The 139,881-nt window shown below is 40.5% G+C and overlaps 12 protein-coding genes across 31 annotated transcripts in view; 5 read left to right on the forward strand and 7 right to left on the reverse strand.

The window, feature by feature from the left end:
* Nucleotides 1-213: 213 nt before the first annotated feature.
* Nucleotides 214-21,737, reverse strand: ildr2 (immunoglobulin-like domain containing receptor 2). 5 transcript variants are annotated; one of them, XM_076874804.1, is made up of 10 exons: nt 21,514-21,737; nt 16,413-16,742; nt 15,478-15,597; nt 9,059-9,115; nt 7,991-8,137; nt 7,705-7,869; nt 6,709-6,822; nt 4,123-4,327; nt 2,669-3,335; nt 214-757 (listed from the first exon to the last, which is right to left on the reverse strand). In XM_076874804.1, exons 1-10 carry the CDS (start codon nt 21,551-21,553, stop codon nt 722-724), a joined length of 1,881 nt encoding a protein of 626 aa, XP_076730919.1. In that variant the 5' UTR covers nt 21,554-21,737; the 3' UTR covers nt 214-721. The 5 variants fall into 5 exon arrangements, with proteins under 5 accessions (XP_076730919.1, XP_076730920.1, XP_076730921.1 ...); XM_076874805.1 differs by having other exon boundaries at nt 4,123-4,324; nt 21,514-21,735; XM_076874806.1 differs by lacking the exon at nt 9,059-9,115.
* Nucleotides 21,738-22,998: 1,261 nt separating this feature from the next.
* Nucleotides 22,999-28,949, reverse strand: LOC101470409 (coxsackievirus and adenovirus receptor). The gene is made up of 7 exons (XM_014410198.3): nt 28,806-28,949; nt 28,362-28,528; nt 27,559-27,772; nt 27,287-27,451; nt 27,055-27,171; nt 26,036-26,159; nt 22,999-25,909 (listed from the first exon to the last, which is right to left on the reverse strand). The coding sequence occupies exons 1-7, from the start codon at nt 28,849-28,851 to the stop codon at nt 25,207-25,209; spliced, it is 1,536 nt and encodes a 511-aa protein (XP_014265684.3). The 5' UTR covers nt 28,852-28,949; the 3' UTR covers nt 22,999-25,206.
* Nucleotides 28,950-37,327: 8,378 nt separating this feature from the next.
* On the forward strand, nt 37,328-59,299 carry pou2f1b (POU class 2 homeobox 1b). 10 transcript variants are annotated; one of them, XM_076874809.1, is made up of 15 exons: nt 37,328-37,393; nt 45,383-45,448; nt 46,072-46,163; nt 46,861-46,956; nt 47,858-48,031; nt 48,661-48,778; nt 48,885-48,976; nt 49,169-49,342; nt 49,519-49,660; nt 49,795-49,940; nt 50,117-50,305; nt 50,836-50,950; nt 51,050-51,383; nt 51,482-51,570; nt 52,692-59,299. In XM_076874809.1, the coding sequence occupies exons 1-15, from the start codon at nt 37,348-37,350 to the stop codon at nt 52,961-52,963; spliced, it is 2,145 nt and encodes a 714-aa protein (XP_076730924.1). In that variant the 5' UTR covers nt 37,328-37,347; the 3' UTR covers nt 52,964-59,299. The 10 variants fall into 10 exon arrangements, with proteins under 10 accessions (XP_076730924.1, XP_076730925.1, XP_076730922.1 ...); XM_076874810.1 differs by having other exon boundaries at nt 50,120-50,305; XM_076874807.1 differs by having other exon boundaries at nt 49,519-49,659; nt 49,785-49,940.
* Nucleotides 59,300-59,303: 4 nt separating this feature from the next.
* LOC101484869 (T-cell surface glycoprotein CD3 zeta chain) lies at nt 59,304-68,921 on the reverse strand. Its single transcript, XM_012919162.2, has 7 exons — nt 68,766-68,921; nt 63,569-63,663; nt 62,059-62,088; nt 61,880-61,900; nt 61,704-61,763; nt 61,580-61,609; nt 59,304-60,596 (listed from the first exon to the last, which is right to left on the reverse strand). Exons 1-7 carry the CDS (start codon nt 68,827-68,829, stop codon nt 60,519-60,521), a joined length of 378 nt encoding a protein of 125 aa, XP_012774616.2. The 5' UTR covers nt 68,830-68,921; the 3' UTR covers nt 59,304-60,518.
* A 7,179-nt stretch (nt 68,922-76,100) lies between these two features.
* lamp1b (lysosomal associated membrane protein 1b) lies at nt 76,101-83,978 on the forward strand. Of its 2 annotated transcripts, none has more exons than XM_076874819.1 (7): nt 76,101-76,186; nt 76,942-77,039; nt 78,606-78,781; nt 78,872-79,000; nt 79,122-79,188; nt 80,949-81,116; nt 81,198-83,978. In XM_076874819.1, exons 2-7 carry the CDS (start codon nt 76,979-76,981, stop codon nt 81,335-81,337), a joined length of 741 nt encoding a protein of 246 aa, XP_076730934.1. In that variant the 5' UTR covers nt 76,101-76,186; nt 76,942-76,978; the 3' UTR covers nt 81,338-83,978. The 2 variants fall into 2 exon arrangements, with proteins under 2 accessions (XP_076730934.1, XP_004551329.3); XM_004551272.5 differs by lacking the exon at nt 76,101-76,186 and adding an exon at nt 76,574-76,725.
* A 2,568-nt stretch (nt 83,979-86,546) lies between these two features.
* LOC101486405 (growth hormone-regulated TBC protein 1-A) lies at nt 86,547-101,903 on the reverse strand. Of its 2 annotated transcripts, none has more exons than XM_076874820.1 (8): nt 101,815-101,903; nt 89,292-89,437; nt 89,038-89,196; nt 88,823-88,947; nt 88,476-88,572; nt 87,697-87,869; nt 87,419-87,604; nt 86,547-87,148 (listed from the first exon to the last, which is right to left on the reverse strand). In XM_076874820.1, exons 1-8 carry the CDS (start codon nt 101,817-101,819, stop codon nt 87,047-87,049), a joined length of 993 nt encoding a protein of 330 aa, XP_076730935.1. In that variant the 5' UTR covers nt 101,820-101,903; the 3' UTR covers nt 86,547-87,046. The 2 variants fall into 2 exon arrangements, with proteins under 2 accessions (XP_076730935.1, XP_004551334.3); XM_004551277.5 differs by lacking the exon at nt 101,815-101,903 and adding an exon at nt 89,956-92,123.
* On the reverse strand, nt 92,160-97,974 carry dcun1d2a (DCN1, defective in cullin neddylation 1, domain containing 2a). Of its 2 annotated transcripts, none has more exons than XM_012919163.4 (7): nt 97,882-97,974; nt 96,090-96,306; nt 95,784-95,952; nt 95,336-95,466; nt 95,164-95,246; nt 93,595-93,691; nt 92,160-93,505 (listed from the first exon to the last, which is right to left on the reverse strand). In XM_012919163.4, exons 1-7 carry the CDS (start codon nt 97,882-97,884, stop codon nt 93,426-93,428), a joined length of 780 nt encoding a protein of 259 aa, XP_012774617.1. In that variant the 5' UTR covers nt 97,885-97,974; the 3' UTR covers nt 92,160-93,425. The 2 variants fall into 2 exon arrangements, with proteins under 2 accessions (XP_012774617.1, XP_012774618.1); XM_012919164.5 differs by lacking the exon at nt 97,882-97,974 and adding an exon at nt 97,259-97,814.
* On the forward strand, nt 101,290-110,810 carry tfdp1a (transcription factor Dp-1, a). Of its 4 annotated transcripts, none has more exons than XM_004551278.6 (12): nt 101,290-101,451; nt 103,433-103,517; nt 103,939-104,005; nt 104,186-104,307; nt 105,225-105,346; nt 105,560-105,725; nt 105,854-106,000; nt 106,074-106,142; nt 106,532-106,683; nt 107,659-107,825; nt 108,525-108,603; nt 108,679-110,810. In XM_004551278.6, exons 2-12 carry the CDS (start codon nt 103,506-103,508, stop codon nt 108,815-108,817), a joined length of 1,242 nt encoding a protein of 413 aa, XP_004551335.1. In that variant the 5' UTR covers nt 101,290-101,451; nt 103,433-103,505; the 3' UTR covers nt 108,818-110,810. The 4 variants fall into 4 exon arrangements, with proteins under 4 accessions (XP_004551335.1, XP_004551336.1, XP_004551338.1 ...); XM_004551279.6 differs by lacking the exon at nt 101,290-101,451 and adding an exon at nt 102,545-102,628; XM_004551281.5 differs by lacking the exon at nt 101,290-101,451 and adding an exon at nt 102,580-102,675.
* Nucleotides 110,811-112,163: 1,353 nt separating this feature from the next.
* LOC101487838 (rhodopsin kinase GRK1) lies at nt 112,164-116,472 on the forward strand. Its single transcript, XM_004551283.6, has 7 exons — nt 112,164-113,083; nt 114,080-114,207; nt 114,695-114,852; nt 114,930-115,013; nt 115,135-115,259; nt 115,350-115,551; nt 115,656-116,472. The coding sequence occupies exons 1-7, from the start codon at nt 112,385-112,387 to the stop codon at nt 115,943-115,945; spliced, it is 1,686 nt and encodes a 561-aa protein (XP_004551340.2). The 5' UTR covers nt 112,164-112,384; the 3' UTR covers nt 115,946-116,472.
* A 145-nt stretch (nt 116,473-116,617) lies between these two features.
* On the reverse strand, nt 116,618-119,472 carry mettl21cb (methyltransferase 21C, AARS1 lysine b). Its single transcript, XM_004551282.4, has 5 exons — nt 119,372-119,472; nt 118,828-118,936; nt 118,527-118,690; nt 118,336-118,453; nt 116,618-117,263 (listed from the first exon to the last, which is right to left on the reverse strand). Exons 2-5 carry the CDS (start codon nt 118,934-118,936, stop codon nt 116,866-116,868), a joined length of 789 nt encoding a protein of 262 aa, XP_004551339.1. The 5' UTR covers nt 119,372-119,472; the 3' UTR covers nt 116,618-116,865.
* Nucleotides 119,473-127,232: 7,760 nt separating this feature from the next.
* LOC101488112 (uncharacterized) lies at nt 127,233-130,653 on the reverse strand. Its single transcript, XM_004551284.4, has 6 exons — nt 130,525-130,653; nt 128,910-130,121; nt 128,706-128,788; nt 128,476-128,613; nt 128,179-128,290; nt 127,233-127,669 (listed from the first exon to the last, which is right to left on the reverse strand). The coding sequence occupies exons 1-6, from the start codon at nt 130,565-130,567 to the stop codon at nt 127,602-127,604; spliced, it is 1,656 nt and encodes a 551-aa protein (XP_004551341.3). The 5' UTR covers nt 130,568-130,653; the 3' UTR covers nt 127,233-127,601.
* Nucleotides 130,654-135,320: 4,667 nt separating this feature from the next.
* jam2b (junctional adhesion molecule 2b) overlaps nt 135,321-139,881 on the forward strand; it is a 12,334-nt gene continuing 7,773 nt past the window's right edge. Inside the window, exon 1 of the mRNA XM_004551400.5 lies at nt 135,321-135,463. Within this exon, the coding sequence (XP_004551457.2) occupies nt 135,421-135,463 (43 nt within the window). The 5' untranslated portion in view covers nt 135,321-135,420. The remainder of the gene's footprint in view (nt 135,464-139,881) is intronic.

A 139,881-nucleotide genomic window follows, 5' to 3' on the forward strand; every position in this document is an offset into this window, starting at 1 on the left:
ATCCTTTGACCGGTTTAAATGAGTCAAAGTTCAACAGGATGCGCCAAAAATCTGATGTCAGTATTACAAACAGCAGTTTCCCTTTAAAATGATCAGACATACCTGTTGTGTTTCTGAAGACTTCGCCATTTTGGGTTGGGAGTGTTTTTTTCAGTATTCTCCGATATTTTACAGAGCAAAGACTAAACTGACTAACCAAAAGAAAGAGGAGACTATAGCAAAGTTTTCTTTATTTAAAAAGTTATTAAGCAGTGCAATTGCAATCTGTAGTACAAATTCAAGGCGCAGTATTTCCAGGAACACAGGTAACAACAGGCAAAGGCAAAAATACAAAGTGAACCTGAGCTGCAGAGTAGTAGAGAAGTATGGAGGCTGAAGGCTGCTTGGTTGCTGTTCTAAAATTTTTGAATAACAAAAAAATAAAATACAAAATCTGTCCTTGGCACCAGTGTGAGTCCAGTTACATCATTGAAATACAAAGTAAGACAAATTAAAAAACAAACAAACAAATAAAATATGATATGCATGTACAAAAACACAAATATTAAATCCACTTTTTCCTCAGGATTCATTACTGACGTTTTTCAGTGATGTTATTTCAGTGAGATGAGCCTGACTTGCTGTGGTTGGAGCTGTAACAGTTAGCATCTCCTGCGCAGCTGCAGGACAGTTTTAATGCACAGGCTGGCAGCGCTGTGCTGGGTCCAGGCTGGAGACCCTGTCACACTATGAGTGAGTCCCTGCTCAGTGCAGTGCTCTGTTAGGGAAACATACCAAGAGCAACATATTAGGAACTTCACTTTCATGCTCATGCAGGGTTAGCACAGCCTGGGGACAGAGCTTTGTAACCATACACAGAAATCATGCAATACTGCAATGGTTGCCACCTTGCTCATAGAGGAAGAAAGACTTTGGGATATTTAGAAAGCCAGAAAGCCTGTGTGTAATGGTTGCATGCTAGGCTGTGTTATAGAGGAATAATGCGCTTTCATTCATTATCAAAAATTAGGTTAGAAAAGCCACTGCTACATAAAGTCGTGTAGAAACAACACAAAATGATTTAGTGTTGACACCACAAATCTAAAATCCACAATACATATTATGTACATAACACTGAGAGACATTATTAAAGATATATAAAAGATATTAAAGGACAAGGCAGATGTTTTTTTCTCTATATTTCTTACTGTCAACAAATCTCATGTAAAGCTCAAACCAGCAGTGTTAGTTTACGCACACAGTGCTTCTGTAAACGTTGAAACCAGCTTTAGCAGATTTTGGGAAAGCATAGCTTATAACATTTATCGGCTATTTTGTTTTATAAACCAGCTCAAAAGCTTGTTAACACAAATATATAATCACAGGGAAGCAACTCACTGATTTAAATGACTTTAAACATTGCGTGATAGTGTTTCTTGCTTTAACCTAATAGGAAGGTAACAGTAACTCATATAATGTTTGGTTACAACCAAGGTATGCAGAAGAGCCTTTCTGAAAACACTACACGTTGAACCTTGAAGCAGATCAACTGCAACAGCCACTCTTGTCAGCTAAGAACAGGAAACTGAGGCTACAAGTCACACGTGCTCACTAAAATTGGACGGAGAAAACGTTGTCTTGAATGATGAATCTTCATTTCTGATGCGACATTCAGATGGCAGAGATGGAATTTGTTGTAAACATAAAAAGACAGATCTATCCTGGTTTATATCAACAGTTCAGGACATGGTGATGGTGCAGTGGTGTGGGGAAAGTTTTCTTGGCACACTTGAAGAGCATTATTTAAATGCTACAGTCTACCTGACTGTGTATTGTTGCTGACCATGTCCATCTTTTTATGGCCACTTTGCACATCTTTTGATGGGTGCTTCAGAAGTGTATAGTGGAATATTGTTTTTAAATTTATATAAGAGATAAACAGCTGAATGCTTATTTATACAGCAGTCAGCCTTGAAGTTACATAATAGGTCAACCGGACAGTTGTTTCCAACCATGTGATAAAAGCAAGTGAGTTGCTCCCTTTTAGCTCAGTTTTGGTCTCCACCAAGTCTTGTAGGGATATACTTGGTTGTCTGTTTCATAACTGCTCCACTTACTATGAAAGAAAGTGTGCTAACTCTACTGCTTTAGTACTGAACATATAACAGTATGTGTGTGGACTATAAAATAATAAGAGTGATCTGAAAAACAATAAAACATTGACCTGATTGCAGAGCTGTGGGCTACTACAAAGCTACTGCTAATTAATTGGGGGTTTGTCCATGAATCCGTTTCAGTACGGAATAACCTGGAAACAAACAATAGGTCCCAACTCGACTCCAATTATATCGATATATAAAGTTCACCTGGAAACATTTTTACTTACTATTTTTTTTCATAGCATCATGATGATGAATGTGGGATTAAGTCAGGATGAACGATAGTTTTTAAACTACATAAACCTTTTGAGGACATTAATTGACAGAAAGGAATAATTCATGACTTGATTACACAGACAGTTGTTTCTAGACTGACACATTGCTGGTTTTATGCTTTTTACAGTATTTGCTGACAGTAAGACGAAAATAGGATATCACCAGATTTGTCCTGCAACAGTTTACAGGATTTCAAGGCTCTTTTTCCTGAAGAACAGAAGAGGAAGTCCTTGTTCCTGCTATAAGTAACTCACCAGATTTCTGCTCCTTTCTCTCTCCTCTCTGCCCCCTTGCAGTGTGTGGGACATTCCCTGGTTGGGGCGGGTGTAAGAGAAGGGCTTCATGGCTGCCTCTGTGGTCCTGTACCTCTCTGATCTGGGAGGTTCTGCTGTGCGGTACCACTCTGTAGTTTGGTCAGCCCTGTGGTATCTCTCAGCCTCGAGCTCAGAGTACGGAGGCAAAGAGTCCTCATCTTCTGGGCGGTTGCTAGGTGAACGGCTGTAATAACTATCGCTGCCCTTTCCTCTGGAGCTGCCTTTAGAGGGAGTGTCACTGTCCTCGTCCATCCTCCCAGCACCTCTGTCCCTTCCCCGGCCCCTCGTTTTACTCTCAAGCATGCTGTTGAGCAAGGTGTCATCATAGGCTCTGCTTTGGGGCAGTCGAGACGGGCGATCACTGTCCCACGTGTCCCTTCTCTTTTGCAGTACTGGTGACGGGCTGCGGCGCCCCCAGCCATCATGTTCATTTCTATAGGAGCGCCTGGGAGGGCTGTAATCCCGCTCATAAGGCCGGTCTGATGGCGCACCCCGACGTCCATGTGCGCTATAAGACCGAGCGAATTCCTCCAGCTCATCCAGAGAGCCCGTGCGCCCTCTTCTGCCCAACGTCTTTCTCTGCAGGTTCTCCGATCGGCAGTTCCACCTACAGCGAGAAGCAGCCCACGCTATACATGTTAATAACAGAACAAACAAAACTGGAGAAAACATTTATCTCACCAAGCAGCAACCTCCAGGGCTGACAAATGAAGCCAATTTAGAAAACCCTTGTAGACTCCCATGTTAGCTACTTTTAGCTGATCCCTTATTCTCAATGGGTCACTACAGCGGGATGCTCTGCACGTTTGACAGAGGAATTTGTGTCTCCTCCCAGGATCAAACCAGGGATCTTTCATTTGTTGGGCAAAAGTGTAAACCACTACACTAAAAGCCATTACTGCAGACAATGTTTACATCCTGGTTTAATTTTGCTTTTTAACAGCTCTTTCAACAATTTTTTAAAATGGTAATTACCTGTATTAACGTTCTATTCATGAACAGTTTTGGTGAGAGAAAATAGTCGTAGAGTAACACGTCACTTTCAGGAGGTTTACATTTGGACTGCTTTTACTTACAAAGGGGGAAAAAACGTGCAGCCACGTTTGCTGCAGGTGATGCAGTGAAGTACATTGAATAGTGGATCAATTATAATTTATTGTTTCTACTGGCAAAATTACATTCCTTAGCAATAATTTGTGGTTGACAAAAAAGTATTTCAGCCATTTTTTATGGTGTTATTGTGTTTTGCCTATGAATATCTTTGGATTCACTTTGTTTCAAGCAACATAAAGACGTCACCGTGACACATCTACTGTCAAATGTTTTCTGGCATTAAACAGTAAACACAACAACCTGATAGAAACTCTTCAGAGGGAAGCATCTCTCCACCTTACCTGCGGTCCAGTTCATCATCTGAGTGGTTAATTCTGTCTTGTCTGAGTCTTCGGCTTTGTGTAGGTGGAGCTGCTCTCCGCACCGACAGGTCATCGAGGTCTGCGATAGGTGGAAGTGCTTTCATCTGGACCGCCTGAAAGGTGTTTCTGAAGTCTGTAGTCCCTCCATCATGAAGCGAGCTGAGCTCTGATATGCTCCTGGCTGCTGGGACAGACACATCACTAACATGATATTTGCTGTTTATACTAATAAAGTCATTTTGAATGAACAGCGGGTGGTATAAAGGTATGAATGCATTCAAGGAAGAATAGGATCAGACGATGTTTTTTATTTTTCTAATTAAAAAAAGAATCATTAGGGAACAAATTAATTAACATTAATATGACAAATGCACGATCTGTCTTTGTTATTACTATTATTATGAACACAGGAACTGCAGTGTATCCCAGACATTCCACAGTGATGCCATTAATGCTCCATACATGTGCTCATATTTCCAGCCTCTATGTGGGATTCAGCTGATCTATTTTGTACAATTGTGAAAAATAATCTACACCTTTAGATTATTAAGGTTATAAATTTCAGGACAATGTAAAAAAAAACTAATCTGGTCCTTCTCAGGTTCTAAAATTACCTCAGATGAACAACAACACGTGACATATTACACTGTATTGTTATTTATTTAGCAAAAAACTAACCCATAAAGCAGAGCAGTTTGTGAGAAAAATATGTACACCCTTACTGCCTCCGTAGTCATTAACAGTGCATCGTTCCACCGTGAGAAAGATTATTTACAAATTTAATCTTCCCAAGTGGCCTTTCCAGCAAATTCACCCTAATTTCACACTGCTCAGACCCTCTCGCTCTACAGGCCCCAGTCAGCATGTTAAACGTTGGAAGTCCAGACTGTAGAATTAGAAACAGACTGAACAAGTGTGACATGCTTGGAAGGGCTGCCAGGTACAAGCATCTTCTCTCTAAAAGCAATATTCTTGTGGAAAGGTTTGGAAAATTGCTTCTAAATAAACCTCTAGACTTTTAGAACAATGTTCTTTGTACACATGATGCCATGGTACTGGGACTTTACCCAGCCTTTTTTTATTCTTTCCTTTATAATGATGATTTAAGTTCAAGTTTATACAGATTTAGTCTTGAGTTTTATTCATTTATGTTTATGTTTACTTGTATTTCCAGGTTTTGGTTTCTTATCTTTGAAACTCATCTTGCGTGTTTGTCTCATCGCTGTGTCTTGCGTGTGAGTCTGTTTGTGTCATTTGTGTTTACGTCTCCCTCGCTCAATGTGTGTCTCGCTCCCTCTGTTCCCTGTACCTAGTCAGTCTGCATCATAGTGTGTGTTTCTCGTACTTCCTGTTTTACTTTGATAGTCTCCAGTATTGTCTGCAACATGTTTTGTCCCCTGTCTCGTCAATTAGATTAGGTCCAGCTGTGTTCCCCAGGTGTTTCCTCTTCGCCCTGATTCCCTCTTGTGTGTATATATTGTCTGTGTCTCCCTCTGTCCAGTGTTGTGATCTCCCTTAATGCTGTGTGTTCTGCCTGTCAGTTTAGTTTCTAGTTTCTCCCAGTTTGGTTTCATGTCCTTTGTATTTCCAGCAATAGAGCTGAGTTTTGAGCTCAGTCCTGCTTGAGAGTCTGCATTTTGGCTTTTCAATCCTGCCTGCCTCATACAGCCTTTATGACAGATGGAACCAAAGCGGAGTTGTCTGGCTTTAAAGCGTCACGTTTGGAGAAAAGCAAATCAACATATATCAGCACAAACACCTCATAGCAGCTGTGAAGCACTCTGGTGGAGAGGTGGTGATTTTTCACTTGGTTGCAGTGACAATGATGGGAATATTACAAAGGAAATTCTACACAGACAGGCTTTTTTTTTTTTTTTTTGGCTTTAGCTGAGTCGACAAAACCTAAATCCCACGTTGGAGATAACAGGTATCATGATGGTGGATTTCTCTGTAATGCCTCTGTGTGCACTCCCATAAAAAGGGGCGTTTCACAGATCATAAAACTCACTCCTACACAAAACAATCCCTGTGAGTGTCACTTACTCCAGACAGAGACATTATCAGATAATAATGACTACTCAACTCATCTGTTAAGTACGGCTTAACAAATTACATATTTCCCCAGAAGAGTCTTTATTCCACTTGAACCATGCAGCAAAATAAAAGAATCCGTTAAAATGACAATTTTAAGCCAAAACTCTGAACATAACCTGGTTCTAACCAGACTATATGTTCAGTATACGTTACCATGGTGATTTAGCAAGGTAGAAAAAGAGACACAGACAACTCTGACTTGACAAAGCTGAGAAAAGAAGATGTGCTTCACATATTTTCACATGACTGTGTGTTTTCAAACTCATGAAAAAGCATGACTCCACAAGTTAACCTTGCAATTTGTGAATGAGAAAAAAGGGACAGATGTTGTTTTTTTCAAATATGAAAGGATTAGACGGCAACTAGTAAGATTTAATTCCCACAAACCATGCACATAAAGCACATACATACATATAAACGCACACACTGCCACACAGATTAAAGAAACTAGCCTAATCTGTGCAGGCTTACATTTGAATGCTGCCATCTTGCTGCGCGGAAACTGAGCCAGCTCCTTCTCTATGTAGTACAGAACTTTTATTGAGTCCTGGGCTGGACTGGCTTTGAGCTGGTAACCACTGCGCACTGTGAATGTCAACACACACACACACACACACACACACACACACACACACACCTATAGATAGATTGAGAAAAACAAAACCATGCAAGGACGCACACAAACACTCTTGAGTGTGCAAAGTATACGAGACAAAACAACCTTACGTGTTAATAACGGATTAAATTCAAAAAAAGGAAAAAGAGAAGAACATTTCTTCAGACATTTCAGACATTCAGACTTTTCACTGTAGAGACAAGGATGATGGATGAAATGAAGGTTAGTCGTGTCAGTGTTTGATGAAGAGAAAAAGGCAGCTGTCACTGACGTTTCTATGTAAGACTATAAATAACGTTAATTACACCACTTGTTCAAATAGTCCTCAGAGAAGGTTTTAGAGCTCAAAAGCAGTGATAAAGAAGAGTGAATACTGAGCTCATCAATATTGTTTTTGCCTCTCCAAAAGCGTTAAAAACAGTTATTGAACTTTCAACACTAGAACCGCTGATCCCAGTCATTTTGACCCCATCCTCCAACAGTACCAGCAAAGAAGTCATTTCCAAAGAAATCAGTTAAGTTGTTCATTTTCATCTATTTTTTGAATAATAATAATAATAATAATAATAATAATAATAATAATAATAATAATAGCAGTAAGATTTGACAAAGTATTTAATCGGTTTTGGGGTTTTAATCATTTTGATTATTTTATTACAAATCACAAAGGTGAAATTAGAATTTCCATCAATAAACTATGAGCACAATAAACAACACGTAACTACCATATGCAAATATTAAATATATTTTGCATACAGGCGGCCTATAACTTATTTTGAAATTTTACCTGTAAAATTACAAAATAATTCTCATCTTTCAGGAACCATTTGAATTCTTCCTCTACTACTCACCTCCAGACAGGTTATTCTCCACTGAGGGGATCGAGTTGATCTTTGTGTCCGTGTAAGAGGAAGAGGCCACAGGGACCACAGTAGGTATACCAGGAATGTAATAGGGATACACAGGGACCTGAGCAGCAGGCTGTCTGCTCTTTGCCATCTTCCCCGCTTCATACACTGCATAAACAACACACTTTCATTGTTGATGTTAAAGAATGGGGATATTCAATTAAAAAAAGGACATTCATTTTTTTTAAAGAGGATGCAGGACAGTCATTGGGTTGTTTGTGTTACTCACGGTGTCGTGGGCAGCAGCAGGTGTCAGGGCAGCAGCAGCAGCGGACGTAGCAGCAGCAGGAGTGAGGACAGCACTGGCACCAGCAGATCCCCAACAACAGCAGGAGCAAGATGCTGCCCAGGACTACAGATCCCACAAACGCCCATTCTGATTTACATACATACAAAAAAAAAAAAGGTAACAGTCAGTGATTAAACACTCTGAACAGTGATTTAACATCACTACACCAAAGTGAGAAGTTCAACCAGTGGAGGTCAGCAAAACCAAGATTTTCACATAACAGTCATATCTAGTGGTAACTAGATGCAACTGAAATATGGCCACAACCATTAAAATAAGTCAGACTGGGCCAAACTCAAAAGGATTTGTGCAGTTTGTGACAAAAGCTCAATATCACTAACGTTACGTTAAAGAAAAAAAATGAAGCTGAGTGAAGAAATTCAGCCAAAGGGCTGAAAATTGTTCTCCGAAGTTCACAGTCTTTTTTGAAATGTCTTTGTTTATTTCAGATCTCAGCATTTGAATTGCTGAAATGTTATAACTGACAAAGATTTTGGACAAAAAAATAAACCCAGTCTCTGTTTTTTCTATTAAAAAAAGCTGATGTTTGGCGCTCTCCTCCACTGATGTACCCGGACAACAGACCCCTACAAACAGGAAACTTTAGGGGATATCAAAGGAAATCAGAGTTACTTTTATCCGTTCTCACATCTTTGAACCATCCAAACCATAACAACAGACTTCCTCAGGGTGTGCCAAGAGTCAAAATCCACTCACTAACAACACATTTCCCCTGTGAAATTTGAAATCATAACTGGAGGTAAACAATAACAACTACAACTCTGTGAATTTGGCTTCATGTAGCTTCACTAACTGTGTTCATATCGGGCGTAGAAGCTCCAGCTACAAGGCTGTCATGTTTATTCAGTCAAATTTCTAACAAGTGAATGTACATTTGTTAGTCAAAGAGAGTTTTATCTGGTCAGTTGGAATTAGAAACATCAGGAGGCAATAGAAAAGCTGGAAAATGCCAGGCAGAGAGACAGACATGCAGCGTAGGGACCGTACCTGGCATAATCTCCAAATCAAACTCAGGGAGTAGATCTTGCTGCTCACCTGTCCTGCCTGCAGAGAGAGGGAGAGGACAGGTGAAGGCCGGCAGAGGAAGCGGGAAGCGGGAGTCAAAAGGTCAGGCAAATTAGCAAATTTGGCAGAAGGCAGATGATTAATGGTCATGCACTATTTGGGGAATGAAAGTTTAAGTATGAAAAAATGGGTCTGCATCTAGAAAATATCAAACTTATCAATGAAGACGTTTGTTGTTGACCATGCTGTCTGTGACAAACTGAAATGTGTCATGGTCTCCGCTCCTCGTCAGCTGACAGCCGTCAGGTGTTTTGTTTTTGTTACCTTTCTCTCTCACCTCTGCTCTCCCTTTCTCTCTCGCCCTCTTCCATTCTCTCTTTCTCCTGCCGGGGCGGAGCTCAGTATGGGCTCCTGCCCCTGGCCTACGCACCTGGAGGTGATCAGCACATCTGTCGCTGATCATGAAAGATTGGAACCCTTCTTAAGAGGGCGAGTCTGCTCAACTCGTCGCTGGATCGTTGAGTCATCAGCGTCAGTCGTCCTGTATTTTGTAAAGTCAGTTTATGAGCATGTCTGAACCAGGAGACTAATGGTTTTTTTTCTGCCTGTGCATAGATTGCCTCTGGACTTGTTCTTCCCCTGTGCCTGGCGACTGAACGGGAGCAAGAGAGATAAAGGAGAGGAGATGTGCTAGGACTGAATGGAAACTTTCCCTTCCTGGACTCCTGCCTCTTTCACTCCTGGACCCTGGAACCCCGGCCCCTTTTTCCTTTGACACCATTATGTGTATATATGAATTCCACTGTAGGAAACACTGTAAATAAATGCACCTTTTGAAGACACTAGTGGTCTGCGCGTGAGTCCGATCTACGAAACCTGACAAAATGTCTATTAGATGGACTCCCGTGACATGTGGTTCACATGTTCACATCCCAAAAGTTTGACCCTTTTTGATCTGGAGGTCCATTTACTTCCCATTTGTACCACCAGGATGTTTTATATAAATAATAACTAGGGGTGCAACAATACATGTATCTGTATTGAACCGTTCGATACAGTGCTTTCGGTACGCATACGTATTGAACGATACAAAATCTTAAATTTATTTGGTCAACTTTTCTTCTGACGATGCCGTCTGTGTTGAGGGCTCAGTGGATCTGCGTTCAAGCGCAGATCCACTGAGCGCCACCCATATGCATTCACTCAAGTTAGCATGGCAAGTGCCTCAACTCTACTGTATGAATGTGAGAGTGAATGAATAGTGGTATTGTAAAGCGCTTTGGGTGCCTTGAAAAGCGCTATATAAATCCAATCCGTTATTATTATTATTACCCGAAATTGAACCTCCTCCACCGTCATTCAGATCTGGAGTTTGGAACTATTTTGGTTTTCATGTGAAGAATGACCCTACTTAAGCACATCGTGGACAAAAGTACAACAGTGTGTCGGATGTGCCACGCAATGCTCAATTAAATTGGTGGGAACACAACGAATATGACTGCACATTTACGCCGACATCACGCTAGTGCAAAGACAAGTGGAAGCAGACAAAAACAACAACAAGCACGCATGCTGCAAACCTTACCCGACTCAATTAGACAGCTGTTAGAACATGAAAGAGATAGAGAGGGCAATCGCTACTTTTATTGCTGTCGACAAAATAGCTTTTATTTTGGAAAGAGCCATATATCTGTAATAAACTCTCGTTTCCACATATGAGCGATTTCTCCATCAGATACATTTTTTTTTGTTATTTTGTTGTTTCAGCAACATTTAATTTAAAAACTGTACTTTTGAGTTAAAAGAAATATTTATAATTTTAATAACTTGACATGAAAAATTTTTTTGTATCGAAAAAATATCGAACCGTGACACCAAAGTATCGAAACGAACTGAACCGTGAATTTTGTGTATCGTTGCACCCCTAATAATAACATAAAATTCATTGTTCCCAGAGATCCCTCTCTGATCTCTTGAACTACAATATGACCCACGTGCCAGACAGCAAGAGGTAGACTAACAAAAAGCAAGCCTTTATTAGCTGCTGGCAAATTAACAGGTATAGTTGAACTGAGACTAAAGGAAACACAAAATAGAAAGGGCCACAAGGAGGCTAAGCTAAGAGAAACTCCCAAACACCAACACAGAGTCTAAAAGGTGATTATAGCAAATACAAAGGACAAAGGAAGACAGGACTATTTATACACTGGGGGCTGATTGGAACAAGACAGGGGTAAAGACAATCAGGATAATCACAAAGGAGCCAGTAAAACCTGACATGAAAGAAAACCAACCTTCAAAGAAATCAGGAAAAAACACAAGAGACAATTACACTGCAACACAAAAACTAACACTAACAAGATGTCAGATGAAAGGGAGCACAGGAGGGCAAAGGCACTAACCAGAAAGATGAGACAGAGGGAGCAACAGATAGGGATCCCAAAAGGTTGATTCTCTTCATCTGCACAATAACAGTAAATTTGCACAATAACTGAAACAAGGCCCAGTTATTGTGCAAATGTACTGTTTATAAGGTTGGGGAAACCTGAAGTCAGCTGAGACGGAAGAAGTCACTTGGATGAGTGAGGAAACGTTTCTCCCACTGAAAACGCTACGTCCAGATGAACAGAATCAACCTTTTGGGATTTACTTACCTGGATGATTGAGCATGCATCAAGACAACAGATAGGGAAACACAGAGGGAACTAAACACACAAAAAAGCTAAATAAAGTAAAACTTAAAAAAACTATTAAAGCCTTTTTCTTTGATGCCATGCACAGTCGACGTGTCTCAGCATTAACATTAAAACTGCACACTGTTAACTGAATGCTGTTAATCATTTTACATGCATGCAGACACCCAAACACATGCAAGCAACTGAGACGTGAGAGGCAACAGACAGGGAGGTTTGGAAACTGGGACACTGATGGCACCAGGACAACAATTTACCGTGCAAGCTCGTCAAAACAAGGTCATGCAAGTCGCGCTGCTGTGAAACAATGTGCCTGTTGTGCTCAATATGTATGACATAAAGGTCAAAATCAGAACAAAAATTCAAGGAAATTACTCGCTGAATACAGAAAGGGATCAGCAACAGGTGTGCAGGAGTCAGCTACGGATGTTTTTAATGTGCTTATTATGAGGTCTGAAAACCCTGATTACAGTAAAGACTGGTTACTGTCTGACATGGCAACACTGGTAGACTAAACAACCCCTGGTACTGAGGCTGCAGAGTGTGCTGAGTAAGCGCTTATTAAGGAGTGGGGAAAAAAACAGCCTTGCTACCTTGGCCCTGCCTCACTTGACTGCATACCATCCGTAACCTGAGAGAGCTGAGGAGCTGTGCAGCTCCGAGAGGGAGGGGAGGTCGACGAGTAAGAAATGGACAGTGTTGGGGAGTAACGGAATACATGTACCGCCGTTACGTATTTAAAATACAAAATATGAGTAACTGTATTCCGTTACAGTTACCGTTTAAAAGGGTGGTATTCAGAATACAGTTACTTTGTTGAAATAAATGGATTACACTGCAGTACTTTCCTGTTTCATATTGTCGCGGGTCAGGACTGTTTCGGTTTTGTTTGACAGCTATGTTCTTTTGTTCCAGGCGGCAGCGTTACGGTTGCCATGGTTACAGGGCGACGCTCTCTCTCTCTCTCTGCGACTGTGTGTTTCTTGGGTGAGAGAGCGCATTTTCGTTGTTGTTGTGCTAAGCTAACAGGCAGAATGCTACAAGAATGTAGCATCATGGGCAGTGTAGTCCGTGTTGCAGGGAGAATGGACTGCCATACACGTTATGGGTCTGTGAGCGCGAGGAGGGAGAAAAAGGGGAGTGGAAAGGTACGAGTTGTCATTGAGGAAAAACGGGAGCTGGAAGCATGTAAGTATAATAATAACCACTGCAGCCAAGAAGAGTGCCTGACGAGCCCAGTTGTAAATAAGCTATTAAGACTCGACTGTACACCGTGTTCGTGTTTTCCTCCGAAAACAATAAGTTCCGTTGGAGCAGTCTTTCAACGCCTCTCTCTGTCTCTCGCAAGAAAGTTGACCCACACAACAAAGTAAAGCTATTTTTCGGCTACGAGCCGACAGGGACCCCGCCGTATTAGTCAGAGGTCCCTTTACTACAGTTCGGAGTCGTGGACCTTCAGTAATAGTAATAAATCACACAGCAATCACGTTGCTGTAAAAAGCATGATAATATATTAAGTAATCCAAAGTATTCAGAATACGTTACTGTCATTGAGTAACGTAACGGAATACGTTACAGAATACATTTTGGGGCATGTATTCTGTATTCTGTAATGGAATACATTTTAAAAGTAACCTTCCCAACACTGGAAATGGAGGAGTGCATGAGAAGATTTTGCAAGGCAAAAGGGAGGGAAGGGGAGTGAGTGTGAAAGAGAACTGAGTAAATGTTATCAGCGTTCAAGGTGCTGGTGAGCAAAAGAACACGCAAAGAATGTTTTTTTGATCATGTGCTTTCATATTTGAACTGTAGCCTAAATATGGAGTTAGAGCCAAGCAGCAGTTTTGTAGTAACGCTGGTGAAGAAAGTTGAATATAAGTACCAGAAACTTTTAAAAACAACCAGTTTGGCACAGAAAAAGTTTTACACACTTTCTAATTCTAACTTCAAAATTACAACATGCACAAGCTAAGAAGTTCAGCACTAAAGCCAAATGAGTCTTGTTATTCTCACACGTTTAAGCCCCTTCTTCTCTCCTGGGAGAAGACTGTAATCAGATTAGTGCTAAACTAAAGAGGGCTACATGAATAAGCAGACTTCATAAGCATCAGGCTGGCCTAACATAAAGGGAGAAAAGTAACTAACAGATCACACCATCAGTTATTTTTTTAAGTGTTTTAGTCGTATTTATTTCATATCACAAGCAAAACAAACAACCAAGTAGACTTTTTGATCCTGGAAGTGCAGCGCAACAGCAACATCGAAGCAGTATGCTGTGTTCCTGTATAAGTCAGAAGTTGGAATTCCAAAGTTACCAGTCGGAATTTGAATCTGGAACACCTCCTCACCTCAGAAAGTCGGAGCAGTCCCATCAACCCTGAGCTAACAATCCTGTTTTCCCTGGCTTTTTCTGGAACTTGCTAACTCAGGAGTGACATCACTCCCGACTTCCTGTATTCCAGTTCCAAGGTATCTGGAATGTTGCTTCAGATATATTCATTCACACAGTCAGGGTTCATAGGCAACAGACCAAAGAAACCAATCCTATCAACCAGGAAGAGTTGGCTAATCTCTCTGATGTCACAGTTGGGAAGTTTATCCAACAAAAGAAGGATGCTATTATTAGTTGTTCGATAATATCCTCATATCTACATGTGCATGTCTACATGTGCACGACTTCTACTGCCATCATCTGCTCTATGTTTCACTCTGTGTGTTTGCCTTTTAGCTCCTTGTGTGTGATGGTGAAACAGACACATGCAGAGCAAAGGAGCAGAGAGACAGGACGAGTGAAGTTAACATTACTGTTACTATAAGCAGTAAAAGTGAGCGCTAATTCATCTGAATGATTTGTGTTGGCAGTTAGCACTTAGCTGTTGTCCCATGAGCACAACCTACTGTGGATTTTTTAAAGGGCTTTGAACGCTCCACCAAAACAGCAGCCTCCAGATATTTTGGCATTGTGTGTGAGAACTACTAAGTAAAGCTTGAAAAAGTAAAGGGATAGGAAGGGGAGGGACAGCAGGAAAGGGGAGGGATTAATTTACATATCCCACACTGTACATGCTAATTGAGGCAAAAGGCTCAGCTTTTGCTGATATGAAGGGAATATTTTCATCTAACTGTATTGAATACATCAATGCTTGGAGGGGGACCGTTAACAAGCTCTTGTTTGGTCTGAAAATACATATTACCAAGTTCAACATCTTATAGTCTGGGTTAAACAAAAAGACAATCTTACGTAGTGAAAATGCTACTTCAAGATTTACAGTAAGTCATGACTCTCTGATCTTAGTGCTGAAGTGTTGGCAGTTTAGTGAAGATTTGGGAGGTATGTATAATGATTAACCAGTGATACTCCCCAATGAGCAAACGCCACACAGACAAACACGCTCGCTGTTGTTCAGCTGAAGCTCCCCTGCAGTCTTTGAGCCTCCTGACATACTGTGTAACTGACCTGAGATGTAACGGCTCCACAGCGGCTCTCTAAAGCGTGCGACCGGCTAAAGAATAGAGTCCGTTACAGAGGATTGAGGGCATGTAAAGAGGGAAACACCATTTAGCTGTTTCCATGGAAACCGTAGTAAGGGCACTCGGGAATGCAGCACAATTAAGAGACCACTTCTAAAACCTTTACCAACAACGCGCAGGAAAAAACTCCCAAACAAACAAATAGAAAAATATAGGTTAACTTTCTCGCATGCTTACCAAGCACCAGTAATTCCACCTGATCCTCGTTCTTCCCCTCCAGATCATCAGCAATCACAACTTTGCAGAAATACACCCCGCTGTCGCCCCACTGCAGCTCCCCAATACGCAGGTCTGCTTCTGCACAGATTACAAAACAAGGACAAAGATTATATTTCTACATATTTACAAATATTAATATGTCAAATGGCACAACGTGTTCACAAAGCAAACTTTTTAATGCTGCATTTTTAAAATTCAAGCGGAATCATTTAACACTGACGCCACCCAATAAGACTGTGGCCCAAAATTTGAGGACTATGAACTGGAACTCTTTTAAGATCGATGACATGCTATTGATTGTTCAGTGGGAAGTGAGAGTATTTTCCCAGTTATGCTTGTCTCTTTGTTAGAATTATAAATCAAAAAGTCTGAATTCATCTAAAGATCTAAAATCTGTAATTCACGTTTGGACTCAATACTGAAAAAGGGGAGGGAGAATGTCATGTCTTGACAAAAACATGTTCAGTTGAAATGCGAGGAAATGTAAGTCATGTTCTTAACAAAACACCACAAACTATCTGGATGTGAAGAAAATTTGTTAAGGGTCCCGAAGTCAGTTGTTTGTTTTTAATGTCAGTAATGAAAAAAATACTGCCAAACATAAAGAAAGTCATTATCGGCCTACATGTATTTCCTTTGGCCTTTATTGTTATTGGATTTTGTGACAACAGGAGGCCGTTGTTGACACATTTAAATGGCAGACGTGTTTTGTCCTGATAAGAAGCCCACATATGAATGGGCGCGAGGGCGGGGGCCTCTGTGTGGTACCGCCATTCTTGTAGGACTGGAGCAGAAGAGATTTATTTATAAAAAACCCCGTCAGCTCTGACTCATGTGTGACGATCAAACAGTCTTTCACCTTATTTCACTGAGGATAAAAGTGGCGACATTACTGTTTATGATGCTGATGTCTCTGCCTTTGTAGTGCTCAGCCAGCGTCATGGAGGCTCCCTGGGACGATGCCACTACCCGAACTGTGCGGGTGTTGTCAGAGCACTCCAGGTGGGACTTGGGTCCCAGCGCTGAGGTCTTGATGCCCAGGGTCTCCGAAAGGGAGAAGGACTCCTGCATGTGGTCTCGACAGTAGGACTTGTACCACCACTGCACCACCGGGAGCTGGACGGAGGACGTCTGGTACTGACACGAGAAGACCACGGACTGGAAGAGGATTGCATACTGCTTTTCCTTCTGCACTGAGACATGCACACTGTCACACACGCACACTGATGGACACATACAAGCAAAAAGAATAAAGCACAGGTGCTTTTGTTAATCTACTAAAAATGGACATATCAGTTCAGTTTGACTATTAAGTCATGCAAATGGTAAATATGCACGATGCTAACTTAAGCAAGTCAGTTCCACCTATTCTGCAGAATGAAATACAGAGTTTACAGACTCATTTTTTAGTCCAACCAATATAAGCGCCAGATCTGAAAACACACTACAAGCATTAAAATCCGTCCCATTTAAACAAAATTAAACCTTTAACATATTTGTTAATCAATAAATTATGTAACAACAATGAGAGGAGCCAATATGTTTAATGTCAGAACTGATTTGCATCAATTTTACTTGGTTAGTAAGTCAAAGATCTGATTAGGCTTTACACCACTACTTAGTTGCGATTTTATTATTAACTTTTTAACTACAGCTAAACTACAGTCTTTAACAAAACTTACCTTTAAATCTTAATGAGCTATATTAGACAGCTTTACTGTCCACTACTTGGTCATTTTGAAGGCTGCAGCTTTGTTGGTGTTAAATGATAATGTGACCTTTGTGTTATTGGGGGTGGGGTCACTCTGCCCCCCTCAACTGACTTCTTTCTAGTCAGTTATTGCAGCTCAAGCTCAAGTTAATTATTCTCTGAACAGTCTCTGCTTTGGCAGCAATCTCAGTAAGTAGTACAGCTAAGGGTGCTGATTTTGGAGTGCATGGGTCTATGCAAGTGAAACTTTGGGAAGTGTCTTTGGAACGATCAGCACGTGAAGCTAGTTTGCTTGTAATCATGGATACTAGATCATGAAGAAGATGTGAGTGGGAGTGCAAATGGTCTGTCTCTGTGCTAGTCCTGTGATAAACTGGCAATTGCACCCCTCGCCCCATTGGAGCTGGGATAGGGTCCCACCCTCTTGTAAGCCTTAATTGGCTGAAAAAGATGGATGGATGGATGAATCATGATGAATAATGAATTAGCTTATCTATCCTTAAACTGTGTAGCCTGTCTAGGTTTTCAGAGGATGAGTTTATTGCCTCCTGTAGCACTCTTTTAAATACACATATAATGCATCTTACTGTGAATTTCAGTTTATAACCTGTGTTTTGTGGACACTGCACGTCAGCTGCCTGTCCATTTCACATGCTCTGAAGCCGACTCTGTAATAATTTGCTCTCTGTCATCAAACTTCAGGTGAAGGAAAAGACTGCATAACTAGCGGAAGGTGATAAACTAGCAGGTGAGTCTAGATAAGAAAAGTTTGAAAACAGTAAAATGATGAAAGTGGCAACTTTATGAGCAGAGCAGCAGCTGCATCTCATCTTTATCTGTACAGATGACTGATGATGACTCTGTACTTCAGAGAAACTGTCATTATCATCATATCAAAACCAAAAGAAAGACAGGAGGAGAGATTAAGTGTGTGGGGGTCCGCTATTGTTCGGTGCTGGGGTCAGGAAGGTTAAATTCCAGTGTGCGTGGGGGGCTGGGGAGATCTAGGGAGAGGCAGGGGGTTGTCATCATAGAAGGAGGGGGGTGGAGCAGTCTGATGGGGATTTTCTGGTAGTCATATTAGCTCTAGGTGGGGCAGGAACTCAACTCTAAACATGCCCCAGAAGACAGGAAATCAAAACAAAACCAAGTCCTCCAGCCTGCATCTCCCAGGGTCAGTAAGAGGAGAATACACACTGTGTTTAGACATTTATCTCAAATGAGCACCTCTACAGCATTCTTCTGAAAAGACATCAAGTTTCCCTATTTCCAGGCAACAGTTAGGACTGCGAATAACTATTCTTCCCCCAGAAGGGAGACCCAAGGTAGAGGAATGTCATCACTGCTGGGCTTTTATTTGTCTGTCTGTATGTCAGCGGGATTACGCAAAAACTACCAGGCTTAATTCCAGAAAAATTGGTGAGGTGGAGGAAAGAAAGAGCTCATTGCATTTGGGTGTGGATCTACACCACATTCTTTGAAAAGGATGTGTTATCCGAGTAATTGATTTTGTCTGTGAATCCCAGGAAAAGGGTTATAAAGTCAAGCTGCTGTGTTTTCTTTTTTTCTGACATGTCCAACAATCCAAAACTCAAAGAAATTCAATTAAGAATAAGAAGTAGTTGCTTTCAGTTGCTGCCTTGTTAATAAGGAGTTGCCACATATTTGATCTGGCACATTTCTTTTACACCAGATGCCTTTCCTTACACAATCCCAGAGGGATTTGGGTCACGGGATCTTTCAATTGTTGAGTAAATGTGTAAACGACTACACCATGAAGTAGGGCTGCACGATTAATCGTTAGAAAATCGCGATCTCGATTCATACTTAAAAAAAAAAGAAAAAAAAGACGACGACCACGATTGTACCGCATTTTGATCCGGGATGTAATCTGCATGAAAACAAGCGCTCACTCTTCCTGCTCAACAAATGACAAGGGCGGAGCCTTATACCACGTGATACAGAAGCTGTGCTGTGTGATGCTAAAATTAGCAGGGAAAAAACAACGGAGAACACGTCAGGGATGATGAGAAAGTGACAGGAGAAAATCCGTCCCGGTCAACCACCCAAACATCAATAACGGGAACCTTATACAGCGCTTCCCTATACACGTCGAACTCCCGCAGGCACAAAGAAATTACGGAGGCTATCACTTATGACCTGACCAAAGATATGGCTCCCATCAACACTGTGCAAAACAAGGGATTTAGGAAAATGATCAACACCCTAGACAAACGCTACACAGTGCCGTCCCACAACTATTTTTCTATTGTTTCACTACCTGCTCTATACACGCAGTGTCGAGCAACGGTGGAGACGGAATTTCAAGCAGTACAACATTTTGCGGCAACAACAAAACGTGAGACATTTGTTGTTTTTATGTTTATTTATTGTTTTTTTGTTCAGTCTCAACTGTTACGAAGTTGATGTGCAGTTAATAAGTGCAATAAATATTTATACTGGAAAAGAGAATCGTGATCTCAATTCTAAGCCAAAAAATCGTGATTCTCATTTTATGCAAAATCGTGCAGCCCTACCATGAAGCCAGAAAAATATTGGTATATAAGCAGCAAATCTTTCCATTTAGAAGCTTAAACCAGAATGAATAAATCAACAGAAAAAAAAATCAACAATAATTTTAATAACTAATTTATTAGTTAGTCATAAATTTTCCTGGTTTTCTCCAAATGCACTAACATGGAGCTAAAAATAAACTGAAACAAAGAGTTACAGATATGACACTGATTACATCTTAGTCAACTTCTCCATTAAATGACTAATCAGCATGCTGAAGCTTTGTCAGCTTTGTGTTTTTAACATTAAGTTGAGGCCAGCTGGTCGACGTCATCAGCTTACTTCTTCCTCTGATACACTTTAACTGCACAAACAGGAGGAAGGGTCACCAAGCTCCTAAATTCCTGCCACAGAAAGCTGTGGTCTTCCCTGTATTTCTTTTTTTCATGGACCAGTCCATTGTTAGGGCTTCCCCTCTCCTGTCCCACTTGAGCAACTGAGAGGGGGAGGAGGTCGCAGACTCCCAGCCAATGAGAGTGTCAGGCCTTCCTCCAGCTGGATGTGAACAAACCAATTAAGCACAAGAGATTTAAATCAAACCGTTAGCCCATGAACTGGAATTCATGAATATCATGAGTTTGAGGTGAGAGGAGTGAGGACTGCTGTAACTGCTGACATGCATCATGATTACACCTGTTAACCAATGTTTACTGTCTGCCGTGACTCACTGTAGGTTAATGACTGGGTTTCAGAGGCAGCAGACAGTCACACCCTCACCACCTGCATACAGTGGAAAGGCCTCAACACATAAAGGAACATAAAGGCCTCAATTAAAGATTAGATGCCAGTTTAAACCGGGGTGAGCACAGTATGTGGTCGCAAATGTTTCCCAGGTCAAAGCCCTGCTCTTGGAAGCAGCACGTTTCCTGAGCAGTCAGACTTTTCCTCTCCAAAGCTGTCACATTTCCTGCCTTTACTTTGCAATACATTCCTTCACATTGACTCATTAGCCCAACAAAAAGTGATAAGGATGAATATAGCCACTGCAGTTTCACAAAACACTCACAATGTTCACAACAAGTGACGTGAAGAGCGCATTCTTCACAGATGCACCATCATCAGTACATTTCCAGCCTTCCTGTTTTTTTGGTACCCTTAAATATACACACTTATATATATAAATTATATAGTGGCCTTATATTTACATTTTGTATAACTAATCGGTCTGACTAATAAAGTGATAGTGAAACAGATCACTTGTGTTATTCTATAACTCAGATGAGTTTCTTAATATAAATAACAAAGACATGCATCATTTTCTTGTATTTTAGATTCCGAAAACAAACAGAAGTGCCTTTTTTCAAGCACATCTACCTGAAAATAGCTAAAATACATGTAGTATTTATTATTGTACTCCAAAAAAGTACTTTTATAAAAAACACCACAGCACAAAGAAGTGCCTGTAATAGCAAAGCTATAACCCACAAATCAGTAAAACATCTTAGGACCACAACATACGATCGAAACAGCATTAAATACCAGAAAATAATTACTTGGGTTGCTCTATAAATGTTAATGGAGCAAACCATCGCTGTAACTGAGAATCTATTTCTCTTTATTCACTCAAATAAAACAAAAAGAAGCCTTTACTGAGTCCCGTGTAGCCCCTGGGTCTGGGATAAGCACCGAGTTTACATGGGATCAACCTGCTGCGCTTTAGCCGTAAAGAAAACACATTTTAACGTTTTACTTTATAAGGTAAGACCTACCTGAGGCTCCCAAAAAAATAGCCAGCCGGTAAACGTTCATTATATTGTCCGTTTTTATACTAACGAGTAGTTTAACCGTTTGTTGGTCATGTCGTTTTCCGCTAACTGCGTCTGCTGCAGACCGGACTCGGACTGCGTCTAACGGGACTGTACCACTTCTCAGGGAGGTGAGGCTCAGCACAAACACTGCACCGCTCTCAGACAACTTCAGCCTAAAATTTCGGCACAAAAACAGCGTATGTCATAAGTGTCTCGGTTGCAGGATAATTTTGGCTCCTGCATTAGGTTGATTAGAAGTGTCTGCAGGGGCGATTCTAGGCTCAAACTTTTATGGTGGCTCAGCCCCAATCATAATACATGCAGTGCCCTACAATTAAGATTAATGGAATATGCTGCTTGCAAACATATTCAACCCTTTTCACCTTAGAGAATCTCAGTTCGATTATATACACATTACAATGGTACTTGCAAAAGCAAGTTTGTATCACCTATTTAACGTCAGATTTGACATCAGATTGACAGTTTTTCAATGCTTAAGTTATCAAACCTAAAGCAAAGGCTTAATCATGTTGATCAGAATTTAGCAAAGCAAGTTGAAGAACTACTTTTAGTGCATAGTATTGGATGTTAATCACATTACTGTAATCGCGTTATATTTTTCAGTAATGCAATAATGTAACTGTTATTGTACTAAATTAAGTAATTACATTACAGTTACCATTATGTCTTTTTTCCATTTCAAAAGTTCTTTAGTTATCTGAACACTATGTGGATAGAAAGAAAAAAACATCAAACCTTTATGTTTCTTCTTCCTGCAAACTTCCACAACAGTCACCTGATTTCAGTTTGTGTGCCGCTGAAGGAAAACGGTGTGGTTTGGTGTGATCTGGTGTGGTCTGCAACATTTCTGGAGGGGAGATATGGATATTGTTTATTAATTTATTTGTTTATTTATTGATCAAAATACTGATCACGGCAGATGACGGCAAAATGCAAATGCATCCAGGACAGAAATAATCACAAAAAGTCCAAAGAATGAGAATTATGTCACTGGCAACACCGTTAGACCCACCATACAAATCACTTGGTTTCTTAAGCCCAACAAAGGCAGATGAAGCAATAAAATGACTCAACTTTGAATGTGTGAATACAATAGGGTCTAGAGAGTCACATTGATCTCCAGCATCACAGGATGCTGTAGCTGAAAGACCTGGTCAGTATTTTTGCTTTGGTTTAAAATAGCTTTTATAGCTATGAGCTATTATGTGTACACACAAAGCCTTGAGAAATAAACCTTTTTTTAACCAACTACTCGGCAGGGCCGGACATATGCGATAAGGAAGTACGGTACACAATATCAATGTTTTCTGTGTATACTTGATTTTATTTAGTGTTGCATAAACACATGTAATATTAAGATGCACAAGCTCAATTTGTGAACAAAAAAAGCCATCCCACAGTATATAGTTTGCTAATGATTTTATTTTCTGACACAATACAAGAGTTGAACAAAACAGTCGAATCACAATTTTTTGGTTTCATATAACACCATAAAACAGCCTTTTTAGTTTAAAATAATGAACAAGAAGAAATAACAAATTAGTAATTTTTGTTAGAAAAATAGCTAACAGCATACACTTTCATCTCAAGCATAAAAAGGAGCTGAACTCAAAAATACAAAAAGAACACATTTTGCATTGTGAAAAGAAAGTTAAAAAATGCACGAACTGACCAATAATGGCAGTAAATGTATCAATAACAACAAACTAACATTTATGATAAATTTGAACATGGGATTCAAGGATTAATCAAACTTTTTGTGAAAATTAACACTAATACATTTGTTATATAGGCCATGTTCACAGCAAACCAATGTCCTTCAAGAAAATCTGATCATGTGATGGTGTATTACAGCAAAGTTGTGTAAAACAAACTTACTGAAATTTGTTCGGTCACGGAGTTAGCAGTAAGGTCTAAAGTTACAGTTAATACAGAAAACTAATGGAATCAAATTATGTTTTCTTTTTCTTTTCTTTTCTTTTTTTTTTTTACAGCCTGGTAGTAACAAAGTGCCCAAAGATGCAATTTCAAATTGGCTCTTTGCTAAGTTGCCTGCAGCCAACACACTGGGGCGGCTGTGGCTCAGATGATGGAATTAGTCATCTACTGATTAGAGGGACAATGGATCAATACCTGACTCTTCCCGACTCTTTCAGTTGCCTCTGATGTATCCATTGGAATTTGAGTAAATATGGGTAAATGTTAGAAATCGCTGTTTCTAACATTCATGAATGTGTGTTAATGAAACTTGTAGTAAAAAAGCACTTGCTCCGATGAGTAGAAAGGTGTTAAACAATCCATTTATAATTTTCCCTTTGGATTAATCTGTGAGTTAGGTGCTTTTTGTTGGCCTAGTATATTGTTGCGAAGTTTGAAGATGATCCATAAAAAAAAGATTATATCTTTACAACTTTGGCAATAGACTGCTAACAAGGAGACAAACAGACAAGCGAACTCGATTACATACTCTCTCCCTTCAGGGGGAGAACAAGGGGTCATTCAAGACTTTTGGGCAGTTTTGTAGCAATCAAAATTCAACTTAATGAGTTCCATCAGTGTAATGTATGTTGAGTTGGCTCAAATACCTATGGTGGTAGCACGCTCAAACTCCAAAGCACGTACAAACTTCAAAACACGTAAAAAACTCCAAAGCACGTACAAACTCCAAAACACGTACAAACTCCAAAACACGTGCAAACTCCAAAGCACGTACAAACTCCAAAACACGTACAAACTCCAAAACGCGTACAAACTCCAAAGCACGTATAAACTCCAAAGCACGTATAAACTCCAAAACACGTACAAACTCCAAAGCACGTACAAACTCCAAAAAGCACGTACAAACTCCAAAAAGCACGTAAAAACTCCCAAAGAAATGCAAACTCCCAAAGAAATGCAAACTCCTAAACACAACGGAAGTGCTCCAGGACGCTAGGGGCAGTGTTGAGCTTGATTTGCAAAATAAACGGCAAGTTTGTTGCAAACACATGGAGTTGGATAGGATAAACACACCTGCAAGAATAGAACAACCACGCTTTATAGGAAAGGTAATGTGCAAACTGTTGTTTGTTTGATTTCTTTTTAATTATGAATGCTTGGTTTATGGTGGAGTCAAATCTGACGTTAGCTAACAGTCAGTGTGCTTTGCTCATAGAGAAGCTTAACACTGCCCCTAGCGTCCTGGAGCACTTCCGTTGTGTTTTGGAGTTTGCATTTGTTTTGGAGTTTGTGCATGCTTTGGAGTTTCCACATTCTTCGGAATTTGTACGTGCTTTAGAATTTGTACGTGCTTCGGAGTTTGTACGTGTTTCGGAGTTTGTACATGTTTTGTGAGCTTTCCAGGTTGCTATTTCTATTTTCTCATGATGCATTCAATTCAGTTTTATTTTATTGAAATTTCGCCAAATCACAACAACAGTCTTCTCAAGGCGCTTAACATTGTAGGGTAAAGACCTTACAATAATACAGAGAAAATCCAACAATCAGATTACCCCCTATGAAAAAGGACTTTAGCGACAGTGGGAAGGAAAAACTCCCTTCTAATAGGAAGAAACCAGCTGGGGCTGAGGGGAGGGGGACAAGGCAAAAGACATTAATTCATTTTGCAGGTTTCACTTATGCAGTAAAAGATTTTTACTGGTTTCTGTCACTGTAATCAAGTCGATCTCGGCTACCACCATAGCGATCACCGCGGTCATGTCGACTGTAATCGTCAAGGCGATCTCGGCTACCACGATAATTGTCACGGCGATCATCAAGGCGATCGCGACTTCCACCATAGCGTTCACGTTGATCATCAAGCCGATCACGACTTCCACCATAGCGTTCACGTTGATCATCAAGCCGATCACGACTTCCACCATAGCGTTCACGTTGATCATCAAGGCGATCCCGGCTACCACCGTAACGTTCGCGGTGATCATCAAGGCGATCCCGGCTACCACCGTAACGATCGCGCTGTTCATCGAGGCGATCTCGACTACCACCGTAACGATTACGTTGATCCTCGAGGCGATCTCTACTACCACCGTAACGTTCGCGTTGATCATCAAGACGATCCCGGTTACCACCATAATGGTCACGCTGGTCGTCCTGGTACCGGTGAGAGTCTATATCACTGCCCTTGCCTTCATACCTTTCTTTGCTGCTATTGTAACTGTACTGATCATCTGCAAACTTCTGCACAACTTCTTCGACTCTGGAAATATTTTGAGGTGCCACATCATTATCCTCATTCTGGCTGGCCTGTTTCTTCTCGCTGTTTGACTTGTTGTCTGAGTATGGTTCTTCACCTTCGGCAGCATCTTGGTCGTAATACCTCATTTCTTCAGGGGAACTAGGAGACAAACACATGAAGGAGCTGGATGGTTGATTGACTGAGATACTTTCAATAATTGTTTTAATCAAAAATTGTTTAAAACAATTTACAATGACAGAAAAATCCAGAACACACAGTACATACCCCTCAGGATATTTATTCTTCTTGCTCCTTCTCCGACAAAGACAGAAGATGAGAATCCCCACCACCAGGAGCCCTGCGAGGACTCCTCCTATTATAGCTGCTGTGGACCCAATTTTCATGCTGGCTGGAGAAAAAGTAAGTTAATATAGTTAAGTCAGGGTTAAACCTTTCATCCAGGGTTTAAAGCTTAACTTTGAGCTGTTGCTGGTTGTCAAGTTATGTTTTGGAGAAGGTGAATTTCAATTGCAATTATTTAAATTATTATGTCAGGCAATTTAAATCACATGGTCATGGTAAAATAATAAAATGCTGACCAATATGTCAATATGGCAGCAGTCCTCAGACAAGCTGCCTCTTTTTATAATGAAATGAGAACTCTGCACTCACTGTGATGGCTTGTCAACCACAACCTGTTAGCCAATGAACGTACCCCCAAAAAACTAAGACTCTTTGAAACTAAGACTGGACAAAGTTTACAAAATGGCTCAATGTTTTCTTTAATATGATCCAAAATGAGTGACCGAGACCATGAACACATCAGGAAAGTGTTTACAAAGGTCAAGCGAAAAGCTGCTTTCTCATAGACCTCAATAGGACCTGAAGATTTTTATTAACCACAGCTATTGCCCCCTGGTGGCCATTAAAAAGAATGCAGGCTTAAAGCGCTTCCATTTTGGTTTTGTTTATTTTGTCATATATCAGCATTTCGGGGTTAGTATCTCGCAATTTCAGCTAACTAGGTATCGTGAAATTCTGACTTATTTATTTCTGTTCGAATTATATGTGTCTGAATTTTGAGGTAATAACCAAAAATGTCAACTCAGCTCTACATAACAATCCCCAGCCCCCACACTCCCATATTTAGAAGGTAAATACTACATTTGCAACTAAGATGTCATCTTGGTATCTACAATGAGTTTGTAAGAAACATTGTTCCAAAACAGTCAACTGTTGCAGCTGGTGTAAATGAAGATAAGTGTAAACTGCAAAACTGAATTAAAAGAAGTTGGAATGCTCACCAGGCATCACAGCCAAAGTAAAGTTGCAGCTGGCAGAACCAATTTGATTTTGTGATGTGCAAATATAGTACCCAGATGTCTCCCTTGTTATATTGAAGAGAGATAGGACTCCATCCTCTGAAAAATAATGACAAAGATTAGCTGAAACAGTGCCGAGTAATGCCTTTTTTTCCAATCTGCTGTATTTACACAGAGCACTTGAAAGTGACATATTGCTAGTAGAAGAGCATACTTTGAGTTGCTTTAGGTGGAAATTGTCTGGGACTGTTGTCGACGCTAAAGCTCTTCCAGTCGTAGGTGGGTGCTGGGGATGCCTCCTCAGACAAACAGGTGAGTGTAACATTTTGAAAATATTCTGCACTTCCCTGAAGCTTGCAGATTGGTGGAGAGGGAGGGACTACAAGATAAAAACAGTTAGTATAAACAACAGTTTTGATTTGACGTCATTTCTGAGATTGTATTTTGGAGTGTAAGAGGCTAATCTATCAGTTTGCTAATTCTCACCCAGGACCACAAGGGAGGTGGTGGTACCAGTTGTTCCATCATCGTCACCATATATAAGGACATTGCACTGGAAATGGCGGTTTTCCTGCATGGTGAGCTGTGTTAAATGCAGTGTGCTCACTCGAGTGTTAGGGTCAACGTCCAAGGATGCTCTGCCTTCATAAGCTGGGGAAATTTCAACCGGTTTGCCATACCATGCAGTAGCCACACGTTTCTTGAGAAAAATAAAAACAAGCATAAGATATCTGCTTAGTTTAATTATGGAAGTAATATTTGTAAATATTACAAAACACAGTGGGTTGCATGCAGAACAGCCCGTAAAGCCCTTTACGGCATGCAAATGAGGCATATGTATGATTTTATTCTATACAGGTCAAACGCACTGTTTTAGGAACAACCTGGAACTAGAAACTACCAGCTTGGGCAAATAAAAGCTGTATGTAGACTTAATCCTGTTTCTGGGTTATCTGATAGGTGAAGGAGTAGTTTATACACATGAAACCATACATGAGTCATTCACCTGTTCGTTATCCACTGGAACAAAATCATTACAATATTAGTAGGAAGGAACCATGTTACATTCAAGTAAAGTGTAGAACACACTTTTCTTTTCATAGAAATTCTATTTTATTAAAACTGTAACTGTTTTAGGACTATAGCATATTTAAGACTATACTATATGCTATATTATATTATATTATATTAATACTATAATCCCAAAACAGCCCGGAATCTTGAGTAAAATCAGTAAGGGTCTACATAAACATATATTTAGTATTTAGTGCAGTAATTTCCCTTCTTACCATTGAGTCTCCAGTAATTTCTGGGAAGACTTCCCATGTGAGTACATAGTCGGTCAATGAGGGATTTGCAGGGACCCAGGAGCAGGTCAAGTCAATGCTGCCTCCTTTTTCAGCCTCATATTCTTTTTTTGGAATGGACACCTGAAGACTCTTGCAGCAGGACAGCACTGGAATAAAAAGGAATGACCAGTGTCTTTTAGTTTCTTGTGCTTCTTTAATGATCACTTTAAAAACTAGTTTCATGAATATGACCAACTCAAACTTTTACATTTATTTCAAGGCAGCTGTCGAAAAGAAAAATCTGAATGTCTCCTTTGAGTAAAACGATATCCTGTTCCAGGTGAGTAGCAAGAAGTTGGGTTAATGATTAACACAGGCGATAATACCATAAAGGTGTGGCAATGGTTTTGACAGAAGTGAAAAAACATAAAGCATAAAGCGTACCTGTGAGTATCAGAAACAGCTTTCCCCATACAAGCTGCCTGTCCATCGTCGATTATAAAAGAGAATTTTTAAAAATCCAGAAAAACTTTTAAAAAAAAGAAGAAAGTTTATGCTTTCAGTCCAAGAGCGAGAACCCGCCTAACCTTCACGGTGAACTCCCAGGTGTAAAGAAGTTGACTCTTCCAGGTAATAAATTAGCAGCTACAAGTCACATGTCACCTCTGCTCCAATCACTGATCTGTTTCGCTTTTGATTAAACCTAGAAACTAGAGCTGAAAGTGATAAGCAGGGAATACACATGAAAAAGAGCTTATATTCAATTTAACATACAGACAGATGTAAACAAAACAACAGAAAACAACAAAAAACTTCATGTGTCTCTCTCAAGTGTTTCAGTATTATTAACTTACAAAACTGGATGGATTTTGAAATTTTGACCTTCCTGGAAAGCGAGATTGTCTGTCCGCAGCTGCTGTTGTGCTCAGTTTGACCTGCAGGATGCAGTGTTGTATTGAAAATTTTATAACAAGCATTATCTAGCAGCTACTCTAGCACACCCAACATAAAAAGCAAATGAATATAATTGAACAAATAATTAACCTCTTTTTGTGTTGGCTGAAGCTGAAGGAAGCTGCTTGAAAAAGAAATTACTGTATGAGGCACTTGTGCAGGGAGGAAGAAGTGACCTTCGCTATAATACAGTGTGCTTGGTCAGAGGCTTTGTGGCATTCAGACGCAGCCCTTGATGATGCAGTCCTACAGACTGATGAAGTCTTAAAGTATTCAGCCTTTCATACGTGTGAGGTTGAAAGCTTTAACCACTGAGGTTTAGCTTTAGTCATTTCATGTGTGAGAGAATCTAATAGTTCCTACAAAAAGTTGATTCTGTTCACCTGGATGTAGCGTTTTCAGTGGGAGAAGTATTTCATCAAACATCCAAGTGACTTTTTCACTCTCAGCTGACTTCAGGTTTCCCCAACCTTATAAACAGTACGTTTCATAACAACTCACAGTAGGACCACTGAAGGAACAACAGGCTGTGAGGTCAGTTTTATGCTTATAATTCTGCAAATTTTCATGACCACTGATTAGTGGTCATTGATCAACGGCCACCGATCAATGACCACTGATCAATGGTGTTGAGTACCATTCACAGAGAGTCAGGGGATTCCTGCAATCACAGCATTGTAAGATGGTGAAAGATGAACTCTTAGGCCCCTCCTCAATTCAGAGAAGGTCTTTCAGTTTTTACATAAATGGCCTCCTTGACTCCCTGCTGAAACCAGTGTTCCTCCCTGCCTGGCCTAATGAGTTAGCTCTTCTGTGTTGTGGTATCTGCTTAGCCAGAGGTTGTTTGGTTTCAGTTTGCTTAGGTACAGTGGTCGGACCATGAGCCCTGCAGGTTGCCACGTTTATTTTCTCATGATACATTCAGTTCAGTTCAATTCAATTTTATTTACATAGCACAAAATCACATCAACAGTCACCTCAAGGTGCTTAATATTGTAAGGGGAAGACCCAACAATAATACAGAGAAAATCCCAACAATCATATAAGACCCTATGAAAAAAACACTCGGCAGCAGTGGGAAAGAAAAAAGTTTTAACAGGAAGAATCCTGTGGCACAAGCAGGCTCGGGTAGGACGGGACAAATAATAAACTAATTTCCATGATTTAATAATTTATTCTGAATTGTTCTATAAAATTAATAATGCTAAATTAATTTTGTCCAAATTCTCCATGTAATGCCGGCCGCTGCTACACAACATTCTCATGTTCATAATTAGTGTTTTGAATGTACCATCACTTTCATATTTACATAAGTGTTAAAATGTCCCTGACTTTATTCTGCAAATTTATTTTAACAAGCTGCTTGCAAACAAGTCTTATATGAAAAGGGGCACGGCTGAATTTGAAGTTGTCATGCTGCCCACGGAAAAATGTTCTTGTTCTATCATCTGATTATTTTTACTACTACTTACTTTTCCAACTTTCTGTTGTTCCCATCCTGGCTTTTTGAGATCTGTTGCTGCCATTTTATTTAAAATGAGCTGATATATTTAATGTTTTCTATGTTGTATTAAAATAGATCAAATATGGGTTTGCATTCTCTGCATTCTGTTTTTTTTTTTTAAATTTCATCTACATGTTACCATTTTAGGCATTTAATGTACAATTGAAAGGTATGAGACATGTTTTCCGCTTGCAACATCTGGCTTTTGCGACATTTTAAACAGAATTATTTGGACACCTGTATTATTGAATGTGGCTCTATAGTGTAGTGAATTACACAATGACTTTGCAAGCACAAAGGTATCTGGTTCAGTTCTAGTCAGAGACACAAATCCTCCTTGGGATTACGCCAGGAAGGGTGTCCAGTGGTAAACTCATGCTGTGACAAGGGAATAAGTGAAAGTAGCTTTATTTGGACACCTTTTGACTATATTAATAAAACTGAACTGAATTGAACCAGCTGAAATGGGAATTGTAACAGCCCAGCCATCATGCCGGAATGTTTTATTTTCATTTACACTTTTACGCTGTCCAAAAATTTTAGGATTTAGATACCAAACTATGAATACTATTTGAATGTACTGAACATTGTTGTACTGAATGTACTGATATTACAACATACATGTTGTAATATCAGTAAATTAAAAATGCACACAAAAATGTGCAGAGCATGTCAATTGACCACTATGATTATTATCCACTCTAGCATCCACTCTGTTACCGTTGTCAGCAACACAGAAGATGTTTTTTTTGTTTGTTTTTTTAAGTGTATCTACCATGACATTAATCAGCTGAAGCAAAATGTTTTTTCAGAGCTGCCTATATACTATATGCTAGCGGTGTCAAACATGCGGCTCGTGGGCCAGAATCGGCCCAGCAAAGGCTGCACTCCAGTCCACTGGACAGGTTTGGAAAATGTGAAGGAGTGCATAGATTTTTATTTTACAGGTCCTCACATTGATTAAGTCTCCTGCCATTAAAATTAATACTACACCAAAGTAATTAAGTACCAGATAAACAGTAACAATAATTTGTTTTTTTTTTACAGTGAGTTCACAGAAAAAAGGACAATCAGCATGTAGCATGAGCATATGACAAGCATATGCTCCGTCATTAAGAAAGCCCAGCAGAGGATGTACTTCCTGAGGCAGCTGAAGAAATTCAACCTGCCAACACGGACGATGATGCAGTTCTACACTGCAATCATCGAGTCCATCCTCACCTCCTCCATCACCGTGTGGTACGCTGGAGCCACTATCAGGGACAAACAGAGACTGCAGCGTGTTGTGCGCTCTGCTGAGAAGGTGATTGGCTGCAGACTCCCATCTTTGCAGGACCTGTACACCTCCAGGACATTGCGGCGTGCAGCTCGGATCTCAGCTGACCCTTCTCACCCTGGACACAGTCTGTTTGACCTGCTCCCCTCAGGCAGGAGGCTCCGGTCCATTCGCACCAGAACCTCTCGCCATAAGAACAGTTTCTTCCCCTCTGCTGTTGGACACATGAACAATAACCATATGACTGTTCCCGCTACTAACACATGACCCTACGCTGTGTTCACTGCATCATTCCATGATTGGCACTGATCACCACCTGCACTCATGTATATATCTTTCAACGTAGCACTCTTAATTCTTATTCTCATGTATATATCTCATGTATAGCTCATGCACATATCTTTCTACGTAGCACTTTTAATTCTTATCCCTACTTTTATTTTTTCATGTCTATTTAAGTGCTATTTATGACACTATGTTTGCACTGAAGCACCGCAGCAATTTCCTAATATTGTAAACCTGCTCAACATTTGGCAATAAACCCCTTTCTGATTCTGATTCTAACACTAACCCACTTTAACCCATTTTAAAAAACTGAAAGTACAAGTTTTTTAGATTTGTCACCGCTTTGCCGAGGTCTGGAGGAAGAGCCAAACTGTCACTCCCAGAGCAGAGGGAATTGGTTATGATGTTGAGAAACCACCCAAGAAGCACCGAGGCTCAAACCTGCCATAAACTGGAAAATTCCAGAACACCAGATTCACTGTCCATTGTGAAGCAAGTTGTACAAAATTGCGAACTGAGACCAAGAAAGAAGCCCCTGCTCCAAAATCAGCACCTTCAAGCTCAGCTGAAGTTTGCAGCTGCCCACATGGAAAGGCCTTCTTGAGAAATGTTTTATGGTCAGATGAGGCAAAGATTGAGCTACTTGGCTACAATAACAAGAGGTATGTTTGAAGGAAAATGAATAAGGCTTTCCAACTTTGTTTCAAACTGTAGCATCATGATGTGGGGCTGTTTTGCTCTCAGTCATACTGGTACGCAGTGTTGGTCAAGTTACTTGAAAAAAGTAATCAGTAACTAATTACTGATTACTCCCCCCAAAAAGTAATCCCGTTACTTTACTGATTACTTATTTTCAAAAGTAATTAATTACTTAGTTACTTAGTTACTTTTTAAAAACACGATTTACAACCTGAAGAGGTGATAAAGTGATAGATCTTTCAGCCCAATTCTACTTTTTCTACATAATCCATCATACAAAATGTAATCAAATGGAAAAGTCTCTTTTTTTAACTTGTTTTATCAGTTTTAATCTTTTAACTTTATGCATCAAGCAAAACATTTAATTATATGCAACATTCTCTGACTTGAATAAATTAGTTTAACATTTAAACCTATTTTCTACACATTCCAGCACATAAAATAAAATATTTTTTGTGTTTTCACTCACTCTTTCAAACAGATGCAAGTAAAACACAGCAGAAAATAAATAAAGTCAAAGACTCAGCGGTCCTTTTGCTCTATTTTCACCTGTAAAGCAGGAGCAGGGTAGGCGGAGGGTTACCCTGGTGTAGGTGTGCTGCGGTCAGTTGAAGAATCCGCGCGAGTGTCTCTGTGAGTTTCCCATCACGTCATAGCTACTCGGTGCTTGCTCGGAAGTTTAGGGGTTTTTTTCGCTGTAAAAAGAAGTTTTCTTCCCACGCACGATGGACGCTAATGTTTTTGTCACTTTTTATGGAATCAAACTCAAAGTAAGGTCAGTACTTCCACACTTTAAACGCTGCACGCTCATACTCTCTCCCGCACTCGATATATTATCCATTGTTGATCTGCACACAGCTGCTGTCACCAACGTCGCACTTGCTTACGTCACTGTCATGAGACATTCTCGCAAAAAAATCACGGTTTTAGTAACGCAGTAACGCAGCGTTCCTACGGGAAAGTAACGGTAATCTAATTACCGATTTTGCAATAGTAATCCCTTACTTTACTCGTTACTTGAAAAAAGTAATCAGATTACAGTAACGCGTTACAAGTAACGCGTTACTGCCCATCTCTGCTGGTACGGTGCACAAAGTGGATGGAATAATTAAGTATATGAAGTCAGCAGCTAGACAATTTAAACTTGGGACATGGTTGGGTAAAAAAAACCCAACAGGTCAGTGACCTCAAACGCACTGGATCTGGAAGGGATCTGGATCTTGGAACGGCCTTCAAACTGCCCTGTAGAATTTTCAGGTATCTGTAGTTTACTTGAGTAATTTTGTTTCCGGGTAACTTTTTACTTTTACTGTCTGCATTTTTAAATAAATATCTGTACTCTCTATTCCTTACATTTTCAAAACAGGCAAAGTTAGCACAACACCGTCCATAAGATGCAGTTGTAGGCCTTCAACATCGAGCTAGCCCCACAAAAGAGTAGCTAGAAGAACATAAATGGAGTGATGCTTTTTAAGTGGCAGGTCATTTTAAATGCAGCGTTTCTATCAGCTCAACAAACATAATTAAACACAGTTTGTCACACAGTGTGTTGCTAGCTTAAAGGTCCAGCTGCTGTAATTCACAGGAAGAGAAAAAAAATGAGACCTAACTTCACTCCATGATGGAGAAAGAAAGAGGAAGAAGGGAGGTCATATTGAAGGCAAGGACTGCTCAGTGGTAAATGTAAAGCTTACATGTAAGTCCTCATGTTTTAAAATTAGATACTGGGTCTCTACGTGTGGCGTGTTTTTTTCATGTACTGAAACGTGCTGCACAACAACCTGTTGCATACTAACTGTGCTATTTAAAGACTGCGTGAGAAGACTCTGCAGGTTAGTCCAGGATAAACAGGTTAGTTTGCAGTACTGTGGTTATTCACAGTAAAAGTGTGTGACCAGAGGACAGTGGCTGTGGTTTCATGGTCAGAGTTAGATCACATCAAGTGTAGCAGAGATGTTGCTTAGATTCATTTACTGAATCCCACCTTCATACCAACCTTATAGTGTCTTATGGAGGACTTATGAAACATCTGCTTACATTTTGTTGAATTCAGGTGAGGGCGTCTTGATGCATGCTCAATCATCCAGGTAAGTAAATCTCCAAACGTTGATTCTGTTCATCTGGACGTAGCGTTTTCAGTGGGAGAAACATTTCCTCACTCATCCAAGTGACTTCTTCAGTCTCAGCTGACTGCAGGTTTCCCCAACCTTATAAACAGTGCATTTGCATAATGACTGAAACTTAGCACCACTGAAGAAACAATGGGCTGGGAGGTCAGTTCCTTCATCTTGATTAGAGAATTTGCATAATTCAGGTGAGCACAGTAAACCTCAGAGCAGCACAGGTCAGCTGATCTCAGCCTGTACACAAAGAAAATCTGCTGCAGCTCTCAATAGAAATTATTCTGAGCTGTGAGTCACTAAAGCCACTAAAACTGATTTTAGAGTTTCCCACCTGATGAATGCCACTTTAACATCGTCCCCCTCCCCATTTTCCTGGTCAGAGGCAAAATCACCCTCCACAATGTAGGCAACAGAAAATAGAGCTATTTTTTTATTTTTTTCTCTTCTCATGTTTTACTTAACTGATTCATGTGTAGTGCCTTTGTTATAATTGAATTTAGACTGAAATAAAGTTTGTTTCCTATATACTATCATTTAATTATTACAGGTTCAGTGAGCTTTGCACAAAAACAGCTGGTGGAAATTAACTTTTACTTTCTTACTTTGAGTACACTTCAGAGCCTGCACTTGAGTAAAGAAGTTGCTTCATTACTTTTACTGGGGTATTTTTTTAACACTAGTATCTGTACTACTTAAGAAGACCTTAAAATTATTAAATATATGTGGACTATGCTTAAAAGCCAGGTCTGTGCCAGGAAACCAATAATTTTAAATGAACTCTATAAATTCTGACGAGCGATCAAATATCCAACCACAAGCTTGCTTATGGCTATCAAAAGCATCTGGTCAAGGTGCAAGATGCTAAGGGACATTTCACCAAACATTAGTGGGGGTGTATGTATTTGAGGATGAAGACTTTTGACACTGTGTGGATTCAAGAAAATCCAAAAACAAATTCAAACTGGTGTAGCCATTTTTTATTTTTTCAAAGCCAATAAAGATGTGTGCTTTACCCTGGAAAATGAAAAGTTCAAAGAAGCCAGTAAAAGCTCATTCATCCCCGTGTTCGATGTATGTAAATGTCTGACCACAATTGTAGATATGAGAGTATGTTGTCTGTTTCTTTATATTAGCCCTGTGATGGACTGTCAGCCAGTCCAAGAATACCAACACCTGGGGTATACACATGCCCACCATGACTCTGGATTAAGGGATAAAATGATAACATTAAAAACGGAAATATTGAATTTCAGAAGCATGACACTTAAAAAAAACCAATCAATATATATATATATATATACACACAGACACACACATATATAGGTCTAATTTAAGAATTAAAAAAGGCACACTCTTTTCCCTATAAAGTACGGTTATTCAAAGTGGGATGAAAACCGTTGTACTCCTGGTATATTTTGATATATATCCTGGTATAGATCAATGGACAACATGCAGGAAGGGGTGGGGATATAAGGAAATGTGTTCTTGATTTACATGTTTACTTTTTCCATAAATAAACAGAAACAGCAATGATATCAGAGATAGTAAGCAAATATATGAAAAAGAAAAAGTCTTTGCATTGTTCTTCTGTTGCTTCATGCTTTGTATATGTTTTTGAAGTAAGACGGTCTAATCAATGTTTTGCTGCACCACATGGAGACAAAGCATCAATACAAGTTCATAAATCCCCAGTAAATAGCAATACAATATTTCTCCTGATATTTCTGTGAAATAGTCTGTGCCTGAGTCATCGATTAAGATGACTGTGGTTGTCACACATTACGCATTTTTTTTTAAATTCCTCTGGGTATATTTTGTTTTATTTGACTTTTAAGTGGCGAGTCAAACCAGCATAAATGGCTCTGGGCAATTTTCAGGGCTAGTGTTGATGTTTTCCGCGATTATACTGCGCAGGTCCGCTGGGTGATCCGCCCATGGCCTGTTCAATTCAAAAATTATTGTGTAAAGAAAACAAGATGCCTGTTTAAGTATGTAAATAAGCCACAGCTCACAACACGCTCCACTATCCCCAGACCAGGTCCCTGAGCGCATGCGGGTATCCGTGAAAACGTGCACGTGCATTTGTGTATGTGTATATGTGCGAGTGTGTGTGTCAGGGCTGGGATTTCGGGTTAAATATTCAAAATGGCGGACGGAGGAGCAGCGAGTCAAGATGAGAGTTCAGGAGCAGGTAATGATTACAGCATTTTACATATTCATACTCATATTCAAACTGTGTTACTCACAATTTATGTTAACGGCATACTGATGAAATGCAGATTGATTAGCAGATATGGGCGATATTAGGCGCTGTTTTAGTTTACACACAGCTAGCCAACTGTAATTTGACAGAGGAGGAAACGAGCCTTTGCAGTGCGACGGCAAATTACATGGAAACATGCCTCCCCCCCTTTGTGTGATTAGACGGCTGTACGCCGCTACATATTCATACCTCTGTCGACAAATACAATTTAGCATATTTTATTAGTAATCGCCATCGTGGCTCTGGTTCATGTATGACATATTTAGACCTTTCACGAACGCGGTTTGATTGAAATGATTATGCTAGGTGGCTAGCGTTAGCTGCCGTGCTAGCGCTTGGCTTTGTGTTGATGCACACACCGAAGCTTTTGAAACGGGTTTGCATATTCATTTTAGCCGAGTCGGGCAGCGGCTGCGCTCGTATGTTTTCAAAGGGTCGTTTATAAGGGAGGAGGGTGTTATTTAATCCAACTGTAGCAGACCTTCCCTTTGTTAAAGACACACGGAGTCAGCTCGGAGTGCTTGTGCTCGACGTGATTTTTATAGCGGAGCGTTTTGCCCCAGCCTTTTGTGTGCTCGGCGCAGCGGAGCCACGGCACAGCCTGTTGTGTTATTCATGCGGGGCCTGCCTGCCTGAGCCAGAGTGTGCGGAGTTCAGCGCGTTACAGCAGTCGACGAGGAGCACACAATAAATGCATGTCAACACAATAACGTGTCACGACGCCGGATGACTTTTCAAATGTGGCCTCCCGTGTTTCATTTGAATACGGCTGTCCTCCAAGCGGCTAACTGGCTACAACTTGTCAGCCCTTTATCGGCTAACTTTACGTACACGGCGATTTTATTTCAAATTTCTTTTTAAGTTTAGTACAGATACATATATAGTAAGATGTTGAGATGAATGTGTTTGACATCTTTATTTCGGAAGTTAAACAGTTAGAAATTTGGGTGGAGCACTTTTTTAAAAATATTATTATTTTAAACTTGAGGTGGGAGTAGTCTGGCATCGGCTTGGTCCTGGTCTGCCAGGCGAACTAATCCATCTCATTACAATGTGTGTAATTTATTTGTGCAGCTTTTAATTGCGCCCGACGTAACGGTTTTGAGAACCGGGTTTGTACGCGTCATGCGTGTTTGTTGCTGGAGTTCTTGGGCTGAATTCAAAGATTATACCTGTGTATCCCCCACCCGCCACCCCCAGGCACAGGGAGGGGTGGTGAGGCCCACTTCCGGAAGGCCACAGTAATAACAGGCAGGGCATTCTTATTATTCACTCTGCTGCTTTCATGGCCGGGCAAGACACAGCTTGATGGCACTTTTTCTTCTCCTTTAGTCCATGTAGCTGAGCTTGCTGTTTAGTTTGTTTTATAGAAGCGTGTCTGAGGTCTGTAGTAACAGTAAAGAGCAGGTAATTATCTTTGCTGTTCAACTTTTTATATTTGAGAAAATGCGCCAGAAAAGCGTGTGTGTGTGTGTGTGTGTGTGTGTGTGTGTGGGGGGGGGGGGGTTCTTGTCTTTTTTTTTTTTTTTTTCTAAGTGGTTTAACTGGCTCATTATCTTATAATTACAGAGGAACGTATTGTCCCTTAGCAAGTTAAAACAAGGTTTAGGTTTGGTTTTTTTGTTAAGGATTCTTGAATAAGATTGAATTCTTTCCGATGTAGATACACTCATTTCAAACTTTGCCCACATTGTTAGCAACTTTATGCGCAGACAGGCATTACAGGCAGTTTCCTTCTATATTGCAAGACAGTTATGAATCTAAAAGATATAGATTGTTTGAGAAGAAAGGCCATAAATGGTTTAATATTCAAAATAATGCTCGAAGTGTTACATTCTAATGTGTCTGTTAGCATTTTGACTGTCTGGAATTTAAAAAAAAAAATCTTGCATATTAAATTTGGGCACTTAAGAACATACGAGAAGTAATTCTGTCTTCCTCACACTCAGTCTACTTTTCTCATTTAACCAGTTTTACAGTTCCACCCTCATTCCAGCCTTGTAGTTCCATCATGAATATTCATTGATGTAAACACAGTTGTTATGAATAATGCATCATTCGCCGTAATAAATTCAGGACATGCCATCTCAAAGTACTGAGAAGGCCTCCATGAAAGCTCCAGTCAGACGACTTCTTCTTTCTTTTTTTTTTCTTAAATGGAGGAAAATTATAACCAAAAAAAGAGCTCTTTTGTGCCCTCGGGTTGTAACTACTTGTTTTGTTTTTGGTGATCTCTGGTAAAGAGAGCAATTCCTTATTAAACAGTGCAGCAAGGTAAAGCAGATGTTTCCAGCTGGTCTTTATCTGTAAAAACGGAGGCTTTTTAAGACAAATGACACACTAATTTGGAAGATTAAATCAGACTCTATGTACTAAAGATTGGAAGTAGTCACATTGTTCCTGATGATGACTGTCATGTGCTTAACATAATTAAGATCACTAGTATTAGTAAACATTTGTATTTCATTAAAACGTTTTTTTAATGCTGCAAACACGATATAATGCAAAGCACGTTAAGAAAGCAGAGGCCTTTTGTCTGAAAATATCCAGACTGAAATATCATTGCAATAATGCCCGTCCTTTAAATAGATGAGATTAAAATGTTGGCTTGTATCAACAGTCAGGAAGCTGGATACTTTTTTTTTTTCCAAAGGAAAAAGGCTGCACTGTTTTCCTATTAGACAAAAGTAAAACACACAACACATTAGGGCTGCACGATTTTGCATAAAATGAGAATCACGATGTTTTGGCTTAGAATTGAGATCACGATTTTCTTTTCCAGTATAAATATTTATTGCACTTATTAACTGCACATCAACTTCGTAACAGTTGAGACTGAACATAAAAACAATAAATAAACATAAAAACAACAAATGTCTCACATTTTGTTGTTGCTGCAAAATGTTGTACTGCTTGAAATTCCATCTCCACCGTTGCTCGACACTGCGTGTATAGAGCAGGTAGTGAAACAATAGAAAAATAGTTGCGGGACGGCACTGTGTAGCGTTTGTCTAGGGTGTTGATCATTTTCCTAAATCCCTCGTTTTGCACAGTGTTGATGGGAGCCATATCTTTGGTCAGGTCATAAGTAATAGCCTCCGTAATTTCTTTGTGCCTGCGGGAGTTCGACGTGTATAGGGAAGCGCTGTATAAGGTTCCCGTTATTGATGTTTGGGTGGTTGACCGGGACGGATTTTCTCCTGTCACTTTCTCGTCATCCCTGACGTGTTCTCCGTTGTTTAATCCCTGCTAATTTTAGCATCACACGGCACAGCTTCTGTATCACGTGGTATAAGGGTTCGCCCTTGTCATTTGTTGAACAGGAAGAGTGAGCGCTTGTTTTCATGCAGATTACGTCCCGGATCAAAATGCGGTACAATCGTGGTCGTCGTCAGATCGCACATAAGTATGAATCGAGATCGCGATTTTCTAACGATTAATCATGCAGCCCTACAACACATTAATAATCAAATGTTCATGCATGTGCATGTGTGTCTGAATTCAGACTGTAGTACTGGTTCATGTGGCTAACCTCTGTACGTGCCTATTTGAAGTAGCTGAGTTGTTGTCCCTGAGAAACTTCACTTTAATTTGGTTAGATTGAATTTCCCACCTAGCCTATAGACAGTTGGCTAATGACCACCCTAGAGAGATACCACAGTAGCTTGCAGTGATGTTAGCCCCATTACTGTTCATCAAATTACACTGCTTCCAGTGTTTGGCTCATTTGTGAGCTCAGTCCACTGTTGCTGCTTCGACCCTCTGTTGTCAGACTGTTTGGGTTTAATACACTGACTGGTATTAAAAGCGATTTTGAATTGTTTGGGTATTCATTTTGATGCTGCATTAAACCACAAAGCTTTTTGCCTAGTTTTAATTGCCTCAAACTGAATGATTATCTGTCGTAACCGTACACCAGACTGTTCCAAACCAGTCTAAGTATTTAAGACTGATCCAGATGTGGAAAAGTGGTCTGGATGTATTTTATATTTAAGATGAAGGATATAGGTAGCAGGACAGAATGTGGATGTGCTAATTAAGTTTCATTCTGTCTCAAGTTGAATCTCTCCGCTCACATTAACGGCTCTGCAGTATTCAGCCAGCCATCCCATATTACTGCACTAATGAGATAGCTATTTAGAATTCTCTTTGCAGGGTATTTGTATAAAGCATTGTTCCACAGCAAGGTTTTGCAAACCCATTCAACCAAGTAGCTGTACATGTGTTGGAGTGCACTGCTGATAACTGTGTCTACTTCTCCTTTGTTTTCTCATTTGGTTGCATTAAGTCAAGAACAGAAGACTTATTTCTTAACCTCCCCTGTGCACTTTGTTGAGATGGCCTCTTTGAGACTTTGCAGGCTAGTGTGACATTTCCCATAACTGCCTTAGTAAACAATAGGCTTGAGTCAGGCTAAAATCTATTGTATGGAGGCTCAACACTGGACATCAGTACACAGAAGTGTAGGTATACTTTCTAGAAGCATATAAATGAAGGCTATTGGTGTGGTCTGAGGCTTTGTGAGCATAATAACAATAGTGGGGGACTGAGGGGTCCAAACCCCAGTTCCTGGGGTTGTTAAAACAGAGCAGAGGTTTCTGACAAAAATTCCCCCCATTCCAGGGTGCATAGCGAAGAATATAAGGTCAAGCAGTGTTTCTGGAGCTTGACCCTTTTTAAAAACAGTTGTCCCTAGAGTTGTTAACTAAACAAATATGTTTGTGTTTGTAATTATTATAAAAATGTGCCTTGAAAGCACTCACACAAATTATAGAATTACAATTACACCAAAGGATATACTACACAGCTCTTACTTGCCTTCTTAATTGTACCACTAGAAATTCTGCCCATAATGGAACATAACAGCTATGTCTCCTAATGCTTATATGTTGGGAAGTCTATTCATAAAGTTATCACAACTTAAAAAATTCTTGACAAAGTTTCAAGCAGTTTGGTTTGTTACAAGTCACAATGACATCTGTCATTGTGTATATTAAGATAAAGTTAAATAAAAAAAACACCAGATTTCATAAAACGGTAACATGCTCTATAAAATATAGTTAAGATGCCTATTCATGTGTTTATTTGGCAGACGGGCAATGACACACAAAAGAGAGATCTGATCATTTTTTTAAAGCACAAAAAGGCCAAGAATGTAGAAAGACCCTCAGAAATATCAAATCAAGTCTTAATTAGAAAGGAATGAAGTGCTTATAGAAATGTTTCATAATAGTGTCATCAGTCAGAGGCAACAGAGAGGTTAGAGCTGGACAGAGAGTTGAGGACAGTCAGAAAGAGGAGTAGAGTCTGGTAAGTTTGCTGAGCATTTATTTCTTTTCTTAAATAAAGGGTACGCTCTTATTTAGATAACCTATTTGCTACCAGCTACAAGATGGCACAAGCAGATTAGCAGCAGTAAGCGGTGTTCTCTGAATTTCTTTAAAAGTCCTGAGATGCACAAAAAGAGAGCTGGGTTATCTCTTTTAGTGTTCGGGTTGTCCGTGTGGTTTAGGCAAGGCGCAGTAGACGCACTATGACTGCTCGCAAGCTGTGACTGTTACCTGGACTTTTCTCACCTCGATGTCTAATCTGTGTCTGGCATTTGCAAACTAACATCTAGAAGAGTTCAGGGCTCCAGTGCGTGTGTGTGAAAGTATATAAAATGGTAACATTTTTGGTTGTGGTGGGAATTTGTAACAAAAGCTGCTGAATATTCATCGGTTGAAGATTCTCATTTGTTTGGATTTCAGTTACAGTAAACCTCTTACTTTTGGGTGTTCAATCATTGGTCAAAATCAGATGTTTTGAAGATATCATCTTGAGCTTTGGGAATAAAAATAATTGGCAGATTAAATGATAATGAAACTAAATCTTAGTGGTGACTCTAATGAACAACATCCATTTGCCACTCAGTTAAAATATACATTATACTTCGCAATGGTTGTGTTTGCAGCTATTTGGGGTATGTCAGACAAAAAAATCTCAAGGGTCTCTGGCTATCTGCAGTTTAGAGATGGCTGCCATTATACCTTGGTGAGTGAAGGCTTGCTTGTGCTGACAAAGGTGTGTTTGTTTTCCAGTATGTACTTTGTTAAAGCCACTGGGGCCTTCTTGGCATTGTTTCCCTTGGTCAGCTAGTATGTAAATGCCTTTCGTCAGGCAGGAGGATAAGTGAAGAAGTTGATTAGAGCTTTAGCCAGGAGCAGTTGTTGTAGATTTAGTTGGTAAGCCCCTTCCCTTCTAGACCACAATACAACCATGCATTCCAGTCCAGTCGCTATGACTCACTGGACACCAGTGCAGCACCGTAACCGAGCCGCTTCCCTGCTGTATTAGCACTCGGCGCTTGTTGGAAATGAATTTAAAAGGGCTTCAAAGGAAATACTATTGGAATGTAAAGCTAATTTAAATATGCTAATCCCCAAGCACAACATAAACGTACACAGCAACAGCCCGCCACCCACTTTCTGTAGCCGCTCGCTGTGGAATGCCTTAGCCACAGGGGGTCTAGCAGTAATGACAGGCTTGTGGTGGATTAATGTGAAGTTATTTATTTCCGATTGAGCAAGCGCCCCCCTCTTGCCCCCCCCCCCTCCCCCCCCTTAGAAATTGGGCCAAGTCTCCATGACTCCTGGAGATGTTCTGAGCGAGCAGTCGTAGACGTTCTATTAATGCAGTCCACCTTGCTAACATACCCAGACCACCTCATGGTGCATTCTGGGATATCTTCAGCCCTTTACCTGCTCTTAGCTAATTACTTTTTAGGCCCGCACTCGCACAGTAATTGGTGTTGTGCTGCTGCCTCCCCTCTCTCTGCTGCGCCAAGTGCTAGTTTGAGCACTTTTTTTCTCCTTCTCCTCTCTATCGTCCTTATTCCCCTGTTTTTTATCGTCCTCCAAAAGCCATCCAATTAATATGCTAATGAGCTGATAAATATTTATAGGGGTTTAAATTATGCAGAAAGCTTTCAGAGCCCGGTGTGAAATGCGTTGCTCGCAGGACTTCAAAGCCTTGCATTGCTAACGAGGCAGGGGCAGATTTGCATACGGCTTTAATCAGCTGAATACTGATTATGCTTCATTATAGAGTTGGAGGAGGAAGGGAGGGGGGGCGGCAGCAGAGTTGGAGGAGGCCGCCAGCTGCACTTGTCGTTTGTTTCATTCCAGCAAGAGAGGGAGAGGGCGAACTTTTTCAGAAGTACAGACAATCTTGGCACACGGGAGAGGGGGAGCGGTAGAGAGAGAGTGCACAGTAGGCACAGTAAAAGAGAAAAAGGGGCAGAGCCATATGAAAAGAAAAGCGCGAGCAGGGAAAGGCACGGAGAGCTGTTTGCCTAAACCCCGTTGGCTCTCAGTGCGCGTATCCCAGTGTTGCTCAGTGAACCGTGCGGTGGACACTGCCACTGTGTCTGTGTGTAACTCTGGTTGTATTGAACTCTGCTCACTGCTGACCAGTGGAGAGTGAAGAGAGGAGGTGGGAGAGCGCCGGACACCCTGTCGGTGGGCTTGCCCAGCCCAGGCAGTTTTACTTGATAGGTTCAGCAGCCATGCTGGAAAACGCAGGTGGAGCAAGAGCGGGTGAGTTTTTTGATGAGGTTGTAACAGAGCTCACCTGGACTGCACTGGTGGTCGATGTCATTGTGCGATTATGTTGCATTAAGACCTCATGAGTCTGCTGCTGGGATTTTGTTTTTTTTTGTTGTTTTTTTTCTGTTAGTTTTTTGGAGATTAGTATTGTTCAGTGCTTGCTGCTTTAAATGATGAATGCGACTGAAATGCTATTGTTCATTAAGAATATCCTGACGTGCAGTGATGGTTGTACTCAGATGACAAAAGTGAAAGTACGCCTGAAATCAGAGAATAGGTTCTTCTGTTTGGCGGCAGTGCCTGTGAGCATGTCTCTGTCTGGCTCTTTCAGATGCTAAAGTGAATAATCAGTCAGAAACTACTAAATGTGCAATGGAGAGTGGTGACGGGAACACCGGTGAGTGATCTCCAGCTTTTTCTCCCGTTATCTTCATTTTTAAATCAGAATGTGTTTAGTTTTACCACCTCATTCAACAGGTTTCAGAGTCATAGCCAGCAATTATTTGGACATTTTAGCAGCTCAAGTCACAGAAACCCCCCCCCTGCTGTTTCTCTTTGTATGATCTCATTTTGAAAACATTGATGGCAGCTTTCCAAAAATGCTTGCTAGCAGCTCTCTTTGTCATATGAGGCATTTACCTCACAGTGCATTATGTCTGAATATTACACGCTTAGAGTGAAGATCCAGATTCATTGCACAGCTTTGTACTCCTGCTGGGTAATGACACATTAATTGATGTTGTTGACAGTATTGTTTGTTTATGCTCTTAAAATATATAATTTTGTTAGCTAGTACAGATGCTGCCACTTTATAAAAATATGTTTTTAGAGTTTTTCCTCGTATTTGAAAATGGATTCTTCTTCTCTTGTCAGTGATTTCTTCTTTTTTCTTTTTTAATTTGTTATTTTTTGTTGTTGTTGTGTTTTGTTTTTGTGTTGTTGTTGTTGTTTTTTTGTTTTTTTTACGGCATACGTTGTGTCAAACAGCACATGGCATAAATTCAAATTTTCTTTTCTCAGGTATCCAAACCAATGGGTTGGATTTTCAGAGGCAGACGGTGCCCACCACAAGTGCAATCACTAATGCACATGCACAAGCCCTCCTCCAACAGGTACCACACTGTGTACAACATTGCATACTTGACCTTTTTAAGTAACTTTTTGTTTTCCTGTTTTTGTGGTGGGAGCACGTTTGGTTTTGGTGTAATGTCACACATTTGTTGTAGCCTCGAAAATGAGGTGTGAAGTTTGAACAGAGGTATGCTCATCTTCACTCAAACATGCACAAGCAGAAAGAGTTCATTTAAATGAGCCAGGCTCTCCCAGTGTCGCCTGGCAACAAGGCAGATTAATCAACCCTGTATGCTAATTAGCTGCTCTGTGGTTGCTCGGAAACAGATGGCCGAGAATATGCAAATCTATGCAGAATTTACATGCACTGCATAACAGTTATTTTAATTAGCATCTCAACTCTCCCCTCCCTTCACTTCACTTTTCTTGTCTCTGAAGGCTGCAGCACATTTTAAATACCCACTTTATCGCTGCCTTTCTAATTCAAATTCCTCTCTGCGTTCAAAGACCAAAGACTCATTTAAAGAAAGCCACTCAGGTAGCATGGAAATAGAACGTTTCATTGTTTTCACTAGTATGCTTTTTTTTTTTTTTTCTTTTAATTTAGCGGTGCTTAATGTTTGAATTGAATATTCATTGAAATTGCTTTTAATTAATTTCATGTTGGCTACAATGACATGAAGTTAAAACTCAGAAGATCTCGTCTAAGCCTCCCCCCCTCTGCTTCACCCCCACTAGTCAAAGTCGGAAGACTCGGGTGCTCTTCTGACCTCCGTCCAGCAGAGCGTATTGCCTCAAACCCAGCTAATGTTGGCCGGGGGACAGATTGCTGGAGTAAGTTAAAACCCTGGTTGTGTATCTTGGGGTGACACCCCCACACGGTCAATCACAGCTGGGTGACGAAACGATAACTTGGCTGAAGCTGGCGTCTTCTCTGCCTGTCTGCCTGTTCATCCCTGTGGTTAGACATAGTCTTTGTGTCTCTGCACTCGCCATTAAACCAGCCACATGACACATTTCATATCCAGCCATGGCCCAGGGATGGTTGAATGCAGCTGCAGTGCGATGTAGGATTGAATGTTTACTCAGCATGTGGATTTGATTTTGAACATGACATCAACATGCTCATTTGCACTTGTGCCTGGCTCAGCTGCATGAGTCTCCATCTGCCTGTGGAGGACCATATGTGTGTTGCCACATTATTCAGTATAACTTTGATACCTCTGTTAAAAGCTAAGTGCAATACTGTTCATTAGTTTTCATAAACAGTCACTAGTTTGACATGGTAAATTTAAAATAATAATTAAAAAAACTGTTTCAGTATCATTTGTAAAGGTGTATGAACACAAGTCGGTATAATTAGAATAGACAGAGCTGTGGTCTAGTTCAGTGAACTGGAGCAGCCACCGAAACAATAAAACAATTGTTGGCAAATGCATCAAACAATCCGATCAACCTGCTGCTGTTCATAAAGCCAGACCAAGGCACGGGTAATTAAAGTGCCTCTCTTATCATACATAATGATGAAAAACCAATATATCAAGACTCTAGTGAGTAATATTATGCACACATGAATTGGATTTCTCTAATATTTCACTGCAGTATTGTACTAGCTTTGGAAGGCTATCGAAGTAAAGTATAGTGACAACACTGACATACTTACTAACTTATCTGATGATCATAAGTTACTTGTATTAACACTTACGTGTCTCTGTTTTCCTCCTGTCTGCCTCAGTTGAGCCCAATGCAGCAGCAGCTGTTTCTCCAGCAGGCCCAAGTGCAGCTCCTGGCTGCTGCCGTGCAGCATTCTGCCAACCAGCAGAACAGCACCACCGGGGACAACATCTCAGCCTCTGCAGCCACACCAATTACCCAGCTGCCCCTGTCACAGCCCATCCAGATTGCCCCTGTAAGGCTCAATCCCCTATGCGCCAGAGTTCCTGCAAGCTCTGAAAAATGTTGTACCGTAAAGTGTTTGCAAGCTTGTAGCCCTACACAACACACAAAAAAGTAAAGCTGAACATCTTTCCACATACAAACAATAGACATGAAAAGTCTGTGGTGAAATTAAATATCAATATTGTTTTTTCAAACGGTATGAAGGCCATATTGGATTATTTGAAACTGCCTTTCTGGGAGCAAACAAGGCAGCTAAAGAATGAGGAAAACATGCAAATGACCTAAATGACTCGAGCTTTCTCTCTTAGACAAAATGAACTGTTACAAACAAAATAGTCCTCAACATCTGTGGTAATGGCTTTGGCAAAAACGTTTATTCATCAAAGTAGTTGAGGACTGCACTTTAATAATGGAACTTCTACACTTATAAATATGTGGAGACACATTACACATAGCTTAATACATATTTGTTTGCTACCCTGTCAGAGCAATAGAAAAGTAGAGGTTGTACCAAATTACACATGATTAGAATAAATGTAGACATTGTGGGACAATTTTACATGAAACAAAGTTGTGTCAAAGTCTTTAGGATTGTGAGCTTTATAAACAGTTACATGGTTGTTTTCATATTTTTTGCAGTCTTTACAACAGCAGAATCTAAGTCTGCCCCAGTTTGTCCTGGTTCAGCCTGGCCACCCTATCGCCACGTCACTGCAGCCTCAGTTCATTATCTCACAGGCTCCGCAGGCCCAGCAGGGTAGGTTGATCTGTTGCGCTGCAGAATTACAAGGAGAGATGTACTCAAGTATGGCTATCGAAGCTTTTGTTTAATCTTTCCTTTCCATCCATCATCCCCACTTCAGGCATATTGCAAGCCCAGAGTCTTCTAACTCAACTACCTCAAAGCCAACCTAACCTCCTGTCGACTCAACCAAGCATCACCCTTGCAACTCAGGTTGGTAATGATGCAAGTACATCTTTTAAACTAGCTTTAAAATTGTCTTCAGTTACTCTGGTAGTGCTTACATTTGACAGCTTGACAAGTTTTTTTTTTTTTTTTTTTAATGATTTATTCTCAATAATTTATTCTTTAACTCTTTTTAAACCTACAAAACAGTCACATTTGCTGTATTTCTCGTCTTTCCAGCCTGCAACCCCAACCCGCACAACAGCAACCACACCTATTCAGTCCCTGCCTCACAGTCAGACGCCACCCAAACGGTTGGATACTCCCACTCTGGAGGAACCTAGTGACCTTGAGGAGCTGGAGCAGTTTGCCAAGACTTTTAAACAGAGACGTATCAAACTGGGCTTTACGCAGGTGTGTGCTGAGAGTCAGTCAATCACCATAAGTTCAGTTATATTTTGACTTGCGGATGTGGGCATTTCTTTAAACTGCAAACACATGGCTGTTTTCATATTCAGATCATATTCAGATCTTTGTTCATGTAATATACCACTATAAATAACTCACAGGTAAATCTCTCCTTCTCACAGGGGGATGTTGGCCTGGCCATGGGGAAGCTGTATGGAAACGACTTTAGCCAAACTACTATTTCTCGCTTTGAGGCCTTGAATCTGAGCTTTAAAAACATGTGCAAACTCAAGCCATTGCTGGAGAAGTGGCTCAATGATGCAGGTTTGTCTCTGACCCCACCTGACTGTGCAGCTGATCACTCTTGCTTTCTCACATTGGTGCTTGTGGGTGGGTTGTGTATGCATACCTTGTCTTTACCTCCCTTCCTTTTCTTTGTGTCAATGCTGTTTGTGCAGAGAACCTGACATCTGACCAGTCCCTGTCGAGCCCCAGTGCCCTGGGTTCCCAGGGCATGGGCATAGAGGGAATCAACCGCAGACGGAAGAAAAGAACCAGTATCGAGACCAACATTCGAGTGGCCTTAGAAAAGAGCTTTCTGGAGGTGAGAAACACACACTTCGGAACTCCATATTGATTATATAAGGAAAAGTTTGGTTATTCAGTATCTGAGATGATCACATTATACAGTTTTAGTCCTCCGTTAATGGTAGAAAAAACACAGTACAGCAGTTTCCTCAGTGCTGACAGGGAATCTCTGGCTTCTTTGCCCTCTTCAAGCAGAACCAAAAACCTACCTCTGAAGAGATCACCATGATCGCTGACCAGCTCAACATGGAGAAGGAGGTGATTCGGGTCTGGTTCTGCAATCGACGACAGAAAGAGAAGAGGATTAATCCTCCCAGTAGTGGCAACAGTGGAGGAGGCAACACCCCTATCAAATCTATCTTCACCCCCAGCAGCCCTTTGGTAAGACTGCCACTCACCAAAGGGATTCTCAGCACTGTTTAATACTGTGTTTAAAGTTTATGTGTCTATATGTGGATCACGTTAGGAGACTTAACGTAAAATATGGATGATGCATCTGGGTCTGAAATGTGAAGTCATTGTAGAAGTACCATAAGATTTCATCCTGTCTCTTGTCCTCTGTAGAACTCTACACGAAAAGAACTTCAGTAAATATTTGTCTAATAAGTTTATTCTTATAACTTATTTATTCCCTAGATTTACGTCATGCATAACACAAAATAGTGTCCATATTGCAAATTTTAGACCCATTTGTAGTTAGAAAAAGCAGTGTGATTTTTAGAATTGTCCTGTTTCTCTGATCCACCTTTTGTTAAATCTAATTTTGGGATCATTCATCTTTTTATATGTACTGTCTCTGATTACATGGCAGGTCCTTATATGTTCTGTGGGCTCAGCTAGAATATCAGAATGTCGACCAATTTGTCTTTCGACTTTTATTTAAATCCTCCAATTCTCCTTCTTTTGCCCAGGTGGCCAGCACAGCAAGCCTTGATAGCAGCCCAACTATTACCACACCCACCACTCTGACTGTAAACCCAGTGATGCCTCTCACCAACACCAGCATCCCCAGTTTGTCTTTCACAGGTGTGTGCGTGCACTATTCACTTTGTGCGTGTGTGTATACCCGATGGTAAATGTTGATTAAAAATTCACTTTAATTTCTTTTTATCTGCCTTCAACAAGGCACGACAGTTGGAGCCACAAACACTGCATCTGTCATCTCAACTGCGCCTGTGGTTACCACAGCAACAAGCTCTCTGTCTTTAAGCACGTCCCAGACGAGTAATCAGTCCACGAGCACGGAGAGCAAAGCTGGCACGCAGGCGCCAACCATTGTCACCCAGGCGCCTTCATCCATCGCTACCAGTTTAGGGACGGGTCAGGTGATGGTGGCAGCTCCGGGGCTTTCGGCCGCGTTGCAGGGGGCCGCCTCGCTACCCAGCGCCAGTTTTGCAGCTATGGCTGCTGCTGCAGGGCTCAACCCAGCACTGATGGCATCTTCGCAGTTTACTCAAGGGTTAGCATGAGCTGTGTTCATATAAGATCTTTGTGAAAGCCAGACAGTTGTTGAGGTGTTGTTTTTGTTATACTACATGATCTTCTTTGTGTGTCCAGGGGTGCCCTCCTCAGTCTGGCTCCTGGCGGCCTGGGCAGTGCACTGAGCCCTGCTCTCATGAGCAACAGCACTCTGGCTACCATTCAAGGTGAGCACCTGTTACATGACAAGTCATTGAATTATGTCTGTGCACATAGTTTCTAATCAGAATTGCAAGTAGTTATGTGATTATGAGGTTCCAAGACCTGCAGATAAGGACTGATTTTTGTAATGTACAACCCCAGATCCAAAAATATTGGGGAGCTTTGTAAAATGTAAATTAAAACGGAATACAATGATTTACAAATCTCATCAACCCACTTTAAAAAAAAAAAAAAAAAAAAAAAAAATTAATGACAGCCACTGTACAGCCAAGATTTCACAGCACTGATCGACATATTCCTTTTCCTCTGATTTCCACTCCCTCAACGCTGTGAGGAGTACTGACGGCTGGTTCAGTCACACTCCCAGGACTACTACTTTTCATTTTCTGACTATTGTTCATCTTTTAACAATAGTCAGTAAACATCTGGGAATTGAGAACAGTTGCTAGCTGCTTAGAAGTCCCTGGGTCATCGTGGTCATATTTTTGTTTTTGTTGTGATTTCAAGATGTTTGCGATTGGGGTTTGTGGATGATTGCGGTGCCAGCTTAATTTAAATAACTTTATTGTGTTAAGTCATTTGTTTATTTAAATATTAGTTTGAGGTCATTGAGGGTGTGACAGGAAGTTATGACAAAGCAATGTTCACAAACTGTCAGAAGGTTATCTCTTTTGTTTCTTTTTAAATTGCAATAGTTTAAAATTTATATTATTTTGTTTTCTTTAACAGATATTTTTGGCCTGGGGGAACGTCTTAACGCCAAACGACCAAATTAGACTAAATTTAGCAGAAGGAATGACTCAATGAATACAATAGCTAAATAAGTTGGAGTATATAAATGATTGAAAGGATGATTAGAAAAAATAAGGGCAATAAGACTGCCCATTATTTCTATAATTAGTGTAATGAAAGCAAACACTTAATGAGGACATGACTCATTTGCATAATAAGAACAGATTCATTTAAGCCACACCCACAAGGTTTTATCCTGCTTAGAGAAAATTACTTCTGCGAATTAAACAATTTATCGTGCGGTCTCAAAAAAATGATGATGGAAATGCTCTCCTCATTTGGTGAACCTGTGCACCTTTCTTACCTTTACACCGTTTCTTTCACATCTCCATAGCACTGGCATCGAGCGGCACAATCCCCATCACCTCTCTGGACGGCAGTAACCTGCTGTTCGCCAACACTTCTGCTGGTAACACCCCCAACCTGGTGACCACGCCGCTCTTCCTGAACCCCCAGAACCTGTCGCTGCTCACCAGCAACCCCGTCAGCCTGGTGTCGCCCGGCATGGGAGGGCTTCAGGTCACTGCCGACGGTCATCATCAAGTCAGCACGGCTGCTGTGCCTGTGCAAGCCTCGACCATTACCACTGCCCCCAAGGCTCAGTGAAGCCAGTCAGGCTGCATCTCGAATTAACGCCCAATTAATTACGTCAAGCACTACTCCTTTCACAACGTGTAGGACGAGGGTGGTACTCTGATATAGGCTCTGCACTTCACTAACCACCCCGCATCCTCTCCATTGTATCTACCATAAATTAATCCTTTTGCTGCCGCCAAAAAGAAAAGGACTTAACATAAGGGTGGGTTTAACTGTTGGTTTCTTTTATTATTTTTTTTCTTTATGATTCTTGGATGTTTTTTAATTTTCCACACAAACAGTAACCAGATGGACACTGTTGTCGGCCTGCCGCTTCTCCTGAACCTTGACAAGTGTCCAGGGAGAAAATATCGTCGGCGTCATCGAGCTGTATATACATATACATATATACATATATATATATATCCTCCTCTTTGCAGGTCAGAATTTTCTCTGAAATTCTTCTAACCAAAAACAAACTTTCTCTTCTAACATTCAAACTTAATTGATTTACTACTAATTTCACAATGTTCATACGGTAATCACTAATGGGGGTTTGTGTGTCGCTCTTTTTAATTATCTCTCGTTTTTGTTTTTTGGGGGGTTTTTTTGTTCGTTTGGTTTTTTGTTTCTTGACAGGCCTTGTTGTAAATCATATCAAATTATATTTTAGAGACTTTTTTTCCCTTTTTATCTTTTACTGTCTATATTTTTCGACATTTTCCGATCTTTGTAAGTCTAATGTTAAGTTAAGATTTAACTATCACTTTTTAATCGTGGTTATAAGGCTTTAAAAATAAGTAATAAGTGGCCGATATAAAGGTTATCATTGCTTTAAGGGTCGGAGGGACGCGGCGTGTCTCTCCGAGTCTCTCTTCTGGAAACACTGAGTTTTACATGGGTGGTGGTGCAGTAGCCACCGAGCCTCTGTAAAACGACGGTCTCGGTGTGGATTATCGACACTGATAGAAAAATGACTGAAAACATTACATTGAGAGCTTTAAAGTGAGCTGCAGACCTGAGTCTGATTAAGGGTGACTTGTTTTGGTTTGTGATCCGTTGGAACACTGTACATTAAGTTTTGGATGTGGACGTTTGCGTGTCGTCGACAGCTCAGGCAGACGCTGAGAGTTCAGCAGCCGCACGATCTACGAGGCTCTGCAGTCTTTTTTTTGTGGAGGGAACTAGTCATGTTCACCAAACCTGAACTGTGGTGTGGTGGCTTTGCCTGGATGGGGATAGTGTATTGGGGGGGGGGGGGTGTTTGGTTTCTTTTTTCTTTTTTTTATTAGAAGTACCGTCGTATCTACTTGTGCACAGTATCTGTACCAAATAACTGGATTGATGAGCTGCAGTCTGCCTGTTTTGGGAGGATTGAAATTCTGTCTCTTTATTTTGTTTGCAGTCGTTCGACTGGCTTACCTACTTTAAGATATACCAAAAATATTTGTTAAAATAATTGCTGTGTGTAGTCGGTGTAGCTTAGTCTAGTCAATATATTTATGAGTACAAAAATCTCTTCATAGTCAGAATATAGAAATGCAATATTTTGATGATCATTTTCCAAAGACTACATTTTCTTTTTTCTTTTCTTTTGTTATTTTGTTTGATTTGACCAAGTGTCTCATATTTAAATTTTTAATTGGCAGCACAACTGACCAAAAAGAGAGGGATTGGTGGGTTGGAGTATGAGGAAGTAGTTTCTTTTTACTTCTATTATTATCATTTTACTTTTTAAATTTAGTTTTTATTAAATCACCGTGGCCTCGGCCCAATGCTTAATCTGGTTTAATGCGAGCCGTTTAGTGGCGCCTTTTCCTTTCTAATCAGTTGTGGTAGCAGTTTTGGACTTTTCTGAAGCATAATGGAAAAGATCTGATTTTGGTTTTGTGCTAATATTCAGCCATAAAACAACAGCTTGAACCAAAGTGGTTTTCCTCAGTAGTTGCTGTGCCTGTCTTGAGCACACAAGTTGCTTTTCACTCTCTTAAATCTCCACAATTTATTTCTTTATTTTTCTCCCTCCTCAGTCGATACCTGATTTTCGTGATTTGGTGCTGCTGGATAAGGATCACAGAAACTTTAGCTTTAACAACTTGCTGCTGAGACTCCTGTCAGAGTTGAGCTGTCAAGACGCCTGCATGCTTTCTAATAGCTTTAAGACTACATCCTGTGAGAATCAGGGTATTGTAGTTCGCACTATCCCTGCTGGAGGGATCACTTATGTAAATCCATAAATACTTCACCTCCTCTCAGCTCCGCCGTTCCAAACCAGCATGCTAGGAAACGATATGCTGCACCCGAAATCTGTCTGGGGACTAGTTTAAAAACTCCCCGAACTTATCTTAGCCAACACAGCGGTGGGATAAGTACCGTTCTGTGCTGCACGTTCAGCTAAACCCCACACAAAAGTAGCATTGTTCTGCTTCAAAATGACAAACACAGCAATTAGTAACTCACTCAGACTGCAAGCAGTGAAATTTGTCCCCGTTCCCCTCTCGTGTGCTTCTTTTCTGTTGAATTATTTTTGACTAAATATACCTCAGCAGCGCTTCAAACATAGGTTCACCTTTTAGACATTTCTCTGTATACAGCATTGTAGAATGTATAATTACTGACTGGCTTGCCATTCAGCGTTTATACTGATGAACCATACATAGGAACCATTGCAAGGACAACCTACTACTGCTATTTTCTAGTACTACTATTTATGGGGTATTTCCAGGTTTAAATATTATTTTGAGATCCTTCTTGCCAAAGTAAAAGCCTTTCTCTTTGCAGCTTGGTGGGTGTGTTTTGTTTTTCTTTCTTTCCTTAACTTTGAGGCCACAAGAGCCCTGAAGAACTCAGTCGTGTTTCAGTGCTTGTTTGGAGTTTTGGAGGTTTGCAAGCAACATGAACCAGTTGCCACTGGCACCATAGGATGTTACTGAAATATTTATCTGAGGAAAGACTTAAGAATTAGAGAAACGATCTTTTCTTAATTCTATACATATAAATATATATATAAACACTTGTAAGATATTCATATTTTATATTTGAACCAGTATGTTACCAAGACTGAATGTAGTGTTTATCATACTTCCCCCCCAGAAAAAAAAATCTCCCCTAAGTTTTATTTTCATTTTTTTTATTATTAAACTGTCAAGACCAAAAAATTTGAGATGGAGCTCGAGATGACGCCTCGCTGAACCAGCGACGTCTGTTCGACAGGAGGGGCTCGCTCAGGCGCTCCTGGCAGACAGGTCCTGTGGTTAATAGGAGACTCTGAAGCATTTGATCTTAATCTTTTAATAGATGTATAAATATATATATTTGGTTGAGTTGTTGTGGATTTGATTTGCTGTGCTGTCTTTAACAATCATTTGGTTTTTTTAATGTATTACTTTATGCCTTTAATTGTTTTGTATAGTGTGAGAGGGCAAGATCACTGGCTTTCTTAGTTTGACAAAGAAGATTAACATTATCATTTATGCCTTATTGTTACGTAGAAGACATGAGCATTGTAGCATTGTTGTTCTGTATGTGTGTGAGAGTGAGAGAGAGCATGGGCACCCAGCTCACCTGGTGCATTGTTTTCACTGAAACAGTACAGTGTACTCTGGGCATTTTAGAGCGTGGGACGATTATGTTGCTACCTATGGTTTTTAGGTGCGACTTAGACAGGTAGGAGGATATACCTGTGAGAAAAAGCTTTACTAATAATTCCAGCAGGCAGGTGTGTTTGTGTGAGTGTGTCATTTAAAGAGAGGCCAGGGAGGACAGTCTGCAAACCATTTTGGTGCATCTTTCCCATCTTCCAGCAGGTGTTTAGACTGATTTTTGAAAAAAAAAAAAAAAGGGTGAGACAAGAGGACTTTGTTTTGTTTTGGGATTTTGTTTGAAGTTTCCTGACTGAGGGTCTTTACAAATTAACTTCAAGCTTTAAGCAAGCCACTGCCGAGAGCCAAGCCAGCTTTCAGTTTGTTTGGGGTCCGCTTGGACTCTCACGAACTGTCTGCTTGCCACTGGCTTTGCTTGTGAAGCTTCGGTTTCAGGTGATCCTGAGATTCTTGCGGATCAGCTGTGCATCTAACAGACGGTATGTTGACCCACCACACTGGTTTGCTGAGAGTTTTGGTTTTTTGTTTGTTTGTTTTCTCCTTTTACTAAATGTCAAAGGTTGCGTGGCGCACCAGTAAGGCTAAAGGAGCTGTTGTATACCTCATTTTTAACTCAAGATTGAGTGAAACCTGCTTTAATCTACTTATGAAACAAATGTTTTTAAAAATCATAAAAAAAAAGACTAAAATACACCAACTTGTCAGTGGAGAAGCGTGTTCATACCTGTACTTAGTGAAGGGTTGTGGAGCCGCCACAAGAGGGAGACGAACTACATACCAGTACTCACAAAGAGGTGTAAACAAGAGAAGGCATAAAAGGTGAATCTGTGTGTAACAAGGGGCAAACATCTGCTGCTCTTCTTCCACAATTTCTTGTGCACTGAAGGATTTCATTCATGAAAACGTGAATTTTGATGAATTCTATGGACACCCCCCACCCCACCCTTTTTTTTTTTTTTTTTTTTTTTTTTTAAGTTTGACAATCTTGCTTTATTTATTTTCTCACTCTTGGCTTGGTACAGGTATGTGCACTTCTTCCCACGTGATGGCTCGCCGTCGCAGCCCGCTCTCGCTCCCCTGTGGTACCAACGATAACCAAAGAATTCTTACTAACTTGATTGTATGTGATCGACGCCGCCTCTCGCCCATCCCCGCCTCACTGCTCAACATCAAATCCCAGCTGCACGCCCCTCGATTCGTTTGTAAAGAGGTTGTTGTTTTGTTTTTTTAAAATTGCATTCGAATGTGCGTCCGGCGCCCCCTTCGACGCCTCTGCAGTGGTTTCAGTGCCTGTGGGCGGGGATCGGAAGGGAGGGGTAGCAGGGGCCGGGCGGGCTTCGCCGGCAGACACGAACCGATGCGGTGGTAGCTGGGTGATGTTTGTTAATACACACTGAGGGTTGATCCTGTGCACACTGTATCTGCTCAGGACTCTGTATGATTGTCTGTCTTGAGCGCTGTTGTCGTTTGGTTGGTTGGATTGATGTCCCACCCTCCGTCGTTCCTTTCTCAAGGACTGCGGCGAAAAATGCTATTCCTGCCTCTCAGTGCGTCTCTCTTCCTCATCTGTACACTGTAGTCCCAGGACATGACCCTGTTGTTGTCTCCAGGAATACACATCCTGCATTCGCTAAAACTCTCTGCTGTGTCCCCTTCCCTGTCCTCCTCCTCCTTCCTCTCCCTTTCATCTGCTCTCTTCTTTGACTCCTCACTACAGACTCTGATCAGCTGTGACACTATGCATCATGGTCCTTCACTTTGCATGGACTGTGTCCCTCTGACTCAGACCTCCTGGTCGGCAGGGCTTCAGTGACACTTTGTTTAATGCTTTACTCCAAGTGAGGTTGTAGGACCTCACAAGCGCTATCCCAAAGCAAAAATCCAAATATTTAACTTTTGACAAATGCAGATACCAAAGATATCTCTCTGTCCTGTGTGTGTCTCTGTTGGTTTCTCTCTCTCCCTTTCACCCTGCAGCATGTGTATTAAGAGACAAACCCAGCACTGGCTTTAAAGTCCCAGCCTCAGTAATTCCAAAGCTTAGATGTATATTTTGGTATATTTCTGAGAAAAAACTTGCGTGAAAAAGCGTCTGTTCCTCGTTTGTTTGTTGTAATCTCTTTTCTGTCACAGCATGGAACTAATTGCAGAACTGTCTTACTCTTGGTAGGTTAAAGATATAGTATTTTTGTATGTTTTTGGGTGTGTTATATATATGTACGTGTGTGTGCGTGTGTGTGTGTGTGTGTGTGTGTGTGTGATTATCAGTTCACAGCCCAAGTGACCATGGCTTTCAACAAGAGAGAAATAACTTAAAAAAAAAAAAAAAATCGCCAACCATGTACATATTGTGTCTGTGTATCTCAAGAAATGCATTCTGTAAAACATTTCACTTTGGAAGCTTGGGCTCATCTAAAGGAATGTGTCCCTGTTTTATTTCCCTTTTCTTACTCTGCAGTCTGATATTAATTGACTTCCAGGACTCGAATGTAATGAGTTTTGGTTTCCATTGTGGAATACAACACTGAGGGACACTGCTCCGATCTAAATACGACAAAAACGACAAAAAAAAAAGGCCTCCAGAGATGGCGGCATAGAGCTGAAAGATTGTGTAGGAGTTTTAAGTATGTGAATCAGGATACATAGTAGATTTTGATGCATTTGTCTGCTGTATTTTTGTTTTTATACACATATAAAGATAATCTTTTACTGTAAATGTACAGTTCTCTTTTGTTGTAAACATCATTAAACCATTTTCCAAGTGTTTTGACATGTGCTTTGTCTTTTATTGGGATTAAATGTGCAAATTTTAATCATTATACATCAGTGCCAGACAGATTTTGCTTCCATCTATACAACATTTAGGACAAAGATTTCAAAAATTGATTTGTTGGTACACTTTGGTTATAACGGGATGGACATGGTCAGTAACAATACTCAGTCTCTGCTGTTTAAATGATGAATGCCAAGTTGATGCAAATATGCTATGAAGTCGTCCCATGCAACATATTTAACCTACCATCTGAAGTTGTAACAGAAATTGAGACTCCTAAGACCACTTCCTGGTCTTAGGAGCAGCAGAAGACGGTGTGGTCTTCTGCTGCTGTAGCCCATTTGTTTCAAGAGTCTTTGTTCAGAGATGCTCTTCTGCATACTTTAGTTGTGTAACAAGTGTTTATTTGAGTTACCGCTTGCTTCCTATCCCCTCACTGGATATTTTCTTTTTCATCTCTGTAAACCCTTGAGATGTATCTGTGAGAGAATCCCAATACATGAGCATTTTCTAAAAACATAATTCAAGCAGCCAAGTATTATAAGTAATATAATTCGCACTGATCTGCTGCGATATAAATCCACCGGCTTTGGCAGGTCGTGGTAAGGGGATGTCCAGTCATCTCTGGCTTCAGTATGTTGCAGATTCTTTTGGCGCTGTGGGTTGCAAGGTGGAGCCTCCATGGCTCAAACTTGTTTTGCAGGAATAGTTGAACTGATTCAGGTTTGATTTGGATTCAGACTGCAGTTGGACTGACATGGGGGTGGGCGGCACTTAGACAACAACAATATAAAGTCTGGTCAGAGCCCAGCAGAAAGTTGCATTTTAAGAAGACTGTTGATGATATTCCCTTTATCTGTCTGCTGGATTTACTGTTGCTGATAACTGTTTAGCATTATCAGCTGCTGTGCAAGTACAACTTTAAAGATGTAAAAATGGTTACATCAAATATCTGAACTCATAAAGAGTTTGTTTTTAGCCTTAATGTAGGGTTCTTTGTTAGTTTTTATTGTATAACATGAGAGAAAAGCTTATCACAACATAACACAAATACAAAGTGACTACAAACTATTTTCTCTGACTAGACATTTAATTTAGAAGCAAATCCTCATATCTGAGAAGCTGAAGCCACAATTTTATTTTATTTCTTGTTAGTTTAATAAATGACTCGAATTGTGTTTAGTAACACTATTGCTGATACTGTAGGATGTCAGTGGGGAGACAGAGGAGGAACAGGACGAGGAGATGAGGTACTGGGAATCAAAGACTCAAGGGGGTCCCTCGCCGTCTGCAGTAAAGAGGTGAGAAAAGGTTAAAGCGCCACGCTGATGAGACCTTCAGTTCTCCTAACCGAGAAGAGTCTGCACAATTTAATCCATCCGCTGTGCAGATCAGTGATTCAACATGTAAACTCAGGCAGTTTATCATCACAAGGTCAGTAGGATGCTTTGATTACATGGTGTCTCCATATCAGGGGCGCCACCAAGAGGGGGCCACACCCCAAAATTTGTTGGCTCTCTCTTTTTGTGATTGTTAGTGTTCCTCTTATTAACAACACAAATATTTTAGAAATCTGTCAGAAATCCATCAAGCATTTTGTTCAACCTCTAAAACCAACAGTTCTGTCCAGTAATGCAGGTAAATAACTATATTTTAATTTTTAAAAAGTGGTTTACAATTTTTCCCTTTTTTGTACAATAGTAAATTTGAAAATTCATTTACAACAATCATAATTATACTTTAGCATTAAAAATATAATTTTGATTAAAGTGCTTGTGCAAATTAATTGATTAACCATTACAGAAACATGAAATATGGTTTTTGGTAATTATCCATACTTTTAATTTACAGCAGCTGTGGCATAAACCTTACACTGGGTGGTGGTCTAATACATTTGTTTTCACTTCAGATCCTTCCAACTTTTCTGTTTCAAATTACCCTTTCTCTCTTTTTTTTCTATTTTTTAAAGTTTCAGCATCCTGGTCTTGCAGCAAACTTGTCAGGACTTGAGCAATACAGGTTATTGATACTGATGTTTTTAGCAACACCTGTGTGTTTTTCCTGCTCTGGCAAGTTCAAACATCTGCTGTTTAAATGCCTACAGGGCCCTCAGCATTGTTTCTCTTCTGCATAGAAACTGAAATTTTTGCAAGACTCTTGGAACCATGGGGATATGAAATAAAGCAGAGCGACAACAGCACTACTCTGAGGACAGATGCTTTACTGGTTAAATATTTCTGTCAAACCCTGTAAGTAAACAAACTTTCTTACCTCAGGTTTCTTTTTCTTGCCTGCTTTTTTCTACAATATGCAAAAACAAAACGAGAATAAAGGCACCAGAAAATGTGAGAATGTGACCATTAAGAAGTTTACCAACAAATGAAGTGTCCCAAACCTTTCTTTTTGATGGGTCAAGCACCTCGTAAGGATCAGCATCTTTTGGTCTCTCAAGTTCCTGGACATAAATGAAAACAAATAACAATAATAATACAAAATTATACAATCCAATCTGTGGAGTCAAACATGATCAGGTCACAGAGCGGTTGGAGCTGTAGGTGAAGCTGTCCTTACCTGATAAATGCCATTTTCTTCCTGTTATTCAGCAAGAAGAGCACAAACATGAAGTGAAGCTTGAATGCACACACATCCTCACACACATTTATTTAATATCATTTAAACAACAGTTGAGAAATATTCACCACCAGCAGCAACTGTAAAGCATAAAGACACCGAAGAAAATGAAGACTTACAGTGACTCCCACAGATGGGCCTTTGGAAAACTATAGAGAGAGGCAAAAAGGACAAAAAAGTACAAATAAAAGGTAGCACAGATCAATCTGATATAATAAGTCAGTTTGGCCTATCAGTGGCGATTAAAAAGACAAAAAATTCAGGCTGTTTATCTGTAATTTCTTCAAATTGTGACTGAGGCAATTTGTTACAGAAAGACAAAAACCCTCACATTTAGTGAGATAAATGCTGTTAAAACTTCTAAAACATCTTTTCCGGGGTGAAGATTAGTTATTTTATATCGCTGTTAAAAATCTAAAACTGATATATTTGAAAAATTGTATTCACTAAGTTACTTATCAGAAGAATTTGTCAGATTAGAGAAGTAGAAAATGTTGCACGGTTGGCCCTGCAACACAAATGATTTGCACTTTGAAGTCATTTAGTTAATTAATTGACTATTAGGCTGCTACAAAGTCACTTTAAACTAAACTATCAAGGTATTAAATATTGTTACGCTTAGTTCTTCTTTTTATTTATGCACAAAAACACTTATTTCACAGGAGAGAAGATATTAAATATTGACTAAAAATAGTGTTTATTTTTAGTCTAAATTTTAAGTTTAGACCAACCAGACCAATAATGTGCATGTTAGGGTTGTTTTGCATGACGGGTCAAGACGGGAAAATTTCTACCTCGTCAAACTTCAGGGAGCTCTTGAGATGTCCTTTGTATTTTATGAAAAGGATGATTCGGGGGAAACGACAGCGCTCTTTATCCTGTTTTAAGAACTCTACACACACCACAAGCAACTGACCTTTACGCCCTGCTAATCTGCTCTGAGTAAAGCCATACAAATATTTTAATGGTGAAGATGCAGTACTGTAAACTATTTTAAAGACAAAACCAACATATGAGTTAAAAAAAAAAAAAGGTTCTTAATTCTGAATATTTGTATTATCTAAAGACGTCACAGAATTGAAACTGTTTGTTAAACAGGTTTTTTAAAAAAAGTGATGTGACCGGTTTTAAAGTTTTTCTTGCTTTAGAGACCAACAGGTGATTTTAGGTGAGAAATTATCATTACATTCAGGATATGAGTGAGCTAATTAGTATTTCTGCATACCACACATCCTCGTTATATGCTTTCTGAAGCTAATAGTAGGATGCAAGATAACACTGAGATGTGTCCCTTTCCTCTGGACTGTTTTTAATGAAATATTACAGATGAATAGCTAATTGCTCATCTTTTTGTGTGTGAAAATAAGTGACACATACAAATAAATCAAGACATTGATGTACAAGCTAAATAACAGTGGCCCCCGTGTTGATCCTTGCGGGACTCCAGTGTTGCAAGCTCTTGATTACAGCAGCACATTACTGATCCAAACACACTGGTTACAATCTGACAGATTTTTACACACTTTACAAAGTAAAGAGTGGATCATGTTCTGGATTGGTATTCAGTCCCATGATGTTTTTCTGCATGCGCTGTAACCACCAACTTTTACATGGGCTGCTATAACTCACCTTTTCTCTAAAGAACAACCCTGTGACAATGATGCAGTAAATGATCAGAAATCCATCCAGGAAATAGCAGATGACTGGTTCAGTGAAAAAATTTTCTGCAGAGCAAACAGAGAGAGAGAAAAAAGAAAATTTTCAGCTGATGTTCGGAGTAAATAACAAGTTACTTATAGCGAAACGTGACTGAGTTCTGGGAAGAGAAGAACATATTTCAGTGAAAAGGGAAATTTTCATAATTTAATTCTGCTCAGCAGAAAACCTCACGTTACAGGAGCACAAAGGCCAAATAATATGACAATGGAGTAGAAAAAGAAGATTTTACGTGAAATAAAAACAGAATCTGATTGCATCTAAAGCCATGTAGTGCTGTGTGCGGAAATATCTCCTATTTGATAAAAGATCATATGTGTTCCAGATAGCGGTGCATAAGAGATGAGAGTTACACACAGCACTGAGGAAACTACCGATACTGATCAGATTTTCATTTGCAGTAAATCTGCATTCTTACATCATGCGTCATGGCTCTGTTGTTTACAGAAGCTCATCTTTCTGCCACTTCTCAAGTCCAGCTGAAGTCACCCTGGATTTTGTCGGCATAAAGTTTTAATCCCTCGAAGCAACTGTTTCTGTTTCCTTGAGTAATTTTTGTTCAGTGTACGTATTACATCACTGTTCACTAAAACTGTAGGTTAATTGTTTATTATTCCTTGAAATTATGCCTTGTTTTTTCATGTAAAAGATGCCCAGGTACTGTTTTCTTATTGTAAAAAAATCCCTTTCAAATGTTTCACTATTTGAAAAAGTAATGAGGTGAGTCTGAAGTATGCCAATTCTCATCTGCACACTAATAAAGGAGATATCTAAGAAAAATACTATGGTGAAATCATATTATTGCTGGAAAAAACAAATATCCAGTAATGCAAGTGTAGCTATAAATTGTATTTTATTCTTAATAAAAAAAATATACTCAATAAAACATATATTTTTTATTTTTTAAATATTTTATTATGTTTAAATATTACTATATTGCTTACTTTTTTAAATGTGTGTTTATATATTTTATGTAACAATATTATTAGGATACATAAAAATGTAATATTTATAAGTATTAGTTCATTGTTAGGTTTGGTTAGTTTCAAAATTTTCTTTATAAAATTCACCTTTGGCTCTATTCGGGGAGAAACCAAAGGACGTCTGTACATATGAATCCGTTACATGGTGCTCAAATGTTGTGGAAAAACAACAACATTATCTACAACATTTGTCGTGAGACAAATGAGAAAATTGAGTAAGACCCCTGAAACAGGAAATAAGAAACTACGTATATGCAGCTTAGCACACTGAGTGTCTTCCTGTCTGCACGATGGGCTGCTTTGAGGTTTTTGTGAGGCTCATTTATCACAGAGTGCGGTTGGAACAGAAGAAATGTTGTGAGAACGTAGCCAGTGGTGGCGATTCACTGAGGCTGCAACGTCCTCATCAAACCTCCATCACTGAGAGCTGCTTCAGGATGTAGCTGCTCTTCTCATCTCAGGCTATTTTTATACTTCTAAACAGGACATCTGTAAAAGTGACTTAAGAAAAGGAAGTATACCGTTTTCACTTACCATTTAAATTTGCTTTATTTAAAAAAAAAAAGTAAGTGGGTTGAACCTTGTTAGGAAAAAGATAACATTTAGTTTATATATGATAAATTTAGAAGCTTTAGAAGCATCTATAGCTTACGATAACCCTTAAGAAACCAAAATATAAAAAAAACAAACATATTATGAATAAAACAGGTTATTTATGATTTCTTTCTATTTTTATATACAGCAATGCTTTTTGCTCTGTTTGTATTTATCATACCTATACTGTTTCTGCAATCCATTTCAAATATTCTAAGAAGCTCTAATGTTATTAGTAATTATGGATTTTTAGCGATTTTTATACATTTAACCAAACTTAGCCTTGTCGGTTGATTTGTTTTCACTGTCATTTTGGTCATTAAGTGTCTGTCTCAATGCGCTGCTTTACTTCTTGGTGGCATAGATTCAACAAGGTGCCAGAACCATTCCAGAGATTTTGGTCCATATCACTCTCAGCTGCACATCCGTGATATCAAGCTCCCATTCCTCTACGCCCTAAATGTGCCATACTGGATTGAGATCTGTGGAGGCTGTTCGAGTACATTGTCATGTCAAAGAAACATATTTGAAATTATTTGAGCTTTGCGACGTTTTTCTGCTGGAAGCAGCCATCAGTAGACTGGTATGCTGTGTTCATAGAAGGATAGACGTAGGTCAGCAACAACACTGTTTAAACAATGCTTACTCTGTACCGAGGGGCCAAAAGTGTGACAAGAAAATATCCCTCAAATCATTGTACGACAAGCAGCTTGAACTGTGGATACACAGCAAGGCGGATTAGCAGGATTCAAGTTGTATGTGCCAAATTCTGACCCCACCATTCCAATGTTGCAGCAGAAATCGAGACTGATCAGACCAGGCAGTGTTTTTCCAATCGTTTCGAAATATTGTGCACATGACCCCATGTGAAATGTAGCATCCGTTTCCTGTCATTAGATGATGGGAGTGGCACTCAGTCTGGTCTTCTGCTGAAAATTCAATGTGTTTTGCATTCAGAGATGCTCTTCTGCAAACCTTGGTTGTGATGGGTTGTTGTTTGAGTTACTGTTGACTTCCTCTAAGCAGTCTGGACATTCTCCTGAAATTCTGACATTTTCACCTAGAGAACTGCTGCTCTTCTCTTCCTGACCATTCTCTGTAAACCCGAGACACCGAGTTTCTGTGATGTCATTGGCTGATAATAAGTAGTTGAACAGGTGTCGCTGACAAAGTGGCTGGGGTTCATAAATGACCTCACTCCATCACTTGTAATGTAAATGTGTTCAGACAATGAGCATATTTACTGTTGTGAGAGAAGTTTAGAAGAACATTTTCTTTTATCTGAATTTTTCTTTACACTACAATCTCCTTTTTTAACCTTCATGGTTCCTCTTTAACACTCACAGTGCCTCAATGGCATCGACGGCACCTCGTGTGATAGGCCTCATGATTCAACAAGCACTAAGTCACTTAAAAATGAAAAATATCACAGTATAGTTCCTTACTTTCTAATAAGACTGTAAACACGTTTCCTGTCACCTATAGCGGCACAAACACATTGGCTCAAAGCTTTTTCTTTTTTTACTCTTATGACGCTAAGTGTCATTTCTTAACCACATTTCAAAGGGTGGAAACTAAATGCTGGATGCCCTCTGATGTCTTCTTTTTTTTTATAGCCTTTACAACTCTGAAGGCATCAATTAGTTCAATTTTAGATCCTGCTGTTTAGAGGAGCCCAAGGTTGTTAAGTGTTATTAGGAACTTATCAGCTCTGAAACTGGCAGCAGCTAGCAGAGTCTTAATGACTCAATTAAGACCTAACGACTTAATGAAGTTCTCAGTGTTTTGTTTGGAGTGAGGGTCATTTTTATGGTCCGTTTGGGGCGAGGGTTCTATTTGCTTGTTTTTATTTTGAAAATATATATTTTTTAAGCCAAATTTTTTTACGCAGCTGAATGAGAGAGGAATCAGTCTTCATGTCTGACTCTGAAATGTAAAGACAAGGATGTTTACTTCACAAAAGCTGTGCCCACTGAATCCTCTTAATGAGGAATGTGCCAGTAATTTTAAATTCATGCGCCGCAGCTGTTGTTCCGACTCTCAAAAGTCTTTCAAAGTCATTCAAATTATGTGGTCGATGTTACATTTCCAAAGATACCACAAAAGTCAGGTTTAATTAAAAAAAGAAAGAAAAAAAAGCAGTGTTAAAATAATGCACAAAGGTACGAAATATAATGAGTAAACTATTTGAATATTTCAGCGTAATAAAGCTTTAATGAAGAGCTGGAACAAGCTGATGCAAAATTAATGTGCTGCTCTATGAGACGGATCATTTTTCTACGCTTTAGGGTGCTTAACGGGGAAACAACAGGAGGAAAAAAGCATGTTAATGGGTTAAAGTGTGATTTGCTGTTATTATCGCACTATATTTTAAGGGAAATAAAGAAACGATGCCCTTCAAAGGGTTGCATGGATGTGAACGCAAAAAAACTAACAAGTATGCATAAGAATGTGTTGACACAGAGGCCATTCTTTACATTTCTTTACTGCTGTAGGAGTCTTTACTGCATTCAAGCGTACGGCAAAAAAATTCTCCCGTAACGGTTTCGCATGCATCAGCTGGAGGATGGGGGGATTATTTATTCATGCATGCTTTTGTTTCTCTAATGCCTTCATCACGATGAATCTGACTGAAGCACAAGACAGCACTTGAAAGCGTTTGTAAAACTGTGGCATAAAAGAGAAAGTCTGGGAAGCGTCAAATTCACGCAAACATAATCTGCCTATAAAAAGTCCATAGAAGAGCTGCCCTGTATTTATTGATGCACGGAGCAACAGGTAAGTCATTCGAGAGAGCAGGGTAAAATGCAAAAGGCCAATGTGCTTCTGCAGCACGTACTGTCCAAGAGAGTTAAAAATGTTTATTTAGTGTATTTAAATTTAACTTGAGTCACTAGGGGACAGCGGTCGTGTTAGTCATTCTCAACTACTTTGATTCAAATGTTCAGAATATGGACAGATATTTTTAGAATATTGAATGGAAAATACAAAAGTTCCCTCGTGTTTAATTTCCTTAATGTGTAAGAGAAGCTTAGCTACTTTTTCCATCCAACATAAAGCTACACAGTGAATATAAATCTCCTCTAATCATGACTCACTTGCTGCTTTGAACTGAAACACTGAAAAAGTGATGACATATTTTGTCCCAGTGTAGATGCATTTCTCCAAAAGCTACCAGATCCTCAACTATGAATGTAAATGTACATGTGAAAAATTGTTGTAGGTTTACAGCTTTGTTGTAGCAATGGTAAGAATTTGAAAAATGAAATAACGCTTTAAGATAAATGTTAATGTTTTAAATAAATGGTATAACTCAAGTAAAACCACTACAGCGCATGAATAAATGTACTTACTGAGATTTTAAAAAAACAAAGAACTGTGTTTAAAGAATTTCGTTTGGAGGTTTTTAATGCCAGAGAGCTTATGTTTGTCTTTTCAGTCAGATAGACAGTTTAAGCTTCTTTTTTTCACATGCAGGAAAATCATTACATTATTGTTTTTTAAAGCAGCTGTTTTGCATTTGTCTGACTTACCAGAACAGGAAGCAGGCACCGCTAGTACGGAAAGCGCAAACACACCTTTCCCCAGTGTGTCCATGGCTCTCTGTCTGTAAAAACAAGCCTATCTATCTTATGACAGCTATGCTTCTGGTTTCCTCACACTAATCTCTGATCACTGTGATCAGAGGAAGTGGCTGAACTGACAACCTACCAATGGACTGAGACTGGGGCTGTCTGCACTTCAAAGCATTTTATAACCTTCAACGCCCACTGTAGGTCTCACTGACGAAGCTGGGTTTTGTTCAAATGTTTTCCTAAAAGCATGATTTTAGCATGAATGATGGGCTCATATTGTGCCTTTAAACCTTTTAAAACAACTTTTTCTTCTTTAACCAGCAGCTCTGCTTTTTGGGTCAGAGGAAGTCTATCTTAGGCAGTAATGAGGAGATACACTGTATCAGATACACTGATACATGCTGGATGATTTGGACAAGTGGAAACATGTTAAAAGGAAATTAAAACAAAAAAACTCTCAAACTTGTGGCATGGATAGCAGCTAGATTGAGAATGAGTAACTACCAAGAAGCATATGTGGGTTAAGTTTTAGAAGGTAATACATGCAGGCTTTAAGTTATTTAACTTCATGTTCAGAAAAGTGTATGAGTGTTTTATTATACATCATAACACTTTTATCATTCGGTCATCATCCATAAAATTGTTATTTTATTGTTGGGAATATTGTTTGTATCTATGGCAACATTCTCCTCATGTGACATAATTATAGCTAAATTGTATGTAGTTCACACGATTTTAATAAACATTAATCTTGTAATATCAGCTGTATTACAGCTTATCTAAAATATATGAAGTGTTTATGTGCTAAGTTTGATGTAATGATCTATTTTGTGGTGTTCTGCTGTAAATATGTAGATTATGAAAATCATGTAGAACAAATCTACGTAATGTAAAGTTAGACAAATATTCTTCTTACGTAACACTGCACGAACCATTCTATACTCAGACTGTGATGTCCCAGATGTGTCTGCTGTTTAACAGGGGATATGTTTAAGTAGCTCAAAGGTCAAAAGACAGGTTGTGAGTGTGTGGGTAAAGGAAAAGGTTTCAGACATGAGCCCTCTGCATCGCGTCTGTCTCACGTTGCATTATAACACTGATCTGTGACACTGAAGGAAACTACTGTACTAACATGTAGATAGATGAGGCCAGGTTAAGGCACAAGTACGAGACTTGAGTTTCACATTGGTGTGCAGATTGTGCAGGGATGTCTGACTGAGGTTTTGCCTCGGGAACACTGACACTGAGGGACATAAAGAGGGATTTACATTCAGCAAAATACATTTTTCCAGTTCAACTTGATTCTATTTCAGAATTTATGTAGGATTTTTTTTCATAAGACTAATAAAGGGGAAACAACTTCTTTTTTTGGGAAACATGTTTTCTTTATGAATTCAGAACAATTTAGATTTGTTGCGTCATTTCTTTGAAGTTCAAATACTTCCCTTTTTCATTTGTATTTACATTATTTTATTACTCTGTTCATGAAATCCAAACGAGTGTAAAATATATGCTGCTAATACTGCTATTCAGAGTTAAACAGGTTGGTCTTGTAACTGGACGGGTTTTTTTATTTAGTAAAGGAATAGTTGCTGTGTTGCAGGGGATGTTTACAGCTTCCTGGAGTCTTGTCATCAAAGTGAGGCTGTTAAGGTTGCCAGGCAACACTATTACAGCTGGAGTGCTAAACTGTTTTAGAACGAATCACGTCTACATGTGTCTGCACATTATATACATTTTCAAAATAGATAATGATATAGCCTAAAGTGAAGAATCTTAGCTTTTATTTGAAAATATTTGTATCCAAATTGGAGGAAGGGTTTTTGGAATAAAGGCTTTTTAATATATAGCCATCTCTTGTTTAAGGCCTTAATACAAATGCAGGTGTTAAAAAAAATGAAAAATCTGCTTCATGGAAAGGTATCTTTCTTTGTTATGGCTTCATTAATTAAGCAGCAGACTTCATTCCAGTATGGTATTTGAAAGGTAATGCTGTGAGCCTGCAAGACAAGCTGCACTCAAAGGAGCTCTTAATCTATGACGCAGGGTGAAAAACAAAACAAATCTGTCAAAGAGAGGAGGAACATTGAGTGGCCAAATCAAGAAGAATAAAAGAACATACTGGGTCAGCTTGGGGAGATTAAAAAAAGGCCTGGATAGCCATAGAAGAAAGGTGTCTTTGTATGGAGCAGAAAAGCTCCTTCATAACATCCATCCAAAGTGAAGAAGACTCTCCAGGTGGGAGGCCTATACTATACAAGTCTACAATACAGAGAAGCCTTGCAAAAGAACGTGCACAGGGTTCAACGCAAAGTTCAAATGAATAATCAGTCCCAGGCATCTAGTCAAACTAGCTCTGGAACAGTGTTCATTGTTCAATGCATTTTTCTTTTAAGTCATTGTGAGCTCATGAAATCAGGGTTCATAACAATGGCTCTAATCCCTCCAAATGCATTCTTTGTGTGCAGAACATTAAATTGAAGCTCAAAGTTTTCCACTTTAATTTTCTCTTGTGGTGCCATGTGCAGGGGTGTCTCCAGAATTTTTTCATAGAGGTGGCCATATGGGGACCACTAAAAATATTGGGGTGGCACCCCAACAACAGAATGTCCCGTTTTATTGTGCTGTTATCAAATATAGGTCACTCGAAAATTATGATTAAAAAAAGAGAGAAAGTAAAGAATTATATGCCCAATTAATGACCTGGGGATTAACTGGGCAAATTTGGGGGGGGGGGGTGGCCAGTGATCCGCCAGGCCAACCCTAGGTGGCGCCCCTGGTCATGGAGCCAGAATTATGAAAACGGTCATACTCTCTGTCTCCACCTCAAACTGCAGATGGTCACTGACTCTACAGAGGCAAGTTATTTCCTCTTGTTTCAAGTCTTTGTGCTGAGATGTGACTTCCTTTCAGTTCACAGCCTGAATACGCAGACATGAAAAAAACATCCTTTTATCTCATTCCTGGAAAACCGACACATTTCTTACACTGATACATGATTGTTTTAACACAGTCCTTCACAACAGCACTTTTTAGACACACACAACTCTGTGTATCCCCTCCTGCTGTAACAACGCTGTATGAAAAGCAGGTGCAAAAACTGTTGCACAACTACATTCATATGTGAAGTATGATTCCAAAAGTGTACCTGAATGCTGCACTATTTGAATATACACACATATCTACAGTCCACCCCTTCTGGTCGGTCCAGTTTAAAATAAATACCTTTCAGTGGTGAGGGCTAGGAAAAAGGGAGACGCGTGCTTGTGTGTGTTTCCTTACAGCAGGGGTCGGCAACCTTTCTGATGATGTGTGCCATCTAAAATTTCCTCAGAAGTCAGTGTGCCATATGATTACATTAGCAATAAATTTAATAACGCTCTATATTAACAGTTACACACTATATAGAACCACTTTATAGAATTATATTTGTTTGCAGATGTTGGCTGCTATCAGCAAATATTTATCAGCTATTTTGAAACAAAAAAAGACACTTTTTATCCATAACAAGAACTCCATAACAGCAAATGAACTGTACAACAGAAAATGCAAATGCTATTCATGGTCTCCTCACAACAATGATAAGAAAATGTTCTGCAATGTTCTGAAGACAGTTAAACTTGTCAGGTAGTGATGTCCAACAGGTGAAAATGCAAGCTCCATGAACACGCACAGCTGTGGATTCCAGCTGGGTTCGTAGTTCTGCAAACTTTGACCCCCACAGAGTCAAGCTTTCCAGTTCAATCAGCTGCATTTCGATGTCGCATTAACTGGCATCAACTCAGCCAGTTAATGCGAGACAAATCCAGCTGCTCATTTAAGCTTTCTGGTTTGAAAAGAAAACATTGGTCCATATGACAAGGCTCAATGGCCCGAGAATAGGGATTGGGCTCAGGCGCAGAACCAAAACCGGAAGCTGAACGACTTTTAACAGAGTTTTATTTTACAGGAGTCTTGAACAGAGAGGACTGAACAAAAGCTAAATGTAACAGTGAGCAATGACAAGGCTTTGTGAGAAGGGCCTGAGCACAAGCTGAATCTGGTCACAGGAATAGCAGGGGCAGGAACAGGGCAGTTAAAGCTATGCAAACAGGAACACTGAAATAAAAGAGATAATAATCAGAGTTGTCCGTGGAGTAGTGAAGGCATCCAAGATTTCAAAGTTGAGAGGTCTTACATGGTTGCAGGTGGAGATTAGCTGGAGGAGGTGAACTGGATTGGGTGAGTACAGAGTGCGATGTGGGTGCCCAGGGAGGCAGGCAGGTATGGATGGTGGTGGCCAATTACAAGTTGAATCTGGTAGTTGGTGTTGTTAGCTGAGATACCGTCATTAAGAAGCGGCACAACTAATGTGTCTATGCAAGCTAATTTACGATGTGCACCGCTGGCCCGGCCATTTATTTTTTTAATGCACCTTCTCAGATTTATTTCACTGCGGGTCGTGCACAGGGCTGAACTGGGACAAAAAAATCGGCCCGGGCATTTTGACTAGAGACCGGCCCACCAGGTATTAAAGCCATAAAGCCTTTGAATGAAAACAAACGCTGTTGTGACAGTGATGTACAGTCTTGTTGGTATATGTATGATTTCTATACATTTTACCTCAGATAAAAACTTTGGTTGTAAGATTCAGATAATTATTTAATAAAAGCCAGACATTTTAAATGAGAATAAGAAAGTATTTCTTTGTGCCCCTCTTTCCCTGTTAATGCTCTACCTGGCCCCCTGGCAAAACATTGCTAGACCCGCCCCTGCACAGTTACCAGCTGTCAGCTGCATAAAAAAAAGGATCCTGGTGTTATTCGTCTCTCAGAAACAGTTCATAACTTCCCTTCAACTCATTCATGTCACCTAAAAGGTAAACCTGTTTCTCCATCACCTGTTCAGCTCTGATGATTCAGTAAGGACATCTCCTGGTTTCATCTTCATGTTTCCCTCTCACCAGGATATCCAAACCGACATCATGACCAGCAGCTTTTATGGCTGTGGCTCCAACAAACATCAGCTGATACTAGAAAGTAATATTAAATAAATTCTAACAACAGCTGATCAAGTTTAAACGTGCTGCTGTTGTTTAGGGCGGCATCTGCTGGTTTCCTCTTTCTGGCGCCAAGTGGTTGATAAACAAACGAGAGAAAAGCCGATCAGCTGATCATTGATCAGTTTCATGATTGAAGTAGCAGCAGGAGAGAGAGGGTGAGAATGAGAGAAGAAGAGGCAGCTGACAGCGTAAAGACACAGAATAGCAGCTTTGTGTCTTTTTCCATTGTAGCTGAAGTACAGAACAAACTGTGTTTCTTTTCAGCTCAATACGAAACGCGTAATATTTTCTCTGAATACGAGACGATTCCATTTTTTACGGGACGGTTGGCAACTCTACTAACTAACCTTGTAAATAAAATAAAGCTCACTATCAGTAACATCATAGCACTCACCCAGCTGTATAGAAACTCCGTCATGCTAGCTAGTTATTGTAACTGACTGTAAAAAGTCAGCACAACAAAAATAAACTCCACCTAAACTTGGTTTATATCTGACCCAGACAGACTGCAGGTCATAACTTCTTACGTGAAGTTCAATTCACCTGACACTCGGACCGGCAGCCGCCTCGGGTCTCTCCTCCTCCTGCCTCCCCTTTCACTCATCCACCTGCTGGCCTCTGTGGGAGCTCCGCCACAGCAACCACCAAACAACTGAGTTATTTTTACACATCGGCCAGCATCTGGACAATCCACCACCATTCATTGTTTATCCTGTTACAAAAAAAAAATAATTAAAATCGGCCCATAAAAACGAAAAATCACCATCGACCCACCGAGCAAATGCCCGGTATGCCCGATGGCCAGTCCAGCTATGGCCATCGGGCCGTGCCATCAGTTAAGCCTTCATGTGCCAGCTGTGGCACACATCCATTAACTGGGTTATCCATCAAGGATCCAGTTTAGGTCTTTTTTAAAATTTTTATTGCATATTTTACCCCTCTCTTTGAGAAATACAAAATTTAGTATTACTGTTATGCAGATGATACCAATTTATATATTATTGCTACACTTAAAAGTGAACAGCTTTATATATTGTACTGTTCTATCACATTATAAAGAACCTATGACTGTTTTAATGATCTGAACTCGTGGAAAAATAAAATAACAAAACTGTTTCAGTTGTTTTATGAAGTCTGCCCAAGCCCCACAAACATCCTCACAGAGTTCTTTATCTGGAAATATCCAAACTATTAAAAATCTTGGTGTTTTTATGGATAGTTAATTTACTTTTAACTATCAAATCAGAAATGTTGTCAAGGCTTTTACCAACTGAAAACCATTGTTAAATTAAAAACACCTTTATCGCCTGACTACTGCAGTTCCCTGTATACAGGATTACATTGCATCTTGTTTGTAGATTGTTCAAAATGCACCTCGTTCCTTTCTTAACTGGTACAAAGAAAAGACAGCACATCACTGCTGTTTTACCTCAGCTACACTTGCTGCCTAAAAATGTTTTAAGAAGTTGAGCTATTCAGAGATGGACTTGCTGGTATTCTGGATCATAGGCCTGTTGTATAACCCAAGTGCAACTCCTGGGCACAAGCTAATTGCTGGACATTGTCATTCAGGATTTTCTGGTAGAGGGCAGAATTCATGGCTCCATAAATTACAGCAAGTCATCCTGAACGAGCAAAGCAGCCCCTGACTATCATACTGCCACCACCATGTTTGACTGTTGGGGGGGATCTTGTCAGTTTCCAAAATGTTTTCCCAAAAGTCTTTGATCATCAAGATGATTTTTGGCAACTGTGAGAGGAGCCTTTATGCTCTTTTTGGTCAGCGGTGGTTTTAACCATAGATCACTCCCAATGCCATTTTACCCAGGCTTTTTCTTATTGTTGAATCATGAACTCTGACAGTAATTGAGACATGTGAGGCCTGCGGTTCTTAAATTGTTATTCTGAGCTTTTTGTGACCTCCTAGACAAGTCACCAATGTGGTCTTGTAGTAATTTTGGTAGACCAGTCACTCCTGAGAGGGTTCACCACTGTTCCAAGTTTTCTCCATTTGTTGATAACAGGTCTCACACCATGATTCACTGCAGTCCAAAAACTTAAATAGCTTTGTGACCCTTTCCAGACAATAGGTGTCAGGGACTTGTTTCTGAGCTGTTTCTTTATGTTCTTATGTGCATTGCTTTTTGACATCTTTTAACCTACTTCACTTTGTCAAACAGGTTCTGTTTAAGGGATGATTGATTCAGCAGGTCTGGCAGCAATGAGGCTTGCATGAGATCAGTGAAATGGAAGACTGCTTTCCAAAAAAAAAGTCATCAATCACACTTAAATCATGTTTTAACAAAGGTTGGGTGAATTGCTTTCTCATATATGCTGGGTAGGTTTGAATAGCTTCTTTCCCTTAATAAATTAAATTATCATTTAAAACTGCTTTTGTATTTATCTTTCTTTGTCTAATATCAAAATTAGTTTGATGATCTGAAACATGTGTGACAAATAACTACGTAAATAACGAATTAACTTAAAAAAAAACAACCTAGGAATCAGGAAAGGGGCAAATAGTTTTTCACAGCACTGTGTATAAATAAACGAACTTGACTATTTTTTTTAAATGCTTCAGGGTGATGATGTTCTCCTTCTGCACCAAAGTAGAATTTTAAACACGGAATGGTTGCTTTAAATGTATATTTTATTATAGTTACGTTACCTTAAACCAAGAGCTATCTGTTACACAGATGTGAAAAACATGTATCGACCCTTAAGTTAAGTCTTCTGTTCGAGAAATAAACAGGTTGTGTGGGGCTGCATTAGAAAACACGTGACTTTCTGGGTGTTTCTGAACACTCGTGTCACATGATCGTGCCAGTGTTTTTGTTAAGTGTTGAAGGCGAGTGCAGTTAACCGCAGAGCTAGCAGGTAAAGAAGCAAGTTGGAATTACGTAGCCAGAAGCCGTTGAGGGTTTTGTTTTCAAGAGAAGCGCTTTGTCATTGCTCCAGATAAGCTCGCGAGACTTTCGTCTGTTTTCTTGCCGTTGTTGTGACGCTAACATTAGCCGAGCTAGCCCAGCGACTGCTAACATTAGCTAACTCCCTGCGCCCTGTTTGTTGTTGTGCTTCTGTGATTTCGCGCAGACAAGTGCTGAGCCATCCCGAGGGAAACAACAGAAACATGGTGCAAATCTGTCGTGTCCAGTCATGGTTTGTGGGAGTAACGCCACTCCTCATTTTCGGTGAGTATTTTGTTTCGGTTTAGTTCACATTAGCAACAAGATTACAAAATCCGAAGATCTGAAATTAGCAGGACTCCAACGTTTACACCAACGCTGCTAACGCTACACGCTAATGGTTTAAAACTTATTGGTTTAACTAAATAATTAAAGTGTTGCTGTGGTAAAATCAGCGTTTTAAACACTTAAACGAACTTGAGTGGCGCCTTATGCTGCGAAAATAGATGACAACGAATGTGCTGAAGCGTCGTTTGGGTGTTTTCTTCCTTATTACCTGTTCTTTGTCTAGTACCAAGGAAATCTAGGGCACATACATACAGCATTTGTGCCTAAAAAGAAGCTTACACCAAATTAGGTGTAAAGATGAATGATTATGGTTATGGGTGATCAGTTATTGTATGTAAGGGGGTGTTTAGATTTACTATGAGGCTTCACGTTCTGGTTTTACAGTGTTGTCAGTTTTTGAGGTTTTCTTTAGTGGCGATTTTTAAGTTTATATATGTATGTGTGTGTGTGTGTGTGTGTGTGTGTGTGTGTGTGTGTGTGTGTGTGTGTGTGTGTGTGCTAGTAATTACATACACATAAAATTTAAAATGGGTTAGGACACATAAAACGGTCCAGTGCTTAAGTTCTTTTTGAGTTGAATATTTGCTGAATTTGCTGTAGTCCCCCCCCTTGAGGGAGCAGATGAAAGTACCTTCGTCAAGTACTCCATGCCGGCCAAACCAGGAGGTTGGAATTTCCAACTTCGTACTTGTATACAGCGCATTTGAACCCAAACCAGTTGTTTAAGGATGTTCTTGATAGTCATGGTTTACAGTAAATGCAAATAACCTTTCCAAGCTTGGCAGATGAATGAGGAAAAAGCACTGAAAAGGCAAATGATGCACACTGAAGTTAAAATAAAGCCATACACCATAAACAGAAGACACTCTTAAAGTCTCAAAACTTTAATTTATGATAGTTCTTTTTTAAAATCACACGTACTAGTTTAATATTATACTTTAAAAGCCGAATCAACCACTGCATTCATGTTGTTTCAGAGTTTTGCCTGTTGGTTGGATAGAAAAAGAAAATTAATATTCAACATAATCCACACATTAATTTGAGAAGAAAATAACTGAGCTCAAGCCCTTTTTACTTCCCACTCAACTCCTTTTTAATTTTCTGTCTCAGATTTGAAGTTGCTAGAATAATCTTTTGATGTGGGAGGCTACTCTTTTCCTTTTATTATCAGCTCATTGATGGGTCAAATTTCTACCTTTTCATTTGTAAACCATCTGATTCGGTGAGTAATTGGGGAAAACAAAGTAGTCCTAAACATGTAGCCATGTGTTCACACATAGAGGCTTTTTGGAACACTTAGGCTATATGGAACACTTAAAAACAAAAAAGTTGTATTCGATGGCACCAAAATTGATTCAAGTAATGGCACAAGGTGAAAATTGACTGTGGGCCCTTTTTATTTACTGCATACTATTAATATCAATGTTTATCTCATATTTATTTTTATTTTTGGACATTTTGAAGCTTTGTAGTCTTTGACTTGTAAACGATTGTGTTTTGCAGTGACTGTCCTGCACCAGGGCTTTGCTACTGTTGCCCCGCCCACTCCCGCACCACACAAAGAACCCGGAAGACCTGAAAGAGGACACTACAACATCACGAATAACGGCACCATCTGTTTAATGGCATACATGGGCCTCCAGCTCAACATTTCATACAACTCCACCTCCCAGAAAAAGGTGCCGCAATAAAACCCGCACGTAACTGATAGGCGAATGCCGCAGGTTAAAAGTATTTGGACAAATAACATTTCATGATTTTCTTTACAGGTTGTCCAGGATGTGATGAACTTACAACCCAATTTGACAAAGCACTCTGGATCATGTGATTCTGAGATCGTGTCCCTGCAGCTCACAGTGGATGCTGTTAAAACCAACCTCATTTTTGTCTTCACAATGGTGAGTTTCTGTTTTCATCATGTACTTCCTAAAGAAGCCACTAGATGGCAGCTGGAGCTTGAAGTTAACCTGCTCTAATGCAGTGGCGCTCACTTGGCTGTGCTTTTGTTTTTTCCACTAGAACTCCACATCCAACAAGTACCACTTAAGTGAAGTGAACGTGTCAGCGGCCTGGCCGGACATGAAAGGTGAGGCTCCTCGACTTCTTAGGTTGTATCCAGGTAGTCTGTATCTGATTAATGAACATGTGTGCAACCTATTTTGTGACCTACTCTTCAGTGTAGTCCACACACACACACACACACATGTATATGTATAAACTAGGTGTGAGTGGTCATGTGTTGCTCAGGTCCTTGTCTAATCAGTAATATTGTGATGGGATCTGAAGCCGACTAAAACACATTGAAAATGCATTTGCATTGATGTCAGACCAAGCCGCATCATGGTGTAAAGGTGCTTCCAAAATGGACACAGCGTTCATTGCACTTGCTCATTGGTTCGAGGGAAGTGCAGTGGACATAGCAATATAGGCGGGGTTTAAATGGTTCAAATGTCAGTGTGTATTCTGTACCTCTTTTCATCAATACATCAAGGATTTTCTTAGATCTGAGTTATTTGCAGCAAAGCACAACAAAGCATTGCTGTTTTCTTGTATTGCTCACCTACACCAAGCTGCTCAAGTTTTAAAATACACACTGAGTGTGTGTGCTTGGATGGGAATCCATTTCTATGAAAGAGGTTTCTTTCTGTAGCATCACCTTGGATGCATGTGAACTAATTCAGTGAATTCAGACACAGATAACAACTTTTTCCTTGTCTACCAGATACCGGCTGGACACCTTGTTTCTTTTGGTGACGTAGGCAGTTGTCACAGCGGTCAGAGTTCACGTTTGTTTGGTGTTTGTTCAGATTAAACAAATTAGCCGGATTTCTTTGCTCCTGAGCTGCACACCGCACATTTCCCAGTGCAACAACGGAGCACAATTGTGTTTCAATAGCCATTTATAAATATTGTTTTTCACAAGCGCACTGCGTGCTGACAGATGTTATGATATTGGTCATGCAGTTGACAGTAGAATTGTTTTTGATCATCAATCGGTACCACTTGAAGTCTGTCACACTTCAAGTGGATTCAATTGGATTCATTTGTAGTTTAGTTCAGTTTTATCGTAATAGCACCAAATTACAACAGTGGTCACCTCAGTCACCTGCACTGTCAAGGTGCTTTATACTGCAAGATGAAGACCCTACAGTATTCAGGAAGAAACCCCAACAATCAGATGAATCCTTATGAGCAAGCACTTGGCGACAGTGGGAATTAAAAAATGCCTTGTTTCAGACAGATGATGAATTGAAGGGAAGCGCCAAGACATAGTATAAAATAACTAAGAATGATTTTGAAATGTGAGTCACAGAAAGCTACTTTAGCAGAGTCCACAAAAAAAAAATGGAGCTGTAAACTGGCTCTCTTCAGTGAATTTAAAGCAGCTTTCATCGCTCAGATTAGCGAGAATGTTGTTCTGCTGTGGTGTCTCTTAATTCATTGTTTACTGAGGTCACATACATTACAACAGACTACAGGTTGTAGTTTTGTAGTAATTATGGTGAAGTTGGAAAAAAGCAGTATGCAAAATTAAGTCCTTATCTTTGTGTTAAAGTCACAGTGAAACTGAAACTGTAGTGTTTCCGTGCACTGACACATTTGCAGGTCATGCAGAAAATGCGGGCAGGTTTAAGCATTGTGGGCTTACCTCAAACTGTAAGACACACTTTATTGATTTAAATTTCATTTACCAGAAGATAACCGATCAACAAACACACCGAATCTGAACTTTATTAACATGTAGTTCATTTAAATTTCTCTCTCATAATCATTTTTTTCCCTTCTTATATGAATCTGTTTTCGCACTTGATACACTTCTCATGTCCATTCTGTTTTCTGCTTTAGAGCATATTTCAGGCCATAACAGCAGTCTGGACTACCTGCGGGGAACCGTGGGATACTCGTACTACTGCCGTGACGAGCAAACTCTAAACGTGGTCCAGAATTTGTCCATCAACACCTTCCAGTTGCAGGTGCAGCCTTTCGCCGTTAAAGGAGATCAGTTTGGAGCAGGTAAACACTTCCGCCTAGTAGAGTGTGATCAAAACACATCATCTCCTTGTCCTTTCTCACGTGTCCTTTTCTGTCTATCAGCTGAGGAATGCCAGCTGGATGAAGATGACATGTTGATCCCCATTGTAGTCGGAGCAGCTTTAGCGGGGCTCGTTGCCATCGTGCTCTTGGCCTACCTCATTGGGAGGAAGAGGAGCCATGCTGGCTACCAGAGCATCTGAGGTCACTCCTTACTCACATGTTGTCAGAGGCCTGAACGCGGCCCTACCCTACCTGAAAATTAACCACTGTCTTTCGAGACTTGAAGCTCGCCCCTCTTCCCCTCCATGTTTCTCTCCCTGCCTCTGTGTGTCTGTGCTGTTCTTTGCCCTCATAAGTAACACTAATTATTATCACCTTGTTGAGGTTCATATGTGCTTTCTGAACTGACCCGCTCTTTCTTAAAAAAGGGAATTATTTAGAAGATTGTAATGAAATGAGGCCAACTTCTCACTGGTACTATGTAAAGGAGGGAATGCATGTTTGCAGAGGATCAATTATAGTCCTCGAGTTGCTATTTATGATTTCTATGAAAGGAATTTTGAGGGATTTGGGGATTTAGAAACTGGGGTTTGTCTGTTATGGAATGACCATTTTTATTGGTCCAGCATAAAATGAGGTTTGCTGTTACAAAGGGAATATTTCTGCCAGTTATACTTAAACTACGTCCGACAGTTGAGAACTGAACTGATTATTTACCTGCAAGCTGTATGCACGTTTGAAAGAACATATTTAGAAACACAATAACCTAATCCTAAAAAGGATGTGTGAGGAGTCCTCTTGTAGCTCTAAGATGCATTTTAGAATTAACTTTCTTTTTTTAAGCAGGGTTAGTGTTTCAAAGCTTTTCACTCCCTCTTTCGGACACACAGCATGTTTTCTGTTGTGAGTCAGTTTTAGTTTCATTCAGCTTGTGGAAATGGACAGACTGGCCAGACTCGTACTCCCACTGTAAACTACCTGTGTATTATTTTTACATTGGATGAGTTGGTCACTTCATGTGTTGCGGCCGTTAAGGCACAGGTAGCCTTTGCAGTATTTTCCTGAATGGCAACTGTCACCACTCACAATACCGCGACATAAGCGCTGATATTGAAAGAGAAAACGTCAAAACCGAAAGCAAGGATTTTCCTGAAAGTTTTTCGCACGAGGTCACCACTTTTAAATCTCGTCGCAATGTGCAACGACAACAAAATGGCGGCAGGGCCCAATGGTTGTGATATCGTTTCCGGCACGCACCGCTGTTCAAAAGGGGGAGCATTAAAACACTGACCTTTGTTACCTTCAGTACCTTCTCCTCTTGCTTCCGTTCTTAATCAACATGCAGTCTTTGGCTATAGCTTTGCACTGACCAGCCACAGCATCAAAACCACTGGCAGCTGAAGTGAACCGTGATGTTTATTTAATTTCAGTGCAGTATTCTGCTGGGAAGGGTTGGGCACTACAAGTCACGTGGAAGTCTCTGTAGCTTGAGTTAAAGGCAACTGGATTTCTTTTGCAGTGACTTTGAAGCTTCTTCCTTTCTAAAAGCTGGTGGAGAGTCATAGTTGACTTCTGATCAAGTACTAAAAAAGGAACCCTTAGAGCTAAAAAAGAAAATCCAGCTGCCTTCAACTGAAGTCAAGACAGTTTGTGTCGATGTTACTTTAATCTGCAGCATAAACCTTACTGGAAATTCAGCACAAACCAGGATAGCATCTGCATCTCCCTGCAGAACAATTCACCAGACTACACTCTAGAAACATTTCACGAATGGCTTGAGGAACATGACAAAGTGCCAAAGGTGTTGACCTGGCCCTCAAGCTCCCCAAAGCCCAAACAGATGTGCCAGAAATGCACATCTGTTACCATGTCAGTGTCCCAGCAGTCAATAGTAAATGATCTGATACTTATATAGTTCTTTGCTACTGAATTTGAGCTCTCAAAGTGCTTCCTACTACAAACCTCATTCAGCCATTCACACACATTCATAGGAGTGCTTTTTTTTCTATGACAAAGCACTTTTTAATCTAACCTAACACACACTCCCAGTCTGAGAAACTCAGGGTCCAGCATCTGGCCTGAGGATTGCCCAGAGATTGAATCAGCGATCTCCCGCTTAACAGATGACCTACTCAGCGTCAGTGCCACTGACTCTATTTTGGTGGCGCAAGGGGGACGTGCCATGTTAGATATCTGGTTTTAAAGTTGTGGCTGACTAGTGTATATTTACTGTGTAGATAAAGAAACAGTTGACACAAAAGCAACAAAAAAAGTTTATTTCCCACAAGGCTGATAGTCACTCCTATGAATTCTGTCGTTACAACACAACCAAAACAGGATCTAACAGCATTGTTGGTTTAAATGAAGCCCAAAGCCTAAACATCTCTGTAGGAACTTAACAAAATTCCTACAGAGATGGTTTTGTTTTGCTTGGGATGTTGGTTCCTGAAAGAAAAGCAGTTTAACTGCAGTCCTGAGAAACAGCCCCGTGTCATTATTAAAAAGGCCAAAGTGCTCTGGTCAGTGTTCATCAGTGCCTTCCCAGCTGTAACATGGATGGGATTCAAGTAATGCTAATATCACACAGGAACTCGCTCACTCACCCACACTGTGCTGCCATAACTGAGACATGTTTGTGTCTCCCGTAGCCTTCGTGTACTGTTACTACCATAAATATGCATTGTTCGATATAGTAGGAAAAAGCACAGATAATTTGTGTTTTTGTGTTTGTTTTTTTTCTCCCTCCCTCATGTTAATACTCATGTAGTTATTTAATAAAGTTTTATTAGATTCGTCTGAACATTTTTTTTTAAGGAGAGGTCAATAAAAGTGATGAATGAGGCCATCTGACTCTTTGTTTTGCCTTCATGCTGTTTGTTAGCAGACAAACCTGTTCCCTGTTGGGTTTTTATTTGTTTGGGCTCCTTAGAAGCGGATGTTCATTATTTGACAAGGAAGGTATTGAATACCATCAAAGACTAAATTCCAATATCATTTTTTTAGAGAATACAAACATATTCACTGTGTTTTAACCACAGTTTTGACATTTGAATAAAGTTAAAAGAACAAAGCAAATAGCCAAGTTCATACCTGCGAGTAAAGAGTGGGAGGTTAAGGGAAGTTAAATGAACATGGTGTTTGACTGTCAAAGCAGTCCCCGAGCAACAGGGAGCCTGTTACAACGCACGTGTTGACTAAATAATGTAAATGTCACTTGGAAACAGCAAATTTGCATCAGTCCATGCAGAGACTGGATCTGCAGGGTGTGGTCATGGAGGATACAACACATCCTATAAGGCAAAAAAATGACTGAAAAAGGGATACAAAACCAGGTTATGTGATGCAATGGGAACATGAGGAAATGTAAAACAGTTACAAAGAGGTACTTTTACAACCCTGTGTCCAGTAAAGGTGGGTGTGCCATAATGGTGTAAAATCCACCAGTGTCACGTTTGATGTCTTTCTAATATTTTTGATAAATTATGGTGTTCAGATCATTTGCACATCATTTGCGTTTGGTTTTTATTTACATAGCGCCCCAACTTGTTTGGAAACTTTTTTTTTTTTTTATAGCAGAGCCACCTTCTCACAGTCTTATCCATAGCTGTTGGGGATTTGGGTTTACTAACATCAGCTATTCTATAGTTTGCATTTTAATTTCAAAAGTTGTTTATCTGTATTATCTACATTCATTTTGCATTTGAATATTTACTTATTGTACTTTATGATAGTTTACAGACTATTATGGCTAGGGCTGTTCATATAATGATATATATCGGATGACGATATAAAAACGTCTATCATTTCATTTTACGTTATCGTTTGTTTCGTGGTGTCGCAAAATAAACTGTTTACGGCAATATTTTTTCATCGTTTTGATGGTCACTGTAGTGTCTATATTAATTTCTTAAAGTTCTCTCTTTCCCTTATATTTAATAGAACCACACTACAGATGGACAAGCGCCTGTTTGTTTGCGTTGTGGTTAGCAACAACGACGGTAACAGTATCGCGTGTCCGCTTGTTTATGTTCCACATAAACCTTTCACAATAAAGCTCAAGATCCTGTTGAGACCTTTCAAAATAAACTGAATCACGTGAAAGAGCAGATTATTTACGGATGAGAATTTAAAAAAGAGCCGCCAGGTGCTAAAAAATAAACCTTAGACTCAAACGTTAGAACAGGCTTTTCCCCGCAGCACGCCGTGTAATAAATACTCACAAAGAAAACGGCGGCCTTTACAACTTATGTCTAAAAATGTATAGTTTCATGCATCGGTTAAAACACTGGACTCCAGCTACATGACGCGCAGCTGGAAACACTTCCCGAAAGACGAGCTGTCCGACATTCACAGAATTTACAGAAAATGTTACATTTCTGTGATTTATATCGTTAGTGACGATAGAATTCTTATATCGGGATATGAGATTTTGGTCATATCGCACAGCCCTAATTATGGCCTAGAAAAAGGGTCAGTGTATGCCTCTGCAGATTTCAGATCTTCTATCGCATTTAGTAAAAGATTGCAGATCACAGTTTCCAGTTATAGTAACTGATTATCTATTTATAACAGAAACAAAGCACTGTGAGCTAAAATGAACAACATTATCTGTATCACTGAGGTAATTTGTCCAACACAGCATTTGTAGACTTGCACTCACTGACCACTTAATTAGATAAACTCATTCAACTGCTCGTTAATGGAAATATCTAATCAGCGAATTGTGTGGCAGCAACTGTCATTCAGGCATGCAGACATGGTCGAGATGACCTGCCAAAGTTCAAACTGAGCATCAGAATGGGGAAGGACGGTGATAAGAACAACTCTGAATGTGTTATAGTGCCTTGGTAGAATGCCCAGGCTGCTTCAAGCTGGCAGGAAGGCAGCAGTAATGCAAATAACAGAAGAGAAGTATCCCTTAACACGCACCAAGATCACACCAAGTGCCACTCCTGCCAGCTAAAAAAAAGGCAACAGGTTATAATTACATGTGGTCACTGGAGCTGAACATTAGAAGACTGGAAAAATGTTTCCTGTTTCTGCTGTGACATTCAGATGGTAGGATCAGAGTTCACACTAAACAACAAGAAAACATTTATCCATCCTCAGTGGTTCAATGGCTGTGGTGGAACACGAGATTCACAAATCCGACAGTCGCTGCTGAAAAATCTGCAGCAACTGTTTTGTGCTATCATTCAATATGGACCAAAATCTTTCCATGACTTTTATGAATCTGTACCATGAAATCCCACTCATTGCAACGTGTACTTACTAAAGTGGCTGGTGAGCATATAACTTTAATAGCTTTGTAGACTATGCCTGAATTCATGACTGACACACACAAATAATACTGATGCTACCATTTAGCAGAAGCATTCAGCAAAGTGAGGAAGCAGATGGGGTAAGTTAATGGGTTTTATTTTACAACAAAAAGTGAAAAATGAGACTGAGCTCCATAAATTTAAACAGAAACCACCACATTAAAAGCGTGACCCTTCAGCTTTACGTTCTCTTGTAAACAGTCCTAAAGGCAAGAGACAGAACAAAGTATTCACAGTAAAAATAAGTGATCCGTCCATAATCACCAAAGCAAAAGTGTTTTTAGAAAATACACATGTAAATGCTGTTTGGTGCGGTGTTATGATCTTAATGTACTTCTGTATATATAGCAGCAAATATAGTAGGTGAAAGATTGGAGTCAAAATCAAAAGAAAAGCCTCAGAAGCATAAGCCTTCATATTTAGATACCCAGTCTGCCAGATTAGAGTGTAACAAAGTATAAATCACAGAAGTAACCAGAAGAGTCACCAACATGTATGTTTCATACAGTTCCTGACTGTACAGTGTTACTTACGCTGCCTGAGCTTTTGTTTTATTAAATCCAGTATAAGGGGAAAGTGTCCTGAACCTCATGGCTGTCCTGATTCCTCCTTGAGAATTTGTTGTCTGCATTTCTCTCTCAGTTTATCAACAGTCGACATCGACAGACTCTTAGGTTCTGTAAAGATCTTCTGCAAAGGAACATTTAAGGAGTGCTTAGGCTTTTTTCTACTCAAAATAAAAATAAAAACTACAATTAAAACTGTGTAAATACTTTTAACAGATTATCTTCTGCACAGTCTCATGGACTGGTGAAGTTAGAATAGCTGAAATGTAGCACTTCCCCATGAATTGTTTTTCTTTTTCGGGAAGTATTCTTTAAAAAAAGATGTTTTATGACCATAAGTAGTGTCATTTTTCTCTGGCCCCTTCCTAACCATCATTGTATTTGGCAATCTCACCTGCATAAAGGTGTGGCAGTCTAGAGTGAAAGCCCCAGAAGTGATCTGTTTGAAGCATTCGCACACGTCAGGCAAAGAGCGCGCTCTCAGGATCTCTGCCTGGTGGTGAAGTATGAGAGTAAGAGCCACGCGGAAAAGTACTTTGGATCCCTCGTAGAAAAGACAATCCCAGACCCGCAGAACAGTCTGCAAGAATAAGACAGAAGGTGGATGTCAGTTAAATGATCGCCACATGCTTCTAGTTTGACCCCTCCACTAAAGCGCAGCTTTTGCCTCACCTCGATAGGGAGTACATCGATGTAGAGGCAGATAAACCAGCGAGACACCACCAGCGTCCATATGCCAGGGTACTGGGCCATGAGCTGTCCTACTGCAGGAGCTTTGACCTTAACCAGCTCACCAAGGACCTCCTGGTCAGTCTTCAGACCCAACATGGCCGGGGTGTAGTAGTCTGCAACACATTCAGATGAATTCCTCCTTTTCTTTTGCACAATTGAAAGCCATTGTAGTGCATTTATTTATTATAGATAATATTTATTATTATGTAAACTTTGAATTACATTTATTTATTTAACAGCCCTCCTTAAGGAAAAGATCAGGCTAACTGATTATTATTTTATCCCCAGTACCTCAGAAAAACAGACTCACATGCTCACAGTTAATTTGCTGCTTAATAAACTGAACAGAAATAAATAATGATGGTCTGGAGCATTGTTTTATAAAAGATCTCAAATTTTTATAGACCGAGTGTCAGTTTAGGAAGGCGCTATGAGAACTTAAAAAAAAAAGAAAAAGAAGTAAAACGGAAGAGAAGCGCATCTTTGGTCTCGTTCTCTGCCGCCTTGACATTTTGCTGTACGTTTCCTTTGTTGTGGTTGCAAAATGTTAGCTGAGGCTGCCGCTGGCCCTCGACACGAACACTGAAAACCCTGCATCTCTAAAGTGGAACTGGTTTAACCTATGGAGCAACAGTGCAGGGTAGGGGATGTTTGCTGTGGGGTAAACAAAAACAAAAAACAGAGCTCTGAAAGGAAGCCGACGTTAACTGTCACCTTACCTGGGAGTATCCTGCCCACCAGTGCATCCATAAGCCAGAAGGATTTCTCTTCGTCTTTCGTGATGATCATGAGGTAGCCTGCAATGAAGTTCATGCCCTAAAAACGAAAGAGCATGCTGTGGATCGCTTAGAATAAGAACTCCTGCTGTGTGTGCATACAGTATGCCAGGTTTTACATTGAATAAGTGCACTGACCGATATAAGAGCTAACAGATGAAGGTTAAGACGGAAAATCCTACACATGTATTGGTTAAATAAGGAAGTAGCCAGCCCTGATCTTTAGGTAAACAGACATGATCTTAGATAGAGGGAGAGTCAGAGCTTGTCGCTGACTGCATTTTCTTCACCTGACAGTAGCCCACTGTAGGATTATGGTGTCCGTAGGCCAGCAGCACATTGAACAGAGCCTTCTGCATGCCTGGCTCTGCTTTGCTCTTGAACAGGATGTTGTCAGGAAAGGTCCTGTGCATATCTTTTAAAAAGCAGAAAGAGTGAGTGAATTATTGGGACATAATTTAAGCATTGAAAGAGCATGCTGTATGCTGCGACAGTTTTGGTGCACCTGTGTGAATGGTTTCTTTCAGCTTGGTGTCATGCTCCATGTCCAGCAGAGACTGGTAATAACCCGGCTTACTCTCCAGCTGTTCCTGGGCACCACTAGCCGCCATCCAGATCCTGGCACGGTGCTCATTAGGCACACCTTTACGAACAAACCTCTTCACTGCCAAAACATGTTTTATTATTACCCATCACACGACCAGAGAGCTGGAACGAACAAGCAAACAAAACCCATGGAGGTGTCTTTTGTTTTTGTACCTGTGAAGTTCTTCTCCACATGAGGCTTCTCCTGAAGGAGCTTTGACCATCTCATGGACCTCCTGTTGAGGACATCTACATACTGATTCATCATCTCCTTGTAGGAGTCGAAATCGCCACGTCTCTCAAAACCGTAGGCGTCAATCCTGCTGGGACAAATTCACACAGTTCTCCACCAGTGAAGGTCTACACATAACACTCATAGACGCTGTGAAATCAGGATTGCCGGTGGACCTGCTTGCTCCCCTCCCTTCTTTCATTCTCCTATTCAGTGATGGCAGACTCTAAAACTGCCTCCACTGGGTAGGGTTTCTGTAGCTGAGTGATCAAATGCTCCAGCTGGATGAATAGTTAAGTGTTAAATTACTTCTTAGGGGAGCAAGGAGAAAAATGTAAAAACTCTGACAAGCTCCTGTCCCTTAAAAGCCAACAGGTGACAAACTTTAATGGTAGATTTACACGTTATAAGATGAAATGTGAAGTGGAAATACAAAAAGCTGAAGAGGAAGAAAGATGTTGTAAAAACAAGAAAAGGTTGCCAGTGAGGAAGCTGCAGGCAGATATGCTGACTAAATAACACAGGCCGACAACAAAACAGATAAAAAAAGAAACAAGAAAAGAGAAAATGAACTTTTTAAAACGCAATGAAACAAACAAAGCTTACCTGTCACTGTCATCATAATCGGCCAGAGCCTGCATAGCATTTCCTTTCATTTCCCCATCCATTGTGTCTCATGTGCTAAAGGTAAAGTAGTCCAAGAAAGCAGAAAAAAAGAAAAGAAAAAGAAAAAAACAACTGGGAGCAGGAAGCTTATTCCATTTTTATTCCCTGGAAAAGAACCAGCTGCTGTCAAGGTAAATAACAAAGCGGTCTGAGTTTCCTATGGCTCACCTTACAGCAGCCACTGCTGAGAGGAGGAGCTAGTATGAAGAAACCCACAGGTAACAGCCACAGGCGTGTACTTCTGTTCGCACACAAAACAGTTGGAGGAAGAGACACTGTGGTGTTTGCTCTTATGTCCTCTGCTGGCTGTAATTCCAACATTTTATTAATTTCCTGCAGCAGGTAAATTTGTTATTTCTTTAAAGTGATTTGGAGCCAGACCCAAATTTCCAGTGTTTCAAAGCTGATCTGTTTGGCAGACATATTATTAACACAGAGATGATAGGTGGACTTAGCCAATATTTTATATTTGGAATACATCGTGTTCTGAAACGTGTAGCCCGAAGTAATGAATTATTAGACAGCATTACTGTGGATCAGTCTCACCTTACTTCAACATTATTTTTGACAAACACACAGACAGCTGGCATCTAAAAAGCCTGATATAAAAGACTGTATATATAAGATGGACACATGCCTTTCCATTCTGTTAATTTTAACTTGGCATATTTTTCGTGTTGTATGGCCATGTCCTGTGTTATAAAGTTTAATAAAGTTTAAACAAAAGACTAAAAAAGATGGGGATGGATGTAGCCTCCAGGTCTGAAAAATGACCTGAAATGCTGAAGTGCCTTAAACCTGCATTCTTCTTTTATGACCTCAGTAAGCCCACTGGTAGGTTCATGTTCTCATATGACACTTTTAAGTCTCAGTTTTAACACAAACTGACTCGTTTGTACACTCTAGTCCCAAATAGACTCAAAACTGGTAAATAAAACAGTGAACACTTTAGCGCGTGGCTGCATTAGTTACTACAGTATGAGCGTGCAGTGTCACTCACCGCCTGTGATTTTAAAACACCAAGAATGCTCATCCTCAAGGCCCCAAAACAGGACTTTATAAACCAGTGGGTGATTTTATGGGGGGTTACAGCCATCTTTTATACACAGTTTTGGTCTACACTCCACACTCTGTTTTTAGCTTAATTGTCTCACCCTTTGGTGGGTAGTACAGTGCATAGAGTGACGGAGAAAGGCTCAAAGTGGACTCAAACCCAGGTCACTAGCCCTCAGCGCAACCAGTTGAGCTATAGTGGCACTCCACACGGAGTACTCTTAACAATATATGCGCCATACAATTAGTTTAACTGCAAACAGATTAAAAAAAAAATAACAGTCATGTGTCCTGTTTTGTGGAATCATATTATGAAAGTAATCTGGATTTATCTCCTCTGAAACAACATTGTTGTACCTTCCTATTTCACTTATTTTTAGTCAGAAACTTATAGGAGTACTGCAGTTATTAACAGAGCTTTTACTTTCTAATTATTTACAAAGATGATCCCTGGAAATAAATAGATGAACCCTTAAGCCATATTAGCCCTAAAAGAAACTTTGCTGGAGTTGAATTACTTCTGGTGAAAAAGTATTTTAATGATACTTGAATACATTTGATTGACCTATGAGGGTAGCTTAAATAATTCAACCTACAAACATAAATGTGACTTGCCTCTAGAAGTCAGCGTTGTGCATGAGTTGCATATGATCCCAAAGCAGATGATGCCACACAAGAGAACGCCACTTCAACTGCTTGTTAACAGAAATATCTAATCAGCCAATCACGTGGCAGGAACTCCATGCATTTAGTTATGTAGATAAGGTCAAGGTGACCTGATAAAGCTTAATCAAAGCATCAGAATGGGGATGAACGGTGATTTAAGTGACTTTGAATGTGGCAGACAGGCTAGTCTGAAAAACTGCTGACCTACACAATCATGTCTTGAGTTTATAGAGAATTACCAGAAAAACAGAAAATATTAAATGAGAAGCAGTTTTCTGGTATTTCCAAACATTTCCCCCCCCTCAGTGTCGACTTGCCTTCGCTGTAACTGTGCTTTTTTGTACTCTTTAGCAGTTGTTTTTTGTATCTGTGATATTAAGCGTCATATTTCTCATCAGCAGCAAAAGAGCTAAATACACACATCATTATGGAAAAACTCATGCTTTATTCATCTTTCGTAAATGAACAATATTAGGCTACTTACACGATGTATCAACAATATTTTCTATTTTTCACTACCTTCAGGAACACTGAACAGATGGGGTTAAACAGAAATACAAATATCAAACAGACAGATTTTTAATCTTAAGGCTTACTTTGTCGTCCTGTTGTCGCCCTCTTTAGTGTCCTGATTTCTGTATTAAGGGCTTTGCACTGCCTAAACACACAGATATGTGCCATGCAATCCTAAAGGTCAGTCGTTTCCTAATTTCAGAATTTCTCTCAAGTGCTGCTAAACAGTTGTTTAAGCATAAAAAACGCATCAAAGTGATGAATTGATAAAAAACAAAATTGCTTCTGAAAGAAAGTCGACTATGTGACATTTAGGATTCAAGACCCACTCCCCACTGAGATTATTCAGACAACACAACCCAATATCCATGATCTAAATTAAAGTACTGCCTTTACTTTAGTGAAAATGTATTGGTGTAACCAGCCAGGGGTGACGTAAAATGTGTTTCAACATGCTTTTGATGAGAAGCTCACAATTCCATGACTTAACAGAGCCACCTAACAATTTAACCAACAGCATATCATCCACAATATTGAGGCATCCCGTTAGAGAACTTAGCATTTACTGTACATAAAACAATCATCTTTTGTATTTATAAATTGAACATATTTATATTATTCTTCATATAGCTCTCTTTGTAAACTGTCCCAATAGATACAGTATGTACAGTAAAAACTGCAACAGTTCTGTTGGTGCTGGTGTAGTGAGCACTCTGTCCCAAGGTTAGAATAAGACAATAAGACATGGGAACTTTGCACAGTCACTCAGAGCTTTGAGACACGGTTGACTAGGAAGAATCTTAAAACACACAGCTTCTCCAGTCCATTCAGAGTACACGCAGCCAGTGAACCTCCTCTCAGTGCTGTGTCTATGCCCACCTATGGGGGCTGTAGTGCTCCTCCTGGAGCAGAGCACAGGGGCATCCAGGATACTGAGAATCTGGCAATGTCCATATGACGCCTCAGACTCAAGAGGGCAGAAAACGTGGCCAGTTGTTCTCGTAGTTTATACTCAGCTCCCTGAAAGGTGGTTTCCTGACAGTTTCAAGTGCTTCGGTTTTCACTCTGAAGTCTACAATTTTCTTTTTTTTTTTTTCTCTTTTGTACAAGTCTTAAAAAAAACTATCAAGTCACTGTAAAAGAAACAATGTTCTGGTTTTCCAGAGTCGGGATTAGATTTAGAGAGTTTTGCGTTTTGATCCTGTTACAATTGGTCGAGCGAATTCCACAAAATCATCTATAAGGACTGGCCAAGCTCCTGGGTGAGAAACACCGAAATATCGTTAGTGTCACAGTGATGGACGAGAGCTAAATATGAAGCATGTATTATCGATTGTGCCGGCTCACCTTCCTCATCATAGTTTGACATGTCGTCTGCTATCATGTTGCCAAAGTCCAACAACAAGTTCCATGTGTCCTTTGGGATAGATCGTTTATGGTGTTCCTGAAACGAACGAGTCCTGGTAAATTCACAGGTACAGAAACAGCTTCACATGTTTTCATTTCCTTCCATCTTTAATAATAGATTTTTTTGTCACTGTAAATAACTGATGGACTGAATTCTAGAGTTCTGTTTCAACCAAAACACCAGGGACAGGTTGCACCAACTGTACTTTGCTAAGCCTGGTCCAAACACCTAAGTCAGTATTTCTGAAAAGCAGTCTTGAGACTGGACTTTACGCTCAATAAAAGAAAAAAATCTGTAACATTCTCCTGATGTCCGCCTAATTTGTCAGTTCTGCTTTGGAGTAGATTTGGAGGATCAAAGTAAACAAAATTGCCATTACTGACACAGAAATAAGAAAATTAAGAGCTGTGCAGGCAGCGCAAGAACACACAGACGGCCAAGTCCAACTTTATAACAAGCAATAAGAGAGCTAGGAAAGAAATAACGAGCACAATAAATCATACACTAACTCAGACAGCCTCTGTTAATGAAACGATGCAAAGAAAAGTGGAAAAACCAAACAAAGATGTTTCTTTGAAAAGAAATCCCTTCAAACCAGCACAGCTAGGCAGATTTTTATTAGCAGTATATAACTGTTTAAGTTGCCAGAGTGGGTGTAGTTTTGTCGGACAGCTGCAGGCTTGTGGTCCAAAAAACCAAACAAAAAACTGCAAGTCATGGTACAGCTCTTCAGTATGTTCAAAAAGATAACTCCTACAAGTTGAAACCACTCAATCACCCCCCTGGCAGCAGCCTGCTTATGTTATCTGAATAACTCTGACATCTAAATGTCTGTTTGCCTCAAACATTACGCCACTGGTACTTTAATGTAATGTGCTGTGTTGACTAAGCTGTCGGCAGAAATGGTCTGAATTTGGACTTTTACACCTGCTTCGGACTAAGATTCTTGAAAAGTGCAGGGTTGGTGGAAACATCATGGTGGAAACAATCTGGTTTTGCCCACTAGTTTTTGTGATCACGTAGGTATCTAACGGAATAATGGCCCAGGCCTCTAGAATGGATTCCTCCTTAATTAGAGGATTAAAATGGCTTAAAGTTTGGCTAACTGATTTAAAAAAAAAACAAAAAAAATACACACACATTTTATTCTGGAGCAAATAAAATGCCACTTAAAAAGGTTTAAAAAGAATTACAATCTTGGTGACTTTTTGGGGAAAAGTGAACACCTTTTTAGGTGTAATGAGGACATCACCTGACCTTTTTCTCTTAAAAATACCAGTAGTAGTATCTCAGCTCTTAGAACACAGCTCCTTCCTCACATTTAAAATCTGTATACATACATCAGTGTAAAAACAAACAAAAATAAAAAATAATTTGCACTTTTTTTTTTTTTAAATAATGCCCCAAATATCCAAACACTGCGCCTGCCAATAAAAATCAACATTACGGATTTCTTAATAAGCAAAAATTCAGGGTCCATCGTGCCCAGTTTTACTCCTTTGACTCACCAAAAGGAATCTATTCCAAAGATCGAGGAATTTAAATCGTCCCGAAAGGACCAGGTTCCAGTAGGCTACGGCCATCTCCAAATCTACACAAATGAGACAACTTTGTTCAGATGTTTGTGAATCTATAATATTAGTCAAAAATCTATTGTTAGGTCACAATCCGTGAACTTACCGAGACCCTTCTGGCCAGGATTTTTGGCAAAGTTAAAGGTGAATTGATAGAAGTCCTTGAACTTTCCACTATCTTTTAGCTCTTGTTCTAATCTTGGCAAAAGTGCCTTCAGTTTTTCTGGACTGTCACACCTAGAAAAAAAAGAAAAGAAAAGAAAATATAAGCAGCACATACACAAATCACAACACATGGACAAACAAAACTGTTCTAACATTCAGTGCCCTGAAAGCCTACTCGGACACCTGAGCCTCAAAAGTCAAAACACTGCAACTGTTTCATTGAGTCGTTCCACGAAGACACAGTATACCCAGGCTGTGGGCGGATGTATAAATAGACAGCCTTCCCTCCCTGGAGCAACACTAAGAGAACCGCCATGCGTAGATACTTCAGTAAGAGTGTTTTTGTCCCACTTTAGAGCGTGTCACGTGCCGTTCATGTCAACACTCACCCCAGCTCGGTCATTCCATCCATAAACTCCTTCTTGGTGAACTCACACTGAGTGGCGGCACGAAACTTCCACGCAATAACCAGCACAGAGATGCTGGCTGGATCCAGTGAGAGGTCGTCACAAAACTGCTGGATCCCATCAATACCAATCTTATTCTCATCCTGGGGATCTATCAAGACAAAAACACAGTTTCACTCGAAATACTCAAGCAAGCAGTGTCTGTAACTCTTCTGGAATAAGGATCTTTACACTGTTCTTGTAAACAAAATTACAGCCTTAAACACTGTATTTTAAGATCCTACTTGCCTTTGTAGCGATTGTAGAGCTGTTCCAGCTTCTTACGGTCTACTGAGGTTTTCATGGATTCCTTACAGTAAAGCTCTGGATTCTGAAAATAGTTGTCTGTAGCAACTTCTAGTTTCCAGTCATTCTGTGTGAGACAGTACACGGCCGTTTTCTCCCCAGCCTGTGTGAAGGACATGAACTGCCGTACCTTGTCCCTCTGCGAAGACTTCAGCTTATGCTGTACAAGTACAGGACAGGGGCTGTCAGGCACCGGTGCAATCAAACCAGTCAGTACAGACAGAACCACACAAATGCAGAGCGACACACAGACAAAAACACACAGCGAAACATAAAACTCCACAGGCATTCAGGCAACAGGAAGAAAGACTGGGACACGCTCAGGAATACTCCGGCACATATTTCAAAAGGTTAGTCAGTCACGCCGACAAACGCGCTACAAATTTTGAGCCAAGACGCGCTGGTAGTAATGACGTCCTTTCCAAAAACAAGGTGGGTTTTTCTGAAAGGGGTTGTTATGGATTCTCAAAGCACATGCTGTACCTTGGAGGGCCCCTCAGATAACTACATTCATACTTGTAACATGAGTAGGGACATAGGATGCCATCACAAGGACCCAGAGGTGCAACAAGTCTGGAGTGAAACACAAGCCGCCCCCCACCAGAAATACTCAACAAATACCCCTTACATAAAAATATAGAGTGCACTTTCATTACATAAATACTTATAAGGTGATTTTAATTCATTATGGACAGAGGAACAAAAGAAATTACTCAGTGTGCACTTCTCTTGGCTAAAATCAGTAATGTTCATTTAGAATAATCCACCACTGAATTATAGACAGCCATATAACAAGTTTTTATCATATCTTAGACCAAACCTTTCCAGAGATACTTGTGCTAGTGTGCAACTACCATCTCCTCTCCAGCAGAAATTAACCAGCAATCAATCATTAAAGCCATAAATCTAAAAGAAAAAATTGCCAAAAGTTATTTTAGCAGCTCCAAAGTCTAATTTCTACTATGAAAATAAAACGAATAAGTTTGGGATTGTGGACCGTTTGAGGACAAGTCTACCTAATATTTGTGATGCTGTATTCTGATCCAAAAGGTTAGAAAAGCTTTTAAACAGTTCTGTCTATTTTTGCAAAAAATAAATAAATAAAAAATCACCATCCTATGCCATGTCCTCCAACTAGCTGCAGCGTCTGAACACCTCACTGAAGATCAGCATGTCCTCAACCTGAGTTCACCGAGCTGCTAATAACTCCATTACTGATGTAGTCAATAACGATGTATGAAGTCATGTGTCTGTCCCGGTTTGCTGCTCTGGCAGCACGGATTATTGTTCTGTTACAGGAGGGTAACGTTGGGTTAGCATTGTCTTCACAAACACCAGCTAGTAACTTGCACTGGCTAACGTTAGCTGAGTTAGCCTCTCTCTCTGACATTAACGATGGGGTTAATATCACGGGAACAGACTGTCATTGTGGTTACGCGTTAGCCGGGACTTAACTCAAACGGCCCTGTGTGTGTGTGTCTTTGAGGTCCAGCGGCTGACCTGCTCACAGCCGAAGTTACCAGACTGCCAAAAAGGGACGTGTAGCTAATGCTAGCTGCTCTTAAAATATCCAACTGACCTTCCCTGTAATAGCAACGAACACGAGTAAATGGCCACTGTACGCTTGCCAAAACGCGACACATCATGTACTTTAATACCACGACAATAGTCTTGTAAGCAAACCTTACTGGCATTAAATCCAATGCCTGGGTTTGTGTTTATTTTGGTTACCTACCATTTTTACACCCGCTGTTTGACCAGTTTGGTAGTCCGACTGTCGTTCATTATACGCATGCGCGGAAGTCGCCGGATTGCATAAAAAAGATGAGGTCTGCGGTAAAGGCTCCGTTTGATATTTGCATTATTTGCGCTTATTTGATTAGAAAATATGGGCTTGTGCAAGTATTTGTCGCGCAAAGAGAGTTAAAACGACACTTTCAAATACGATGTTATACCAAGTGTAATACACAAACAGGAAAACTCCCTCAAAACTGCATTCAGCACTGTTAAAAATAAAACTCAACCCCACCCTTCACCCGCTACACACACAGACACACACTTGTTGACTGCCAACATCCTCACACACCATCCGCAACACAATACACACTGTAAAACACAGCATCAGTAATCCTCCTTCACGGCACATCACACCTGCCTTGCTCTGTTAGTGGCAGACATATGAACAGCTGACCGAAGAAATTTATTTAAACTGCATTAAAACAACGACTGTTGTAGACATCCAAGATTGTTAGGTGACCCAAAGCCTCAAAAAAAAAAAAAAAAAAAAAAAAGTCAGAGCAGCCTTTCTGAAATGCCATTGCAGGGTAAGCACAGGTGTAATAACATTCATCATGGCACTGCTCCATTTAGAAGGGTCAGGGTTTATTGTGCTTGCCAGCTCACTAGAACGACTGATAGACTGAATATAACAGGGTTATAATTGAGTTTAACACTTACATGCTTATTGTGGTATGAGATGTCAAAGTGGTTATTGTGAAAAAGACCTATTTTGATAGCAACCATTAATGAATATGGCTATATTAGCAAGAAAAAAATCTAGAGTATTGTTTGTAGTGCTTTGGAAATGTATTGGGTTATGCTTACTGTGTTTACTGAATAAGATAACTAGCTTTGGAATAGTAAAGTTTAAATATTTTTAATACAAGTCGCATCCCAGACCTATTGAATCAAGAAATCACGTAAATAAAACCTGTGTGACAAAGTAAAGTAGGGTAAAAGACCTCAAACATCAAAACATCATGCAACCATTTAAAGAAACTCCAGAACAGATAAGAAACAAATTCAGTGACATCCATCAGTCTGGAAGGGGTTACAAGGTAATTTCTAGAGCTTTAGGACTCCAATGAACCATGGTGAAAGCCATTATGCATAAAAGAAGAAAACCTGGAACAGTGGCAAGCCTTCCCAGAAGTAGCCGGCCTACCAAATTTACTCCAAGACTGCATTAACGACTCATCTAGGAGGTTACAAAATAACCCAGGACAACCTCTAAAGAACTGCTGGCCTCACTTGTCTCAGTTAAGGTTTATGATTCAACAGTAAGATTTGCATAACTTCAACATTCAACATCAATCACCTCAAGGTGCTTTACATTGTAAAGACCCTACAATAATAAAGAGAAACCTCAAAAATCAAAGCAAGTGCACACTTTGAGCAAGTGCTTGGTGAGAGTGGGAAGGAAAAACACACAGTCTTGTAGGAATGAAGCCTCAAGAAGAACTAATTACTAAAGTTAATTCAGAAAAATTCCAAGGAGAAAAAAACTGCTGACCTAAAAGATCACAAAGGCTAGTCTCACATTTGCCAAAAAAAACCCCATCTTGATGATCCCTAAGACTTTTTGGAAAATATTCTGTGGACTGACGAGACAAAAGTTCCACTTATTGGAATGTTTGAGTCCCATTACATCTGACATAAAACTAATACAGGATTTCAAAAAAAAAAAAAATGATATCAGAGGATTGGTTTATGCATCAGGACAACGATCCACCCCCCAAACAAACAAAAAAGACAACATCCAAAAACGTTTTTGGAGTGACCTAGTCAAAGTCCGGGCTTAAAGCCGATTGAGATTCTTTGTGATGACCTTAAACATGCCATTAATGCTCTGAAACCCTCCAACGTCGCTGAATTAAAACAATTCTGCAAAGAACACCAAGGCCTTGGTGTTCCCCCGGAAAAGGTGGAAAAGGTAACTAGGGAAAGGGAGTTTTGCTTAGGCTGTTGCCCCCACAACCTGGTGCCAGATACACATAAGAAAATGAATGGATGGATGGATGGATGGATGGATGAATCTATGGATGGAGAAAGTTTACCTTGCCCAGCTTTTCAAGAGTTACAAATACACAACTCATATGATAATTCAAGCAAAGAAAGGCAAACGATTAAACCCTTATGAGCGAAGAAAAACATTTGTGACTACTTTATTAAAAAAAATTGTATGGTAACAGGGTTAAATGAGAGTAACAGGCCTGCACAAGATAACGGGGTTGAACGGATGTATTACTTTTATTTGTAGATTATGTCATACATCTGACAAATAAATACTCAGGACTACACAGAAATGTTGTTTATCTTTATATAATATCTTATATATTTTTTAACATGTTTGAAATGTTTGTTTTATATGTACAGTAACAGGATTGCAAATCAGTGCTGATATTAGAGTTTTCTCAGAAAAGGATGTAAGCTGATAGTTGACTGTGAAAGTCAAGAATAAATATAGAGATATAAACAAAGGAATTAAACTTTTAAATTAATTTCTATTTTGGTAATATAAATATCAAGGTTTGCATTGGTTGGAATGACACAATCTAGTCAGAAAAGACTGGAAAAATACAAAATATATCACAGAGAACTGACCTTTCATCTAACCACGGTGTTAACACGCAGCTCAATCGTGTCACTGATTTTTTGTCAAGTCACTCACTGTTTAGGCTGCACATAGGGTTGCAGTGCGTAATGACTCTTCTTTAATATATAATATAAGTTGATGATGAACAAAATCAAAACAAGAAAAAAAGTGGATTTATAACTATTTTTAACTGTTATAAATTAGTTATTGAGAATTTGGCAAGAGAAAAAAAATGCTATTTTGATAGTTCTCAAGAGCTATTTTGCATTTAAATTATATTTTGGAATTGAACCACCTTCACACTACAAATGTATGTTGTAGTCCTTTGTGAGTGGATTGTATTCAAATTCATATGTGTGTGTGTGTGTGTGTGTGTGTGTGTGTGTGTGTGTGTGTGTGTGTGTGTGTGTGTGTGTGTGTGTGGAGTGGGGGCAAAGAAAATCTCCTGCATTTGTACGATGGCTCACTAACAGTGACAAAAGTGAGTGTTAAGACCTCTCCAGTGCACTTGCTATCACTGTTATTTGCACCAAATCAGGTGAAATTGTTTCACAATGACTCATGGCTTCCTAACTGAACAGATTTGCATCCCTGGAGATTAACTAACTTTGTGTTAAACCTTCGATACTCTGACCCCTTACTTATTTCACGTCTTGTCATATTAACACATTTTTTATGGCGCACTCCTGTGCAGCAGACGGCGCTACATGTATCACGAGGGCTCTGGTATCCACCAATCCAAAGAGCTCCAGGTTGTGGGCATGAACTATTTTGACCGCTTTGCTTTCGTCTCATTCGTGCTGTCCAATCAAGCTCCACTAAAGCGAGGCACCGCCAAGATCAGATTGTGAGAGACGCTGCTGTAGCAAGGCTAACGGAAAGTCGATAGGAAAAGCTAGCGAGCGATCTGTTAACCTGTAAGGTGCACCGGTAAGCAGCATCTACTCAACTGCAGCTTGTCACTCAGCTGACGCATATGATAGCACTGACGTTAAATATCTGTATGACCGTCTATTGTTTGTTAAGTATATAGGAAAAAAAATGTTACCGCCAATAAATACAAAGCTAACCGTCGAGGTAAACTTGTAGCTAATTCTGGGGTTGTCGATGACAGCTGGGGTTTAGCTTCTGTGCTAACCCACTAGCTAGTCAGTGGGCTAACAAAGCGCTGAAGCACCTACTTCTTGAAGTGCAATCGCGAGCTAACTCAGTGTTAAAATAAACATTTTAATAATAAAGTAAAGTACCTTTTGCATTGCATTTAATATATCCTCTTTCAAGTCGCTAACTTACGGCATGTAGCTGACGGTAACGAAGTGAAGAGCAAAGCTAGTTTTTGCGGTTCATGATGATTGTAATCGACCTGATTACAGTAACGTACTTGTATTGGATCCATATGCAACAGTTCGTTTGGAAGCGAACCTTATAAAAACTAATATTTAAGTTTTAGACACCTCAAAATGGCCACCTTTCTGTGAATTTAGCGTCAGGAAAGTATTCGTAAGGCTCTTCGTGTTTTATTAAGAACAAATAAGAAAGGTTACGCGATTAAATGCGTGGAATAATAATAACAATGGTAATACTAATAAGTCGAGGGTTTAAATGTAACTTCCAGACAACAAAGCGTGTTATTCATTAGTTAGCTATGTGTTTTGATACTGGTTACTACACTGGCAAAAGGTCAGCGGTTGACAATAAAACGCAATCAACTCACGGAGTATATACGGCTACCTGCAACTGGTATTTTAGAAGTTGTGGTTAACTGTGGCAAAAAAATTTATCGTCTGGATAAAATCCACCTTGCTGGCATCGATGGCAAACTTTGTTTACTTTTTCAGTCTCTTTGACTTGGAAACGATCACTCTTTGTACAGCTAGCACACAGCAAGTTATGCAAATCCTGTCATGGCTTGTTGTATTAAAAAATAAGCTTAAAAGTGAAATACTCAATGTGAATACATTATTTCGTACTTCAAATTAACTATATAATTGTTAAAAAGTATCTCGACATTTCTTAGTTTGTTTCCTGTTTAGTGGGGATTTAGACCTCCTCTTCCTCCATTCTCAAATGCCAACAACAACAGCCGTCGAGGAGACAGAGTGCACTCGTAAGCGCATACAGTCACCACAGTGAAGCTCATTCATCGTGCGAAAGGCACGTTCACTATTTTAAGTGTTAACCCATGCTGAAGTGTAGCTGGGATCTGCAGCACGGAACCAATAATCGCAACATTTCTACATGAATCGTCTCAGAGCGTGCAGGAGCTAACTAGTAAGCTAAGACCAGCAAGCTGGGTCTACCGCTAGCTGTTAGCAGCTAGCTGCGTCCAACAAAAGATTGTTCGTGCTAATCGACATATAATATGACCGCTGTTACAGTATCATGCAGCCACAGTGCCTGGAGCCATATAGTGCCTTCTCTGTTGCGACATTATCAGTTTAGCGCTGTTGTGATAAAGTTCGCTTGTTTGCGTGACCTGTAGCAGAAGTTGGACGGTGCCTCTCCTCCGGACGTGCTCGGTACCTGAAGTAGGCCTTGTGCACACTTAGCGTAGTAAAAGTTGTGAGCATCAAGGGATGGCTTAATATGGTTTCCTGCATAAAAAGAACACTTAAAAGTACTGCTCGGTGGCTCGTTCACGTGAGATTGGTGTGAGAAGCGTACATGTCTGCGCATTTTGGATAATAAAACAAACAGTGACGCTAACATTGGTGATGTAGTTAGCTTTCTACAATGTGCTCTTAGCAAGCAGACCAGATGGGCCTTACTTCAGAAATAAGTTTAAATTTCCTCTCCAAAACAAAGTGAAACACAGCTTAGCTTGGGAAACAGTATTGGGAAATATAATGTTTGGGTCAAACTGCAATTTTGTCATTATTTAAGTAATAGTTTGTTCTCTTTCTGTTTGCAGGGGTCTGAATAGTGACTGGCAGAAGAAAAGTCTTTTTAACCTAAAGCATACCTCTTTTCGGTCCTTTGGGATCATGGCTAAAGATGTAAGTAAATATATACATGGTTTCATGAGAAACATCAGGCTATTTCTGCGGTGTCACTTAAGTACTGTAGCTAATTTGGGTCCTTCAGTTTACTGGCTGCACTTAGTCTTGTAGTGTTTTCTTTTCTTTTTCTCTTTAAATAGACTGTGGGATTTGTTTAGTGACTTCATAGTGGAGTGGTTTATACATTTGCCTTACAAAAGATCCCCTGTTAGGTCCTGGAAGGTGACATAGTTCCATTGAATCAGGAAGGGCATCCGGCGTTAAAACTGTGACAAATCAAACTTGTGCAACTCGCTGCGGTGACCATTCGTAAATAAGGCATCAGCCAAAAGTAGCTTCTACTGTATGGAGTTTGTTTAACTTGACTCGTCTTCAATTCTTTGGTTTCTGTAGTATATTAAGTTGTTCTCTTTTACAGGCTGGTCTAATTGAAACCAATGGAGAGCTAAAGGTTTTCATCGATCAGAATCTGAGCCCTAGTAAAGGTATATTTTATGTATATTTTACAGAAATTGTGCATATGTGATATGCAGGGCTTTCTAAGCAACATGTACAGTCTAGTTTAAGAGGCAGCAGAGCTGTTTGTTGGTAGGTGGACAATAGGGGGCAATGGTGTTTCATTCAAAAGCTTCCCTCATTAATGATCTTCTCATGTCTCCTATAAGGTGTCCTGTCCTTGGTTACTGTCCAGCCCACAGCTGCCCCTGTGGCCAAACAGCTACTACCCAAAACCCTTGGGCCATCCAATGTGAACGTCGCTACACACATGCAAAATGTGCCACACATGGTGAGTGAGGTCCTGTTAAGTCAGCATTATGTGGTTTCTTTTCTCTTAAGGCGTAGAAACCCTCAGCAAATTTAAAGAATGCTTTGGCTCTGCTAAATATTAGCTAGATGAATTTTTGTAGGGTTTTACTCTGCTTTATATGAATGTTGTATAAGCCCCCTCCATTATCATTGTGAGGTGACCGGGGAGAGGGTAGCTGGAGGCAGTTGATCCTAAGCTCATCAACTCTACAGTCAGCAGGATTACACCCATCATCCCATTATGTACAAGGAATGTATACATAACGGAAATCAGCTTAGATATCACCTTACTAAAGGAATAGATCACCCGTCTTCAAGATGCCTCACATTGCTGTTAGGGATGCAGTTTTTTAAAGCTGTGTCTTTAACTGTCATCAGCCCAATTCAGCATCAGGTTTTTATTAGTCATCATAAATGACTGAAATTCTAAAAATGTCTTATTTCTCCCTTAAAGCTGTATTCAAACAATCGCCAATGATGATTTTCATGACAAACCAAATATTTTGCTTACAAAGTCAAATTCTGTCAAATGAAATAACTGTCATTTAACTTTACTGCTTCACCTGTCAGCTTTCTAATGCAAGGCCAAATGTATTTAAATCATTCCTTATTGCACTGAGGGTAGTTATAGCTTTCTGCAAGGTATCCTCAAAATGACAGAAATCAGCAGAAGATGCGCGTCCTAAAGAGAGTGAACAGAGTCCCACCTTGAGTTTATGTTCAGTGTGAATTGGTTCTTGTAGTTAAACATAAAATATTTAAGTGTGAGGCTTTAGAAGAAATATTACATGTCAAGATTTGAGTACATGAGGTTTTAGAGGAGAAACTCATTGTTGATGACAACAAAAGCATGACTATCAGTGTGTGTTCTTTCTCTTCTCTGTGGTCTTCCTGTAGGTGATTGGAACACCCCAGAGGCCTACCGTATCGAACACCATTTTGGTAAACAGTCCACACACACCCAGTTCCCAGTTCCTCACACAGAGTCAACCAGCCGATGCCTCTCCTTGGTCATCAGGGTAAGGCTTCAAATTGCCCTTAAGATTTTAAGCTTGGGACATTATTGGTGAGCTCTGTCCAGATTAAGCTAAGCATTTTAGAATGGGTCAAGTCTGATAGCTATTCATAGCAATAATAAAAAAAAAAAAAAGTGAATGCCAGATTGCCACACATCAGTGTGTTTGTGTTCATAGTGACGTGGGCTCGTTTGTTTTTTTTTTTTATGTTTGCAGAAAACGTGGGAAGAAAGGGGAAAAGAATGGGAAGGGCTTGAGGCATTTTTCCATGAAGGTGTGCGAGAAGGTGCAGAAGAAAGGAGTGACCACGTACAATGAAGTGGCAGATGAACTGGTGGCAGAATTCAGCTCATCAGACAACCACATGTCACCGAATGACTCAGTGAGCACTGCCGCTGTGTGATACTGTCTCAGTGATGCAGACTGATTACTCCTGATGAAGATATTTTAATTCTAAGATATATTTTTTAATGTTTTGAATTGCGTCTTTTTTTTTCTCTCTCATTTCAGCATGTGTATGACCAGAAGAACATTCGGCGACGCGTTTATGATGCACTTAACGTGCTTATGGCCATGAACATTATTTCTAAAGAGAAAAAAGAAATCAAGTGGATTGGTCTACCCACCAACTCAGCGCAAGAGTGCCAAAACCTAGAGGTAGAAACGCACAGCGAAGACAGTCACTCCTGCTTTTGTTACCAGTGTTAAAACGCTTTTATTTCAACTGTAGGTGGAGAGACAAAGGCGGCTGGAGAGGATTAAGCAGAAACAATCACAGCTTCAGGAGCTCATACTGCAGGTTGGATTTGAGTGCTGGTACTTGTGTGATCAAAGGGGGGCTACAATTATAGTCTTTATAGTGGTAATTGTGCATCAGGGCTGCAGAAGACGCTTCATAAATACCCCACGAACTGATTGGCCTCTTTAGATTGCTTTTGTCTGCGTTTTGTCTCTTTTTGTGATGCTGGATCATAATGAATCAGTAATAAACAGAAGTTCTTCTCATTGAATCTCTATATATGCAAGTAGCACATGCAAAATGGCAACTTAAAATTGTTACAATGTAAAAGAAAAAATTAGTATTTAAAAAAAAAAAAAAAGCATAAATATATCCAAGAATGCTGTAGTGCTACACTTAGTTCTTTGCAGCTGTTTGAGTTTTAACTTGTCTTTGATCTTGTCTTACAGCAAATAGCTTTTAAGAACCTGGTTCAGAGGAATAGGCAGACAGAGCAGCAGGCAAACCGACCTCCACCTCCCAACTCCATCATCCACCTTCCTTTCATTATTGTCAACACCAGCAAGAAAACTGTCATTGACTGCAGCATCTCCAATGACAAGTGTGTGATCATCAGCTCTGTTATTTAAAATGCTGGCACTTGGAATAATTTGTAACTGGGGGGGGGGGGGGAAGAAATTATCCAAAAAGTGGGGGAGGTGTTCACATTTTCATCGAGGCGCTGGTAGTGCTTCACCGGGCTGTATTTATTAGGGCTTTAATAAATAGTTGCGGAACAACATGTACTTGACAACAGCCCGTCAGCCACATAAGCTGCTTTATTTTTTCTAGCCATGTGACATGATTGTATGTAATACCTTGGAGCTGCATAGGTGGGAAACTCAACTATAATTGCAGGTTAATTGTGTTCTGGTTCTTGGCAAATAAGCTAAAAGAGGCTTGGAAGCCTTCTGTCAGTGCAAAGCCATTATAGTGTGGTATCAAGATGTGCATTATAACAATAACTAGAATCTCCTCATTTTTAACTCAACATTTCAGTGTGTATAGGATTAGTGGCTGACTTGAAGAAGTAAATATGAGGCCTTCCCACATGCAACTAAACCAGGGGTGTCCAACTCCAGGTCTCAAGGGCCGATGTCCTGCAGGTTTTAGATATCACCCTGGATCAGGACACCTAAATCAACTGATTAGTTCATTACCAGCCTCTGGAGAACTTCAAGACATGCTGAGGAGGTAATTTCGTCATTTAAATCAGCTGTGTTGGATCAAGGACTCATCTAAAACCTGCAGGGCACCGACCCTTGAGGCCTGGAGTTCGACACCCCTGATCTAAGCTAATCCCCGCTTTGTAGATTAACTTTATTTTGAAAGGAATACTAGTAGCTGTCCTCAACGGGCTAACTAAAATACTGAAGAACCTTTGGCTAATTTCTTCTTAGCCAAAGGTGTTGAAAATGGGACCCATGTTCTATTCTATTCAGTATGCTGTCCTTGATTTGGTACCCATGATCTTCTTTAAAATTAGAACGAACACTTGTTTGGATAATTGACCCTTTCCCATTTTTCCACTCTTCAGGTTCGAGTATTTGTTTAACTTCGACAGCATGTTTGAGATCCACGATGACATCGAGGTGCTAAAACGTATGGGCATGGCCTGCGGCTTGGAGGTGGGAAAGTGTTCTCCAGAGGATCTGAAAATCGCACGTAGCCTGGTGCCCAAAGCTCTAGAGCCTTATGTTATAGGTAAGTGACCAATATCCCTATGAGTTCGGCCCCCCTACCCCCCCTGGAAATTACGCCCCTGGTACTTGGTGCAGTTGTGAACACAGTAATCACACTTGGATGGGGACCAAACAATTGGACCAAGACCCTTTGGAGCAGCGGTCTCCAACCCCTGGGCCACGGACCGCTACCGGTCCGTGAGTCATTTGGTACCGGGCCGCAAGAGTTGAGGCTCAGGTGGGAAACTTATGGTTTTCAGAGTTTTTATTCGTTTCTATCGTTTTTGTTTTTTTTTTAATCATTTTTATCGTTAACTCTGTTTCCCTGGGTCTTTTCCCCTGTGGTGCAAAAAAGGTTGGGGATCGCAGCTTTGGAGGGCAGGGTCTTGGGACACTTTATAAAGAAAATAAATTTAAAAAAAAAAAAAACCTCCAGTGCGGCTTATGGTATGATGATCTGACCTAACTACCAGGTCTGCATTTTCTGAAAATGAGTGAAAAACAGCTACACGTTTGCAAACTCGTCAACTCGGTCTAGAGTGAGAGGTGAGAAAAACAAGCTTAGACAGAAACTGCTTCAAAGGGTTAGTCTTCATCTGCAGTTAAAGTAGGCAAGAATCTGATTGTGCTTTCTGAATCCCTTTGTTCTATATCTCTTATCCCCACTCAGGTCTGCAAATAGTCGAAGGTCTTCATTCTAATTCATTTTCTCTTTATCCAGAAATGGCCAAAGGTCCCATCAGTAACGTCTACATCACTGGAGGTTCCTCTGCTAATGGAGCCCGTTACCCTGCAAACAGGTAAGAGTTGCTAAATGTGATGTAGCTCTAATGTGCACACTGCTTTTTCTAACATTTCCCCATCCTCTTATGCAGTGATGGCTGCACTGATGGCACCATGGCGTCCAGTTCAAACGATTCTCACTACAGCGGGTCTCGTGTGGAGACTCCAGTGTCTTACATGGGGGATGACGACGATGAGGATGAGTACGATGAGAATGACGATGAAGACTAACCTCCCTACACCTCGCCACTCCAACAAGCACAGTCTTCAAAACCACCCTCACCGTGGGAATTTAGTCCACTGTCGTGTGTGCTTTTTTTTTTCTTTTCTCCCCTCCGCCCTGTTTACCTGTATTTCTGTCTGGCTTTCTCAGGGGTGTCGATGAAAATTAAAAGAACAGAGGTGTTTGCACCCACCTTTTTCTGCTCCTGAGTCACCTGCACCACAGCTCAGTGGGAGGTGTCGTCCAAGGGAACTGTAGTCTTTGTCCCTGCCACCTGAAGTCTTTGTCTAATCCACTTCTTAATAAGCCATCCCACTAAAAAGCAACTCTAAGGCCTACTGCTGTTGGAGAATGTATAATGTACCTGTTTGACTTATAATTTTTTTTTCTGCAGTTGCATATGGCAGACATGATCAAAATGTTCCAAGGTGGCCAAAGTGTCTGCTGTGAGATGTGTTGTTAGTGCAACACCATGGATTCGGAATGGCTTAACACAGATGCCACTGCATCACAGTATGGGGCTCCATCACATCTCGTCATGCTTTGTTTGTTTTGTTTTGGTTTTGTGTTCTGAGCAATTTGAAATGGTTTCCCGATTGTTTTTGGGCTGGCTTCCTTCTGTTCCGTAGGCAGCTGCTTTCCTGATCTTCTTTGCTAGTTTTATTTGTATTCCAGAGTTGAGGAATTCTCCATCACCGCCCTGTTAATGCCTTGGTAGTGTTTACAAAATAATGGCAGCAGCGAGGTAAAGACTTTCATAACCCAGGCTCCTAGGTAAATAAGCTTTCTTTGTTAATTACATATATGAATCCTACAACAATTGTAGCTTATAGTTTCCTTTAGAGGCCAGTGGTAAAGATAGACCTACAAAAATTATTGATGTAACAATGTGTGGTTGTATAGGTCTTTATGTACACCCTTCAAAGATCTCCCTTTTAAAACTGAGCAACACGTGTACTGACTCTTCCAAATACCTTTTTCTGTAATCTAATATAAGTTTGCAAATTAAATATAGATTGTTTTAATAAGTTTGTATCCACAATTCATGATTTTTCTGGGGTTGGGGTAAGGTCGACTGTCTGTTGGGTTGGAAACAAAGTTTGCTTAAATAGTAATATGAGAGGTGAGCAGAAGGCGCTAGAAACGTCTAGCTGGGTCGTTGTCTCAACCCTGTCTATTAAAAGAACTGGGGAAGGAAACTAGCTCGGTTTTTAAAGAAGTTGACTGCTTGTCAAAAGAAAACCACAAGGGATACACTGCTTGGATGCCTAACACTTGGGAAAAGGATGCCTGACAATGATTATGCTGCTGCAGTGTGATTGGTTCTTACATTATGCTAGTTTGCTTTCTGTCAGCAGTTTTTAATTAGATTTGGCCAAAAACTGTGGATACACTGCAGATACTGGAATATTGGGGGGGGGGAGCATTTATTTTAGCATCTGTTAATTCTCTGATAAACCGGATCCTGTGACTTGTTTAGAGCTGTTGAGTTCTTTTAATTCAGAAATCCTGGAAGACTAACAGTTTATCTAATTTTGGCTCTGGAATCCACCATAAAAAATACAAAATAACACACAGATGTGGTTGGAGGGAGTTTGCTTAAATTTAATTAAACTGTAAAATTACACCAATTTTATACATGGGCCCCAATGAAATTAGACAACTTCCAATAAAATAAAGAAAAATTACAAATGACTGAAATCTATAAAACTATGGATATTACAAAGAATGAGTTTTGCCATTTTTGATGTCTTGCCCAACCTCCTTCGATTGTTTGTTCGTGGGTTTTTCTACCTAATTTGGTTGGTTTGGCATTGTCATTGCATAACTTTCCACTTTACCTTTGTCCAAACACATTTGGGTTGCTCTTGCATTAACGTTTAATTCACTGTTTTAAGCTTTGCTGCGTTTGGCTGAAGACAGTAAAGCTCTGTACGATTCAGAATTCATCTTGCTGCTTCTGTGTTTTGTCACATCATCAATAAACAGTCGTGAAACCAGTTCCAGTGGAAGCATGCATGTCCATACATTACACTGCCTCCGTTGTGTTTGGATTATGTAGTATGCTTCGATTCATATTCTGTCCCACGCCTCGTCCATCCTGTTTTGTTTTGTTTCTCCCTCCCATCATTCTGTTACAGGCTGCTGTTGTAACTGTCCAACAGTGCTGTTCCTCAGTATGATTTGGGTCAGTTGTCCATCCACAGTTCACAAGAATCACTACTTCTCCTACAGTGCTAGTTAGTTTTTACTTGTGCACAGCTGTCACCCAGTGGGTCTTTAACCTGTTCTCATGATCATATTCATAATGGATTGTGAGCCAGATTAGGCGCTACTTTGATGTTGTTGTTGTAGATGGTTTTGGTCAAGTCTGTATGTTCTTTCATGGGCTCTTTATGGTAGACAGGGACCATTCCTTTGACAGGATAGGTGGTGTTTGTCTTTACCATGGAAAGGATCCTGTGATCATCCCGCTCTATTTTTATTCTGTTTACTAAGCATTTTCACTAGTGCGTTTTGTGTTGTTGTTGTTGTTTTGTTTTTGTTTTTTTGCTGTCAAAGAGTGGCCTGTTTAATTTGCATTGAGGGCTCATTTGAACATATAGAATTTGAAAGCTGCCGTTTCCAGCAGCAGCTTCCAGAAGTGCTATACTTGAACGTGTTGCCTTTACCTGCTTGATTTATGACAAAATGACAGGATTAGACAGGTACATTCTGGGTAGGATCTCATAAATTGCCGACAACAAGAAAAAGCAAATTCCTTCCGTCCATAATGGAACCTGGGGGACTGAACACACTGTTCTTGCAACCTGAACTAGATATATCGCCATTCAAAGTTAAATAAGACACTTCTGAGGATCATCCTTATGTAGGGCCTGCTTTAAACAGTGTTTCTTTGCTGACTCGTGGCTAATGGAGTGATCTCAAAGACTTCTCTTGGCCTTACATTTAGTATTTAGCCATATTTTCCATTTTAAATGCAATATTTTGAAACTTTTAATATTTTTCCCTATGCTGCCAAACCCTATTGGCTGTTAAAAACATCCCAGTGCATTTCAGCATTTGGTAGGCCTTTTGGGTTATCTCAAATATTATTCCTCATTCAAACTGAAGCTTTAATGTGAAGCAGAGTGGTGCTTATAGGCTGTATGAACTGCTAACTGGTTTGCCAGTTGACTGGTGATATCCTGCATATATGCTGCTTGTGTTGTTCTGTTCCAGCATGTGCTCGCACACTTTGTCTGGGGCATTGGGGTGTTAATGGATTACTGAAAGGTGTTGACTCAGGTGTGTGTGTGTGTGTGTGTGTGTGTGTGAGTGTGAGTGTGTGAGAGAGAGGGTGGTACAGTGCTCAAAGTGTGCTGGGATCTAGTTCAGTCTCCAGTTCCCGTTTGTCTCTCATGCTCCCTCTGCCACTCTGCTGTGATCTGTCTCCTGTTCTCTCAGTCTTGCTTCAGCCTGTCCTCTTTTTCTTCCTCACCCCTGCGCGTTAGTTGGCAGCATTTACCGTTCACCGCCTTTCTCTCTTTGCGATGTCTTCTTTTTGCATTGCTTAACAGTCACTTACCCTCAACATGGATATCGGAGGACTCACAACCGTGGTAGCAAATTCTGCTTACATCAATGCTCGTGGAAGCATCGATGGCTCTAATCCAGCAGCAGCTCGGGATAAAAAGTACCACTCTCGCCTCAAATTGCCCCACATCACTGTGTGCGAGGGTCTGAAGGACACCCTAGATTTATCCTTTGACTCAGTCTGTGTTGAACAGCCAATTGGCAAACGTCTCTTTAGGGAATTCTTGGACGCAAACAAAGAGTATCACGGGGCATGTCGCTTGTGGAAAGACATCGAGGACTATGACCTGGCAGAGGACTCTGAAAGGGCAAAAAAAGCTTCGAAGTTAGTTCAGCGTTACATGGACCCCTCTGCCAAACACTTCTGCCCGTTCCTCAGTGAGGACATCATAACGAAGGTGAAAGAATCCCTCGAGGCTGTAGGTGATGATTTGTTCTCTGCAGCGCTGGCCAAGACTTTGGACTATCTGCGCGAGGCCCCCTACACTTTCTTCCTGGAGAGCATGTACCTGAAGAGGTTCCTGCAGTGGAAATGGCTGGAGATGCAGCCCATGGATGAAGACTGGTTCCTCGATTTCCGTGTGCTGGGGAAAGGTGGGTTTGGAGAGGTGTCTGCCTGTCAGATGAAAGCCACGGGAAAACTGTACGCCTGTAAGAAACTCAACAAGAAGAGGCTGAAGAAGAGGAAAGGCTACGAGGTGAGAGAATTAATGTCATTTGCTCGATGCTCATTTACTGAACATGCCTTTGGCTTTTTGCCTCCCCCAGTGGTGGAAGAAAACCATTTTAAATGGGGGCAAAATCACAGCATCGAAATACTTTGTGAGAAAACATTTATCAACAACGTAGAAGATCTCATCAGGCAGAGTATTTCCTCTAACAGGATTATAATTATTCATACATTTATATAATAACATGGCTTTCATAATGCAGCTCCTATCTGGGGATATTTGAACTACTACCCGAGTAACTGCCACGACTAACACAACACACTGACATAATCATGCATAATTCATCTGTTCATTCTTTTTTGTATTATCTGAAGTAAAAGTTACTGCAAACTACTAGTAAACAAGGTAAAACGAACAAAACATACTTCAGACCCTAATGAGCTTTTGCAGATTTATAATATCTGTTTCAGCTGGATGGTAATAAATATATTTAAAAATGAAATGGCTTTCTCTCCATGTAATGAGATGTGGAAATTGGAAGCTCTAAGGGAGAAATTTTATAACAACCTAAAAGTAGAATTAGTTTTGACCGTATCAGTTATTTATTTTATCACTGTGTAATGAGTGGCATCCTTTGGATTTATACTTTGGAGTAAGTGCCTTCCACTGAGCAGGGCTGCAATGGTGCTAATCATCTTTGTCCCTGCCTCTGTCTCATTTGGCTTTAGCCTGCAGTATTAAATACTGAGACAGGGATAGAGTGATTACTGGGAGCTTTATGGAAAAGCTCTTCTGAAGGGAACTCCTTGGCGCTGTTGCATTTTGCCCTTGACTTGTCCGAGGTCATTCTCTGAAGTGTATACCTGAACCTCTCCTCCAAATGGCACACACAATGAGACAAACATTACAGTTTGGTTCAACCTGAGCAACGAAACATCCATTTAGTTTCACATTGTTATTCTTAATTTAAAAGATGGCATGTGAGCATTTTTCAAAGTTGTCTTTCCTATTTGTTTCCTGTAGGGGGCGTTGGTGGAGAAATGTATTCTTGAGAAGGTTCACAGTCGCTTCATTGTGTCGCTGGCATACGCCTTTCAGACAAAGGAGGAGCTTTGTCTGGTCATGACCATCATGAATGGAGGAGATCTCAAGTAACTTTGTTTTGAAGCATGAACATCTGGCTGTAGCACACACCCCTTAACCCTTATTAGCATGTTGTTGCTTTAGTTGCAGCCTAAACTTCTATAATCTTTAAGTATCTCCTTTGCCAGCGAAGCAAAGGTTATTACAGAGATGTTGAAGTCCGCTGTAATGTGCTGGAAATGACATTCACCCAGATGTGTCAGTGTTCATCTGCAGACTTAGTGTAACAAGTGCAGAGTCAGATTATGCACAATTTCAGCTAAAATATAAAGTATTTGCCTTTTTAGCTCAGATTACTTAGAAAGCAAGACAATAGATTTTTTTTTTTCTTATTTAAAGCAAACATCCTTTAATCCTAGAAAATCAAATTTTAATGCTTACAGTCTGCACACGTAGAACCAGCAGCGTATGGGCATGCTTAAGATGTAAAACACTGCAAATGTGTGCATATTGAAGGCCTTTAATAATTAGCCTTGGCTTATCTGTTCCCTGTAGGTACCATGTTTACCTGGTGGATGAAAACAACCCAGGGTTTGATGAGCCTCGAGCCTGTTTTTACATTGCCCAGATCATCCAGGGCTTGGAGCACCTCCACCAGAAAAGAATCATCTACCGAGATCTCAAACCAGAAAATGTGCTGCTTGATAATGACGGTAATACATTATAATCACATTTTTGGAGAATAATATGATTATGAGCTAATAATATATGTTTTTTTTAATCACAACAGGGAATGTACGTATATCTGACTTGGGTCTTGCTGTGCAACTAAAAGAAGGCAAAACCATGACAAAAGGCTATGCTGGGACTCCAGGTGGGTCTCATCTGCACCCACTGAGAAATCTGTATGCAGGTTCACGTTTAAGGGTAATCTTGCAGGTTTAATTTTTAATTGTAGCTCATCTTGTCGTTGTTTTTATTTTTATTTTTTGCAGGTTACATGGCACCAGAGATGCTAAAGGGAGAAAAGTACGACTCCTCCGTTGACTACTTCACTCTTGGAGTGACTTTATATGAGTTCGTGGCTGCTAAGAATCCGTTCAGAAACAGAGGAGAGAAGGTGAGAGTCTAAACTGCAGGTGGTACTTTCTGTGCAAAGAAAGCAGACAGAGGAAAGAAGAGGTTTAGAAGCTGTTGATCTTCTTCTCAGGTGGAACGTGAGGAGATGAAAGAGCGTATGCTAACTCGGGTGGTGACCTACACTGACAGCTTTAGTGAGCATGCAAAGTCGTTGTGTGATGGGCTGCTGGCCAAGGAGGTGGATCAGAGGATGGGTTTTAAGAATGGATGCTGTGACGAAATCAGAGCACATCCATTTTTCAGCGGCATTAACTGGAGGAAACTGAACGCAGGTAACCTTTCGATATTTGCTCAAGATCTTTTTGATTTAGGAAAAAGTTTGAAGCCACTAACCATTTAATGTGGTGCTTAATTCAAATTTGTCACTTTATTTCAGGAATTCTACCTCCTCCTTTTGTCCCTGACCCCAAAGTAGTGTATGCTAAAAGTCTGGATGACGTCGGGGCATTCTCCTCTGTGAAGGGGGTGGCATTGGAAGATCCTGATAAGAACTTTTTTGACGAGTTCTCCACGGGCAACATCTCCATTCCTTGGCAAGAGGAGATGATCGAGATGGGAATTTACGGAGAGCTCAACGTTTGGGGCCCTGAAGGCACCATCCCCAACGATCTCCGCAGGGAGTCCATACTAGAGCAGCCAAAGTCATCGACGTGTTGCTTATCTTAGAGTCACTAACACGCGTGAACTGCACAGACTTTCGTTTCTTTAGAGCATGCGGCATGAAGACACCATGAGAGACACCAGTCGGTTCTGAACTTTGTGATCGCACACTGAAAAAGTTTATGTCGACATGGGAACAGCAAGAATAGACTGGAGGTGGACTTCCAGCCTGAAATGAACTTGATCATAGATTTAGGTGTTGAAAAATTCCAAATTGCTGACATCTGTCATCTATTGTCCCTTCAGTCTTCTGCCCCTCATCTCCTTTCACCATCAACCTGCTCACTTACTTCTCTTTATATGTATATGTGATGAATTATTGTAAAGCTTTTAGATTTAAAATGCATTAAAAAAAAATCCCATTTTGGAGCCAGGGTTTAGTGATGTGTTATCTTTGGTGCTAAGTGACAGTTACATGTTGACCATGTAAGAGCTGCATATCTGCTCCTGTAGGGTTCATGCCACTTAATAGAAGGTGTCTTTTTTTCTTAGTGTTTAATACATACTAAATGCTAACACATCAGAGATGCAAAGTCTCGTGCCTGTGGAACTCTTTTTCTTAAGGGGTTTATTTCATGGGTTTTGATGACTTTCGATGGTTTTATGACTATTCCAGCGCAGAGTCACTTTGATAAGTTTATGTAGTCTAGATAGTGTGAGACAAATATGAGTATAGGATGAATGTTTACGGTAAAATTATTTATTTTCAAGAACTGTCGGACTGAAGTTGAAATATCAAATATTTGGGACAAAACACCCCAAATCTGGCAAATAAAATAGCTTATTGAAACTTGAGTCAGGAACTTCATTTCTGCTTAATGATGGTTATAGCACTGTCCAGGAATGTAAGCACAGATCAGAACCAGGCGTGGAATATTTCATAACCTTTGACATCACTGGAAGCTCCCACTCCTAAAGCCTCCTTGTCACTCCTTTGCCATGGCTTTATAAATCCTGATCTCCTGCTGCGGCAGCTCGGTCAGCAACGTGGTGTTAAAATGGCTCTTAAAGCACTCTGTGAACCTCAGGTCTGACTGGAACCGGATCTTGTTGGCCCACAGCAGCGTTGTTTGACTTCCTGGTGGGCAAAAGTGACGCATAGTTTTCAACAGTTCTTCAAGGCAGTCGTGGTGATAGACCACATCAGCTGCGAGCACGAAGTCGTAGTGGTATGATGCATAGGGGAAGTCTCGATCCAGGTCCTGACCCCAGGAGAGAGCAACCACTTGAGGGGTGTAGCGGCAGCGGCCCCTGGTGTTTCGCAGCAGGTTGAAGGTCAGGTTAGATAATATGTCTGGCAGATCTGTTGCCGTCACCCAAGCACCTGGCAAAAAGTGGGTTGAAACGCAAAACAACAGAGACATCAAAACATAATGATTATTTTTTTTTAATTTTGTAATTATTGTGCATTTTGTTATGGAAGCTTGTTTCCCCCTCTAAAAAAAAGAAAACTATTCCTAACTGGCAGTCAAAACTTCAAGTTATTTTCTCAATTTGGTAAATATATTTTTTTAAATAAAAGCAACAATTCTTAACTTGTGGATAACAAAAAACTAAACTAAATATAAACTTACAGGCTGCTTTGAGTTTTTCACTAATTATAGTTTCTGCTGAACCAGTAGCAAAATGATTTACTCTAATTGTAAGGAATTTTGGTGAGCAAGCTGAAGTTGCATCGTTTTTGTTTTATTTATTTATTTTTTCCAAGTTTTTTACTTTAAATTCAATCATTTTATTTTATTGGGAATAAATGAAACCTTTGTTTCCACTCTGGGCTTAATGGAGAGGCTTATGGATAACAGCATCAATCCAGTGATCGCTGTATCCATAATATATCTAAGTTACAACCCCTCTGTTGTATGCAGTACAGGAGAACTATGTGGGAGGATGGTCGTTGTGCTTTAACAATGAATTCCAGTGTTTTTAGTTGCGTCATGACTTTTCCCGCGAGTTCCATCACCAAGCTGAAATGTAACTTTTGCATAAAAGCAGAAATATGAAATATTCAGTGCACACATTATGCGCGAGTGGGAATTAACCCTTTATGGATTTTTCTTTGTCTTAAAGCCAAGAATATCACCACTTAACTAAGTCCTAAGCAGAGATGGGCAGTAACGCGTAACTTGTAAATAATTACTTTTGAAAATAAGTAATCAGTAAAGTAACGGGATTACTTTTTGGGGGGAAGTAATCAGTAATTAGTTACGATTACTTTTTTTTAAGTAACTTGACCAACACTGGTCCTAAGTAACAAATATAAACTAGTGTATTGCCAGTTTATTAGGATGCATCATTTATTCTTAAATGAATGTGTTCCCAACATCAAATCTAAAAGATTAAAGGTAAAGTTTCATACATGCAGCACATGCACAACTGCATTATCAAAATGCACTTACCAAGCAGACTTGCTACAATAGAAGCTAAGCCAGTCCCAGCTCCAATCTCAAGTACTGCTTTGTCCATCAGGTTCACTTGTTGCTGGTTGTTCTCCAAGAACTGGCACAAAGCTATTGCCTACAAAAATAAAATTCTTGTCACATTTGCAACACATTTTCAAAATGAGCCAATGCCCACGGCAGCCCCTTACCCCAGGCCAGATCAGAGCACCGTACGTATCCATGGACTCTCGGATGCTGATGTCATGACCGGCAAAATGAAAAGACTCGTTTCCCCGAGCGTAATAAACACTCGGCTCCCAGAGGTTCCTCCTGCTCAGAGCCTCTTTTGCCATCACCCTCTGGTCTGTCAGTACTGCATGAGCAGAGCGTGACATGAAGAGACAGGTTATACTAACAAATTAGCAAAGTTCAGTTAAAAAAAAAAACGAATTATACTTGCCTGACATGCAAAAACTAGACTTGTACATAAGAGATACAGTTTGAATATACCTTTAATAGCAGTTCCCTCCTCCTCCACCTCCTTATCATCTTCCCTTTTCTTTCCAGGAGGCTTTTGTCTTACTGGCTGGCTGAGTGCAGATGATCTCTCCATAAGCATCTTAAATTAAAGTTCCCATCATGGGTCAAGAAAAAGAAGAAAAAGAAAAAAACCCAAAACAAAATTATTATTATTATTATTATTTTTTAAAAAAGGCCCCTTTATGTAACGATTGTTCATTTGAATCTCAGTAAAAGTTGGAATGGATTCAGAGTGGACTGGATTTAGTCTGCTAGTCTCTTTGGCTGCCACTGGACTGCGAACTGGAGCCCAGAAACACAGCTGGTTAAATCCTGAGGTCAACAAGCCACAGTCATGGATACAGAGCACACTGTGTTTACCTCAGATGAAAAGCACACTCAGATAAATTCCAGTGCAAAGACTAAAGTTACATTTATACAATTTTATAAAATAATTAGCGTCATTTTAAGAATTTTCAAACGAAATATATTCTTAATAAAATAGAAATAGTTTGCAAGAAGATGTGAAACCTACCAGTAGGAAGTATGCCCCGTGTGTTTTCTTGTTGTGTGTCTGCACTTGCCTCTGTGTGCTCTGAGTTTATACACAGAGCATCGTCTGTGACACACCCCTGAGTAAAGCTGGGGTCTGCTAACATAGTTTCCCCCTCCCAGTAGACTTTATTATATACGCTTTTATAGAATTGCATCCTGTTATCCTGTTTCAGCACTAAGATTTACTGCAGTGAGCTACTTGTTTATTCTCTCCTGTCATCATTAATGCATCACACATCTGTCTTTAGGTAGGTTACAGGTAAAGCTATGGGGACATGTAAATATTTGAAAACAAAATGTTTTCACAGTGAGCCCAATTTGCATATTCATATCAATCATGACAGGGCTCTCAGCCAAACTGTATGAGGCTTTGCAGAGTGGGTGCAACCTGGCATGTCCAAAGATTAGGTTAATTTCTAATGTGCTCAAAGTATAGATCCAGTCTCAGTGTCCAGTCTTAACATTACTTATATGGTTAGCAGTAGTGAGTGAGTTCGTGAGCTCAAAATAGTCGAGCACTTAGTGACAAACGCTACATGTCAGTTTGTGAAATTTCTTCCTAACACTCCTCTGGCATTAACGTCACCACAAACTTGGTGAGCTGGAAACTTCAGGTGCATTCAAGCCTTAAATCACCACCAATGTATAGCATGCAGCCTGTGGACTCTGGAGCAGTGGAAACATGCTCTGTGGACTGTCAGATCCTCTGTCTAGAAGTTCAGTGGATCAGTCTTGGTTTAATGAATCCCAGATGAACTAAACTGTGGTTTTGTGGAGGAGGGATAAGGCTATGGGGCTGTTTTTCTAATTAATCACTAATCTTACAGGACTATCCAGAATATATATACTGTATATTGCAAAATAAAGAACCAAAAGTTGTCAGTGGGGGGGATGATGTTAATGTTTCAGCTTATCAGAGCATTTCGGACAATTCTCAGTTTGGGAAATCCCCTTCAAAAAGCAAGGCATGGTTGGAGGAGCCTGGTGTGAAAGAACTTGACTGGCCCACGAAGAGCTCTGACCTCAGTCCCATCAAACACTTTCGGGATGAGCAGAGAGAGCCAGGTCCTCTCGTCCAGCACAGGTATCTAACCTCACCAATAATTTTCTGGATGAATGGCAAAAATTGTCACAGAAACACTGGTAACACTGGTAACTGGACTTCTTTAGGACATTTCACCTCTCATGGATTGTCTTCTGTTTTCAAGCTCTTAAGACCACCATGATCTAGATGACTGAAAACCTGCTGAAAAGGGGGGGACCAACCAACTGCATTTGGCAGATTAAGTTTTTGTCAATCGCATCATTTTGCTCTCTTTTACAGTAACTTTATTGTTGAGAAGCCCGGTTTCTTCTTTCCGTTGCTTCTCCATCAGTCAGTCAGTGTGTAAACACTCACTAGTCATCTTTTGGTTCCTACTACACACCTGTGAAGTTTTGTAAATGCACAGTCGGGACTCAGATGGATTCTGTACACAAATGACAGACAGTTAATCACTTGCTCAAGAACTTAGAGCCTCCTTTACTCTGTGGGTCAGAGCAGAGACTCACAGAATGGAGACAGAAACAGCTAGCCCGATGCGTTGATGATAATATGCAGAATAAGCTGCAAGATTCGTTGCTTGAGAAAAAGTAAGAATACAATGTGATTTGGTCTAGGCCATACTTACAAAGCAGTAGAAGTGTCTTGCTTTGCAGATTAGATTAAAAACTTAAAGTATGGATGATTTCTCATTTCAAATATTCACAAGTTTGATTGTCTTTTGTCTTCCACTTGCCTATTGATCAATTAACCACCGCTTCCTGTACCAGAGCCAAGGTGAAAGGTAACCCCCCCCCCCTCCCCCCCCCTCCCAAAAACGAACAAGTTAAATTTCACAAAAACTAATTTAAGTGGTGGAGCAAATAAGAACCCGTTCATTTTGGTGCTGCTTCGATTTGTTTGCTTAACACTGCAAGGATGGAGGGCTGTGCTTTCTGAGTGGCCTTTTACTTTATGTATGTTTTCTCCATCCATCCTGTTTGGATGTCTTTCACAGCTACACAGGGCGAGAGGCAGGGCGCACCTTGGACAGGTCACCAAGCTGATGCAGGGCTAACACAGAGAGACAGACAGCCATTCACACTCACACCTATGGGCAATCTAGATTCACCACTTAACCTAATCCTACTAACTGCATGTCTTTGGACTGTAGGAGGAAGCCGGAGTACCCGGACAAAACATACAAACTCCATGCAGAAGCCCACAGCCAGTGGGCACAACAGTGCTAACAACGTTGCCACCGTGCTACCTCCTTTACATTTTCTCAGCATTTTAAAATAACGGAATTCTGATAAAAAATATAAAGTGGATCCATTACATCAAGGTCCATTACTATTCGGAGGTAAATCAGATTTGAGTACAAAAATGTAACATGCTGACTTACTTTCATTTATTCTAATGGTATACACTTTATTAACTTTATCAAACCACTGGTTTACTCACAAAAGGTTCTCAAAATTGAAAGCCTTCAAAAATGAAAATACATTGTAAAATACTGCTTTAGTTTTGTGGATATATATTCATATATTTTGCTAAAATCTAGTGATGTTATCTGGCAGTTTAGAAATGTCATTCAGAGCAAAACAAACAGGATGCTTAATTCTGTAATTTGTTTATGTGGAACTGACATGATGAACACCGATGAATTTAGTACACAGATTAGTGCTGGTATGCATCATCTCTATAAAAGGGAGTGCTGTAAACACTGCTCAGAGTCTGTTTTTGTCGTAGCGGTGGAGTCCAGGCTGACCATGGATACAGGGGTATTCACTCACTGTACCAAGTAGCTGTAAGCCGGGCTGTAGAGCTTTAGGTGGGAGGATTCACAGCCTTGCATGAGTGTACACTCAGAGCGGCCAGGAAACAGCTGGTTGTGCCGCATGAGGTTAGAAAATGACTTGAACTGACAGACGGTAACAACCAACACTCAGTCACTGTCATCTAAACAGCAACACAGGTAATGAGTCAAAGTATTTGGAGCTTTCCATCACAGCAGGGCGGCATTATGTCGCCCAACCCACTGGATTTAATTTATTAATCACTACTGATGAAATTCAGTGTGTATAGCTGCCTCCTAATGATGATAAACCATAGCCGATAATGTACTCAGTCTGTTATGAAGCCACACAATGCTTGGCAAATCTTTAGGAGATAGCTCTCTATTAATAGATCGAAGATACACATTCAACTGGGATCTCTTAATTCCAGGGAAAGCCATTTTTCCTGGTGGGGAACAAAAGAGAATTACCAAGGCTCAGCCTTCAAAAGATAGCTCATGCAATGCTGAGCTGAATCTTTTTGAATATTGATAATAGTGTGTGAGTATGGTGGCGGACCGGTCAGCAAATATAAGAGAAGGATAAAGAGCTGCCAGTCATCACCTTAGGGTTGGTAATCCTCACCTCCGCGTCTAAAGGTCAGGAAAAGGTTGTGTAGGCCAGCGGAAAATGAGTCACCATCACACACAGCAGCACGTGAGCTGCAGCGGGCTTACAGTAGCCACGTGTGCAGCGTGATTGTGTGAATACATCACTTAATGGGCGCTAAGCTCCCTGTTATTTTAAAGGGTGTAGTTAAGAATGATACTCACTGTGTCTGGATGCCTCTGTGACAGAAAAACGTAATCAAACGTTTAAGCAGACAGAAATGATGCAGGTATTGAATTTGGAATTTGGAATCTGAATGTGAACAGCTTTTATCCCCCTGAAAGATTCTGGGCACAAGAACAAATCGCTCTCTTAGGGTCTTCATGGGGTGCTGAGGTTGCCATATATGGGGCCTTGGATGTGCTGGAGGTTCATTTAAACCTCATTCTCACTTTGCAATGCTGCCTTGACTGACGGCAGTCAAATAGAGCATCTCGTAACAGTCGATGTTGTGTGACTGTCCTGCATTCAGTCGTGCGTTTGAAAGGTCTGAGTTCTTCAGCTTTGTTGAAAAATTCTTATTCAGTTTTATGGTCATTATCAAGGATGTATTTTTGGATTCTGGATAGGGTTATGCATGTCTCTACATTGCAAGCAGTGGCTTTGGCTTACAGTTGGTCTTCTGCTAATTGGGAGGTTGGTGGTTTAATCCCTCGCTGCTCCAATCTGCATGCCAAAGCATCCGCGGGCAAGATACTGAAACCCCAGTTGCTCCTGATGCATTCACTGTGTGTGAGTGTGTGAATGTTAGATTGTGTGCTTGAATGAGTGTGTGTCAATAGGGGAATGACTCATATTTGAGCACTCAAGTACTGAAGAAAAGCCCCATTTACAGCTTTAACATTTGTGAGATTCATTGCAAGACTGTGGCATTAGTATTAATTCATTTGGCACATAAACTCACAGCTGTCTTGAGTCACATTTTCAGGGATTTTATTAAAGTGTCCAGAGTATACAAAAAGTATTTATTGGTTTCTGCATTTGACAGACAAAAAAGTGTGCGAAATCCCCAAACCTCCACATAAAAACTGCTTTTACTTATCAGGGCTTCTAGTCAAATTTTCAGGTTTTTCTACTTCAAAAACACTTTTTTTCATAGTAATATTGTATTCATTATTAATAATGTAGCAACAAACAGCACAATGTAGATATTTTTATTACGTTTTTTGTGTAAACTTCTTATATAAGTATATGAAATGTGTCTTAGAGAGTTGACTGTGGATTCAGCATTGTGATGGAAAGATTTTGGTCCATACTGAGATGACAGCATCACACAGTTGCTGCAGATTTGTCAGCTGCACATCCATGATGTGAATCTCTCGTTCCGCTGCACGTGAAAACTCCTCTGTTGGACTGACGTGTGGTGACTGTTGAGGCCATTTGAGTACAGTGAACTCATTCTCATATTTAAGAAACCAGTCCGAAATCATTTTACACGTGACGTTGTGTGTTATCCTGTTGGAATCAGCCTGTTATTAGAAGATTTAAGATGGCGGCACGCACAGACGCAGCGGCCCGGAGCTCCTACACTTTTGCACAATAAATACTAAAAAAAAAAAAAAAAATGAGAAGAGGCATCAAGACTGCCAAGCAGCAGCACAGGAGGCGTATCGAGGCCAGGTTTGAGAACAACACAAACCCAAGGCAGGTCTGGGAGGGCATCAGGGCTATCACGGACTACAAAAGAAGAACACCATCACCCTCAGCCGACAGTTCTACTCTGGCTGAGGATCTAAATCTCTTTTATGCCCGTTTTGACAGGGAGAACACCGACCCTGTCCTGTCCCCTCTCCCCTCAACCGACCCTGCTCCGGTCCTGAGCACTCATGAGCTGAGGCGTGTGTTCCGGAGCATTAACACCAGGAAGGCGGCCGGGCCGGATGGAGTGCTGGGCCGGGTGCTAAAAGACTGTGCTGCGGACCTGGCGGACGTCTTCACCTCTATATATAACACCTCGTTGTCCTGTTCACTGGTACCATCCTGTTTCAAAGCAGCAACCATCGTTCCCATCCCAAAACAGTCAAATGTCACATGTCTGAACGATTTCAGACCTGTGGCACTCACCCCCATTCCCGCCAAATGCCTGGAGAGACTGGTCATTAAACACATCAGAGCTGCTTTTCCACCATCCCTGGACTCGCACCAGTTTGCATACAGGGAGAACCGGTCAACCGAGGATGCGATCGCCACAGTGCTGCACACATTACTGAAGCACTTGGAACACAGGAACACCTATGCACGGCTCCTCTTTGTAGACTACAGCTCGGCTTTTAATACCATCCGGCCATACAAACTCCGTCCCAAACTCCACCAACTGGGACTTAACTCCTCTCTGTGCAACTGGATTGTGGACTTCCTCACTAACCGTAGACAGAGTGTCAGAGTGGGTAAGAACACCTCTTCCACCCTTGTGGTCAACACCGGTGCCCCTCAGGGGTGTGTTCTGAGCCCTCTGCTATACACTCTCTTCACCCATGACTGTATTTCCTCCTGCGCGTCCAATCTCATTGTTAAGTTTGCAGATGACACTACAGTGCTCGGACTTATATCCAACAATGATGAGACAAACTATAGGACAGAGGTGCAACAACTAGAGTCATGGTGCCACGACAATAACTTGGTCTTAAACACCAAAAAGACCAAGGAGATCATTGTAGATTTCCGGAAGAGGGGCCATAACAACCATCTGCCTCTCTTCATTGGCAGTGAGGCGGTGGAGAGGGTGAGCAGTTTTAAATTCTTGGGGGTAACTGTGACCGAGGACCTGTCCTGGGGCAACCATATCACCTCAGTTGTACGGAAGGCCCAACAGCGCCTCTACTACCTGAGGAGACTGCGGAGCGCACACATTCCCAGATCTCTGATGTTGAACTTCTACAACTGTGCCATCAGCAGCGTTCTGACGTATGGATTTCTAGTGTGGTTCCCCAGCTGCACCAAGGCCGATCAGCAAGCACTCCAGCGGGTGGTGAAAGAAGCTGGCAGAATTATTGGAACAAGTCTGCCAGAGATCAGTAATATCTTCCCCACTCGCTGTCTGAGGAGGGTGCACAGTATCCTGCGGGACCAACATCACCCTGCGCGCCACCTTTTCCATCTGCTGCCCTCAGGGAGAAGGTACAGGTCCAACAGCCTGTATCCACAGGCTGTGAGGCTCCTGAACTCTCTGCCCCCCTCTCACGGACAATAACCATATCCAACTTCTTAATAGCAATGAACTGGTCTGCATTGGTGCATCATATCTTTATTCTCTTCCCCCTCCTGCCCCCCCCCCCCCCCCTCTTTCTTAAATAGATAACTATCATATCTGATATCATATCTCACAGTACAATAATATTGAATGGGTTGCATTGTTGTATTTTGTCATGTTTCTCAGGTCTTTGTCTGAATTTCTACGAACATTATTGCTAAGGATTGTCTTATTGCATTGGAGTCACACTGGGTTAAATATGTACACTTGGGTTTTAAGGGGTATTTATTATTTTCTTCTTTTTTTTGGGTTGTATGGAAGCCCCAAACGCAATTTCATTGTTCTTGACAATGACAATAAATAAATAAATACTAAATCAGAAGATGGATACCCTGTGGTCATAAAGGGGTGGACATGGTCAGAAACAAATGTTTAAAAGCCACAGATAAGCTGTGGCCTTTAAATATCCCACACACATTTACACCACCCTCAGCAGCATGAACCATTGATATAAGACAGATGGATCTATGCTTTCATGTTGTTTACATCTGAATGTTGCAGCAAAAAATGGAGACTCATCGGACGAGGCATCACTGTATGAATTGTAGCCTCATTTCCTGTTCTTGGCTGACAGGTGTGACTGTCTGTTGCTTTAGCCCGTCCACTTCAAGGTTCTATCTGTTGTGCTTTAAGAGATGCTCTTCTGCATACACTGGTTCATACACAGGCTTCCAATCAGCTCAAAGCAGTCGGGACATTTTCTTCTCACTTTAGGCATCAACACTGCATTTTACATCAGAGGACTGCAGCTCACTGGATATTTTCTCTTCTTTGGACCATTCTCTGTAAACCTTAGAGATGGGTGCTGAAATCACCTCTCCTCCCTGTTATGATGCTCGGTGTGAACTACAGCAGGCTGTGTTGACCTGGTCTACTTGCTCCCATATGACTGGGTGATATTTTAATTTAACAAACATTTGAACAGATGCACCTAATAAACTGGCAGGTGAGTGCTTATACAATTATGTATACAAATGATAAAGCATAGTAAGAAACAAGAAAAAAAAGCTCTTAAACACATTTAATAATAACACACTGACTATACCACAACACTATACTTTAACTATACTTAAAGTGTGATGGTAATAATGAAAAACTCAAGAATAAAATATCAAATTTCCTTTATTTACACAACAAGCCGTATTATCAAAAACAACATTGTCCATACATTTTGTCTAACTTTATTAAATGTGACTTCTTTATTTATTTATTATATTTCTAAATACCAAATAGGCAATATTGCATTTAAACAAAACGATGGATGGGACTCATTTACAAAAAATTTACTTTCAAATGTGAAATAACCAGAGCGTCCTAACTGAGGTTAATGCAGGTAAATGAAGAGTCCCGTGACTAACAGATGCTGACAGTTCATGGTTTCTAATCATTTACTTTCCAATTTAAGATAAACTGCAAGTAAAGGGGAAAAAAAAGTTCAAACTCAGCACCCAGCATCTGACAAGGATAAGAAAAACACCTCACTGTACATTAACTAATTGTAATAGGAGCAGATGAAAGCCTGGGGTTCCCAGCACGTAAAGTCGTTAAACTTCCCGTTTCCTGAAAAAGACGGACAAACACAGGGTAAGAAATAAAGTAAGTGTGTCTAATAATTTAATGTGAGATCAGTTCAGCTTTATTGAATACATTAATCATATTTATTCAGCAACGTAACTTCTTACTGACTGGTTGAATAATTAATTCAGAGCCATCTTATGAGTTTGGGAAAAGTTCGATTTAACTAACATAACTACACATTTTTGCATAATTTGCAACAACACAGACAGATTATCCTTTTAAATAAAGAAAGAAAGAAAGAAAGAAAGAATGTCCATGCAAGTATAATCAGATAAACACTGTTTTAGGAGCTAGATTGCACCTAGATTGCAGAATTGTTCCGCATAAATTTTCACAAGCACCACCACCACTATTTATGTATTTTGGGCTTCTTTCAGCTTTGTAACACTGGTATCTGTGCGTTAGTGATGCTAAAAAAAATGCTAAAAACAAAAACGAATTAACACAAATGGAGGAAAATGAACTAAAATAAACATTAAACCGACTCATACCCCAAGGCAGAACTTCCAGGCAGTTCTCCTTATTTGCTGTGTTATTGGGCTCCCCTGACAGCCAATCAGCGTAGTCCCATTTGGACCCGTCCAACCAGATGAAGCGACCAGTCTGACATGTAACAAGAGATTAATGAGAGTTAATCAAGAGCAGTAGTTTAACATAATGAGTCTCTAGATACAACACATCAGGGACACGAACAAGGTCTCATAGTGCAGTTAATACAAAGGTAAATCATTATTTTGTGCGCTCAACAAGTTCAAGACCTCCACAGATCCCCAGCTCAAAATACATACGTCTAGAAATCGAAGCCCTCCAATCCATGTGCGCGTATACTTTCCATTTTCCTTCAGTATCATCTTCATCAGCTCAGCGTGGTTGTGATTGCTTGTGATGGAGGCCAGATGGCCACCGGGGAACGTTTGGCAAAAAAGCTAAAAAGGAAACAGTGAAAGATCCACATTAATGTCAGAGTTTATATGGAGTCATTGGTGCTTAAATGGAATTACAGAGGATGCATGAATACCTCAGCATTTGCAGGCGTCTTTGGCCCTTTAAAGAACTGGTAACACTTCTCTCCTAGTACTACACCAGGGCAAGAGCGCCGCCCTGTGGTGAAAATTGAGATTACAACATTTAGTAATTTAGCTGGCCTCAGAATATGCACACATGACTACATTTCTGTCACTCTAATTACTTTCTTTGTGCATATTCAGTATGGGTGTTTTACCTTGCATGGCTTGTTTGAACCTGCTACGATTTTCTTCTTCTGACACCAGACCACTCGGCTCACCATCATCAGGCTCAATCTGGTCTTCTGTTTCTGGCTCTCCATAGAGCTGCACTTGTGATTTTTCTTCCCCTGCCAGTGGGGATTCCTGTTCTTCAGACCTCGCTGCCATCTTAGCTTCTTCATTTGGAAAATAGTTTTCCATAAGTGACACTGGCTGCTCCATTATGTCCAGCGCTGGCCCTTCTTCCAAGATACTAGGATTTTGAAAAGGCTCTTCCATCATCTCAGGCTCCAGTTCCATCACTGGTTCTTGATCTAAAGCATAGTCCCGCTTCCTCATGAACAACTCCTCTTCTGGCAAAGGTTCAGCTGGGCTATTATCATCTAGAGGCTCTAACTCCATGATTGGCTCATCCACCATTTCATTTTTCGCCTCCTCCTCCTCCTCCTCTGGCTTAGGTTCAATGAGTGACTCTTGACTCTGAAATTCTGCATTTGCAGCCTTTTCTTCTTCTGTCAGTTCTGATTCAAACAGGTTGTCATCATCTAGAGGCTCTAACTCATCCACCATGTCATTGTGACTTTCTTCTTCTGCTTCTTCTACCTTTTCTTCGTACTCTTCTTCTTCTTCTTCCAGACCAGAGTGAGCTTGAAGCTGCATAGGCTCCTGATAATTTTCTTCATCTAACATGTGCTTCTCCTCAGGTTCTAGCTCCATTAGAAGTTGATCTGGCTCAACTTTTACCTCTGACTCCACCTGGAACTCGGGGTCATCTTTGAGCTCTTGGTCACCCTCACCTTCTGGATTAACTCCAGCCATTTGAGCCTCAGCTTCCACAGGAACCTCTGCTTTAGCTTCTTGCTGTGCTTCAGACTTTTCCTCCACCTTAACTTCTGGCTTCACTTTGACTTCTAGTTCCACTACACCTGCTTTCTCCACCTCAGCCTCAGCCTCAGGCTCTGCTTTCACCTCTTGCTCTTCATCTGGCTTTACTTTAACCTCTAGTTCTGCCACATTCTGCTTCAGGTCTTCTTCAGCCACTTTTTCCTGCTGCTCTTTGGAGGGTAGTACGGCCTGTGGTGCAGGATTCTCCACCTGTACATGACCCTGCAGTGGAACCGAGTCTCCCAGCAGAGGGAGCTGGTTTTCTTTAGTTAAAACTGGACTTTTTTCCACACCACGGGGTAGTGCTGGCAATGCCAGAGCCACTGCAAAGAGAAAATATTTGAATAATTACTGAAGAAATCACACAGACATCAAACTTTAATAACAAATGCTATGTCTTTTTTTGGTGGTGATCTACCTTCTAATTGTGGGGGAGCCTGGTAGGCCTGTTCAGTTCAATAGCTAACAATCCTCAACCCAGCTTTGGTTTTGAAACACTATATAAGTGAAGTTGTAAATGTTCTAACCCATTAAAAATAGCAACATAATCATTACTAGCTGTTATATCAATATAACACCTAGAAAGCAGCTCATAATGAGTGAATGAAATGTTTTCATTTGATTGATTACATCTTACAAATGACTTCAAATCTAAATTGATTTCAGCTATTTAGGAGAAAAAGACCGTAAAGAGCACAGATCGGTCACGCTCGAGCAGCCTCTTACCTGCAAGGCTCAGTGAGAGCAGCGCTGGCGTCTTCATCTTCATCTAGATGTCAAAATCTGTAAAACTGTTTCATTGACTGTAGACTGATTGACCATTAATGTTTAGCATCTGGGCTTCAACTGTTGGATTGTGCGCTTTGAATCTTTATAAATAGTGTTAGTCCCTCCCATTTCATTTAAATTTCCCATAAACTCATAAAGGTGGGTCGTCTCCCTCCCTTATCTTGTCTAAAGTGCTGTTTTTTTTCTTTGTTTCCTTCTGGCGAAGTATAAAGTTCATGTTGTTCAGGGCTGCAGACTTGATTCAGAGGTCTGACCTCCAAACAGATCAGAGTAATAAATGATGTCAGTAAGAGACATGAAATCTGATCACTGTTTTCACGTGCGCTTGTTTTCGACGCCTGACACGTGAGCAAATAAAAACTGAAAACGTAAACTGCTTGTTTATCTGTTGGTTGAACTTTGATAGTTTTGACAACAGATATAAAGAAATATTGGCGGATGCCGGTGTTATCTCTAAGCCTCCTAGTAAACGCGTCTATGGTATAAATGTGAAAATCCTAGAACGTTGAGCATGACGTTGAGTTCAGCATCGCTGAGCTTCAAACTCTTACAAGATTTTTAGTAGCTAAACCAATGTTATCACTTTGAAAATAGATGACTTCCTTCTGGAGTTATCGTATTTACAAATTCAGGCGTCCATGATGCCCACCCACACATCAGGGTGACGACAGTACTTCATCGGCCTTTTACAACTGAGTAGTAAAAGCTGAAGACTGTCTTAAAGAAATACAGTATGAAAGTATATAGTTTCCTAGTAAGGCATGTTGATATTTACCTAACAAACTAACCTTACAAGCTATAACATCAAAAGTTTGTACAGGAATAATTGTCATGTGTCTCCACAATAACCCACCACACAGTCAGATACTGATTATTAATTTATTATTACTATTATCATTTTCTCTCTTGGACAAAATCAGGACCAGTGCTTTTAATTTGCAGTAAAAGCAAATAAAATCAATATTCAGTGCAACGAAATGTAAATATTCTCCATCTAGTTCACATGCAAATATAATATCTTCATCCCTTCACAGTAAAAACTAAAGGTGTTTATCAGATATAGAGCTTGTTTTGATGTTTTTAGGCTTCTCATTCTCTGCACTTCTACCATTAAAGCATACAACAATACAGCAAAAAGCAGTGAACCCCATAATGCACATCTACGGAAAAGGTTCTCACACCCTTACAGTGACTTTCTTTAAGTAGTCAGTCGGGAAAAAAAATGAAGGAAAATCTCTGATGGATTTAATGGAAGCAATTACAGTTTATCCAACCGAAACATGTCAGGCACCTATGGATGTGACATCCTGGAGGAGCTGCACTATCTGTGGATCCTGAATGTGCTGCAGGGACCGTCTCATATTACAGCAGTGACAGACAATAACAGAAAGCAAAAGTAGAGAAAAATCAGTCAGGAAAGAGCCAGTCTGTGGCCACCAGCTTCAAAGCCTTTCCCTTTTTTGGGAGGGTTGTCGTGTTGTTGCCTCTCCAGTGCACCTGTTGTCACTTGGATTTTCACTCCATTCAGTTTCCACCAAACCAAAGCCTAACATTAAATGGCAGCTGTGTCGCTCAATATTCATGGACTGTGGTCAAATCCTGATCCTCTGTGATATGTTCAGGTTTTACAAGTTGCTGAATGTCGCTGTTTGATTTATTAAGAAAGAGATCGTCGGCCAGTAGACTGCTGCTTTCTAAGAGTATGTTGGATACTCTTACGCTGAACACCATGGGGATTATTGCAGTCTCTCTTTGTTTTTTGTATGAATGACTGTATTAAATATTTTAGAAACTCTGTGATGAGAGCAAGGGTGAGCACAGCGACAGTCCTGATCTCATAGTGTGGCTCAAGGTTGTTGGTTTGAGTGATATCAACAAAACAGAGCTGGGATCTCTGATAACTTTGGCAGCTCCCAGTTTGGGTTCAGGAGACAGACAACCACTCTACTTTTAAGAATATGTTTAAAACTTTGCTTTTTAATAAAACTTACAGTTATAGCTGGATCAGGTTTCATGCATCTCTTGGTTATGCTCTTACAAAGAACAAATCAGGTTTTTGTTGTAGTAAAGTGTGAGGTGGACAGCTGCTCCGCTGGCTGTTATCAAAGGTCACCGTGCATTTGAAAGTCACCCGTCCTCTGAGATTCACTATCTGACTGACTTTGTTTCTGTATGTTTGTGTAAAGTGAGCAGTGGTTGCTGAGATGTGCTGCTATGCATGTGCATGTGTGTGTTACATGACATCAGTGTGTCCCGCTCCGAGCAGAGCAGCTGGGACTGTCGATTGTGAACAGGTGTTGCAGCTGAGATTTAGGGAGTTAGTGTTTCACTGTTTCTCTTTGTGTGTACTTACGCACACGTGTCTGGATGTATGTCCCCCGTGTGTGTCTTTGTGTGTGCGTATGGCCACAAATGTAAGCATGTGTGCACATTAACCAGAATGAGTGACAATGTGCTGTTGTGTGGGCGCTGGTGGTGAGAAACCTAATAGCCAGAGACACAGTAGCTCAGCAGCAGCTGCCACTTCTCTCCGACTTAGGCTCATCACTGCAGACATATGGAAAACTCCAACCTCTGTGATTTCCATTCTTTATATGCAGGCAAAGGGTTACATGTTCCCAAGAAATACTTAAAATAAGTAGAAACACAAAGGCATCAAATACATTTATTTGTACTATATAAAAGCCTTTCATGAACAGAGCCCTTTACAGTACAGTTACCTCTACAACTGCAATTCTGGAGTTGCTGCATGGTTTGGGACTCCGGTGGACCACAGTGAGAGCCATTATTCATGACTGGAGAAAACTTGGAACAGTGGTGAACCTTCCCAGGAGTGGCCAACCTACCAAAATTACTCCAAGAGCGCACTTTCAACTCATCTAGGAGGCCACAAAAGAACCCAGAACAACATCTAAAAGAACTGCAGGCCTCACTTGTCTCATCCATGGGAGATTTCTGCTGAGTAAAAAACTCCACAAAGTCTCGACTCACATTTGCCAGAAAACATCCTGATGATTTGACTTTTGGGAAAATATTCTGTGGACTGATGAGACAAAATTAAACTTTTAGCAAGGTTTGTGTCCCGTCACATCTGGTGTAAAACTAACACAGAATATCATAAAAGAACATCATACCAGCAGTCAAAGATGGTGGTGGTAGTTTGATGGTCTGGGGCTGCTTTGCTGCTTCAGGATGAAACCATGAATTCTGCTCTCTTCCAGAAAATACTGAAGGAGAATGTCCAACCATTAGTTTGGGTCCCTTGGCTTATAAATGGTCCATGTTTTCACTCCTGCTCTTACTCATATTTGTGTAAAGGATAAATAACATATAAAAATAATTTACACGATGAATGTACATCCAGTAATTTTTAGCTTTCGTTCAGTCGTTTGTCTCTACCAAGCAACAACCTTAAGTGCTAGAAACTGAAGCCAAAGTTGACGTGTCAGGCCCACTTGAAGCTGGCTCCTAAAGTTTTAGTATCTATAGCTACTTTCTCCTTTTCATAACAACTTTATTTTGGGAAAATGTTTTTTCTATAATTCGTCCACTTTGATACTAGAGTTTTGGTGTGGCTGCTTTGACTGTCCAGACCAGGCAGCTGTCAGCAGGTTTCACCTCTGCAGTCACTAAACTGTTGCTATTGGAACCTTTCAACCCCCTGAGGTCTAAGTCATCATTAGTGACTAACCCTATATTAGTCAGCGAAAGGCAAAACAAACATGTAAATATTATTTTGATGTTTCTTTGTTGCCTGACTGGGAAAAAACGATTCAGCTTGCTAGCCAGCATTAGTGGATAAATTAGCAGTCAACCCTCTCAATCAAATTCACCCACTCACATATGGTGTCAAAATACTGTGATGGCAGCAGGTAAAACTAAAGGCCATTATACACTGAACACGTTGTGAAAAATCAACATGAAATTCTCAATTTTACAGATCGGAACTTGCCGTGTGAGTTATATACACACCCAACACAAGAAACTCAACACGTTCTTAAACAAGAAAAGGAGGAAATGGGGATTCTGATCCCATTTTCACGAGACAGCAGCAACTGGGAGATCTCCATAGTTTGATCCAGCAGTTGAAGCTGGATCACGGCCGCTTTCGTATATGTTTCAGTGTGCCAGTTTGAACTCTTGGGAGCACATCTGTGGAGGCAGGTAAATCCTTTCAGCGAGCCTATGAGCGCACTTGTTGTTCCGACACAAGAAACTGGAAAAATCTCAGTAGGTTACAAAAATAAATGCCAGTGAAATGACATGGTCAGTTGAACTGCTGCATTAAGAATACGTGAGTCCGAAAAATATTTTGACTCACGAAATATTCACAGGGATTTTAAAACCCTTTAGGCTGAGGCTTCAAAGTGTGAAGAACAATCTATTTCCATCTTTTATATACAGTCTGTGGTCTCTAGAGACTACAAAAATGATGTGATGTACAAAAAATTCCAAAGAGCTTAGTGACAATGTAGTTAATAAAATGTGTTTCATGTAACGAATCCTCAAACGCTTTTGTGTTTAATGGCTGAAGAAACCATTCAAAAGCTTCCTTTCTCATTACTACTACATTACTACTCGATACTACTACAGCCGGGCAGGTCCCCCTGTCAGAAAGAAAGGCTCATGTTTCCTCTGAGAGCTTTGTCTGAGAAGAGGGGGTGGTCACCCTGAACTTGTGCACGCGCCCCGTAAGTTGTCCGGGATACGTGAGCGCGCACGTGGCCGTTGCACATGAAACTTGAAGAAGCTGCAGAGAGTTTAGAGTAAAACTCATCTGCTCCACGGACACCGACAGACCTCAGGAAAGAGCTCCGACACCCGAGAAAAGCCATGAAGATGCTGGCGCTGCCTCTGCTCATCACCATTTTGCACAGTGAGCTTTTTATTGTGTTCAAAACTTCAACAATTTCTGTTTTGATACTGAATCAGAGAGTGTGTGGAGCTTTTAGAGTCAGCCAATTTTTACGTTGCATTTATACACAGTAACAGTGCAAACATGTATCCATACGCGATGTGAGGTTGAACTACATGTTTTATGCATTTATTTATTTTAATGTCAGACCTTTTTACAGACTTATAAATATGTAATTACGCATTTTCTCCTCTTTCTTTCATTCTATTGCAATATAACAGTTAAGGACCTACTTTATTTTACTAAAGAAAACAACACATACCACCGTCTTACGTGATTATGCAACTCAAGTTTTATCTTATTAAGCTGCAAGAGGCCACCGAAACAAAATGTAATTTTGGGCCAAATTAACAACTTTAGAAACGACTGCATGTAGGCTAAGTGTCAAAACGAGGCTCTGATATTTATTGATTGATTATTAGTGTGTGAGTTGTAGAGCTTGTGCGTGATTTCACAGACAGCGCGGAGGAGGTGCGATGTGTTTGGGGAGTGCAGTGGGGGTAGAGATTGTGCAGGGAGTGGCTGGGCTTCATGTTTACACTGAACCCGCTCTGATGCTGTTTGAACCCGAGATCCACGGGCTGATGAGACGGATCACGTGACCCCCGCGGAGGAGATTGAGATCCCAGAGTTTCAGGGAAGATAGCCCCTGACTGACCCTTAGTTGTTAATTGGACTGAGATGAAAAAGCAGTAAAGAAAAAATGCATTTGATGCTGCTGTGGGAATCTTAAAGGCCAAAGGCTGTCGTCCAAACAACATGTTTTACGCAGTTAATTGCGTCTTTGACGTGCATGTGTTTTGATTTTTCTTGTATTTACATGTGAGGACCAAAAGTCCTTGTAGAGATGAAACGATTACAATCTGTTTGTTTAGACACACTGCCTTTTAATATACTCTGAAAATATTTTTTTCATTACTGCACAGGAGGTATCATAGGTGGTTTTTCAGTTAGGTTACAATGTCTCCTTAAAACAGCAGAAACCCTAAAACACGTAACTTTTTTTAATAGTAGAAGCGGATTAAGTTTTAGGGTTTTCAAGTGCACATTTGAATAAAATAAAATATGTAGTGTTAAAACACCGTTATTATGCATTCTGTATTAAAGTAAAAGTAAAAGAGTGCAGGGTGTTCAGGATCAGTCAGCAGAGATCCTCACAAGTGTGTTTTACAGATGTCTGTGCATGTGTATGCTATGCCAGCTGAGAAGGGTAAGGTTACTGTCATAAAGAATGGCTTTGTGTGCAACACACACACACACACACACACACACACACACACACACACACACACACACACACACACACACACACACACACACACAGAGTGTGCCACACAAGAAACATGCATCGCTACATCGCTAGTCAGGGGTTAAAGTGGGATTTGGCAGGTGTAGTTTGGGTGTAGCATTGGAAAAAGAATTACTAAGAAATAAGTTACAATATGATGTTTTTTGGGCTCCAATATAATTTTTATTTATTTTTTAAAATCTGTAGAGGTTTTAATCAGCTGACCTGTGCTGCTACATTATTGTTAACTGTTTTTTAAAAACAAGATATAAGCAAAGGCTTCTGATTTTCAGCTGTTGACACAATCCAGCTAATATAAAAGTTAGAAATCAGAGAGCGAGTCTGATCAGAATCATCATGTGAAAAATAAACTGATGTTTGCTACCCTTTATATACATCCTTTTTTTTTTTTTTTTTTTTTTTAGAAGGGGAGAAAGAAAGAGGGAAAGAGAGAAAGCTGAGAAGAGGGACGGGGGAGAAGGGCAAAAGACAAAAACCAACAGAACGGGCGGAGAAAAAAAAATGCATATATCAATCACCTGGATCACCTGCTGAGAAAGAAAAAAGAAAGCAAGCAGAAGAGAACAAGAGTAATAGAATAAACAACATCACAATGATATATGGGAATATGACAGTAAATACTAAATGTTAAACATTATTGTGCAGCACATAAGATCAACAGAACACAGTGTGCTTTGAGGTAGGAGCCAAAAAGGGTGTAGTTTGTGGGTGTGATCACCCGTGTGTACACCTGTGAGCATGGACGCGCTTGTTTTTTGTTTTTTAAAAGGTTCCTTCATGTAATAATCTGCTAGAGGGTATGGGGGGGCCACAGCCCCGTCCTCCAGGGCGTGAAGCAGGTGTGGAGGAGATCAAAACTCCAGACATCCAGAGGCCCCCAGAACACAAGAGACCAAGGAAGACCAACAGAGGGGCAGCTGCGCCACTGTCCCGGAAAGAGCTGAGGAGAGTCCCAGATGAGGGCTCACTCAGCAGCCGCGGAGCAGAAGCCAGGGGGAGTTGCAGTGACGCGCCCGTGAGCTCCGCCGGCAGCCAGCTGCGCCTGAGTGACCGAGCCCCAGGCCGAGAGGCCGGGGGCACCCCACCTCCGAAGTGGCCCGAGCGAGCCCCAGGCTCCAGGCCCCGATAAGCGGCCGCCAAGGAGTGAGCCGGTGTGTACCTGGACGCCCATCCCCGGACACAAAGAACCACCAACGCACCGATGTCTGAGGGGGTCCGCCACTGGCAGGGGAAGTGGTGGTAGGGGGAGATAGGCCTCCAAACCTTGGAGGGCCTGAGGTGTCCCCAGAGAGGTGGCGCCTGACACCCAACCTGACATATAGACACAGACATACAGGCACACACAGATACAAACATCCATTCCCACCCTCATGCTCTCATATGCACTTACTCCACACTCAACCAACGTGGAGACAGACATAAAGAGACGTTGTACACACGATCACACTCCCCAAGCGTACTCTACAAACCGGGTCTAGGTGCCCCCGCCTCTGGAGGGGGGAACTGCACCCAGACCCAGGTGGTGTTTCCCTTTTCCCTGCGGTGGGGGGAGGCAGACCGCCCCGACTCCGCAGCAGCAGGAAGGCTCCACACTCCAGACCGCAGTCGGACGGCCAACTCCTCCTCCTAGCCCCCCTGCTCCAGCAGGTCGCAGAGAATGGGGGTGAGAGAAGACTCCAAACCTCCCTCCACCCGCTCATTGTAATGTTGATGCATGTGTGTTCTAAGGTGCATTTAAAACCCAGGAGGGCTTGGAGCTACCTGCCAGAGAGCAGCAGGTAAGCGCATGGTCCCTCCTGCTAGCCCTCAATGTCTACGTGTATTTAAAATTGAGAGGTGGGCAACGATGCCAGGGGTGGGGTGTACACCCTGATGGTACTTTGGACTCCGTGCATCGTGCCCACCCCCAAGATCCTATATGTATGTGTAATGAGAGTGTGAGTAATGTGAATGTCTAAGTTGTGGGATAAAATTGAGGCAGAGGCAGCCAGAAGGGGACAGAGGGGGGGGTAGCCTCCTCTGCACCCTGGTGACATACCCCTACTCCAAGGCCCTGCATGTGTGGGTGGTTGTGGTGGAGCGGGAAGAGGGAGGCAGCTGGAGATGGGGAGGGAAGGAAGGGAGGGGCAAGTGACCCCTCCCTGGGGCCAGCTCCCCCGCTGACCCCAGTAGGCACCCCCATACTCCGCGACCCGCCAGGGAAAGGGGGCCCAGGCCCATCCAGACCGGGGCCCAGTGCAGCAGCGCCGCCCGGCCCCACAGAGCCCGGGACAGTCCACCCAACCCCACCACAGAGAAAACTGCACCCACCCCACCATCCACTCTTCTTCCAGACTACATAAGACAATAAACACCCAGGCTGAGATCTTCCTCCACCTCTCCTGTATCTCCTACCCTTTATATACATCCTAACATTGCCCACGGACAACACAGCCTGCTGTGCACCAGTAAACGTCACTACAATACTGCAAACGTATCGGTTTAGCCAACACTAAACTTTACCAGACTGCTTGGTATTTTCACGCAAATTTGAATAGCATAGAATTTGTAAGCTTCAATTAGTTTGTCACATGTATAATTCCAAAATCGGGTTTAAAAACTCTAAAATCAATTAGGACATTATATGTAAGATTTAAATTTCAAGTTTCAAGTTAAACCGATTTCACTTGATGACCATTTCCTACCCTTAAAAATCTTCTTGTCCTCTCTTTTCTTACCTCTTTCTCCATCTCTCACATTTACAACTATGCATTTATTAGCAGTTATTTTATGTAAGACTGCACAGAAGTACTTTGTCACACAATGTTTTTACCACATATTTGTCGTATTTTTCGAGCTGTTTGCAAGTTTTATTTGAAATCACCAGCCAAAAAAATGTCACTCAGTTCATGCTCGCTCCTCTTCTGTATCGCTAAATGCTGGACGGAGTGACTGAAACTTTGAACACCGTTAAAAAGAAAAGAAAAGATGCGTTAAAAGCACAAGTGGGCTGTGGGATATCATTATTTTGTTATTACTGAGCATAATCCATACTGTCAGTCTACAGCACATGAAAAATTAACTCATTGGT

The sequence above is a fragment of the Maylandia zebra genome, linkage group LG16, assembly GCF_041146795.1.
Source record: "Maylandia zebra isolate NMK-2024a linkage group LG16, Mzebra_GT3a, whole genome shotgun sequence".
In the NCBI taxonomy this organism is placed as follows: domain Eukaryota; kingdom Metazoa; phylum Chordata; class Actinopteri; order Cichliformes; family Cichlidae; genus Maylandia; species Maylandia zebra.

What these genes read in the sequence shown, in the direction of transcription:
- LOC101484869 (XM_012919162.2), bottom strand. Translation starts at nt 68,829, where the DNA reads ATGGACACACTGGGGAAAGGTGTGTTTGCGCTTTCCGTACTAGCGGTG. An exon ending in AAGAAAATGGCATTTATCAG is followed by an intron (nt 61,764 to 61,879) that starts GTAAGGACAGCT and finishes ATTTATGTCCAG; the next exon opens with GAACTTGAGAGACCAAAAGA. An exon ending in TTGACCCATCAAAAAGAAAG is followed by an intron (nt 61,610 to 61,703) that starts GTTTGGGACACT and finishes TGCATATTGTAG; the next exon opens with AAAAAAGCAGGCAAGAAAAA.
- LOC101486405 (XM_004551277.5), bottom strand. Translation starts at nt 90,017, where the DNA reads ATGGATGGGGAAATGAAAGGAAATGCTATGCAGGCTCTGGCCGATTAT. An exon ending in GAAAGAAACCATTCACACAG is followed by an intron (nt 88,948 to 89,037) that starts GTGCACCAAAAC and finishes GCTTTTTAAAAG; the next exon opens with ATATGCACAGGACCTTTCCT. An exon ending in ACTGCCACACCTTTATGCAG is followed by an intron (nt 87,149 to 87,418) that starts GTGAGATTGCCA and finishes GTTCCTTTGCAG; the next exon opens with AAGATCTTTACAGAACCTAA.
- dcun1d2a (XM_012919163.4), bottom strand. An exon ending in GCTCTACAATCGCTACAAAG is followed by an intron (nt 95,953 to 96,089) that starts GCAAGTAGGATC and finishes TTGTCTTGATAG; the next exon opens with ATCCCCAGGATGAGAATAAG. An exon ending in TTTGGAATAGATTCCTTTTG is followed by an intron (nt 93,692 to 95,163) that starts GTGAGTCAAAGG and finishes CGTTCGTTTCAG; the next exon opens with GAACACCATAAACGATCTAT.
- LOC101470409 (XM_014410198.3), bottom strand. Translation starts at nt 28,851, where the DNA reads ATGGACAGGCAGCTTGTATGGGGAAAGCTGTTTCTGATACTCACAG. An exon ending in CACCTCCCTTGTGGTCCTGG is followed by an intron (nt 27,452 to 27,558) that starts GTGAGAATTAGC and finishes TTTATCTTGTAG; the next exon opens with TCCCTCCCTCTCCACCAATC. An exon ending in AAGAATAAATATCCTGAGGG is followed by an intron (nt 25,910 to 26,035) that starts GTATGTACTGTG and finishes TTTGTCTCCTAG; the next exon opens with TTCCCCTGAAGAAATGAGGT.
- pou2f1b (XM_076874807.1), top strand. Translation starts at nt 37,348, where the DNA reads ATGGCGGACGGAGGAGCAGCGAGTCAAGATGAGAGTTCAGGAGCAG. An exon ending in TCTTCGCAGTTTACTCAAGG is followed by an intron (nt 51,384 to 51,481) that starts GTTAGCATGAGC and finishes TTGTGTGTCCAG; the next exon opens with GGGTGCCCTCCTCAGTCTGG. An exon ending in CACTCTGGCTACCATTCAAG is followed by an intron (nt 51,571 to 52,691) that starts GTGAGCACCTGT and finishes ACATCTCCATAG; the next exon opens with CACTGGCATCGAGCGGCACA.
- LOC101488112 (XM_004551284.4), bottom strand. Translation starts at nt 130,567, where the DNA reads ATGAAGATGAAGACGCCAGCGCTGCTCTCACTGAGCCTTGCAG. An exon ending in AGACGCCTGCAAATGCTGAG is followed by an intron (nt 128,614 to 128,705) that starts GTATTCATGCAT and finishes TTTCCTTTTTAG; the next exon opens with CTTTTTTGCCAAACGTTCCC. An exon ending in GAGGGCTTCGATTTCTAGAC is followed by an intron (nt 128,291 to 128,475) that starts GTATGTATTTTG and finishes GTTACATGTCAG; the next exon opens with ACTGGTCGCTTCATCTGGTT.
- LOC101487838 (XM_004551283.6), top strand. Translation starts at nt 112,385, where the DNA reads ATGGATATCGGAGGACTCACAACCGTGGTAGCAAATTCTGCTTACATC. An exon ending in TGTGCTGCTTGATAATGACG is followed by an intron (nt 114,853 to 114,929) that starts GTAATACATTAT and finishes TAATCACAACAG; the next exon opens with GGAATGTACGTATATCTGAC. An exon ending in TCAGAAACAGAGGAGAGAAG is followed by an intron (nt 115,260 to 115,349) that starts GTGAGAGTCTAA and finishes TCTTCTTCTCAG; the next exon opens with GTGGAACGTGAGGAGATGAA.
- mettl21cb (XM_004551282.4), bottom strand. Translation starts at nt 118,936, where the DNA reads ATGCTTATGGAGAGATCATCTGCACTCAGCCAGCCAGTAAGACAAAAG. An exon ending in GGAGGGAACTGCTATTAAAG is followed by an intron (nt 118,691 to 118,827) that starts GTATATTCAAAC and finishes CTGCTCATGCAG; the next exon opens with TACTGACAGACCAGAGGGTG. An exon ending in GTGCTCTGATCTGGCCTGGG is followed by an intron (nt 118,454 to 118,526) that starts GTAAGGGGCTGC and finishes TTATTTTTGTAG; the next exon opens with GCAATAGCTTTGTGCCAGTT.
- lamp1b (XM_076874819.1), top strand. Translation starts at nt 76,979, where the DNA reads ATGGTGCAAATCTGTCGTGTCCAGTCATGGTTTGTGGGAGTAACGCCA. An exon ending in ACTCCACCTCCCAGAAAAAG is followed by an intron (nt 78,782 to 78,871) that starts GTGCCGCAATAA and finishes TTTTCTTTACAG; the next exon opens with GTTGTCCAGGATGTGATGAA. An exon ending in AGGAGATCAGTTTGGAGCAG is followed by an intron (nt 81,117 to 81,197) that starts GTAAACACTTCC and finishes TCTGTCTATCAG; the next exon opens with CTGAGGAATGCCAGCTGGAT.
- ildr2 (XM_076874804.1), bottom strand. Translation starts at nt 21,553, where the DNA reads ATGAACGTTTACCGGCTGGCTATTTTTTTGGGAGCCTCAG. An exon ending in AGACATCAGCATCATAAACA is followed by an intron (nt 15,598 to 16,412) that starts GTAATGTCGCCA and finishes TAATCTGTGCAG; the next exon opens with AAGCAGACCTGCGTATTGGG. An exon ending in CAAGATGGCAGCATTCAAAT is followed by an intron (nt 4,328 to 6,708) that starts GTAAGCCTGCAC and finishes TGTCTGTCCCAG; the next exon opens with CAGCCAGGAGCATATCAGAG.
- tfdp1a (XM_004551278.6), top strand. An exon ending in GCCTCTCCTTGGTCATCAGG is followed by an intron (nt 105,347 to 105,559) that starts GTAAGGCTTCAA and finishes TTATGTTTGCAG; the next exon opens with AAAACGTGGGAAGAAAGGGG. An exon ending in TTCAGGAGCTCATACTGCAG is followed by an intron (nt 106,143 to 106,531) that starts GTTGGATTTGAG and finishes CTTGTCTTACAG; the next exon opens with CAAATAGCTTTTAAGAACCT.